Source organism: Phragmites australis, chromosome 4 (assembly GCF_958298935.1).
Source record: "Phragmites australis chromosome 4, lpPhrAust1.1, whole genome shotgun sequence".
Classification (NCBI taxonomy): domain Eukaryota; kingdom Viridiplantae; phylum Streptophyta; class Magnoliopsida; order Poales; family Poaceae; genus Phragmites; species Phragmites australis.
In genome coordinates this window covers 48,821,238-48,962,351 of record NC_084924.1, presented here as the reverse complement: position 1 = coordinate 48,962,351, position 141,114 = coordinate 48,821,238, and the positions used below count along the sequence as shown (strand labels likewise).

The 141,114-nt window shown below is 45.4% G+C and overlaps 11 protein-coding genes and 1 pseudogene across 14 annotated transcripts; 5 read left to right on the top strand and 7 right to left on the bottom strand.

Moving 5' to 3' along the window:
• The first annotated feature begins 20,088 nt into the window (after positions 1 to 20,088).
• On the top strand, positions 20,089 to 22,043 carry LOC133917061 (B3 domain-containing protein Os03g0120900-like). The gene has a single exon (XM_062361015.1). It carries the CDS (start codon positions 20,651 to 20,653, stop codon positions 21,536 to 21,538), a length of 888 nt encoding a protein of 295 aa, XP_062216999.1. The 5' UTR covers positions 20,089 to 20,650; the 3' UTR covers positions 21,539 to 22,043.
• Positions 22,044 to 39,146: 17,103 nt separating this feature from the next.
• Positions 39,147 to 43,977, bottom strand: LOC133917060 (peroxidase 5-like). Its single transcript, XM_062361014.1, has 4 exons — positions 43,574 to 43,977; positions 42,964 to 43,152; positions 40,030 to 40,195; positions 39,147 to 39,932 (listed from the first exon to the last, which is right to left on the bottom strand). The coding sequence occupies exons 1-4, from the start codon at positions 43,820 to 43,822 to the stop codon at positions 39,517 to 39,519; spliced, it is 1,020 nt and encodes a 339-aa protein (XP_062216998.1). The 5' UTR covers positions 43,823 to 43,977; the 3' UTR covers positions 39,147 to 39,516.
• Positions 43,978 to 49,700: 5,723 nt separating this feature from the next.
• On the bottom strand, positions 49,701 to 53,295 carry LOC133917058 (peroxidase 5-like). The gene is given in 4 exon segments (XM_062361011.1): positions 49,701 to 50,547; positions 50,674 to 50,839; positions 50,929 to 51,117; positions 51,225 to 53,295. Coding segments are annotated over 4 exon segments (972 nt in total). The 5' UTR covers positions 51,441 to 53,295; the 3' UTR covers positions 49,701 to 50,146.
• A 140-nt stretch (positions 53,296 to 53,435) lies between these two features.
• Positions 53,436 to 56,891, bottom strand: LOC133917059 (large ribosomal subunit protein eL19x-like). The gene is made up of 5 exons (XM_062361012.1): positions 56,680 to 56,891; positions 54,590 to 54,712; positions 54,198 to 54,511; positions 53,860 to 53,909; positions 53,436 to 53,767 (listed from the first exon to the last, which is right to left on the bottom strand). Exons 1-5 carry the CDS (start codon positions 56,789 to 56,791, stop codon positions 53,743 to 53,745), a joined length of 624 nt encoding a protein of 207 aa, XP_062216996.1. The 5' UTR covers positions 56,792 to 56,891; the 3' UTR covers positions 53,436 to 53,742.
• Positions 56,892 to 58,502: 1,611 nt separating this feature from the next.
• On the bottom strand, positions 58,503 to 59,244 carry LOC133914907 (syntaxin-52-like; annotated as a pseudogene).
• Positions 59,245 to 61,791: 2,547 nt separating this feature from the next.
• LOC133917057 (nascent polypeptide-associated complex subunit alpha-like protein 1) lies at positions 61,792 to 63,098 on the top strand. The gene is made up of 3 exons (XM_062361010.1): positions 61,792 to 62,133; positions 62,340 to 62,473; positions 62,563 to 63,098. Exons 1-3 carry the CDS (start codon positions 61,956 to 61,958, stop codon positions 62,899 to 62,901), a joined length of 651 nt encoding a protein of 216 aa, XP_062216994.1. The 5' UTR covers positions 61,792 to 61,955; the 3' UTR covers positions 62,902 to 63,098.
• Positions 63,099 to 63,254: 156 nt separating this feature from the next.
• LOC133917055 (endoribonuclease Dicer homolog 1-like) lies at positions 63,255 to 77,278 on the bottom strand. Of its 2 annotated transcripts, XM_062361009.1 has the most exons (20): positions 76,919 to 77,275; positions 75,799 to 76,797; positions 75,604 to 75,717; positions 73,852 to 74,062; positions 73,315 to 73,709; positions 73,012 to 73,234; positions 72,652 to 72,824; positions 72,428 to 72,550; positions 70,334 to 70,494; positions 70,021 to 70,254; positions 69,787 to 69,937; positions 69,509 to 69,688; positions 69,210 to 69,371; positions 69,041 to 69,136; positions 68,332 to 68,954; positions 68,102 to 68,202; positions 67,704 to 67,903; positions 66,099 to 67,010; positions 64,277 to 64,441; positions 63,255 to 64,184 (listed from the first exon to the last, which is right to left on the bottom strand). In XM_062361009.1, the coding sequence occupies exons 2-20, from the start codon at positions 76,780 to 76,782 to the stop codon at positions 63,621 to 63,623; spliced, it is 5,772 nt and encodes a 1,923-aa protein (XP_062216993.1). In that variant the 5' UTR covers positions 76,783 to 76,797; positions 76,919 to 77,275; the 3' UTR covers positions 63,255 to 63,620. The 2 variants fall into 2 exon arrangements, 1 of the variants encoding a protein (XP_062216993.1); XR_009909564.1 differs by lacking the exon at positions 63,255 to 64,184 and adding an exon at positions 65,823 to 65,947 and having other exon boundaries at positions 64,302 to 64,441; positions 75,799 to 77,278.
• A 6,219-nt stretch (positions 77,279 to 83,497) lies between these two features.
• On the top strand, positions 83,498 to 89,069 carry LOC133917054 (serine/threonine-protein kinase ATG1a-like). 2 transcript variants are annotated; one of them, XM_062361008.1, is made up of 13 exons: positions 83,498 to 83,840; positions 83,957 to 84,074; positions 84,176 to 84,234; positions 84,757 to 84,821; positions 85,056 to 85,149; positions 85,235 to 85,315; positions 85,412 to 85,523; positions 85,690 to 85,744; positions 86,373 to 86,467; positions 86,553 to 86,893; positions 87,402 to 87,690; positions 87,759 to 87,829; positions 88,537 to 89,069. In XM_062361008.1, exons 1-13 carry the CDS (start codon positions 83,577 to 83,579, stop codon positions 88,759 to 88,761), a joined length of 1,869 nt encoding a protein of 622 aa, XP_062216992.1. In that variant the 5' UTR covers positions 83,498 to 83,576; the 3' UTR covers positions 88,762 to 89,069. The 2 variants fall into 2 exon arrangements, with proteins under 2 accessions (XP_062216992.1, XP_062216991.1); XM_062361007.1 differs by having other exon boundaries at positions 86,373 to 86,482.
• An 8,370-nt stretch (positions 89,070 to 97,439) lies between these two features.
• Positions 97,440 to 100,289, top strand: LOC133914532 (transcription factor bHLH57-like). Its single transcript, XM_062357631.1, has 4 exons — positions 97,440 to 97,590; positions 97,804 to 98,190; positions 98,282 to 98,656; positions 99,836 to 100,289. The coding sequence occupies exons 1-4, from the start codon at positions 97,549 to 97,551 to the stop codon at positions 99,908 to 99,910; spliced, it is 879 nt and encodes a 292-aa protein (XP_062213615.1). The 5' UTR covers positions 97,440 to 97,548; the 3' UTR covers positions 99,911 to 100,289.
• Positions 100,290 to 115,466: 15,177 nt separating this feature from the next.
• LOC133917053 (DEAD-box ATP-dependent RNA helicase 10) lies at positions 115,467 to 121,424 on the top strand. The gene is made up of 13 exons (XM_062361006.1): positions 115,467 to 115,804; positions 115,892 to 116,024; positions 116,122 to 116,191; positions 116,694 to 116,756; positions 117,535 to 117,609; positions 118,186 to 118,305; positions 119,269 to 119,310; positions 119,410 to 119,484; positions 119,997 to 120,149; positions 120,303 to 120,440; positions 120,553 to 120,664; positions 120,804 to 120,892; positions 121,072 to 121,424. Exons 1-13 carry the CDS (start codon positions 115,630 to 115,632, stop codon positions 121,189 to 121,191), a joined length of 1,365 nt encoding a protein of 454 aa, XP_062216990.1. The 5' UTR covers positions 115,467 to 115,629; the 3' UTR covers positions 121,192 to 121,424.
• Positions 121,425 to 128,526: 7,102 nt separating this feature from the next.
• LOC133917052 (large ribosomal subunit protein uL11c-like) lies at positions 128,527 to 130,636 on the bottom strand. Its single transcript, XM_062361005.1, has 4 exons — positions 130,307 to 130,636; positions 130,045 to 130,217; positions 129,879 to 129,942; positions 128,527 to 128,992 (listed from the first exon to the last, which is right to left on the bottom strand). The coding sequence occupies exons 1-4, from the start codon at positions 130,509 to 130,511 to the stop codon at positions 128,784 to 128,786; spliced, it is 651 nt and encodes a 216-aa protein (XP_062216989.1). The 5' UTR covers positions 130,512 to 130,636; the 3' UTR covers positions 128,527 to 128,783.
• A 273-nt stretch (positions 130,637 to 130,909) lies between these two features.
• Positions 130,910 to 135,338, bottom strand: LOC133917051 (psbP-like protein 1, chloroplastic). Of its 2 annotated transcripts, none has more exons than XM_062361003.1 (7): positions 135,017 to 135,338; positions 134,817 to 134,903; positions 134,576 to 134,658; positions 134,337 to 134,459; positions 134,180 to 134,251; positions 131,441 to 131,537; positions 130,910 to 131,265 (listed from the first exon to the last, which is right to left on the bottom strand). In XM_062361003.1, exons 1-7 carry the CDS (start codon positions 135,171 to 135,173, stop codon positions 131,159 to 131,161), a joined length of 726 nt encoding a protein of 241 aa, XP_062216987.1. In that variant the 5' UTR covers positions 135,174 to 135,338; the 3' UTR covers positions 130,910 to 131,158. The 2 variants fall into 2 exon arrangements, with proteins under 2 accessions (XP_062216987.1, XP_062216988.1); XM_062361004.1 differs by having other exon boundaries at positions 134,576 to 134,652.
• Positions 135,339 to 141,114: the final 5,776 nt, after the last annotated feature.

Sequence of the window (141,114 nt, the reverse complement as noted above, 5' to 3'; positions counted from 1 at the left end):
ACGATGGTCGGGAAAGCCTTCCGGCAAGGTTTCTACTGGCCTACAGCTCTCCAGGATGCTTCCGAGCTGGTTCGGCGCTGCAGGGCATGCCAGTTCCATGCAAAGCAGATTCACCAGCCAGCTCAGGCTCTCCATACCATTCCCCTGTCATGGCCTTTCGCGGTCTGGGGTTTGGACATTCTGGGTCCATTCCCCCGAGCAGTCGGGGGCTATGCATACCTATATGTCGCTATCGACAAATTCACCAAGTGGCCGGAGGCGGTCCCAGTCATCAGGGTGACCAAAAACACGGCGCTCCAGTTTATCCGCGGCATCACTAGCCGCTTTGGCGTCCCGAACCGAATCATCACCGACAACGGCACCCAGTTCACAAGTGCCTTGTTCGGCGACTATTGCGAAGATCTCGGCATCAAGCTCTGCTTCGCTTCCGTCGCTCATCCTCGGAGTAACGGGCAGGTTGAGCGCGCCAACGCGGAGATACTGAAGGGCCTCAAAACCCGGACCTATAACGTGCTCGCTAAGCACGGGAAGGGATGGGTGGACGAGCTGCCAGCCGTGCTATGGGCCAATCGGACTACGCCAAGCCGCGCTACCGGGGAAACTCCTTTCTTCCTCGTCTACGGCGCCGAAGCAGTCCTCCCCTCCGAGCTCACTCTGGGCTCCCCTCGAGTGCATGCATACTCTGAGGGTGAGCAGGAGCATCAAAGGCGCGACGACGTAGACTACCTGGAGGAGCGCCGGCGGCGTGCTGCTGTCCGGGCGGCTCGGTACCAGCAGAGTCTGCGGCGTTATCATTTGCGCCATGTCCGGGCCCGGTCTCTCGAGGTGGGGGACCTAGTTCTCCGACGCATCCAGTCGCGCGAAGGAATGAATAAGTTGTCCCCTGTGTGGGAAGGTCCCTTCACCGTGATCGCGGTCCCCCGGGCAGGTTCTTTCAGGTTGGCGACGGAGGAAGGACAGCCACTCCCGAATCCGTGGAACATCGAGCATCTTCGACGCTTCTACCCGTAGATGGTCGTGCTCGCGGTTCAGGTTAGTAAGGCCGGGGGTTTCTCCCCGCCCGAGCAGTCTGAAGGCTTCGCCCCATGGGGTAAGTCGATGTCACCCAACCTTGTAAATATTGCACATTAAGTTTTTCAATAAGCAATCGCTATATCAAAATACTTTTTCTGGATTCCGTATGTTTAATATGTCTGGTGAGGAGCTCGGTTGTGCGAGAAAAAGTTCGCTCTCTCTTTTTTCCCGCTGACAAAAGAATCCCGATCGGTATGCATGCGAGCAGTCGCCGCTGACCTACGTCCGGCATGGTAGGCTGTGGTGTTCGGTGTCGTGGCAGGCTCCCGGGCACTACCAAGTTTCGGGGTGCTCTGGGTAATCCAATCGCTCGAGTTGCTCGAGTAGTCCGGAGCTCGGGCCCTCGGAGCGGGCTGTCGGTGCTCGGTCTGGTCTGTCATACCCGGACGCCACCGAACCATAGGACCTCTAGGTTATGCCTCTGTCCGCTCTTGTTCGCCGGCTTGGGTATTCGAGAGGTCTCGGGTCAAAAACGAGAGCAGTCTATAGCAAGTACCGCACAAACAGAGCGCACCAGACAAAGAAATTCTATATTCTCTCTCAAGTCACAGGCTGGCAATCACAAGCAGTTCGGCCGCGAGGGCTTCAATGCCCTGGTCTCTGGTTGGCCCCAAGGGTCTTCGGGTGGTCCTACCACTTAGGCTTGGGTGGTCGAGGCCACCCGACCCTAGGAGCCTCGTATGCCTCTGGGCCCTCAGGCGCTCCGTTGAAAGAATCAAGTCCCCGGGCCCCCGAGCTCGGAAGCACACCCCTCCTGGATCGGTTGGCCGGAAGGCCGACAGCTGTCCGGTGAGTGGTTATATTTAGACAAGTCTGCTTTCAGTAAATTTATGTTCCCGAGTCATTCTCGGGGGCTCTCGCGCTTTAATCTGTTCGGTGAGGTGGTCTCCTTGCACGCAAAAACCCTGCCGCGTGTCTACTTTTTCCCAGAACGACATAGCGGTTTGTAGAAAGGAGTACCGTGTTTGCGATAATGTCTGACCGAAGCCCTTCGTGGTCGTCGTGGTGTTCGGTCTGCTTTTATGGACCCCGAGCACTACCGAGTCCTCGGGTACCCTGGGTAATCCTATCGCTCGAGCTACTCGGGTAGTCCGGAGCTCAGGTCTCGGGGGCAGGCTGTCAGTGCTCGGTCCGGCCCGTTTCAAGCCCGGGCACCACCGGACCACGAGGACTCTTGGTCACATTCTCGCCCACACACGTCTCCCTTCTACTAACTGAGTGGTCGCAAAGTGAAAAAGTGTTCATTAGGCACGGCGTGTTCCGAGCAGGATCGATCTATCTCCCGGGCAAGGGAGTCTGTGTCTTCGTTTCTTAACCTAGGCAGTGCGGACTCGCGAGAGCTTGAGGGCTGGCTGCGCCAACGCCAGCGACCGGAACAACTTCATTTCTCGGGGATGGGAAGGTCGGGAACGGCCCGACTGAGTACTCCCCGGGACTTCCAGGCAGAGCACCAGAAGAAACATCAAACACACAGAGAAATTGGAGTTGCGAGCCCAAGGAAAAGCTGCCATTATATTCAAAAGACATATACAAGGCGTTTTCTAAGGGTTCACTCCTAATATTCACTCCTACATCTACAACAAAAGAAAAGAGGGCACAGAAGGCCTAGTCGGCGGCAGAGGCGTCGGCTGAATCCTCCGAGTCGTCCCCGGGAGCTGGCGGCGGCGGCACCTCTCGCCTGAAGCCGGCCGCCACCACGGAGGCGGTACTCCTAACCGCTGCCCGGGCGGCCTCCTCCTCAGCCTCGACAAGCCGTCCAATGGGAAGTTCGGGTCCCTGCTTCGGTAGCAGGCCAGGACGTGCTCGGCCACGGCACGTGCCAAGCCACGTCCCTCCCGGGCGGCAAGTTCCTGAACTGCCCAGGGCAGGGTCTCGAGGCGCTCGCAGACCTGCTGCAGCCCCAACACTTGTCGCGCGGGGCCGTCGCCCTTCTTGTCGTCGACAAGCCGTCCGAGACCACCCTTCTCCACGGCCCGTCGCATCCGCCGGAGGATGTCCTCCAGCATATGCTCAAGGTTGACCCGCGAGACAAAGGCGGTCTCGAGCTTCTCCTTGGCGGCTCGCAGCTGTGCCTCGAGTCCCTGGTCCCTGGCCGGACCAGAAGAACCGCCAGCTGCGGCGGGGACGGCAGCCTGCTTCGCCTTGGCCACCAACTCGGACAAGGCACGCTCACGGGCGGCCAGTTCCGCCTCGTGCTTCGCATTCTCTTCCGCCCTGGTAGCCGCGGCGGCCGCCGCAGCAGCAGCTTCGCCCTCTCGGCGACTCAGCTCATTCTCCCGCCGGGCCAGCACTTCCTCCTGCTGGACCACCGAATCCTCCCGGGCACCGAGTTCAGACGCTGACAGCTCGTTGTCTACTTCCCGGATGGAGACTTCCTCTTCCCAGCGCTTGATTTCTTCTCTGATCTTCCGGAGTTCGTCTTCCCAGCGCTGGAGGTCGGCGCGCGTCTTCTCGGCCGCGCCCTCCCGGCGGGTCAGCTCGGCTTGCCGCTCCTCCGCAGCCTGCTCCCGGGCTGCGACTGCCACCTCCCTCTCCTGCGCCTGCCCCATCCTGGCAAGGGCCTCCGCAGCTTGCTGCCTCGACGCCTCGGCCAAGCGGGCGGCGTCTTCTCGTTCCCGCGCGGCTTCTGCCCGCGCGGTCTTCAGAGTTTCTCGTTCCCGCGCGGCTTCCGCGCGGATGTCTTCTAGGAGCTTCTGCTCCCGCGCGGCTGCCGCACGGGCCTCCTCCTGGGCGCCCGCCAGCTGCGCCTTCTCCAGTGCCAGGCGGGCGCGCTCGGCCTCGAGCTCCCCCTCCTTGGCGTTCACCACTGCGCCCAGCCGCCCAACCGCTACTTGAACACCTTCAATGGCGGCCAGGAAAAGATCGGCGGGCTGACCGGGCACCGGTGGGGCCCAGGCTTCTCCGCAGAGTGCCTCCAGGGGGGCCGAGCTCTCCGCAGGGCCTTGCACCGCCATCCGCCCCGGGCTCTGCCTGCCCGGGGTAGGCTCCGCCGGAGCCAAGGTCTCGGACGGCGGCCGCGTTCCCGCGTCGGCCGCCCTGTCCACCGGCCCCGGCAGAACATCCGCCTCCACCGTTATCCGCCCCGGGCTCTCCGCGCCCGGGGTAGGTTCCGCCGGCACCCTTCTTTCGGCTGCCACCTCCGCCTCTCTCCCAGGGGCCGCCACATCGATTGGCACCTCCGCCGATCCTATGCCGGCCTCCACCGTCGCAGCAGGCAGGCTCGGCTCTGGCTCCGGCGCCTGCTCTCTCTCCGTCACAGCAGCGCCTGCAGCTGGCCTGCGAGAGACAAGTAAAAGTTGTCAAAACTTAGTTCGGGCCGAAAATGCCCATGGAAAAGCAAGAAAGAAGACTCACCGATACCGCCATTTGGCCGCTGGGAGCCTGATGTCCAGGTCCGGTGCCGCCGGTCCGGACTCCTCCCGCCGCCTCTTCCGCTGGGGGCTCGGCTGAGCCACTACGCAGGCCACGGGCGCCGTCGTGCGAGCCTCGGGTGCCGTTGGACGGGTCTCGGTCTCCGCCGTGCAGGTCGCAGGCGCCGATGCAGGCCCCATCCGCACCAGGCGCGGCTCCAGCACCGGAAATGCCGCCGCTGCCGTCGGCGACGGCGGAGAATCCGGCACTAGGATCAAGGCCCGGGGTCGCTTTCCCCGATCTCCCGGTGCCAACTCTTCAACAACTTCAGTGGCGCCCTCCTCTCCGGCACGGCGACCGCTGCTTGCGGCGGCCCCGTCGCCAGCCCGCGCCGAACTACCAGCGACCTCCTCGCCAAGAAGTTCCTCCAGGCCGGGGAGGTCGGAGGCCTCGGGACTCCGGCTTCGTGGCCGGTCCACGGGCCCCTGGGCATCGAACTCCGGCAGCCCCGCCATGATGGCCACCCGGTTGAGATTGGCGCAGAGCGCCATCTCCGGCCACGGGAGCTCCGCCCGGCTCATGTCCTCCGTCCCGGTGATCACTCGGGTCATCCCCCGCAGCTCCGCCTGCCCCAAATCCCAGCTCGCGCCAATCTGGGTCCTGGTGATGTCCTCCGGCCCGGTGTAGAACCAGCTTGGTCGGGCCCGCTCTCGCAAGGGTGCCAACCGACGACGCAGAAAGTCCACAACCACCATGACTGAGGTCAGCCCGGACTCGCGCAGCTCCAAGATGCGCTCCAGCACCGGCTTCAGCCTCGCGTCTTCTGGCGGCGGCGCCTCCCACGTCGATCGCCGAGGTTCCGCCGCCCTCTCTGGCAATTCGAGGCGCTCGTGGGGGTCGATGTCGACGAAGAACCAGTCCCGCCGCCACTCCTCCCACTTGCTGCGCAGCACCTGGGGAATGTAATGATCCCCCAGGCCTTCCCGGAGCCGAAGGTTGCAGCACCCCGCGACGTCCGCCGTGGAGTGCCCCCTCTTCTTCCCCACCGGCCGGAGAACGAAGAAATGGCGAAGCAGCGTCACCGACGGCATCACCCCCACGAACATTTCGCAGAGATGCGCGAAGACCGCCAACGCCACGACGGAATTAGGGCTTAGGTGCGCCATTTGTATGCCGTACGTCTCCAAAACTTGCAGAAAGAAGGCGGAGAACGGCGGCACTAGCCCCGCCGCCACGAAAGAGGTGAAGAGAACGGTCCGCCCAGGGACGGTCGTCGCCGGCGTCAGAGTCGCCGGCCTCACCACCACGGCACCTTCCTGACCCTCCGGTACCAACAGCTTCCTAATCTTATCCGCCGCCTCCTCGTTCCTCAGACGAGACTCCGGCAAGATGCTGTCCGAAGTCCTATCCCGGCGTCCTCCTCCAACCCTCGTCATCTCAACAGGGTGGAAGGTGTTTTTTGGTGGAAAAGAGAGAGAAGGGAGAATCCTCCGGTCGCCTGGGATTTTCCTGAGGGCCTCGGAGCACCAAGAAGGCAGGAGCGCAAGTGCAAGAGAGCGTAAAAAGGGGAAACGGACCGATCCGTTCCCCCTTTTTATATCTCAAAATTCGAAAACTGCCGCCCCAGACGGTTCGCTCGGCGAAGCGTCGCCTCGATCGACGCAACTGTCAGACGAATCTCCCGCCGCTCGCGCGATGTCAGCGGTTGCCAGGCGTATTTTCCTCGATCTGCGCGGCGACCGCGCGTGCCGCCCGTATGGTTATCATACCCTTCGGAAGTTGTGTGGACACGCGTCCACTCATTTTCCCGTTGGAACGTACTTAAGGTCTAGGTCCGCAAGGGCCACCTCTCGAAAGCTTGCCACATGGCGTCCGCGCTAGCCTTGGCCTCGGTTGCGACGAAGGGCCCATTCGCAGTCTCCGTCCCATCGGCTACCAACGGGCCCGGGGGCTACTGTCGGTGTATTCAGAACCAGGGGTCCCTAAGTCCCGAGGCCAGGCCGGCTATCCACCACATGTCACCACCCTGCGAGGTAAGAAAAAGCTAAATCCCGGGAGAAGGTGCTCGGGGCCGCCGCCTCTGGTTCCCGAGCACCCCAGTTCCCCGATGATCTGCAGGGTCCAAATACTAAGACCGAAGTGCTCGGGAGAGAGTGCTCGGGGCTGCACGTGGCAGCCCCCGAGGACCCGGTGCCCCGAAGGCCCCACCAAAGTGCTCGGGAGAGAGTGCTCGGGGCTGCACGTGGCAGCCCCCGAGGACTCGGTGCCCCGAAGGTCCCACCGCAGTGCTCGGGAGAGAGTGCTCGGGGCTGCACGTGGCAGCCCCCGAGGACTCGGTGCCCCGAAGGTTCGCGCAAGATCATTCAACGACCCGAAGGGTCCCGTCGTCAGGGTGTCATCCAGTCAAAGGCCCAATGCCGCATTTAATAGGCACGCGCGGTCTGACATCCTGACATCCTGACATCCTCAGCTGCCCACGCCCCAGTGTCAGACCCTGCCATGCACTAGCAGGGGGCCGTGGGTCCATTAAATGCACGGGTCCCGTCCCGTTTCATCCAGGTGCCTCGGGATAACGTTGCCAGAATCGAAGCACTCCGCCTGCCACCCTGCCCTGGCAGAAGAACAAGACAGGGTGGGCGCACTGGGCACCTCTGAGGCTGACCGGTGGGCCCCTTTTAGGGCGCCCCGAGGCTTCCGCAGCGGCTGGTGGTCGAATGCGCGCCGCATTTCTCCACCGCCCCTGTCACTTCGCCAAAATGAAATGATTACGCCTTTCTCCGTGGCACCTTGGCATTCGCGTCCCCTCTTTCCCATTCAGGATATGTTGGGGTCGGCGCGCCTATAAAAGGAAAGGATGGAGAACACTAAAAGCGAGGAAAAAAAGGCCTTCGACCACCAGACGACCAACAATCTCCGACGAACCAGGCCAAAGATAGATCGACAGACACTCGAACCAGCTCAAGTTAAGCTAGAACATAAGAGCCTCAAGCTCTTTGTAAACAGCTCTCCCCTTAGAACCAGATACCTCCTTGAAGAATTCCCTTCAAGGATAAATATAGTGTTCATACAGGAGTAGGGTGTTACGCCTCCGTGCGGCCCGAACCTGTCTAAAACCCGGCGTACCCACTTTTTCTTGCATTAGGGTGATCGTCTCCCGCCGGCCATCACATTTATTTCCGCTCCCGCTTATTTCCCAAACAAGTTTTTCCAGGATCATCCCCCCGGCCGAATCTCTAAAAAGGGGTCTCTCGGGATCCCTGCGACAGGAGTTCACTCTCCGACAAACTGGATATTTAATCCTTTTAACATTCTTTGCCAAAGACCATTAGTGATGCGTCATAACCATGATCCATCACTAATGACTAATTTTGTCAAGTTTTGTCAAGGGTTATAATTTGATAGGTGACACAGAGTGCATTCGGTAAAACGGGTATAACTTTTGCATACAGACTCTAATTTCAACTTTTTTAACTCTACGGATATCTAAAAAAAAGTTACATCAGTTTTTCCCTGACTTTGTTGAATCCAGAGAATTTTTTTAGGCCAAAAAACGACTTAGAAGATTGAGTCTCGCCCCCAAAAGTTTCTGCACCGTTTTTGGAACATGCGTTTGTGTCCATAACCGCCACAGCTTACATCAAACTTGAGCAGAAATGTATAATAATTCCTATTCTAGTGTTGCCGAGGTGAGAAAAAATAAGAAAAAAATAAAATAAAAAGAAAAAATATTTGCTAATACCGTCATTAGTGACTGGAGTTGGTCATTAGTGACGGATTACAAGTTGACCCGTTGCTAATGACTGACATAGGACGACCTGTTACTAATGAGTGAATCATTAATAACGGGTCAAGTTGTGACCTGTCAGTAATGTCTGACCTAGAACGACCCATCACTGATGACCTTATCATTAGTAACGGGTCACAACTTGACCCGTCACTAATGGCTAACCTAGGATGACCCGTCACTACTAACCTTATCATTAGCGATGGATCATAACTTGACTCGTCACTAATGACTAGCTTAGGATGACCCGTCACTGATGACCTAGTCATCAGTGACGGGTCACAATTTGACCCATTACTACTATCATCAGTGAGAGGTCATGTTACGACCAGTCACTATTGACCACTCATTAGTGATGGATCTATATGTGGTCCTGATCAGAAGGGATATTGGTGATGTGTCCTTATTGGATCTATCACTAATAGGATATTAGTGACGCGTGTTGAGCAACCGTCACTAATATGATGTCTCCTTTGCTGGTTTCTTATGTTGTGCCACATGCTGCTGCCGCTCCTCCCTCTCCCTAGACCCGTTCTTTTTCTCTATTACGTAGTGTCACATGCTGCTGTCACCTCCTCCCTCTCTCTAGACGCGTCTTATTGGACCCGTCATTAATAGGACATTAGTGACACGTGTTGAGCAGCCGTCACTAATGTGATGTCTTCTTTGCTGATTTTTTACATAGTGTCACATGTTGCTGCCGCCTCCTCTCTCTCCCTAGGCTCGTTCTTTTTCTATGTACCCTAGCTGAACCAAACAACAGAACATGTACTCTAGCCGCATGGGCCAGAGCAGCGCCAAAGGCCAATAGGCCAATCAGTCCACAAGAGAAAAAGACCCACGCAAACATCAAAAATTCATATTTTTCCTCAACATATACTTCTTCCTTGGTTTCAAAATAAATGATGTTTTGATCTCTTTTTATAATATTCAAAATGCGTGATGTTTATAATTTTAACATAATTTTAGCATAAATTTTTCAATCTTATCCTCTTTATTAAGTAAATTCTTCCTTCTTACAAGTTTCATTTTCCATGTAATAAATAATATTAAAAAAGTAAGATGAATATTTTATTATTTATCTTAATAATTATATTTAATTTTAAATATCATCTATTTTGAGAGGTAGGAGTACCATGCGAGTGGGCACACCCGTTCACTGCGCGTGGAATCTCTTGTATCGCGTGCGAGGGGATTGAAGGGGGGCAGCAAGTTTGTCAGAAAAAGGCCAGATTATCTTACTCCATACGCTCTTTGGCTAAACCCACATGCACTCTACTGTACATGCAGTAGACACCCGTGCTGCTGTCCACACGGGTCAACAAAATGTGCTCAACCAATCCGCAAGGAGCTCGGCGCCGAAAGATCTCTTGGGAGTTGGGATATATGCAATTGGTTTCAGACCATCAACTTGAGCTGGAGATCGAAGTGGCAAGAGAGCAAAGGGATGTTGGGATTCGTCCGTCTCTGACCATTCTAATTGCTACTTAATTTCTCTCTAAACTTAGACACTACAATATAATAGATTATTTGTACTGTTCTATCAGTACCGATTAGATATAAATTGGTATTGATAAAGTATCAGTGACAATTCGTAATATTTTAAGCTTGATCAACTATTGAGCTGAGTTAAACCGGTACTGATACTTATTATCAATACGAGTTCTAGTTATCAACCGACACTAATACTTCAGTACCAGTTCATAAATATGGACCAGCACTGAAATAGGGCTCGGACCCAAAATTTCACTTCAATAAGCTTTTAGCTCGCAAGCCTCACATTCGACTCTCTCCTATCTCCTCTGCACCATGCGCCCCTCTCTCCTCATATTCTCTCTCACTCTGATCCCCTTTGTCTCCTCCTCTCATCTCCTCTCTCCCCAGGCCGAATCGCTGCCAGGCCGAGCACACCGCCATTGAGGTTGCCCTCACTTCGATCCCCTTTGTCTCCTCCCTCTCTCAAACTCTCCTCTTGTTGTCCATGACGGTGTCTTCCACCAAGAAGCAGGTCGAGAAGAACGCCACCATGGCCTCCTGATCCTCCCTACGCCATCGGATTGGGGCCGAGGTCATCATCTTCCACAATGGCTCAGGGGCGAGGTCGTCGTCCATAGTGGTTGCAGATCCACGTTGCCTAGATCAGTGGATGAAGGGAAAAGGGGGTAGCGGCGTCCTAGATCCGGCAGGGGGGTCCTGCGTCCTTGATGGGCTTGTCAAGCTTCGCCCACTCGTCAAGGACCAAGCGGGATCCAAGGCGGTTGATAGCATTCTCCTCTTCTGCCCACTAACAGCTGGTGAACCTTGTTGTCCCTTATGATGATGTGGGTTTGATTTGTGCTTCTTGCTAGCATGGATGGATTTCGGTGTATTAATCTACGATTTTCTTGCTACTATGCAGTTGCTTTACTTTTCTTTTCAATTTAGTTCAGTGACAACCGATTTGGTTAGGAATACTAATATTTAGTAACACTTGCTTACTGGTTGTCTCAACATCGTCAACTTCGAAAACTTTCAAGGTCCATATTGAGTTCGTCTTCAAAAGATTAACATAATTGCATAAGCTAGTTAAGCTTTGGTAGTTTGGATCTATGGTGTGTTCAAGATTGTCAAGCCTTAAAATCATCTACAATCCTATTCAACTTAGAGAGTATGGTATAATACATCCTTGTATCTTAATATGTTGAAACTCTTCTAAATTTGTACATTGTGATTTATGTTATTTCCAGAATTTGCGATTTCTATATGCTTTGGTATTTGACACAATGTACATGTAAATTCTATTTTGTATATTTTACGTATAGTCAGCTCATGTGGTTTCTACTGCACTCACTGTTTTGTCCTAGTTCTTTGGACCAAAATCTCAGCAAAGTTCCATATATGAGCATGTTGTTGAACCAATTGTCAATGATGTCCTCGAAGGCTATAGCTGCACTGTCTTCGCCTTTGGGCAGGCTGGAACTGGGAAAGTATATACGTGTTAGCTTGTTCTCTGTATCTTGTCCAATTAGGTCACTTAGTTTAATCGATCTATCCATCTTGTCTATCTTCTTTTATTAAATGATTTGAAAAATATTGTATCATGTAAATACGTATATCGAATAATGTAAATGCTGTGAGCAAGCTGCTTGAACTAGAACTTCAGTTAAGTTTTCTGCATAAGCTGAAATCATTTTTGTTTCTAAAAGGCGAGCTTTATTTGGGCCATGTAATATGTATCTGTGATGGTTGGTAATAAGAGTTGGCATTGATAGTGCCAATATGAGTGATAGTTCCTAACAAGGGTCTGACACTAATACTGATTATAACCAGCAGAGATATGAATTACCAGTGCTGAGTAATCAGTGCCGGTTAAAAAAACCACCATTGATGGCGTTGTTGAGCCAACACTGATGATCATTTTGCGTCTAGATGATTTATAATAACATGATTATTTTGTACTAAATGAATCAATGGATCCAAAATTCATTTAGAGTCCATTTGCGACACCTACTTACGCCAGGGCATGCTTGCTCCCTTATAGCCAGCAAAATATATGTTAAGCATCGCCAAAGACATAAGTAAACATCATCTAAAATTATGTAACTATAATCTATGATAAAAATATCACTACTACTGTAAGATACTATTCCTGGTATCTACTATGCCTCACATATCAGTCCCTAGATCAAATAGCAGATACACATAGTAGAACAATTATGATATCACAATCATACATTATACATAAAAGTATTATGGTTACATAATTTAAAAGGGTCCTCAAACTATACTGTATATTACAAAACTAGGCTAATGGCCGTCAAAAGCACAACATAACTACTACCCAAAGTCAGCTAGCAACCTCCCCACACGGACATCTAGTCCACACACTCACTTATCAAAGATACACGTGCCCCTGAATCTAACCAAAGCGTGGCCATTGCTTTTGCATGTCTATGACCGTGGACACGACTATTCGAATAGATTTACACTCTACAGAGGTTGTAGACCGTAACAACATAATATGCTCAGCCTCCAACCGTTGCAAGCAGGGGAGTGAATCATATCGAGACACTGCAATCACATTTCCTTGCCGGACTATACTACGAGATACTTCAAGTGCTTCAGATCTCATATTAGGTGCCAGGGTACCACCGAGACTTTCGTAAAGAGTCTGGGTAAATAACATCACCGCGATGCACCTAACAGATGCTTGGAGTCCTTGTTGCTCATCTGACCCTCCTAGTAGAAGTCTAGCTTGGTTGAAAGATAGAAAACTCAAGTCCTATCCATTCAGAACATATGGCTGCACTAGGGTGACTTAGCATGACGGCGTAATTATTTAGTACTTATATAATTGGGACATGCATCTTCAGTTGGCAATGAATACCATATAGATAACTCAAGCCCCAAGAGCATCCTCGACCAGAAGACTACTCTACTTACCCCACCAAAATAATTTTCACTCATTTTACACATCACCCGCCATATCTTGCACGCTTATCAAGGATTCCTCATTCATCAAAGATTCATGACACATGAGTTAAAATGATTATTCAGTGAAGCGACATCTCCAAAGATATGTATTCCATAAGTGATATCTCTGGAGAGAATGTATTCTATCCTAAGGGTGTGTTTGTTTCGGCTTCGGATATTAATATAGATAATGACTAGGTAAATCGTATGGTGATATATATTTTGGATAAGACCTTAAGGCATGGCAATTGTTGAATTAGCACAATACATAGCACATGCAATAATAAGTTAGGTTTTAAGTTGATCACTTAGATTATTACATAACATAGGCTCAAAATTATCAAGGAGATAGAAATTGCCTTCTCTTATGTCTTCTTCTAATCCTTGGTCGAAGTCAGGATGATCTTTGGGGTTCTCTGCGAAATCCTTCGGTTTTGTAAATGCAATAACGATCAACAACAACCTATATTAGAGAAGAATCAAATAACACTAAATGGAATAACAAATTATCCCTAATGGATATCAAAGTATGATAGAAAGGTAGAACTCAAATTTAGATGAATTTAGGTGAAAGAATCGTCAGAATCGATGTTAGAACGGAGAAGTTATGACTCCCTGAAGATTTAATAAAAAATGAAATCAAGAATTATGAAATGACGCTATTTATAGGTGGGACAATAAGTGGGTTCCACTGAATAGTTATGTAGGCCCACTAAACAGTGCCCTGTGGCCCTACTGTATAGTGATAGTGGGTCCCACTGGCTTCGCTGGGCTGGACTGGGCTCAGGCCTAGGTGCACAGTAGGTAGGCTAGCCCAGAATTAAGAATACAACACGCGGCCATCGTGGGCTTGGGCAAGGTCGTCCTGCAGCCTCAAGTGGGCTGCGCCAATAGGCTGGCCCATCTAATGGGCCGAGGCGTGGCCTACACAACTAGGACGTGCAAACATGGCTGGAAGGCCTACGAGGCGTGCACACGTGACTTGCGCATTTGTGGGCTCGCTGGGATGGGGTGGAGTAGCGGTGGAGACCAATAAGCAGTTCACAATGATGCTTCACCGGAGAGCTCGCCAGAACTAGTTTAGAGGAGGCGGGCTAGCAAGGAAAACTGTGATCATGGATCTACGTTGGCTAGCAAACCTGTTATACTAGCGGCGGCTCGATCGTCGACGGAGGAGAGGAATGAGATGGGGACTCGACCGGCTAAGGGCTACTATAGGTGCGGTGTGACGTGTGGAGTCCATCCAGGAGGTTCAAAGGCTGAGGGTGTGGCCATGGACCGACCAACGGTGTGCAGTTGAGGTGTGGCAGCATTTGGTTACCGTAGAGAGGTGCGCCAACGTGGGGCTAAAGGAAAAATGAAGGGCGCAAAGGAAAGATGAGGGCGTGTGGAACCTCGCTGTAGGCTAGAAGGGGTGAGAAGGCGGCTGGCGATGAGATCACGGCGGCAGTGCGGCCTGCACTCCGTGCTCCAGTCCTCCACATATGGTTGTCATTAGAGATGGTTTGGGTAGCCCATACCCAAACCCAAAACTAACCATGCCCATTCAAGAGAATGTTACCCATACCCAATAAAATCTGGGTATGCCCAATGGGTAATGGGTAGAGGGGAACTTAGCACACGAGCATGTGAGTTTGGCCACCGCGTGCCGCGTGCGACGGACCGACTGCGTGCGGGCACCTCCACGGCTTGGAAGTAATGCCAATGAGATGGGGAGGTGATGGCGATGGGATTACCCAGTTGGCTCACTTGGGTTGTGGAGGTAACAACGATGGTTGTTTAGTCAGTGGTGGCGACATTCCAAGCACACGCGGCCGAGTCGGGAGGTGGAAGAATCATTAATGCATGCTGCTATCCACATAGCAAGCAAGATGATGGATTCATGGAGTAATTAATCTTGAGAGCAAGCTAGAAGGACGGACCAATCCAGCATGGATCTGGTGACAAGGGCGATCGGCAGCCTCATCCTTGAGCTGGCCGAGTTGCTTAAGGAGGAGTACAAGCTTGAGAGCACACTCATCGCCCTCTCTAAGGTACTGATGGGATAGCTCATTGAGGAGATCAGAATCTAGGCACGCGAATTTGAAGTTAGTTAGATATGTGGTGGAGGGAGAGAGGGCACCGGTGGAGAGAGAGAGAGAGAGAGAGAGAGAGAGAGAGAGAGAGAGACCGCTGGTGAAGAGAGTTCTTGGGAGAGACCAAGAGAGAGTGGAAGTGAGAGAAAGGGGATCACTAGAGTTATTAAGCAGGTCACCAAAAAAATTATGGTAGAGAGAAGCAAGGCAGAGGGGATATATTGTTTCTGAGAATGTATGGGTAAACTAGATATATTATTTTTGAGTAGGTGCAGGTAAACTAGGTATTACCCTCTAATACCCTACATAACACATATCAAAATGGGTAACCCATACCCTCCCCAACAATTGCGGGTATGGGTGATGGGTACCTAGTGGCAACCATACCACCACGGTTTGGGGACAGCCATGCGCACGAAGGTGAAGAGTAGCTCGTGCTGCGCTAGAGATGACAATTAGCTCCTCGTTCCTTGGGTGCCGGTGTCATGAGGGGTGGCTTGCAGCGATGGCGGCGAATTCAGGCGACGACGGATTTGGAGAAAAAGAGAAAAAATGATGGTTGATTCCTCAATTTATAGAAGTGAGGGGGCACGAGGAGATGGGTTGCTTGGTGTGTCGGTGAACAAGACGGCGGTGAGGTGGCACCCACCTTAATTTGCGTGATGCAATAGTGTGGCCATCGGCCACTGAGTACGATGGGTGCTGAAGTCGTGGTGGCAGGCAACTGGCTCGTGAGGTGGTAGTGAGAGCAGCGAGAGAGGAGAGAGAGCGAAGAGAGGGGGGAAGAGTGGACGCTGAAGTCATCGTCGCCTTGAATGCGCCGACCGCGGTAGCGCTGTTCGGGCAATGCGAGTGTGCGCTGGAGGAGGGAGACAACGGTCGGCTGTTGTCCTCGTGGCACGTAGGGAAGAGCGGGGTGAATCGTCATATGGCTGACGCATGGGTTGGCAAGCATGAGGAAGAGAGAATCGGCATCGATGGTCCGGTGCGCCTGTCTGCTCAGCACACCCGAGTTGGGCTTTGCGGGCGCGTAGCCCACGTGCGAAAGAATGGAGGGGGAGAGCTGTCGGGCCGGCTTGTTGCTTCGTTTGTGCTACGCAAGGCGAAAAGGAGAAGGTGAATAGCCCGAGAAGAAAGAAGGGATTGGGCCCGGAGAGAAAAGAAAGAGAAAGAGAAAAAAGAAAAATGGTTTGGCATTAAATTGAATTTGGATTTGGAATTGGTTGTGGTTTTGTCATAAATTCAAATAAGGATATTTGAATTATGTTTTGGATATGAAGCTCTGAGATTTGGAATTGGTTTGAATTCAAAAGCTTTGAATTAAATTTGGATTTCCACTGAAAGATTCTAAGAATAGATTTGAATTTGAGAGACATTCAAATTCAAATCTCCACTCAAAGAATTATAAAAACAAATAAACCAAAATGCAGATGATTCAATTTATTGCAAGGATTAATTTAGAAATTAATTTGCTGCTCTTTGGAATACTTAGCCAAATTAGTATATTTGAATATATATATATATATATATATATATATATATATATATATATATATATGTATGTATATATATTTAATATGTAATTCCTTGATTTTATATTGGTTAGAATTTTTTTAAATTGGAGTGAAATTTGCTATATGCTATATGCTAAAACTCGGGATGTTACAACTACAGAAAATGTCATTAATATCATTAATAAACTGACATCACTGCAGGTTTTAGAACCGACAAATATTGAGTTGCATGCACCAATCAGTTCACCCAAAAACCTTAATTGATGAAAAAAGATGGATAATTCACCTATATTTCAACACTTCCCCTCACGTGGAGACTTTCTCAGGCATCAGACGTGGAAATAAGAGTCGGCTGCAATTTTTGTTTAATTGTGTTCGCTAGGACTCGAACTCGAGACATCTGACCCCGCTACCATATTGAGCTGCATGCACTAATCAGTTCACCCAAAGCTTAAACTGATGAAAAAAATGGACAATTTTCAACAGATAGTGATTAGTCGACAGTAATACTTAGTAATATCACTGTTAGTTTTGGAATCAGCGGTAATATATTTATCACTGTTGGTTTGTATTACGACCTGACAATGATAGTTGGTCTCAAATCTAATATCTTTTGGATCGAATTTTTTTTCACTCGACGAACCCCCGCAGCTTTGCTTTTGTGACTAACCCGCGACGATTTTTGTGAGAGTCAAACCAACAAATATAGCAAATTATGCGCACACCAACTTTATGGCCAGGGCATGTTAACTCCCTTCGAGCCAGAAAAATATACATTAAGCATAGCCAGAAACATAAGCATCATAAGAAATTATGTAACTATAATCTATCGTAAAAATACTAATACTAAAAAAGATAATCACTGTCGGTTCCAAACTGACATTACTATTGGTTTTGGAACCCATATCGATTAGTCGGTAGTAGAGTTGTCACTAACGGTTTGTGATATAAACTAATAGTGATAGTCAGTCCTAAATCTGATGTTTTTGGGATAAAAAAAATATTTCTTTTTTGCTTTTGTGACAAACCCCCAGTAGCTTTTGTGGGAATCAAACCAATGAATATAGCAAATTACGAACACATGCAATTTGTGGGAGTCGAACCCGCGATCTCACCCTCACACAAAAGCTTATTTACCATTTTACCTCGCAATTTTAGCTAATGGCTATAGGGTAATTTATTCTTTTGACTTTTCTTACCAAAAATATTCGGATGATTATCTAGGCAAATAGATAGTTTCAAATGAAAATATTATCAACTACAAAGTTATAGACCTCATCGAGAGCTACAATTTTTATATAAAATATATCTGCATCCAACTATGTATGCAAAAGTTATAAATTTCTGAAGACATAATATCAACCATTATCACTTCCGGTTACAAAAACAGGCAGTGATACCCTCTCCGTATTACTACCGATTCATAACATAAATCGATAGTAAAAAAAATCTATTTTCACTATCGATTCATATTTAGTGTCGGTTCTTAACACGAACTGATAATATTAATTATTTTTATCTTTTTTTATAAATTTTTCATAAGAATCGGTAGTGATCATTACCCGTTATATCTCAACCAATAGTGATCGGAGGGCAATAAAAGATGTTTACTTCTTGAATTCAAGCAGTGACAAACGATCTGTCTCGTTTCCATATAAGTGCTGCAGATGACGACTTGTGCACTAAAAGCCATGAGCAGCAAGAGAAACTGTCCGACCATAATACTAACCGTCATGGCTGGTTAGCTGCCTTGGCCGAAACAAATGAAATTTGGATAGTAAAAAAAAAAATGGCATTTAGAAAAAAGAACTTTTGTTGCATGTGCAGTACCTGGATGGTGTCTTTTTTTTTCTCTATCCCCAGCTATTCCTTCGTTGGAACTCACGTTATTTTCGATCGTCCAGCAGTGTTGAACACAAGTGAAAGTTTCTTAACAACAACCAAGTAATACATTATAACTATTGGTTATATCTGAACCGAGAGTGATACAAGGATAATAAAAAATGTTTATATAATAGTGTACATAGACTAAATGTCCACATTGAGCTGAAGCCAGTAGGTTGCAATTCAAAGAAAAAGAAATACCTCTTCAACTCACACAACAAACTTAGACAAGAAAGTCCCTTTTTCCATGAGCCTAACAGGCCAACTAACCTTAAGACCGCCTCTTATTCTCCCACACATAAAACCCCAAAAAATATAGCCACTGGCCATATACATCACCATCCGCCTTCCTCCTGCGGCCAGTTAACACCCAACAACATGCATGTGTGCACCATATAAAAGTATGTCGGTCTACCGGTAAGTAGCTGCAGATTGTACCCTATTGTATGCACCACATGTGTATGCGTGCGCACATAAAATAGGCGCCTCTTCTCACTCCTGCAGGGGCCGAATCAGAGACCAGCAGCCATGCCGACGGCCCTATGCTGAGCTCTCTCTCTCTCTCTCTCTCTCTCTCTCTCTCTCGTCATCTTCTCTGTCCTGCCACGGTACTCGCTGACCTTGCAGGGGCTGCTGCCAATGAAATTTCTAATGCCAAACAGATAGCATGAAATGATTTCAGGGCCAGTAGTTTGGCCTAATTAAAAACTGCTACAGATTCACGTTGCAAATATTCTATCTGGATGTATACGTGTTTTAGTTTTGATTTTCTGAATATTTTTTTAAGATTTAGGTCAATAAGCAACATTCTATTGTTACAGTACGTACATATCTTGCGACCAGCAACAGGCCGGGGACGATGCTGCAGAGATTTGTAGTACGATCGCGTCGAATTGAACTATGAAGAAAATAAAAGAATATTACACAGTTTTCAGGCGCAGAAATTTGCGTAACAAGAGTTGTTTGCACTGAACGTATGTGATAAGAACCAGGCAACGAAGATTAGACAAGATGGGATCTGCATCATATCAGCCTCCTGAAATGGACCTGTCTAATTTATTAATATGGCGGGGTTACCTGATTGAAAGACGAAATATATGTTGTTGCCTCACCTGAAAGTGCAACGAAATTTGAAGTGATAATGCTGGTTTGACTTGAGTCAGCCATGTTTAATGTAACCCTGAACCAGAACATAGACAAAACTGCAAACCAGATGGAATAATGCTACGACTCAACTTAGTGAGCGATGCAAAATTGTCCTGGTACAGTTAGCAAACTCGGCATACATACATATTTCTCCCCTACGAATTAACTGAAACTTTTGTTTACTAGATATCAAATAGAAATACATGATATAAATCACACGTATAGTATATACAAAGCTGTAGCATACGCATAAAATAGAATTATTATTTGCTACCTATCAATAACATGTTTAAAATTTGCAGGCAACAACTGATATTTTAGAGCTCATCGTCTGCCTAAACTCACAGAAAGGCTCATCCGCCTATAGCATGAGAAGGACAAGCTCACATGAGCTCAACAAAATAATTCGTGGGGCCCACCTTCTCACCCCTCTCTTCCTCTCTCTCTCACACATCTCTTCCCTTTAAAAAGCAAACTACTTGTCTTGTGCCCACCGTTTCCTCCTCACTCCCCCCTCTCCTTACACCTCACCTCATACATACATACATAAAGAGAGAGGGTGGTCACAAGCATACACATACTTACCGAAGAAAATTTTATGGAACTCAGTCTCACAAAAAAATTTCTTTTTATGTATATCACGTGTCTTCTTTCTTTCAGTTATATATATTAACCGTTGAATTAAAGAAAGACGATATAAATCAAGGTACTATAGATATCTTTCGATACTGAATCTTATAAAATTTTCTTCCCATGCTTATCGGCGTACAACAACAACACGTATAAACACAGGGAGTAGCTAGCTGGGCCAATTTAATTACCTTTGGTTGCAAACCAAAAGCAAGCATCCGTCCGTCCTCTCCCTTCCCCTTTTCCTCCCCACACCAGGAACCTTCATAGTACTGGTGCCACTCATCACATCTCCTAGCCAGCCACTTCTTCTTCCTCCCTCCCTCTATCCTTGTTCTTCTCCTTCCTCCTCCTCTTGCTCCCCATCCCTCCCTTGATTTGAGTTGAGGCCTGCATAATCCCACAGCACAAGATAGCACACAAACCCTTCAATCCAGTTCATCCCTAGCTAGCTAATTCATTTCAATTCACCAGTAGCCACAAAGCCAAGAACCAAGAAACCCTGCAATTCTAAATTTCAAATCCTAAGCCATCTGCTAATATAAAACAAGCCCCAAAGTCCTATACTATCAATATTAACAGCACATCACTGGTAGGGGCATCCAGTAGCATATATACCATAAGCGCATAGTATACTGCTGGTCAAAGGTCAAGGCTCCAGCCAGCTGGGCGGGAGGGAGGAAGGGAGGAGGCAGGAGCAATCGATCGGCGTCTACCTACCTCGACCTCGATCGCTGGAGATGGAGTTCAGCGCCGGCCCGATCCGTTCGGACGGCGGCGAAAGAGTGGAGCGCGCCGACGGGCAGGCGGAGGCGGTGGAGAAGGAGCACATGTTCGACAAGGTGGTGACGCCGAGCGACGTTGGGAAGCTGAACCGGCTGGTGATCCCGAAGCAGCACGCGGAGAAGTACTTCCCGCTGGACGCGGCGGCCAACGAGAAGGACCTCCTGCTCAGCTTCGAGGACCGCACCGGCAAGCCCTGGCGCTTCCGCTACTCCTACTGGAACAGCAGCCAGAGCTACGTCATGACCAAGGGCTGGAGCCGATTCGTCAAGGAGAAGCGCCTCGACGCGGGGGACACCGTCTCCTTCGGACGCGGCGTCGGCGAAGCGGCGAGAGGCAGGCTCTTCATCGACTGGCGCCGGCGACCCGACCCGCCCGTGCAGTACCACCGCCTACCGCTCCCGTCCGTCCCCTTCGCGCCATGGGCGCACGCGCACCCGACCGCGGTCGGCACCAGGACGGTTCTCCGCCTGCCGCCCTCGCCCTCCTCTCTCTACGACTCCCACTGCCGGCACGTCGCGTACGACGTCAACGAGCCCAGCAGCAGGCAGCTGCTCTTCTACCGGCCGCACCAGCAGCATCAGCAGGCCACGGTGGTGCTGGAGTCGGTACCCGTGCGGATACCGACAACGCCAGGGCACGCCGAGCCGCCCTCGGTGGCGTCGTCGGCCTCGAAGCGGGTGCGGCTGTTCGGGGTGAACCTCGACTGCGCGGGCTCCGAGGACGAAAACGGCGGCCGGAGAACGGCGCCGTCGACGCGGGCCCGGATACTGCAGCCGCCCTCGCTGCCGTCATCGTCGTCCTCCTCCGGGAAAGCGAGGTGCTCCTTGAATCTTGACTTGTGAAGGCGGTGGTCGTGGTCGTACGATCTACCACCACTACTTCCCAGCCACTTCTGCCGCCACTGACTGCACAAAGGGTCGTCCGGAGAGGATCAGAAGTCAAGAAAGGAGGAGGCGGCGGCGGCCGCCGGTGAAAGGCGGAGCACCTAGCAATCTTCGTAATCCGTATATAGCTCATCTCTCTTAATTTCCTTTAGCAATTGCAGTGTGAGGGGAAACAAGAAAAAATAAGGACGAAGCAACAGCAAAAAAAAATCTTGTTGATGGTTAATTTCTTGCTTCGATTTGCTTTTGATTTCCCTGTGTGCCTAATTATAATTAGCTTGGTTTTATATAGCTCCTCCTCTGATGTCTGGAAACTAATACTATATATTAGATCGAAGAAGAATTGATTTACTGCAATTCTGAAATCTAATTGCGTATTACCATGACAAGTGTGCTCCCCACATATGATAACAAATATTATGCACTGCATGATATAGAGTTTATCAACTCTTGGGGATAACAAGTGTGTTCTACTGTACTGCATGCATGTATTGTGCACATGGATTGTTCTTGCTGCTGTTTGAACAGGTCAATTGGGGCTCTCCTTCCAAAGCTGCAGGTGTCTTTAAAATGTGGGAGCTGAGACTGGAGGTCAGATCCTAAATCCTTCTCCTATCCGACGCATGCTGCACACTCTACATTCGTAAGCTAAGCAACTCTCTCTCTCTCTCTCTCTCTCTCTCTCTCTGCACCCACCCACTGTTCCACTTCTTGATTTGGTTTGCGCATTTGTCTCTTGTGCCATCCTTTCCCTGCTGCTTCTGTTGCTGGTGTTCCTTCTGCACCAGCAGTTCTGTCAACTGTGTGGGTGAGGTATTCATCAGGCATGCATACCATAGAGAGATTTGATGGTATCATGCCTTTCTGCAAGCAAGGCTAAAAAGAAAAAAAAAACGGTGCATTTAAAAGTATATAGGAGAGATCCTTTCCTGTTGGACTCAGTTTTTGGTGTCAGAGTATGGAAGAGAGAAGAAATCTCTATAAGCATGCGGATGCACACTGCAAAATTGCAGACCGCATTGTATAGTAGTGCACAGTACTAAACATGGTTGCGCATTGCATGAGGCAATAGAAAAACTTAATTTTGTGGGACACAAGTGTAATAGTATTATTGGCAGTGCACAGTACTAATTTGGTCTGGCTTCTCATTGATAGGAGATGAGAGCATTTCTGCTTTACCCATGCATGAGCAGGATCTGCCATGCTCAGTCTCTCTTATTATTAGGCCTTAATGCTGGGTTAGCTGATCCCTAGATCCTGTAGAGATTTGCCGATAGTTAGTTCTGATCTCTTTGATAGTAATCCAGGGACCCCATGCCTTGTCAGAATTTTTACAGTATATGAAATTAATATAGCAGCAGCTTTGATGTTGTGTACTTCGCCTTTAACGTACTCCATCTTACTATTGAGAGTAATGGAAAAATCACTCTGATACATATCAGAAGTCAGAACTCAGCAAGACCATGCTTGCATGGGGTTGATACAGTGATAGAGTTGTAGTACTCCACTTACACATGGGATCAAGATAAAAAATCAATAGTAATCGGAGATGCTTTATTATATATTCACACAATTATTTTGTGTGTGGCCAGTCTGAAGCAGACTGTTCATCCTTCAATTCCTTTTGGGCCATGCCTTGGTTTTTCAAGAATCAAGATTTAATCGCACATGCATGGTTCTTTTGGAACTCCTAGCTAGTACTTTGTAATGAAAGTGGCGCTTCTGGTTGTCATATCGCATTGTGTAAAAAGGAGCATTCATATAGCATGTAGCTCATGTTTTGCCCAAACTAAGCCGCTTGTGTGTTTATGTAAAATTATCAACTAACTGATTGGTAACTGTCAGTTTGTTTCTAGCTTGTATGTACTTGAAAAATCAGCATGGATATTCTTTCCTTACACATTACAAGTAATAATTAACCTATGGTTAATGCATCTTATGGTATTTAGTCTTGCAAGATCTAGTCAGTTTGTTATGCACAAATATATTAGGTCCTAGCTTACATACAACGACTGTTTTGAGTTATAACTGCTATAATATCTAGTGTCTTTTAATTTAAGAGATAAGGATGAGAAGTATATCCTAGTTGCATCGATCTTCAAGTTAGGGTTCATCGATCGCTTTGTTTCGAACTTCTTAATTATTTGCTCTTCCTGAACTCATTTTTTAATATTTAGCATAAGAGATTCATTTGATTAGGTTAATTATTTATTTTCGTAAGCTCTGAAATAGTCTCAATTATATATATCATCGTCTCATTTCAAGGGAAAAAACTATCTAGAAAAGTGTAAGGTGAAGTCGTGTTTTTCGTATAGTGTTGGTACAGTCTGATGATACTCTAGATATCAGATCTACATTTGTTCACAAATAACGCTATCATTTTACTTCAATTATTCAAATTTTGATCATTAAAAATTTGAAATGTTTAGTAACTAAAAACACAATTAGTGTTTTTAGTTTTGTTGTAGAAATTACATTGACAATATAATGCACATAACTAATTTCTTATAAAATTCTTAGTTAAAGGTAATGATCAAAGTTTGATTCGTGTAAATAGAAAATGACAATTAGAGTATCAACACACATAGAAGTAGTGTACTTAGGTTCTATTATGAACAAAGAAGCAATGATTCAAATCGTTAACGTCTCTATTATGTATAGTATTGTACATATTATGCTAAAGGTGTTCTTTTAGGTGATCTTTTATTTATCACTTATTTTTTTTGCAGTAAGAGTTAGAATGACATGCGTTTTCATTGAGAAGACCATTCCATGCATGTACATACGAAGTTGCTTTGCCTCAATTGTAGACAACGAAGATCTTTCTTTTTGGTTGATTATTTTGCATTTTTTATTGACAATGAAACCGGTGGGCTCATATATGAACATAATGCAAATACTTTTAGTCATGCGTGTGTACCTTAATAAAAGTACCAGATCTTCGCCCAAAAAAGCAGCCAACATGGAACACTACACAAGAATAATCTATATATTAAAATGAGTTTTTGATTTACTAAAAACAAGTGGAGATCGACGGGTAACATTGGTTGTATGTGTTAGGAATTAGGAAAGATCTTTAAGAAATGATATTGGGGAATTATCCTAAAATTCTAAAGGAACTAGGAAAGAGAAGAATGCATTCATCAGTACGTAGGGATCGGTATTAATTGTTTCTCTCCTCACAAACATATTGGAATGCATAGACATGCACTCATGTTTTTACTTATGAGACATGATAGCATGATTGTTCGGTATCTAGCATCTTTATATGTCATGAGCTATTATGAAGAACTTAATATCAAAATGGGAAGTGTCCTTTTCCTTGAGCTTGGGATCTTCTTCCATCAATGTCTTGAAACTGAAGTGTGAACATGTAGGCAAACATAACCTAGCTAGCTAGCCCATGTACTGTCCATGAGCAAGACAACGACTTACTAACCATCTGCACGTTTTAATTTGCCTTTTTCTAAATGTGAATTGATGCATATATTGTTATCACAATTTGAATGCGGATCTGCCTCTCGTTTCCTGGATTTTTCCTATGTACTTTGAATAGTCCAGTCCTTTAAATTCGGTATGGCGTGTTGTTGGGAAAAATATTTCTACATCGGTGCAACTTCCATTTAGGAATTAGCAGGGGTTAGAACCCTTTAGATATAGGAATTTCACGTGAAACCATTCAATTTCTTGCTCCCATGAAACTATTTCAAAACGAGGCCTAGAGAAAGAAGAAAAAACTAGTTTGGAGCTAGCTAGGTCCGCACTAGCTGATGCTTTCTGGTCGTAAAGGATCCAGTTTAGCTGGTTCATGATCACCAATTAGCAGACCATGGGGAGGAGGGTGGAAATTCCGTGCCATGCTTGCTGGTGGTGTCTTTATCGTTCGATCGCTATATGGAGCCTGCATGGACCATTCTATGAGCTAGCTGCTAGAAAATGGGGAGCTAGCACGCTAGCTATGGCTTATATTGCTTAAAGCTTCAGAGTACCACAACACTACTACACTTGAGAGCCCCTAAGTCTATAATTTTTAGACATGGAAGAGAAAGAAGATAAGAAAAGGAGGAGGAGGAGAAACAAGAGCAGAGAGGGCCTCTATTTCTTGACTTTAGATCTGCCACTGACTGTACACACTAAGTTATTGTGGGGCTCTCCCTGTAGCTACTAGCAGCTCAGCGGCTAAGAACGATCGATCACGAGATCCATCTTGCACGCCTAGCAGCTTGCGTCTGGCCGGCGCGCGTACGATCGACGGTGCCGCGCGCCCATCCCGCCGTGCGCTCCACTGCGACGACGCATGCATGCACGCTACCGCTACCAGCAGATCGCGCGGGCGTACCTCTCGGGCCGCCGGTGGTGATGCGCTAGCTCCATGTGATGTGATCGCGCGCCAATCATAATCTCATACATCTCTTTCATGCGACCTGTAGATGGTCGGGTACAGCAGCGCTTCGCTCACTTACAGGATTTTACAGTGCACGTGGTGTTCCTATTGTTGGCAGGAGCTAGCATATATGTGGCCTTGCTGAAAGGTGGACCATAGGTCGTAGTACGATTAGCTCAAAAAGCGCTTTAGTTTTGGTACAAACCATGAAGGGAGCTGCTACGGACGTCCGATCCATCGGACGTTTTAATGGTCCATTGCAATATAAAAATAACACTATAATATCAGAATGATTGTTTGCAACATTAAAAGAAATGTATCAAAATAGCTCATTGCATATATCCGATCCAGTAGAAAAATTCCCATCGTAATATTACGACTTGTTTCATACAATATTTTCGTGCAACACGTATATGGTTACTTGACCTTGAGCTCGTCGCATTAGATCTTAAATGAGTTTCACTCTTTGACCAACCCTACTGTAAAAATGGTATAGAAAAAGTCTCAGATCCTATAAAATCAGGTTTCCTAGCCCTAAATCATAACATCAGCCACACAAAAATTGCAACATCCAACAATTGTTGTTGCAACATCTCAAAACATATATTGCAACATCCAAAAAACTAGCAACATTTAAAACTAGCTATGGAAACACTCAATCAAACAATTTTACAAGAATCATAAGCCTGCAATGTTTAAAAGGGGTAACTGCAATATTCTTAAAGTATAAACGCATCATCTAAAAACTAGAATTGGAAAGTAGTTACAAATGCAACTATCCGATAACAAGCTTGCAATACCTGAAGAGATCAGTTGCAACAAATGGAGAGACAAGTTACAAAACTGCCTTGCTGGGTCTCCATCTAGTAAAATCTAGCAAGCTCGGGCCACGACGGCGACAAATCGAGGCCGCTACGACATCTTCATGCAAGTGACCATCGCTCTCTTGAGTTCGCTATCACACCTCAGCCTTCATCGGGAGTGCGCAGGGAGGAAGGGGCCTGGAGTAGAGCACAAGAGCAAACTGCACTCGACTGGAGATGATGTCCACGACACTGCCTTGTTGAGGTCTCGATCTTGCTAAACCCAACGAGCCCTAGCCACGATGACGCTAAATCGAGGGAGCTCTAGCCTCTTCACCGCAAGGTCTTACGGCCCCACAACCTTCCTTGAGCGTGTGCAACGGGGGAGAGAGAGAGAGAGAGAGAGAGAGAGAGAGAGAGAGAGAGAGAGAGAGAGAGAGAGAGAGAGGCGAGGTTGTGGGAGATAGGGAGGTGGAGGCCATGGACCATAGCATATTGTGGTCTGATGCTCTTGAGGGAGAATTGGAGATATGGAGTTGAGAGCAGGGTGATGCTTGGACGAATGTGAGCTGTTTATTATTTTTAGTTGCTAGAAACTTCGGGTCTGATCTTATCTAAGTATGGGGAACACGTATGCACCGGGTTCAAAAACGAAAATTACCGGTGCACCGGAGCCATCCGTTTCATCAAACTGAAGTACATAACAGATGATGCATCCAGGAGCGAATAGCTCCTATAGGACCTAAGAGTCTGTGCATTTACGAACTGCCAAAGTTAAGCTTCGACAGTACGGAGATAGGGAGCTGCCAAATAGAAAGGAGAACAAAAAAAGTTAAAGGTGAGAGCGGATAAAGAAAGAACTGTCTTCACTCTTTATCCATCCACAGCATATCTTGAGAGTCCCTTCAGTACTTACTATTTGTGTGTGGTAGGTTAAAATCGATGCAAAGACGAGTTATGTATATGTTTACACAATTTCCTACTATACATTCATGTGCTTTGTACTCTGTCTAGTTACTTTCGGTTGGTCTTCATCGCATCTTTTTTAAGATGAAGAAAGCTTTATTTCAAGATCAACAATAATGTTCCGGCCTCTGTAGTCTCCATCGCATCATGATGTGCTCATTTGCCGCCCATGCAACCAAGACCCCTGAGAATCCAAACGTGCTCCATTGGAAACATTTTTCTACGACATATACATGCAGACAACATGCATGTATCAAATATACCTAAAATGCACATGATATATATCTATATCCATCAAGTTAGTCAAACAAAGCTACTTGTGCCTAGCAATCAAGCCTATTTCTTATCATAGCACTTTCGAGCACACATCGTCTGAGAGCGCACTGTTATAGAAATAGTCATCAACGCTAGCTCAAAAACATCATCAGTAGCGATTTTTGAACCGACACTGATTACTCGGTACTGATAGGCACAGACTATCAGTGTCGGTTTATTAACCAGCACTGATAATGAGTATCAGTGCCAGCTCATAAAAAAACCAGCACTGATATTGAGACCATCAGTGTTGTTTCATAATAAGTAACCGACACTGATACTCAACTATCAGTGCAAGTTTTTTTACAAGCTGGCACTGATAGTCTCCGTATCAATGCCGATTTTTTATCATGAGCCAGCACTGATGGCCTTCCTCCCTGTACATAATCTAGTTGTTACCGACTGCAGCACAAATAAGGTCACATACAGCAAGATAAACATATATTCAAGTTTCACATGCACATATAATTATCTCAGCACATATAATATCACGTATATAATTCATTCACATCTCGTCTCATTCATGTATATGTAACCATATTGTTTCACATGTCATTGACTAGAGATCATAACTAATACAAGTTATAATAAAAGTTCATAATTAACAGAAGTATGCAACAAAAGGGTAAGAAACGATGCCATTCAATTATTCTTGTTGACCGAAGACCCTGAACAACGTTTTTTGCCTTGAGAAGAATCAAGCAACGAACTCCATGGGCTAATTGAAGGGACGACATGCGAATAGCACCATTTGAAAACATAGTACCACCCGGACTCTGGAATGACTTGGTCAGTGATGAACCCACAGAGTTGTTCCTGAATTGTATTGATTCTCTGTGGCATGAGGATACCTGTTCCTAGCTCGAGGTCCTGCAATTACCAGAAATGAAGAAATCAATCTATTTGAACACGAGTAGGAACCTAAAATTAATCATCAATATGTATACCACTTACCTCAGCTTTTGTAATGGTGCTATAATTGTTTTCGGTCCATCCATACATGAAGTCACATACATACTAGCAACATAAATTGTTACCCTAGGCCTGAAGCCTACAAGGAAAGTTTGTTACGATCTTCTATTACTTCTAGAACAGAAAGTGACGTCCTTTCCTCTTGATGTAGCGCACATACACCCTGTACATATGTGATTATTGATCGTAACTAGACTTAGATTTAATCAATTTGAAGTTTACTAAAGCGTTAATGAATGATTAGTTTACCTTTGTAGATAGTCTATGACAGGTTGATATTCGGTTACTGGATTTCTTTTTCTATCGAGGACAACGATACCGCTATAGTCAGTCTGGATGACAAAGAGTGCACAATAAAATCTACACATATGCCACCGTAGCTAATTAGTCCTAAGTCCTAACGTCGTGATGCTCAAAAAGAGTAGTACAAATATGGAGGGAAACACATACTCAAAGTTTTAAGGTAAAGGTATGTATTTTTTAATTGGTATGTTTGAATAAATTCAAGTGCATAATCCTTGGTTCCCTGTGGCAAGGTGGTGGCCATCGTCTGATTTATTTTTATTGGGTTGAGGAATCCTACTTCAATGATGCCTTTTTTTTCCGCATATATGTATCTCCATTTTGCATACATAAAAAGTTAAAACATTCAATATAATGGTACAAGAATTTATACTATAAATTATACATGTAAGATACTTCCAGAGTCTACAAACTTATGAGTTGAATGCCAAGGGCATCTTGGTGGTAGAGTCGATACATTTCGTCAAAATGAATCCAGACTTCACCGTCCCTGTGGAGGAAATCACAATGTATGTATTGGAACACGAACATTTCTCTACCACCCTTCGATTGTTCCAAGTACCAGGTATGGAATCTTCACATTTGTGTTGTTAGCTCAAACAGGGACTCAATCAATGGTTTGCCAAGCTTAAATTGTCATTTAGTTTGTGCCTTTTCAATCTTGGACTCATCATAAAGTGTTTCTTTTGTCATTTTAGCATCAATTAGAAAATTTCTTTCTAATTCTTCTTGTTATTCTAGAGCTCTTTGTTGTTTTACCTTCTCGATCAATGCTTTCCTCAAACTATTTCTTTCCCATGATGCGCGTGTAGTTAGATTTTAGCGGTTGGTCCACAAGTCTTGTTAAAGTTTGAAGAAACTTGACGATCGTTGCTGGATCAATATCACTCTTCTCTGGCTCAGTATGTTTGAAGTGTGCAGTGACATCGACGCTCACTTTCCTTCTAGTTTCCTCACCAGTTAAATCATTAGGCAGAGGAGATGCCGACTTCTTAGATGCTGACTGTCGCTTCTTAGTTGTTGCTCATTAGTTAAATCACAGCCCAAATCTAAGGACGTGGTGCAAGGGCCAGCTCAAACACCTGTATAGCACGGGCGCGGCGCCGAAGCACTGGCCGGCATCACAACGCGCATGGCAGGAGGGCCGGCGACCCTTGTAGCAGCAAAAAGGAGGGGAGGGGTAGCTATTGCAATGACCCACCGTCAAGAACAACGGTCGTAGCACTCCGGCAAGGCAAAATGCGATGGCAAAGTGGTGGATTGAAAAGGAGGAAGAGCTCTCCTCCCTGTATCTCTTCTCTCTCTCTCTTCTCTCTCTCTCTATCTATCTCGTAGATCCAGCCTCCTCTTCTCTACGAGCACCCCTCATGCCTTTATAGCCAGCGACAAGGAGGTTCCATCGCGGAGAATACGGATTGAGGTGGTTAGGGGACGGGATAAGCACAGGGAAGAGAATAAGGCAGGGCGAGCAGCTCGGGGGCGGAGAGGAGGCGCGCTTCGGGTGCCAAGGCCCAAAGAGCAGAGAAGAGGAGGGGAGGAGAGAACGGAGCGGCAGAGCCGTCTGAGAGGCGGCGTGGCGAGGCTAAGCCCGAGCATGGTGAGGCAGGAGGGAGAGACATGGCGCACTTGGAGAGTGGAGGTGGTGCGCTCGGGAGAGGGGGAAGAAGCACAGAGGCCCCGAGCACCTAGGGCAGGCGTGATTGGGGGATAAGGCAAGAGGCAACGGGTGGAGCCGGCCGAGAGAGGAGGAAGGGAAGAGGCTGGGCCGGCTCGGGCTGCCTTAAAGAAAAGGGCTTGCCTGACTCTTTTTTTCTCTTTTTTTTGTGTGTGTATATATGGATTAATGTGAGGGAATTACACACAAAATACGGCAAAATTCCGTCGTACACACACAATGAAAGAACTCTAGGCCGTGACGGTTAGACTTGTACATCCATGTCTGGTCCATCTAAAAATTTATAATTATCATTATATTTTAGCAATCAATAAAAAAACCAATAAAACGATAACCGTACAATATTTCAAAATGCACATCTAATTTTTTTTGAATTACCTCGCTTCTTGATTGCTCCATGTTAGATGGTCCATCACTTTCTAAATATTGTCACGTCCGCTTGCGACTAGCGAGTGGATTTGCCATCCCTACAACACAATATTCATATTCAATATGCATAAGTGCTCTGCCACGCTTGCTCCTATTGTTAAGGGCGACAAGTTTCGGACATTTCAATGCATGAGGAACCAATATGAAACTAATCAAATGAAGTCGGTTCCTTATGCTTCAGCTGTCGGAAGCATTATATATGCTCAAGTACGTGCGTGCCCTAAGTTAGCTTTCGTGATCGGGATGATTGGCATATATCAGTCAAATCTAGGATCGGACCACTAGAAAACTGTTAAGAAAGTCATGCGCTATTTGCAAGTCACTAAGAACTAGATGCTCATATTTAAAAAATCTAATAACCACGAAGTTGTTGGCTATTCAGATGCAGACTTTGTAAGATGTGTGGATACTAAGAAATCCGCGTCAGGTTATATCTTCATCCTCGCCTGAGGAGCTATCTCGTAGAAAAGCTCCAAATTGACACTTACGGCTTCGTCAACGATGCAAGCTGAGTTTGTAGCATGTTATGAGGCTACCGAGTAGTCTGCATGGTAAAGAACTTTATCTAGGGATTAAGAGTGGTTGATAGTATTTCAAAGCCACTTACATTATACTACAATAATTAACTCATAATTTTCTATACAAGTAACAACAAGTCGAGTGGTGCTGTCAAACACATCGACATTAAGTATCATGTTATGAAAGATAGAATCTAGGATCAAATAATAAGTGCTAAGCATACAAGTATTAAGTAAATGCTTGCGGATTTGCTCACTGAAGGCTTACCAATGCATATCTTTCGTGATCATGTTGTCGGTATAGGGTTATTGGAAAGCCTATGCTTTTAGATTAAGAAGACTATAATGCAAACCAACTCCTATTAGGAATAACGATTTTCTATTTCGATATGGAGTGATATACTCTAGGAAGTTGAGTTTCAGTGGTATTTCATTGGCCAATGTAACACTTTGCATTGGTGTGTTGTTTCATTAAGAGTGAGCTTATGATGTTAACCTTATAATCAAGAGAGGGAATGTTGGATGTGATCTTAGACCCCTCTCCCTAACAAATCCTAACTAACACCGATAAAAGGGGGGAGTCTCGTTCCACCTAGCGTTGTGATCGGTGGTGCAACCAACCAACTATGGTTGTGGTCCCGTTTCGTGCTGCGCCTATATAGATGAGGGGGAGCCGGCACCGCACGGGGGCATCGATCTCGTTAGGATTAGCTTCTCCCAAACATATGCACGATCTGCCGATCAAATTAGGGTGTTGCAGCAGACTGAAGGCCGCCACTAATGTCACCCACGACCCTCTTCACTGCGCCAGCGACCTGCTTCGACTTGCCAGCGATTGCATCAAGTCGGCAACATCTACATCACCTCCATCATGCCGGTGACAACGTCACCGACGGTCTGCACAATATCAACCATCACCATCACACACAGCTACACCTACATCACGCTCCTCATCCTTTATCTGATGACATCTCCGAATGCCGATATGTACTCACGCTTCTGCAATTACGTGTGTCTGTTGTTTGGGCTAATGATGATCTAAAATGAGTTTAAGTAATCAACAATTAACAATTTAGATCTTGTTTATTAGAGCTTTGGATCCGAGATCCATATCTGATTTAGAGTTTATAAGGTAAAATGAAGTTATTTAAATATTTATTTTCAGTTTAAAATAAGAATAAAATATTTTAATAAAAACTCTTAATTTTTTCACAGCTCTAGCTTAAATTTTTTTAGATTTGTAGATAATCAACTCTCTTTCAAACAGACACTTCAAGGTACGGGCTTGAGTGAGATAAAATTAGGCAGAAATTATTGCGGAGGCCCGAGCTATGTCCTTGGAGTGGGTCCCATTCTGCAGGCACTAGTATGCGTGCATTGGCAGTGGTGGCAGCAGTGTCGGCACCGGCTCTCATTCCCTGCTCACCTGTGACGCCATTAACTTCGCTGAGCTGGAGTAGCAACTACTTCGTGGGACCAATTGTTCATCTGGACACACATGGCAGTGAGCAGGTGAGGACACTGGTATGCGAGGTCTGTACTCAAGACAAAACTGTGCACTGCAGGCCAACGAGCAGAACGGAATGTGATCTCTGGCATCATCTCGCGCCACTGCAGCGGTGGCCCGTTTAGGTTTTGGGACGACGCGTCAGTGACCAAAGATTAGGCTCACCAATCGAAAAGCTATGGTCTATCAAAAACTCTGCACGCTTCGTTGCCTTCTTTCTTTCTCTTACCTTTTTTTTGTTTCTTTGGTTGCTGCATGTAGTTTACCCGGCCATTGTGTCCTTGGAAGGAAAAAGATGAGTGTTTCGTGGATTCAAAACGCTGCGTGTTGGAATTATGTATTTGAAATTGTGTATGTAATATTTGCGGACGTGATAGTATACAGAGTATACAAGAGACATAACACAATGCAATGAAATTATAAACTTTATTTATTCATATTGAATTCATAAAGTACATATTTCGATTACAAAGTTTTACTCCACAACGCACAAGCTATTTGACTATATTCATGATTTGGCGATTGCTTTGTCTTGGTTACCAGGGCTTCGTGAAGCTCTTCGGTTAATTACGCCCGTCTTCGGGCTACCTCCGCTTAAGCTGCACTGGTGGTCGTTGTGTAAAGGTCGTCTCCGAGTCTGCAAGGCTGTAGTCACACGCAACAAAGACCAAGCAAAATAAGCGGTAGCAATAAAAAAAGGTAGAGAACGGGAATAACAGTCTAGCATGAGCTTTTGGACTGTTTATATATCCCGGGTCATCATCGACCACGTAGGTCTCAGAATTGTGTATGTTCTACGAAGAGGTGAGCTAGGAGCATGGCACGACATGTAGCTTCTACCGGAAGCGGTAGTATGGCCACCACCAAGAGCTCCGACGTCGTGCTTGACTCACTAACTCCCTCTTCGGGGCCTCGAACTTGTCATCATCGGCCGTCTTTGAAGGCAACATGACACGAAGGTGAAAGCCACACAGGCATAGCCACAAAGGCGAGGGTTATCACAGTTGGGCCACGAAGGCTCCTGCCGCAATGGCACTCTGTTATTTGTGATCCGATAGCCACATAGGCGATCTACACAGGCACTATGCCACAGAGGCAGGGTGATCACAAACAGCCCCCTCTCTAATAGGTGACGAAGAGAATAATTTTCAATCGCTGGCCATCCATGATACAGGCCCAATTTTAACCATCATCAACTGATAATAGCAAGAATTGTCATGCAGTGAGAAGATAGTTAACATGAGTATTTGATCACCAAAGGAAGAGGTAACCAGCAAGCAAACATGTTCAAGTCACAGAACAGCCAACAACCGAGGGAGATCAACACTACCATCACCACAGGACCAATAACAGCAGCGTGAGGGCTCCATATAGAGTGAGCCACAAACAACTTTATCCTTGCCAAGAATATGATATCAAGCAGGCATATAACATTATCAGGCAGCCAACCATGCCGATGCCTCATCCACCAGCAATCGACAACATTATGCCAACATACATGCTCACAACAGCTACAGTTGGCAACAGAAAGACGAGCAGCAGTAGCACAGCCCGACGGCAACAGAGATTCCGCACGGCACGACGGTAAGGCTATCATGACTCGCGGCCAGAGCCCGATCTTCACTAGCACATGGCCGGAGTACGAAATTTCGATGACGCATGGCTGGAACCCGGAGATTCTTATAGCGCACGGTCTGATCTCAGTATCCATGGCACAAAGGCCGGTCATCACAGAGAGGCAGCATCAACGGCATGACACATCACAAATAGAGAGAAACGCGGCAGTCGGGCCTCAGTTTTATCATCATTGGCCAACGGTGAGGAAGTCAGTAGCACAGCAGCAAGGCAGCACAGACCGACAGCAACATCACACTAGCAAAGAGCATCGTAGCACGAAGGCTGGGGACAAGCGTAAACAGCATAACAGCATGGCACTCAGGCACACGCACGGCTCGATGGCCGGCATCATAGAGCAGAAGGGAGGAAGTCACGGCCAGGGCTTACCTTGCGGAGCGGCAACGAGAACGGAGGAGCTCAGGTCGGCCATGACGATCAACAGCGATGATGATGTGTTGGTGGCAGATTGACGGCGATGGGTCGGTGTAGAGACAAAGCGTCGATGCAGTAGGGCTTCGTCAATTCTCCCCCTCTGTTCCCCCCTCGGTTGGGCACCCTCCCTTGCCTTTTATATAGGCAACCGGTCCCCCTCAAGCCGGAGAAGATAAGCTCGGACTCCTCCAAATTCGGTTAGGGAATCATAGACCGTGACCAACAAACACCAAATCAAACTCCAGATAGAGATAGTGGGTAAGAGGATGAGCAGTACGTGCGGGTCCAAAGAGGAGAAAGGCAAGAGGCGCAGCCGGGGCGGCGCGCTCAGGCGCCTCAGCCCATGGAGCAGAGAGGGGCGAGGAGAGGGGCGCGATGCAGGAGAGAGGGGGGCGCGCGTGGCTTGAGCACGCGCGAGGCACAGCGCAAGAGAGGCAGCGCGAGGGAGAGAGGGGGCACGGCGCGAGAGAGAGGCGGCGCGAGGGAGGGAGGAAGAGGAACAACGCCCCCTCCCTCGGCTCGCCCGAGTGGATAAGGAGAGGGGCAGGTGGACTGGGCCGGCTTGGTGGGGAAAAGGGAAAGGGCTGCCGGGCTGGCCCGGCAGTCAAAAGGCCAGCCTGGTCTTTTTTTCTTTTTCTTTTCTTTTCTTTTCTTTTTTTATATGTGAATATGTATCCGGGGATTGCGAATATACGTGGCAAAGTACCATCGAACAATGAGAACCAACTCCATGTGTGTGCAAGCTAGAGTGATCCGTGGTGGATCACTGGATTCTTTGATGATAGGTGAGGCACGTATTTCATTTCATTTGATCCTCCCATTGCGCAGTATAGCCAGCAGAAAGAATTTATGATTTTTTTTAAAAGAATTTATGAATTTGTGGCTGGACAATGGATCTAGATCGATGTACACATATTGTCTGTTGCAAAGAGAGAGAGGGGGGGGGGGGGGATTAGTTGCACAAGTACTAATCCAGTTGACGACAGGTACCCATCGCGATTAAGGAAAAATAACCATCATAATCAACTTTTTGGTTGATTGCTGCAGCTCCCAAATTGAATAAAGTACTCCACTTGCAGAAGCTGATTGCTCATTTTAGGCAGGCGCCCACACCTAGAACCTAGCTACATAGCCAAGGCCCAAGCCTAACCCGTGCAACTGAAATCTGCCAGCGCCATGCCGGTAGCTGACTAGCTGTTTTGCGACACAACATAGCCAGCTTTTGTAGCATGGAGCTCATCATCAGAAGGGTGGTCAGGTCGGGCTCTCTCTCAGGCCTACAAGCTACGAGCAAGTGCAGACACGTCACCTGGATGGGACGACCATCTCGATCGGCTTCCCTTGGGTTCCGTGCAAGCGAATCCGCTGGAGCCGCATTGTGAAGGAGTCAAAGCTGAGGATCTACACCATCTGTAGTAGTGGCAAATCTCGACTATCCAATCAGCAACGATCGGATCAATCACTACAAATAAAATGTTACAGCATAAAAGTATAAAACCCTCTCCACAGTTCATCGAAGCTCGTTTTACTGTACAGCCAGCTATCGTCTACACTAACCATTGTTAATGTAGAGGATCCAGTCCGCCGGAGCCTGCCCTGTACTGTACAGGGACGTCTCATCGAAAAGACGGGAACAAACGATGGAAAAGAGAGTAAGCAAAGAGAAGCTAGCTAGCTAGACCGGGGGGACGACGACTTTGAGAGAGAGAGAGAGAGAGAGAGAGAGAGAGAGGCGCTGAGGGATCGATGCTTGGCGGGGGCCTGCTGCAAAATGTGTGTCGCTGCTGCTGGCAACCGGCACTTCAGAGTTGTGCAGGCGCCATACACACAGGCGGTTTGCAAAAGCCAAAAGAGGTTCATGCATGCAACACGCGGAATCTTATCGCTTTATTAGTTTACTGTTCACTGGTTCCACTATGCAGGGTGTGAGCGGAAAGCTGAAATGCACAATGCAAGCGTACAGATTAGAGAGCACTCCACATCCATGGGCAGCTCTGTCCAGTCCAGATGATTCTCATATAAACCCAGTGCTGTGTAAAATGATTTAGGTCCGGTCAAAAAGGGTGAGACGGATCGATGGAGACACTGGAGGGTGCAAGAAATTCGATCGAGGATCAGCGCGCGGGACGCAACGACGCAAGCACATACGACGGCAATCTCTTGGAATTTTCAGCAGGTGCACGCGGGGTTTCCACGCATGGAGCTTTCAGGTTAACTTGAGCCCACACGGAGAGCCAGAGGCATGCATCCACATATGATATATTGGTGCTCGTGTGGTAGTGGAGAAGAGCGAGACGCAACCTCGATCTACCCGGCCTGTCTTGATCATGACTAACTTGCCGTAGGAGCCAATACGTGACTGGTCGATCGATTGATATCGACAGGTACGTACTTTCACATATTCAGGTCCAAAAGTATCGAGCATGCATACATTTGTCGCATACTTAGCTGGTTAATCAATCAGCCACGCAATAATCGCACTTAAAGATCCTTCCAGACTCGAGAACGCATGAACAGCCGGAAGGAGACAGGAACACTCACAAGAAGATCTCTGAACAGGAAATTGTGCACCGTGCCACTGTTTGTGGTGTGTTCAACCGACCAGATCGATTGCGAGAGGAGAATGGTCCTGGAACACGAACTTCCTTCGGTCTCCACCACCACCGCCACCGATCGCGCGCTAGGCGACGACGCTTTTACCGGCCCGCCGCCGCCGCTGCTGCGATCGTGCTGGCCGGCGACATGTTACTCATGAATCACGCGTGCATACATACATAGAAAGAGAGATCATGGTACTACGCTACACTGGTGTAGCGGCTACTGTGCCACTCCACGCTGCACAGTAATCGCGTAACTGTGCGCCTGGACCAGTCAGTCCAGCCTTTTCCACTCAAGCGTGCTGCATGCATGCATGTGGGTCGACCATGGACGGCTGGGGCGGTAGGAAAGATATACGTGGCGTCTGTGATCCTCTGTGCCCGACGACTTGATAGTCCCCCGCTGATGGGCTCTTTTATGGAAAGAGCTACGAGCCCAGTTCGTAAGGTGGCCGGCCCAATTGAGAGCCCAGTGCATGCAGGATGTTGAGGAGCCCATTGGGCGCGTGCCTCAGCCCAATAGAATGCCCAAAGTCTCTCCTTCTGGCCCACCAATCGCACTGTGGCCCATCGGACCGTCTCCAGCCGGGTCACCGCAGAGACCACAGCTTCGATCGATCGATTTTTTTAAAAAAATATTAATTTAATGGAAAATTAAAAATAGCATGCGTTATCAGAAAATTAAAAAATAGTACTCTTTTGGCAAATCAATCGCCGCAACTGACAGCAATTGACGTGCCAACAAGTGGTGAGACACAGAGGGAGCCTGTCGGGAATAAAGCGCATGCTGGCAAATCAATTGCCGACAGGATACTATTTTTTACAATTTTCCAAAAATATATACTATTTTAGTGATTTTTCATTAAATTAATATTATTTTAAAAATATTATCGATCGATGGGGCGCGGTGGAGTTGAGAGTTGAGACGAACTCACTTGAAGATCTCGCTTCTTCGGCGACTCCAATTAACAACAAATTGGAGTTCCAGATCTGGGTTGGTTTAATTTCGTGCCTCTGTACCACTTCTGATCGTGAATTTCCGTACCTTCGTGACTTCGCTTGAGATACTGGAACACATGCAGAGTTAGTAGCGAGTTAACGACTGTCTGCAGTAGCTTTTTTATTGAGCAGTATCGTCACGATCCTTAGATATACACTTGTTGATCTCCGACTCCATGGCTACATATAAGAATAAATACAGCTATACCACAGCCACAAAAAAGTATAAAAAGAGTAAAAATGTAAAAAGAAAAAGATGCACGATCTAAGCTACCTAGAACGTACAGAACTACAGATGGACAGAATCGAATCATCGGACCACCACTCTACGTCGTACGTACATTTTAATCACCGCACCCAACTTATCGAGTCCCAGGCCAGCACGATCGACCGTCACCGATGGATGGATGGATGGATCATCAGTTGGCCACCCTGCAGTTGGTCCGGATGGTGCCGCTGCTGCCGGTGAGCACGCCGATGGCGCCCATCTTGACCATGGCGGCGGCGAAGTCGGCCTGGAACGAGTCGGGGCTGTTGGTGTACCCGACGACCTGCGCGGCGGTGGTCGGGTCGCTGAGGAGCGCCTGGTCGGAGCTGAGCAGGCCGCGGTTGGCAACGACGTTGGCGTAGTAGTTGGTGTCAAAGGCGGTGGGGGTGACGGGGTCCATCGCCACCATCTGAGCGCCGGCTGCGCTCCCCTGCTGCTGCGGGCACTGCTGCGTCAGCGCCGCCAGGTAGCTGGGGTCCATGCTCGGGTCCTGCCCCGCGTTCGCCCCGTACGAGTAGAGCCGGTTGGTGAAGGAGCTGCAGTGCGCATTCCCGATCGTGTGCGCGCCTGCATGCGGAACCAGCCGCGTTCCACGGTCAAAACAAAACAAAACAAAACAAAAAAGTGAGCAAAACGGCGGCTTCTCCGCGTGCAGCCAATTTACCTGAGAGGGCGACCATGTCGGCCTGGGTGAGGCCCTTGGAGCCGAAGATCTGGTTGAGCTGGTTCACGTTCGCGGTCGGGGGAGGCAGGTTCCCGTTGGTCTCCTGCGCCACCGAGACGTTGCCGTCTCTTCGCCCGGCTGGCACCTGGTACGCGTTGCCACCAACCTGCACCATCACACAAACAAACAAACAAACACTTGGATCAATTCGTTCGTTCAATCAAGACCTGCAGATGTGACGGCTGTTGTGTTAAAATCGGCACTCCATACATACCATTCTACTGCTACTCAAATGTTTACGCACGCCCATACTAGAGTATTAGACGCAGTCGTCAGGAACACCTATTGACGGGCCACCAGATGATACATACAGATCAATGCAAACAGAAACTTTCAGGGGTGACAGCAGCACGGGTAGCTTCTCCCTTGTCACTGTATCAAACGTGGCGAGTGGCGAGTGCAAACTCAGCAAGGACAGGGACTAGTCACATGGTTGGTGACAAGGGAAGGACATGGCTCAACTGGAGGCATGCATGGAGACAAACTGGTGGCATGTGCATCACAGATTCAGAGTGCCGGCCACATGGGGGTGCGACGGATCCACGTAAACGAAGAGTCCGTGAACATATTCTGACGAGCTCCACTCGATGACCAAAACCTCCTCGATCGTAGCTTTCACTCTTTCCTCACCGGATCTTGCTGATTTGCTGATTGATCATGATAAATGGACACCGAACCGCCAGCTTTTGATGGTGTTTTGAATCGCTGCTTATGTCCTTTTCATGTGAAAAGTCATACTCTGTTTCCAGCTCTGAGCCTGTAACCAAAAAAAATTTCCCTGGAAAAAAATGGAATTTTTTCTTTCCTACGCTCACTGAAACGAAATTAGGTGGCGTTAATTTCATCAGGTGCTTACGAACTAGGCACTAGAAACTGGTCCAATTAGTAGAACTAGCAAGAAGACCCACGCTAATAACATGTCTAGGCTCTAGGCTCGTTACAATATTTTATCATGAAAATATTTAATTAAAAATTAATTTATTTAGCTTTTTTACAAATTTAGTGTCATTTAGTTATAAAATGCATAAAATTAAAAAAAATAAAAATTATATTAGTGAAAGAGAAAATTATTTATGTTTCAAACTTATACCCGAATCGTATACATGTATTGGTTATATTCATGTATATTTTAATCAACTGCCATAATTGTGTGTCAGGTGTATGCATCCCAACAAAAATCAAAATATGTTTGACCTGCATCCGTGTTGTGTCTTGTCTGTTGTCTGCTTGATGTGATAATCTTGAGCTACACGGTGTTTCTTCATATATTATTTTAGTAAAAAATTTGAATTTTTCATTATTTTTTATTATGAATTTTAGCTATTGATTAATTATATTTTACATGGACTCTTTATTTAGGTATTTGATTTTATAATAATTTGATTTTTTTTTCAAAAACTATATTTGATATGGATCTTTTTTTTTCTATTCTAACCCCAATTTCAATTATTATTTAGTTTATTTTATTTGAACTCTTTATTTAGATGTTTGGCTTCCTAAACCATATGAAAATCAAACTGCTATTTTCATATATTTTGATTTTGAATTTACCTATTTATTAATCGTATTTGATATGAACTCTTTGGTTTAATCTAGACCGTTAGATATTCATAACAATAAATGATCTAGATCCTTATTTGAGTGGGCTTTTTTCTCCTCAAATATTAAGATAATAGATGAGATTGCAGCGACAGTCACATGCTCAACTAGACAACCAGTGAGTGATCAACATGCTTATTCTATTATTAGTTGACTTAATAGTATCATTGGCAAGTACCACTATTTCAGAATGTATTTGACCAGATATAGGACCCAGCCATAACAGCTGAAGACACCCTTTAAAATAGTTTACGAACATGATAGAACTGCAACGGTCGTATGACCAATAATGTATCCAAATCTCCCTAACGGCATCTGAACACAACACATTGATTGTTCCATCAGCTGACCATGTCCGAACGCCACTGTTTATAAACACTCCAACTCGCAAATGACTGCACCGTTGCTGCAAGCGTACGTCTGGGGAAAGAAAGAAAGAAAGAAGGCCAGCCCCTCCATAAGAATGCCCAAAATGGAGCCTTGAAGGCAGCTGCCTTGGTATCTGAACAACCCCTATGCTGAATAACATGGCTTTGTCCATGGAGATCGGCGCCTAAGCTTTGGGAGAAGAGAATGTTTGGCGTTGGCCAACACACGAGCCATAGGATTTCTAAGAAACTTTCAGGCCGAAGGCTTGCAGAAAGCGAGCTTTACGACATTTTTCTCTAGCAGTGAACTGATCGAACAAGTTTGTATAACTGTAAACTGGAGTACCTTTCTTCGCTTCCTTTGCCACATCTAAAAGAAGATTAGGGAAAGGAAGCAGGCTTTCTTCCTGCTCCCAAAACCTTCGAGCGCGACACGATCATGTGATTAAAAAGCTGTCACGGACACCGACCGGTGGGCCCGTGCGGTAACAGCCTGACGTGTACCTAAAGAACAGGATAGCTCTGCCAAGTGCCCTGCCCTGCCGTTGCACGGGTGTCGACGGGCCCCATGAAGGCTGTGCATGCGTTGCTTTGGAACGCAACCATGCCCAAAGCCGGATTCCTCCATCTGAATGCCGATTGCAACGTACGTGCAGCAGCATCATTCAGTGCAGGGCTTGCTTTTTGTGAAAGATTTGCGATCGATGGAAAAGGCTCGCATCCTGAAACCACCGACGAGTCGGCCATGCCTCTTCAATTGCGTGCGCTGTGCGCGTGATCCTAGACCGAGCGACCTCCACTACGTGGTAGAGTAGTTACTTAGGAGTTGTTCTATTGTTACTGAACGTGTGAACCGAAGTAGCAACTGGCTGCAGGTAGGTAGAGTGAGACTGAGAGCAGAACGTACCAGGGCGAGGGCGTCCCTGGCCGCGAACGCCAGCACGTCGGCGCAGGAGACGACGCCGAAGCAGGCCTGCTCCAGCCGCGTCTTGGCGCTGTCGATGACCTCGAAGCCGCGCAGGCTCGTGTTCGGGGGCGCGTCCTTCTCCGCCTGGTTGCCCGGCGTCGAGTCCAGCAGCACGGACGCGTCGCAGCCCTGCAGTCAACGTCCGCAGCCAGAAGAAAGCAGTAAAAATGAGCTGTTCCAGTGGCCTTCACTGCAAGTAGTACTAAATCGCGCATGCGATGCCAACAGGCTGTCAAAATTCAAACACCCCACGCGTGCAGGTGCAGCCATGCCCGTGCATCTACCATGCTTGCGTTCCCCACCTGTGCTTCGTTGCTGTAAGAAAGAATCTACTCGGGAACAGAGGAAGCAGAGCAAGGTGCTCCAAATGCGAGCGAAGCACATCCCCGCAGTGGCATCACGTTGCATCGGATCACACGACGCTACCCAGCACCGTCTCAATGCACATGGAGTAACATAGGAGGCAACGCAAGGTACTCTAGCATACTAGGTGAATCGAAGCAGCTGCCATGCATCAATGGAGCCGGGAATTCCTGTACTGAGTACTGACCCTGACGAAGCAGTCGTGGAAGTGCAGGCGGACGAGGCCGGCGGCGACGGCAGGGCTCCCTGACACCGCCTTGCTGACCTCCTCCTGCACGATGATCTCCGCCGCCGGGCACAGCGTGTCGTAGTACCCCACCTGCAGCTGCCCCCGCGACGTCCCCGCCGTCGCCATCAGCAGTACCGACACGAAAGCGACCTGCAACTGCAGCCGCAGCCGCATCCGCATCCCAGCTCTGCTTCCTCTCGCTTCCATCTCCCACCGGCTCCCCTGCCTGCCTGGATGGATGGTTCGGTTCTTGCTTAAGCGCTAATCCCGCGGCTGCGGCTGCAAAAGGCCAGACTTTTTCCCTCGGCGCTATGCTATGCTATGCTTCTGGGCTAACGATGGCAAGAAGCGGTGGGACTCCATCGAAGTGGTTTTATAGGGCAAGGTGGGGTGGCATCTGGCATTCCTTACCATGTGGTAGGGGCCATTGTTAGTGGAGGAGAGATGGGCCCTTTTGGGATATGATCGAGGCGATAAAAGGCAGGTGCGAAACAATATGATGCATGCGATAGATCTGTAAAAAACGATTCAGGCTTTTGGTTTCCATCTGCTGAAAAACATCAAAGTACTAAGAGAGGAGGCCCGGTTGCAGCAGGGGAAAGAAAGGAATACCTGGATCTGGATCGAGGCTTGGTCGGCTGGCCGGCGCAGAGGGCGGTGGGGGGACACTGCAGGGTTGGGGGCACAGGGGATGGCGGCCCTTAGATGGAACGAGAGACAACGGGTCCTGGTGAACGACGCTTGGGCGAAGCTGTGGAAGCCGGATGGTGGAGGGAGCGCATTGGAGCGAGCGACGGTTGGAGGATAGCGTGGGGGGAGATACGCCAGACTTGGCGTGCGGAAGGATTGGGATAGTGCGTCCGGCAAAATGGCGTAGACGATGATGAGACTATTGGAGACCGTTTTTCGATGGTTTTGGCTATTCGCTCGGATGGCGTGGAGGATAATGGGGCTGTTGGAGATGCTTTAAGCTAGCAATAGACCAGAGAAGTTCTCAACTCTAGCACAGTATCACTTCACTTTGGAAGCTCATCATCACTGCAAGCCACCTATGCCATCCCTTGTGATGTATGTGGACGAACTCATCAGTTTGCACTCAATCTGTAAATGTTTTGGTTGCTTCAGTACGTACCGTACTACCCCTCTACCGGGCTGAATCGCTTCTTAGGATATGGTCAAGGAATAATTATCGACACAAAACAAGAATCTCTTCATCTACAGGTGTCAATGCTATCACCTCAAACTTTGCAAGTTTGGCGATGACAATACAGGCTTTTTCCACACCAATGCCTCGGCCCAACTACGGAAGAACCAGATCAAAGTTATCCATGACCAGGGTGCCGGTCTACAGCCATTCCGGGAAGGAAAAGATCTTAGGCGACTTTTACTCTTCGCTTCTGGGGACCTCATCGCAAACCTACTGGGACTTCGACCTCTCCGAGCTTTACCCAGAAATTAGCTCCCTCGCCCATCTCCATGCCCCTTTCTCAAACAACAAAATCTATCAGGCCTTGTGGCATATGTGGGTGGACAGCAACGCTGACCCAGATGAGTTCAGCCTCAGTTTCTTCAAATCTTTCTAGGCACTGGTCAAGGCTGACATCAGGCACTTGTTCAATGAATTCCACACAGGGACTATCAATCTGTAAAGCGTCATTCAATCTTACATGGTTCTCCTTCCGAAGAAAGATGACATGACCACTGCCGATGGATTTCATCCTATCTCGCTGCAGAACTTCGCTCCAAATCTTCTGAATAAGGCTCTCATGACTCACCTCCAATCAATAATCACGTCCCTCCTGCCTAACTCCCAGACCAGATTTATCAAGGGACGCAATATCACTAAGAGCTTTATCCTTGTCGCGGAGCTTGTCTAATGTTGTCAGAAGCGAAAGGTACCCACCATAGCCCTCAATCTGGATTTCATAAAGGCCTTTGCGTCGAATGGTCCACGTTTGATCTGATCCTCAAAACTTGTGGCTTTAGTGACCAATGGTGTTGGTAGGTCCATCACCTATTGGAAACAAGTCAAACTATCATCCTCTTGAATGGTGTACCTGGGTGGTGGATCCAATGCAAACAGGGGCTACGACAAGGTGACCCCCTTTCTTCATACCTCTTCCTCATTGTCGTTGATGTGTTGCAGCGACTGATCATAATAGATGGCTCTATTCGACACCCTCTCCTGCCCAACCACCCTTGCCCCATCATCCAATATGCTACGGCCAAGAGCATAGAGAATCTTGACCACTCTCTCGTGGTTAGAATAGGGAAAAACACCAGTTGATCGAAGGTTGTTAGTAATCCCATCAAAGTGAGCAAACATCGTATCCAAAGACTTTTAGAGGTCTTGTACAAATATTTGGTATTCTTGGTTGTATGTGCTTTGGCATCTAGCCTTAATCTGATTAGTGTCTTCATAAAAGATACTCAGAGTATTCTAGATTTCCCGGGCAGTACGGAGGTGTTGGACCCTGTCAAACTCATTCCGACTCACGCTAGTGAACAAAATATTTGTAGCATTGTTATTAGCCTCATACTGTTCGATTTGAATCTGAGTTGTACGAGTAGTACAGTCTCATAGTTGGAATCAACTACTTTCCATATTGCGCTTCCTTGATTTAGAAGATAAGCCTTCACGTGCACCTTCTAGTACGAAAAATCACGGCCATCAAACAACAGAATCTTCCTACTTCTCTCCATATCGCCTACGGATCACAAAACTAGTTAAGGTCAATAAGTGATCAAACCGACTCTGATACCAATTGTAGGAATGAGATTAGCAACTATATGGGGGGTAAATAGATGACTCAATAAATTTATTACAAAATCGATAGTCTTCTCCTATTTAGATCACCCAACGCACCTCAAAACTCAAACAGAAGTAAAAATCGAGAGAAAATTTAAGAAGATAAAATAGAGAAAATTTAATATGATCTATAGTTTCCATTTAAGATTAATACATGTATCTTAGCACTCGAAAGATCACAACTAGCAAAGAAATAAGAAAAGATGAACACCGAGTAACGAAACTCTCCAAGTTGCTTGTCTAGAGGTAAGGGAATTCAATACTCCATCATATAAGCGTGTGTATCCTAATTTTATGCCTCTAGCAACAAGAAGAATGACCTCACAATATGCTGAAATTTCAGCCAAAAACAAAAATGAATATCAAAACAGAAAGAAAAAACTTGCACACAAGGCAAGAGAACCAAGAGAGGGAAATTAGAAGGAGATGAATTCAAGAATATAAAACAAAATAAACTTCATTACTCAAAGAGATCTACCATAATTTAGACGGATTACAAAGATTTTCCTCTTAAAACTCTCACTTATTACATAGACTAAGCACTCATCCTCCTCTCCATTAAAACTCTAGCACAATGCTCTCAGATGGGTGGCACAAAAGGGACTCAAATAGCTGGTACCTCCTCTCCCATAGCTCTACTCTCTATTTACAGACCTAGTAAACTTGATCTCCAAGTTCTTAGTTTTTTTACCAAATATTTCTCTCTTGTAGCACACTTCTAACTACCACCGAGGATATTAGTCTATTTTCTTCTCTATTCATCGGACGGTCGCAGCATCTTAGTTGCGCCTTGACGCAAGCTTCGTGATGGTGCCACGTACTCCTCCAGTCCTCCCACGGTTTTGAGGCCAAACCACGAAACCCTAGTACGCTTCTCAAAGTGTGACTAGTCACTACTTACTTCCACCTGAAGCAATCTACGATGATGACGCGTGTCCTTCATCTTGCGATCTTGACGGCCGATAAGTCTCTTCTGCTTCTAATCCCTCGGGCTGCCTTGTCACTTGCATCGGTATCCTATTTGCTAGATTTTGTCAACACATCATCTTCATCCTTCATTTCATACTTTACTATACCTTCATATGTACAACTAAGATCATCCTTGACTCCGTCTGGCCCTTCTTGATCGTCCGGTACTAAACACCCGCTTAGCCCCGATCACCCATCGTCGATCACCAAGTTGCATCTGTCACATGAACACCTTGAAACATATAAACATATTTCTCCACACTCCAAAACATCTCTATGTTAGAATTAAATCAAAAACTTCAACTCATAGCATATCATGCAGAAAACGTGAACACCGTATATTCTGGTGTGTTCTGCTCCTGAACATCGGACCATCCGGTGAGTGTAACACTATCTATTTCAGGAAATTTTTGCTCTCTACAAGAAAAGTTTCGGTGAAAGCTTTCGATGATCTCATATCCATCACCGGATAAATCGGTATGTGCTAATTCACCGAACCACCCTCTTGTAACCTCTCTGCAACAAAAAGTCCGATGCATTCTTCGGTGTTTACAATTATAGCATCGGACTATCTAGCGTACATAATCAAACTTGACACCAAAAATCTTCTCTGTGCAGAAAATACTCTGACGCTTTCAAAGTTCATCACCGGACCATCCAATGTTAGCTTTCATTTCTGCTTCAGCACTGAAAATGCTCCGATGATATGCTCTGGTATAGCCACCATACTTACCGGACCTTCCGGTTTATTGATCTTCAATTTTATCCAAAAAATTACTCTCTACAAAAAGTAGTACTACGAATACACACTGTCCACACCGGAACTTCCAGTGAACACCAGAACATCCGATGTTCACACTCGAACTTTCGGTGTGTGTAATTTTTCTACGTATAGAGAAGAATTCGCTAATTCCAAACACCATCAATTCAAATTAAACAAAAATAAAAATAAGCATCTACAAACCTATGCTACCCAAGTTTAAAATATATTAACAGTTATTAATGTCTCATCACAAACAAATCAAAACACTTTTCTATTTGGTTTCTCAGCATCCCAAACCCCTCCCCTTTCCTGTCTTTATTGTAACTCCGTTCACCTTGTGGTAATATTTTTTATTATGTATGGCTCTTCTATTTTTGTAATGAGAAAAATTTAGGTGGATAACCCTACCGTTGTTTTCCTTAAAAAGAAGTACGAAGCGTACTCAATGTCTGTGCTTATGAGCTATCATTTCTTCATTAGTTGCGTCCCCTACGCAAAGAGCGTCAGCAACGCGAGATGCGCAATCATGCCAGCTTGGTTACGCGTACTGAATCCACGGGCACCGAACATGCAGTGGAGCGCATGCATGCTTGATTGCTTCATTTGACTCCTGCTGGTTTCATCTTACATGGACTCGAACCTTTCCTTAGCTCGCATGACTAAAGCAAGATTTCGCTGGTATTTAACAAAAGAAGTGAATAAAAGTAGCACCAGTGCAGTGAGGTTAGTTAGGGGCGGACAACTCAATCCAGATTCTGGCTTCAGAAAAAGAAAGGCAAGATTCGAGTTGCTTCCACGTTAAGGAGGAGAAACTTTCTTGAGCTGCGCTAATTTTTTTAAGGCGAAGCGCCACAAGTCCACTGCGTTTGGATTAGATTCTTGCAAAACTTTACCGAAAAGAAGAATGTAAAGTAGGGGGCTGCTGGTTTGTGCAGTTTGTTGGTGAAGTTACTGATACTTGATCTTTGAATGCTGAATCACCGGCTCACTGCAGAGCAGGAGGAAGGAACATACAGTTAAAACTTAACAATGTTACAACACTGAAGCACAGTAAAATCATAAAGTTAAAACTTCCAAATTACTGAACTTTTTTTTCTTCTTTTTTGAAAGGAAAAAAACATTGCTGACTGCTACCTACCAGGGTCCATGTTCCAGGGGGCTACTCCCGGGTGAGCGGTGGCTGCACATGCAGGTCGTGTTCGGTAGAAGCATAAGTCGCGTTAGGAATCCATTCCATGCTATTAATCGCCAATCGATCAGTATATCATGGACTGCTGTCGGTTTGATCGCAATTGCAGGAGTAGGATCGAACCATGCCACAGCTCAGAGGAAGCTTCTAGCTTGGCTGCTCTGCTGAAAAAAAGAAAAAAAAGTAAGTGCTATAGTTGAGATACAGTAATATTCTTCTTGTCAATTTACACGCAAAATGGCACGTTATACTTCCAATCAGTTTGTAGAGCTCACGTTCATCCATTACCATTTTTGTTTTCTTTTCAGAAAAGAAGAAGAAGAAGAAGAAAGAGGTCACGTTCATCTTTTATGAAGAAAGCCTTATCTCATGCTCTGGCCAACCACTAACTCTCCATTTCGTTGGCTTGCGTTGCGAAGTTGGATTCGCTTTTGTTGCATCGCAAGCTTTTGCTTCTTTTCGGCCTCAACGTTATGGGCAAAAACTAGCATTAGCTCGAAGAAAGGCTCGGGCTCATGCTAATTGTCATTTGTTGCCCGGTTCAGTGTTAATTATGCATTAGATTGTCATTGCCGAGGTAGGCAGCGTGGCGTGACCAATCCATCCATCAGCCAAATCAAACAGCAGCTATAGAAAACCACAAAGTTTCCCGTTGTAACCAAACAATGCGTTAGGGACCGCCGCTAAATGTTCTTATTTTATAATCAACTTCGACGACCAGTGATCTTGCATGTCTCGTCCCGCTTCGTTGTAGACAAAAAATGCATATGCATGCATTAGAGTAAAAAAAAAAATTGATGCCTAGTTCACAGCCCTGCAGTTTGTCCGTATTTGGCCGTCGCTGCCGGTGAGCACCTGAATGGCGCCCATCTTGACCATGGCGTCGCCGAACCTGGTGACGAACAGGTACATGTTGTAGGCGTTCTGCGCCACGAGCGCGGCGGTGGCGTTGTCCGTGGTCAGGGTCTGATCGGAGGTGAGGAGGCCGCGGTTGGCAAGCAGGTTCTGGAAGTAGCTGGTGTCGAACGTGCCGGGGCTGCCGGCGTCCATGGGCACCGTGTTGTCGCTCCCCGGCGGGCACGCCTGCGCCAGCTGCGACGCCAGCGCCGCATCCAGGGCCGGCTCCTGGCTCGTGCTTGAGTTGTTGTGGTAGAGCCGTGAGCTGAACGAGCTGCAGTGCGATACGCCGATCGTGTGGGCCCCTGATCAGAGCAACGCAGGACAATTCATCAAGAGAAAATAATGTTGAGGCATTTGTTGTGCAGTCTGTAAGGTCACTTTGTGGCCATTCAAGTCTACTTGGGCTACTTGTGAGTAAGTAGGAGTACCTGAAAGCGTGACCATCTCGTCCTGGGAGAGCCCATTCGTCTCGAAAATTTGCGTGAGTTGGGCCACATTTGCGGTCGGAGGAGGCAGGTTTGACAGTGCACCGGATGCCACGGAGACGTTTCCGTCCCTCCGCCCGGCCGGAACTCTGTACGGGCTACCGCCGGTCTGCCGTTCGATCACAGGTAGTAAAACAAGAGGGCCGAAGACTGAGAACGGAGCCTGCCAAGAGAAAATGAGCAACTTTTTTGACGTACCAGCACGACGCTGTCTCTTGCGGCGAACGCGAGTAGGTCCGCGCACTAGACCACTCCCGGGCACGCTCCCTCCAGCCGCTGCTTCGCGCCGTCGATCACCTCGAACCCCCTGAGGCTCTTGTTCGGGATGGAGTCCTTCTCCGCCGTGTTGTTGGCCGTGGAATCCAGCAGGACCGACGCATCGCAGCCCTGACAAAAAGCATCGAGTAATTGTTCACTTCACCGCTCCCACTTTCACACGAGAGGGCATTGCAAGCTAAACTTCCGAGTATTTCGAACTTGAAAACAGTCGAGACCTTGACGAAGCAGTCGTGGAAGTGCAGGCGGACAAGGCCCGCGGCGAGGCCGGGGTTGGCGCTGACGGCCTTGCCGACCTCGTCCCTCACAATCACCTCGGCCTGGGGGCACGACTGGTCATAGAACCCTACCTGCAGCAGCTGCGCGTGTGCACCTCCACTGCATAAGCTGCAGAGCATTGCCACGACTACTGCACCTACTACTGCCAATGCCATGATCTTAACCTAGATAGACGAACTGAGGACTAATACGTCAAAGATTCGCACAATGCGGTCAAATTTATAGGACGCAAAGTCACAAATGGCGAGAGCTAGTTAGCAAGCCGATGCATTGCTAATTACTAAACAAGTGGACATAAATTGTCCCTGTACGTGGTGTACTACTAATGTAATGTATCCTTAAATCAACTAGTCACTGACAGGCGTGCACAGAAAGGCGTGCAGACAGCCACGTGAAGCCCCTGTAGAGCTAGAAACATGGCCAGGATTTTGAGGCATTTTAGCCGTAGTTGGCGCGGTGAGTACACACAAGTAGCCGGCAAACCAGGGCTTGCAAGTGTTTGTTCTGTGCCTGTTCCGGATCATCATCGAGTCTACAAAGATACGGCTTGCTAGTATTGAGTATAGATTGAAGATAGACAGAGATTGAACTCGAGAATTCGTTCGGTTTTTTTCGATTCATTGATTCATGAATTGATTATATACAATAGGAATGGATGTGTGTCCGTTGGGGAGACACTCCTTCCCTAATGGTGGCCGCGTGTGAGTGTGCTGATTGATTACCGGAGGTTGGGGTTTCCAACTTCGTTGAACCGTGCCGTGCTTGCGAGAATTAAAAATGCTGCTGCAGCGGTTGCTTCTTGATCGGTCAAGGCATCGACCCTAGCTAATTGTCCGTTGCGCTGGACCGAACATGGAGGAGTTCTAGAGACTAATCCTCGAAAGGTTATACAAATGACACCGCGCATGCGGTGCAGCCGGTGATGGCGTCGAGGTAGCTAGTTTTGCAGGGCATGTCTTACATGTGGTGGTTCGCTGTTTGGCGGCGCATGCCGTAGCCGTGCTTGTAGAAACAGGTGTACCATGTTGAAACGCTGGAGAGGACGAGTTCACCACCGGCCGGTCACCGCGTCTTCGACGGCTGCAACACCATCAAGCTCCCCCAGGTCTGTCTTGGCATCGCGATTCACATGCATGCTCCACGTGTGTGAAGTGACGTTACTGCCGTCGTTATCCATCTCGGCGCTGCGCTCTGCATGCACGTGAGCGCGTACCGAAGCCATCGCCGTCGGCCAAACACAGGAGTCGCCGGCGGAGCATCGTGTGGCTGCCGTGAGCGCATCACGTTGTACGAGGAGAGATGCGCGCGTCCGGAACCGCCTATGGTTGCACTGGTGCCATCTGCCAGCCTAAACCAAAACTAAAATAGTCCTTTCATTATTTAGCAACTTCAGTACGCGCCTCTGAAGGTTAAGTGTGGCAAAAGTCAAGACGAAGCTAAAATTAGCGTGCCAGTTTCCTTTCATAAATGAGTAATGTCGCCCATACCAGTTATGTAAACAGGCAATTTTCTACAGAAACAAATTAGACAGACTACCATGCATTTAATTTAAATTTAAGAGACTTGTCTGTAGAAATCACAGGAAAGAATGCACACTATTTTTATTTTGACGATGAACCTGTTCCAATGAAAATTTTTACATTTACACATGTTACCAAACGCCAACACGATGAATAATTTATTGGAATTAAGTTCGCCAATTAGGATATATAGATATAAGGACATCTTGTCCCTTCCAACCAAAAGAAAACATGTCTTACCCACAGACCGGCACGACCATGCTAAAAAAGATTATCGCAATAAATTACCAGCAAAAGAAAACCAGCGGCATAAATCGGAGTTTCTTTTTGCAGGCTGAGGATCATTAAGTACCTTCCAATTGCAGGAGACAGACTTTACCAGGCAAAGGATTGTAAAAGTATCCTGCTGTAGTTGGCGTCAGGCTTCTTAAAACTGCGTTTCTGACTGCTCTCGCGTACGCATACTAACATTAACCTCTCTGACTGCTTGGATTTAACCATGGCATAATTTAGCAACCACATAGCAGTGATTCAGAAAACCCTATCACAGCTAGCTGCAGATAGCAAAAATGGACACAACCAACTCTAACAAAGTAGGAAACGAACACGGAGAGAACGGCAGACTTCAAATGACAGATAAGAACCGGGCCCTTCACATTGACCCACAACGAATAGAGATTTCTCAATAGAGGCAGTCAAACGCCAGCAAACCTACATGTCATCGATCACAAATGCAGAACCACTCTAAAACAGTAAAGATATCACCATCCTTTTTGAAAGAGACTTCACACTACATCCAGTAGCACCAAACATAACATTAAAGGTATCAGAATTGGAGATACTTAAGCACTGAACAAAACGGTCCGTACTTCAAAATTCTGCTAACACTTTGACTGGTTTCACTTGGCAAAAAACAAAATGCTCACCCGTCAGGTATTCATTTCTTTGCTTTCTTCAGCGCCCTACAACATTGGTAGGTTGCAAAATATCAGTTAACTGAACATGAACCTAAGGTTGTAATTTTCAAGAGGGCAGTTTTAAGATAGATGATTACGCTGCAGTTTGAGCAGGAGCTGCTGCTGGTGCAACCGGTTCCCTTGGGCCCTAATTAAAACAATAAAAGATCAGACCACACATAAAAAATAATGTCATACAAATGGAAGTCTCCTTATTTGACTAAGAAATCTTATTTTGACTTTGATAACTTGCACATAAATGATGACTTAAGTAACTCCCTGACAGTAGTATGTACTCTACTTCACAAATATACACCATATCACCTTGTATTATCCATGTGCCGCAACAATATTGTGACAAGAAGACGACCATCATCAAGCATTAGCTCATTCCAAGAATAAGAAACTAATTCTGATACTGTAAAACACATCTCACCTGAGCCAATCTCTCCTCCCTCCTGGCAATCTTTCTTTCACGGCTTGCCTTGCTCTTAGCGCGCTTAGCCTCAAACTGATCGGAAAGTGTCTTCTCTCTTGCCTTCTCAGCCTTGGACTTGTGGATGCTTTCCATGAGCACCCGCTTGTTCTTGAATGCGTTACCCTTGACCTTCATGTACATGTCATGGTACATGTGCTTGTCAATCTTCTTGGCCTCACGGTACTTACGCAGCAAACGCCTGAGCACACGCATCCTCCTCATCCACAGGACCTTGGTTGGGAGCCTAGCCTCCCTAGTACCCCTACGCTTACCTGAGAAAACAAAGAAGCTAAACATCCAAAGTCACAGATTTTATCACAGAATGAGTGAACTTTGGTGCACCAATATACCATATCCTGAGTGACGCCCCTTCTGCTTGGCCTCATGGGCTCTCCGTGCACGAGACCTAGAGTGGATCTTCTGGGGCTTCTTGATGATGAACCCATCCTTAACCAACTTCCGGATGTTCTGACCTGCAAGCTCAAAGAACCAAAAACATTACATTAGCAATCAGGGCATTCGGTGCATAAAAAAGAGGAACATGCTAGCAACATCAATACATCTATTATATAAACAACATGGTCGATACTGATCTATCATTAGTGCATTCATCGACTACCAGCTAATGTCTTGGAAACATTTGGACACAGAACAAGATAAATAAACAAGGTTCTCAAAAAACATCTATTTGAATGATGGGTCTTGGATGGCCCTACTACCACCTCTTCAAGGAAGATCATTCAGTTTAGGTGTTGCATATAAAACATCTGTAGAACAGGAAACTTCAATTTTGGATTCAAAGCCTAGGGCAATCCTCCATCACATGAACGCCTGACCAATCTGCATTACAAATGGTGGCGTGGAACAAATTGATCACTGACATGCTTTAGCTTAAACTAGCAAAGCCAAGGAATATAAGACTTAACCGATTTGCAGTTCCAGAGAGTCATATCATTTGAATGGTAGCGTTAAAGTACCTAGGTAACCAACAAACTCCTAAATTACATACCACCATAGTTGCCATGGCGTCGGTATAGCGACGCCATAGAGTCGCCATATCGGCGTGGCGGTTTTCTGGCTCTCGCCACGCCAACGCCACGGCGCAAGTGGGTATGGCGCGAGCTGGTAGCCTTCTGCCGCCGACCGCAGCCACTCCATCCCCGGTGGCCGGTGCAGACCTCCCCTCCCAACAGCCAGTGGTCGTCATCTGCTGCTCTCCAGAGTCCAGATCTGCAGCAGCCGTCGCCGGTAGCCGTCTGCCGCTGACCGCCGCCTCTCCATCCCCAGTGGCCGGCGCAGACCTCCAGCAGCCGTCGCCCAGGAGTTGCCTTATGGTCGCATGGAGAGAGAGAGAGAGAGCTGATGTGGTCGTGCTCATGTCAAACAAGAGAAATGGGATGGAGAAGGGACTGCTGTCGCCTATCACTCTATCTGTGGTCTGTGTGAAAGCGTGAGTGTGGAGGGAGGAGGGGGACAACAAGGCATGGGCTAGCAGTGGCACTGTTCACAAGGCATGGGTGCCTCCCACTCCCTACACTGTGCACTACTACTACTCTCTTATACGTGAGAGTATTTGGGTTGGTCTGGTGGCTGCTGCTTCCCTCTGACCTGTTGGACTAGTCGCACATGCACATAGCATTTAGCCGTAGGCACTAGCACTAAGTAAGCTCAAGCTCTGTTATGTAGACTAGCAGTAGGCCAGTAGCAACAAGCTCAAGCTGTTTTGTAGACTAGACTATAATTTGCTAATATTATAGACTATAATGTGTGTATTCATCACGTGTGTATGGCGTCATCACGCCACGCGCCATGTCGCTGTAAAGTTATGAAGGTGGTGGGTCGCCGCGTCTCGCCACGCCACGCCGCCGTAACAACCATGCATACCACGTGCTACCACAACTTCACATAGATGTCCCTAAGGACTTTCACAAAGAGTAACTACAATTGATCGCCATCCTTTTAAAAGAAACATACCGCAAGTTACGGGGCACAGCTATAATGATTAATCTAAGGTTTACACAAAACACGGTCCCATCGCAAACAGAAATTAAAGGACACTAGTGACTCCAGAAGTACCAATTCCTGCACTTTTTCCTGGAGAACAACTGCCCTCCTAACAATCTAAGCAACCTTGATAATTGCAGGACGCAAGCATTAATTCTAGTCCCATTCTGCACACACCGCTATAACCACATCACTTTACAGCACTCTACCAAAAACACGGGCACGATTCCTAATATAGCATATACTCTGGGTTCTAGCCTAACAATGAAAGCTCTCTAAGGACTGCCGCGCGAACACGTTTAGAACTGCAACTCCCCGCATATCGGCGGCCTAGAACCAGATCTGAAGGCATCGCCACACGCAAGCGCTCAGGAAGACGATACATCATCAAACCCAGAAGGAGACGGGGGGTAAAGGGGGGAGGTGGGGTTCTCACGGGAGTTCGCCATGGAGATCTCGCTGACCTCATTGGGGTCGAGCCAGACCTTGCCCTTGCCGCACTTGAGCACGCTCGCGGCGAGCCGCTTCTGCAGCTTGAGGGAAACCATCTCCGCCGCCGCCTCCTATCGGCTCCCTCTCTCTGCTCCTCCTGAGCGAGTGTGTGGTGGTGGACGCGCCGGGGCTGCAAGGGTTTGCCAGGGGCGGCGCGGACAGGTTTTATATTGAGGCGCTAGGGCTTCGCGAGGGTCTTCCTGGGCCTTTTGATTTCGCGCGGTATGGGCCCGCTTTTACGGCCCTACGGCCCTTTACTGTTTCAGTGGGTCCATGACCATCAAGAGCCCAGACCCTTTTTATTCTTATATTTCTTAAATCCGAAAATTACAAATATACGCGTCCGTTTGGTTAAAAAATCCAAAAAAATGCCACGTAACAATGATTTTAAAAGTTAAGACACTATTTAAATAATCATGAAAAATCCTAAGAAAAAATATGGTGCAACAATGCTATCATCTAGATCTAAAAAAATCACCTAATTGAATAGTGGGAAAATTAAATTTTCTAAAAAAAATCATCTCTGGCTAGTAGGGTGGTTGATTCCCGTAAGTATTTTCAGTTCAGCACTAGCGTGAGTCTAGTGTGCTGTTCAGCGTTGTGTGTGGCGGGCTCAGGGATTCTCGAGTCAAACGCGGCTCCTTTTCTTCGAGGCCTGCTTCTCCCTTCCCCCTCTCATCCCCAGGAAGGAGAAGATAGAATCATAGCAAATTAAATTTCCAATTCTGTCATCAAGCTCCTCCGGGCCTGTCTGGCCATCGCGATTCACATGCATGCAGCCAACATGTGAAGTGACGCTACTGCCGTCGTTATACATCTCGCCACGGCTGCATTCTTTCTGCGCGCAGGCAAAAAGCACGTGGCCGAAGCCATTGCCGTCAGCCAAACACAGGATCGGAGTCGCGGGAGGATCGTCGGGCAGATGCGGTGAGCATCATGGTGTACGAGCTAGGCTAAGGCTGCGCCGGCGCCATCTGCAGTTGCCAGTTGACCACGGTGGTCGTTTTTTCAAGTACCGACCACCCGGCACCCCACCTCCGTGGACGCCATTGACGCCGATAAGAGCCCCTGACGATGCAGCGAACTCGCGGTTGACTGCTTTCTTCTGGCTGCGGACGTTGACTGCGGTCCGTGCTGCTCTGCACTCGACGCCGGGCAACCAGGCGGAGAAGGACGCGCCCCCGAATACGAGCCTGCGCGGCTTCGAGGTCATCGACAGCGCCAAGACGCGGCTGGACCAGGCCTGCTTCGGTGTCGTCTCTTGCGCCGGCGTGCTGGTACGTTCTGTCACAGTCTCACTCTACGTACCTGCAGCCAGTTGCTCCTAAGTAACTAGCACGTAGGAGTATACAGCAAGTGGAGGTCGCTCGGTCTAGGATCACGCGCACGGAGCACGCAATTGAAGAGACATGGCCAATGGCGTCCGAGTGGTCGGTATTTCAAATACCGTCCACCCCCATGAGTTCTATTTTCTGCCGTTCTCCAGTGCCATATGACAATGCAATACTCTCTTCAACTATATGAAATCTTAGGGCTGTGAATTACTTGTTTATAGTAAGAAACGCATAGATGTTTATAGAATCACTAGGGCCCAAATTAAGATTTGGTTTCTATCTTTGTACGGGTATATACAAATTATACATGAATACGTAAAAAGACACAAGATTTCGGTTGGCAATGTTTGAGCAACCTAGAAAGTATGTCTCTTGGACTGTACAAAGCTGAAACTTCATACCTACAGTAACTTATTTTAAGATCTTTCTGCCACTAGTGTTTGATCATTATCAGAGCCCAGATTACTGCAACACATATTACAACGGCGATGACCGACAAGAGAATGTCCCAGCAAGAACCGCCTTTCCTCATGCGCGTGTTCAGAAATTTCAGGATCTTCTGCGCTCGCTGCAAGTACACAAATATGAAGAAACATGTTACGAATCGCGACACATATAGGTCTGCACAAACATGGCCGTGATTCCTCAAAAAAGAAAAGAAAAGAAAAAGAAACATGGCCGTGATGAGATGTCAGCTATCTTGGTGGAGACAATTGTTTAGCAGTTTGGCTATGGAACGGATGTAAATTGTCAGGTAAATGAGATACCTGTAGCTGGTTGCTTGTGTCTTCGACCCCCTAATCCAAGTCCTCCTGCAGCATTCATGTAAAAGTGTTTCAGAACCAGGTAATTCTGAAAGGAGAAGTCTGCAACTGACACTTACAATTAGCCTAGTTTGCAGATTGCTCCTCGTTAATCGCTAGCGCAATGTGCTTTGTGCTAGCAATGGTCTCCTCCAGAATGTCCAATTTCTCATCTTGCTCTGGACCATAGATAAGGAGTTCACTTTAGCATAGACATAAACATCTACAAGCAATTTCAGTACTAATGCAGGTACTACCAAAAAGAAAAGAAATAAAAAAGAGCAGAGTCTTACCTTCCATGACCTTCCTCTGCAAGTCGACCATCTCACGGTTGTCCATGCCGGCAGTGCTATCTACATCTATATTTGTGCACTTCTCGCTCGATCCACACAAGTTATTCCTGAAGATGCAGCAGGAGAAAGAATTTGCTTGAGATTCAAACAGGTTCTGAACCAAATTAAGCAGGAGTTGATGTTGAAGTATTAGTGATTTGCTTACCTTTTTCCACCACTTTAGGTTTTTTGGTGTAACTTTTGGTGCATATAGCTCAATATGATATCATGAGTTCGAGTACCGACATGCACAATAAATATAAAATTGCAAACGACTCATATTTCCACGATTGATGTATGAGTAAGCCTTATACTAGAAGTGAGTGTTGAAATATACCTGAATTGCTCATATTTTCTCATCAACTTAGGTTTTTAGTTATAAATGCTTGGTGCATACAGCTGTATAGTTGCTTGCAAGTAGAACCACATGATGTCAGATCAATTCACATGTTCTAGGAGTGCCTCGTCGTGAACTGCCCGCCCACCTCCTTCGCCTTGGAGCTCAGAGCAGAGAGCTTCTTGGCTAGCTTGCCCAACTCTTTCAAGCTTCTGCAGTGCACGTGAAATCGACTTGTTAACCTTCTTGCTATCGTTTTTTTCTTCTGAAAAATCTTCTTTTTATCAATTAATAAAGAGAAATATTGCGACACTAACATGTTTTGCTTCTTTAGGAGATCAGACAAGTCCTCCTGCAGCATGTCGAACCTGCTCCCCAGGATGGTCACCTTCCTCCGGATCTCGGCAGTCAGCGCTGCAGCACTCGCGGCAACGAAGGCGGCACGGAGTCCCTCTCGGCGATCCGCTCGGCGACGTCGTCCACGAGCCGCTCGGCTTCGTGGAATCGCTTCGTCCATTGATCCAGAGGGGAAGCTCCGGGCGGGGTCGTGATTGGAAGAATTGGACGCGCCATGTGCGGCCTCTGCAACTATAGGTTTCTTTCTTCTTGCCTTGATTCGCTCTACAAAATCCCGGCTAATTCCAACAAGGAAATCGTTCCTTAAGTTACTCTGATGCAACAGGAGATCATCCACCAATGGAAGTATACCTAGTCGATTGTATGCCAGTGATCATTCGCCGTCGCTGCCTCCATTGTCACTGGTAAGGTTTATGGTTCGGAGATTGGGTGAGGGCTGGGCTCATAGGGATGGCTTTGGGCGGGGCAGCGTCGACCGCGGTGGCGAAAGACCTGCGGTGGGCGGTGCCAGCAGCGAGGGAGGCGAAGCAACAGCCCGTTGTAGACAGGTTAGCATGGAGGGGACAACGGTCACGGATCCAGTGTCGGGGAGCCGCCGGAGACGGGGGAGGCGAGGCAGTACGGGGGTTCGTCACACCGATCTGCTGCGTAGAGAAGAGAGAGAAAGGAGAGCAATGACAGAGGTTGAAGAAAAGACATCGTACGTTCGATTGGAATCCAACGGCCAGGTACGTCGATTAGAAAAATTCAGAAAAATAGTCACCTAATAGTCATGATTTATGTTCTATTACTTTAATCTTTATTAATACGAGCTCTGGTTATTTTCAGTTATAAAAAAAAATTAGTAACTTACTAACTTCTATGGTAGACTCATATTGAATTAACAGAGGTAAAGGTAATATCAGAACGTTGAATAGATATATATCAGGACGTTGAATGGATAAATATGAAAAAATGTTTTAAACTGATCGTGGAACATGAATTCATAGCAACAAATGTATTTTATTTTTCTAAAGAATGAAAAATAGATTAACTAATATTAAAAGAAAATTATATTTTTTACAATAAATAATTTAATAGCTTATAGAACCAATAATTTGTCTCTACTCGCCTCCTATCATCCAATCATGTCTCTGTCCCTGTAGATCACTCTGTTCTAGTCTTGTTTATTGTCACCCCACACAACATCACATTAATAAGACAAGCAAACATGGTGCTAAGTACTAACACTCAACAGAGGGAGCAAGTTAGCTCCCGACCCCCCGTCATAAATAATTTCCACAAGCAGAATAACACGACGAAATTCAGAGGAGCCAATGCTGTCATGTTGATTCAGTGTCAAGCGCTGCACTTGGCCCTGATCTGGCCGCCGCTGCCGGTGAGGACCTGGATCTGCTCCCATCTTGACCATGGAGGCGGCGAACTTGAGCTTCCACGGGCACCCGCCGTATGCGCTCTGCCTGACCTGTGCGACGGTGGGCGCGCTGGACAGCAGCGCCTGGTCGGAGGCGAAGACGCCCCAGTAGTAGAGCGTGTCGAGGACGTAGGGCGTGCGCGGCTCCATGGGCAGCACGAGGCCCGGGTCGACGCTGCCCCCGGTGGCAGCGAGGCACGCGTGCTGCAGCCGCGCCAGGAACGCCGGGTCTAGGCTCGGGTCCGCCGCGCCGGTCGCTGAACGCCGTGCCGTGCGCCCGCCCGATGGTGTGCGCGCCTGCGTCATGCACGGGAACAAGATTACTATCGATTCATTTCCGTGCGTGAATGTATGTTTCATGTGCCGTGTACTCGTGTGCGCACGCAGTTGAAGTGCAGTGGAACCTACACGTAATGTACCTGATAGAGTACGACCAGCGGTCGTTGTTTCAAATACCAACCATCCGGTATTTCAAGGACCGAGCAGGGTGCGCATAGATAAGGCCTGGGGCCACGCCCTCGGTCGCGGCACTCACTCACTCCCCCCTCTCCTTATCCTGAGGCCACCACCGTCTTCGTGCATAAGCACCGCAAGCCGCTGCACCACCGTAACCCCGTGCTCCGTCAGGCGCGGCCCAGCCAGCATGGTTAGCGAGCAAGTTCCGGCGGCGGAGGTGGAGAACAGCGAGGCGGCGGCTCCCGTGGAGAGCGAGGAGGCCACGCCCAAGGCGGAGGACGAGGCGCCGGTCGTCGAGGACATCAGGGAGGACGAAGATGATGGCGATGAGGATGAGGATGAGGATGAGGACGACGCTGATGACGGTAACACACTCATCTTCTTGGCCCTAGCTTATACGATTTTGCCTTCACCAAGTTGAAGCTTCTCTTATCTTGGGGCAGTAAGAGCTAGTAGCATGCAACAGTGTTAATTAAGGTTCCGTTGTTTGAGTAGCTATTTGTAACGTTGCAATATATTTGCACCACCTGCCAGATGGGGAATCTGACTTGGGGTTTCTGTGGCCGTGTAGGTGAACTAGGTGCAGGGGCAACCGAGGGCTCCAAGCAGAGCCGGAGCGAGAAGAAGAGCCGCAAGGCCATGATGAAGCTCGGAATGAAACCCGTCACCGGCGTCAGCAGGATAACCATCAAAAGAGCCAAGAATGTGAGTCAGAATAAAGAAAAGTTTCTTCTTAATTTCTTCGTGCAATTCTTGTCAGCCGAAGTCATATTACAGAAACCTGTTTGCTTCAGATATTGTTCGTGGTGTCAAAGCCTGACGTCTTCAAGAGCCCGACGTCGGAGACGTACGTGATATTCGGCGAGGCCAAGATCGAGGACCTGAGCTCCCAGCTGCAGGCCCAGGCCGCGCAGCAGTTTAGGATGCAAGACCTCAGCAAGGTGATGGCCAAGCAGGACGCGGCCGCAGCCGCGCCGGCCGACGAGGAGGAGGAGGTCGACGAGGCCGGGATAGAGCCCCGCGACATCGACCTCGTCATGACGCAGGCCAGCGTGTCGCGGGCCAAGGCCGTCAAGGCTCTCAAGGCGCACGACGGCGACATCGTCAGCGCCATCATGGAGCTCACGGCCTGATAACAATACGCACTTCGTCGCTGGTTGCTTCATCTTCAGAAAACACCCGGTGGAATCATGCCAAGTGTGTCGTTGTTCATTTTTGTGGATTCGCATAAGATGTTCTGTTTGTTCACCTCATGGACGTTGCATCATGTCAGCTTCCAGATTAGTGTCATCTTCAAGTTGTTTATCGAATTCTCATTTCAGTATGTTCATGGCTGAGAGTCTCAGAATGGAGTTGACAGATTTAATTCGCTTCACAGGTATCATGGCCATTCTATTCAAATGCCAGCTCAGTGACGACATCTTTGAGCGTGTGTATGTTACTACAAGGAATGCGAGATATTGTAACCATTGAATCCATGCAGGACTGAATAAATACATGAGAACGATATTAGATACCACTATCTCGAATATTACGAGGCCTCCAATACACGTAATACAATCTCCAATATCCTATGTATATTACTACACGTAATACAATCGAATACGAGGCCTCCAATATCCTATTATCAACCTATCCTTTCTTCTATTGTAATTTGTATCTCCTATTTATGATGCATCACCAGTAAATTCCTAACAACCAGCTGCCTCAACAAAATAATCTTCTAATCTCACTCCTCAGCTCTACTTATGTTTTTATTTGCCTGAGCTGAAAAGCACTGAATGGGTATAAGAATGCCGAACGCCAAATGCCTCAACAACACCACTACCGCCACCAAGAACATCAACTAACACTATTTGCCGTCAGGCTTGTAAGAGTAATTTCGATTTAAAAGCTCAAGGAGAAGAATGGCGGCAGAGTCCTTAGACTTCTTCACACTCGGCATTGGCTCTCCAATGCACTCGTCAGTCCATCCACTGTCCGATGTGTTCACCCTTACCGCATAAACAAATCTTTTAGCATGGGCAGGGCCGCCCTCGTTTATGCACCTGTATTGTGGCATTGGCCATTGCCTTCTCAAGCAGATGTCGTTCAGGGTCTGCCTAGTGAACATCTGAGAACCGTTTTTCTTCTCGCCTTCCTTTTCGGTTTCTTTTTTTGCTGCCGTTTCCTTCTCCTTCAAGATAACAAGTGCATTTCTCGCCGCCAACTTCTGTGCCATCTTCTTCTGTGGGTTCTGAGCTACACCAATCTGAACGCCATCAATAAAGACTTCAACAGTAGCTATATTGCCTATTCGGGATGCTTTGTATTCTAAGCCTTCAGCATGCTGCTGGCAGCGCTCTTGGAGCTCCCTTACAGGGTGCATCGGAAGGGTGTCCGGTGTTACCATGGGATCAATGAGAGGCTGGAAAACCTGGCATAAAATAGTAAAAAAATAAAGAAAACTTCAGAGCTTTCAAATGAGGATGAACATAATTTCGCTTCAAAGGGTCCAAAAAAGATTACCTTCCAGACTACGGAGGTATCGTACCCACTATCCAGGAATATCGCACCAGCAATAGATTCAACAATGTCACCTAGAGCCTTAGGAGCCTTACAATCCCCAAGCCCGAAAGAATTGAATCCTGGTTTCAAAAGCTCCTCCTGGACATCCTTTGCAAACTCCCGAATCTTCAGAGGATTAAAAGAAATAGTCAGCACTTCCCCGAGAAAATGGAAAGAAGTTACAGATAACAGAACTCCAGTCCAACCATTACATCATATGGGCACATTGAAGGTGATATACCCTAGAGGTAATTATAGAGATAATTGTATCACATCTATGTTTATATACTTTTGAATAATGTATTATTGCAAAAAATGACTATTATTTACATTGATTAGCAAGTATGTGACTTGTTCGTGGAACTCTTTGTTTGTATCATGATGTTATTCTAAATTGATCTTTGGTCACGTATCATTGTGATGATTATAAGACCAGCACATGTATTAATTGATGATCATGTTTTACAGATTATAGATATAAAGATACCAGATCAATAATGTAGACATTTATGTTGAAGAATATGATGTTAGATAGACATATCTTGAGATACTGCTGAAATTATTATTTATGAAGTGCCATTAGTTGTTATCTCAAATTGTGTATATGCAAGATCCTTAGACCTGATATCGTCGTTGATTTCTAGAATGTGTAGTGATATATTTTGGGGCGGTCAAACGCTATTCCGTAACTAAGTAGTCATAAAGATAGTTTTCGAATTTATCATCAAACATGTCGTGGGGTGTGAGTGATCAAAATGGAATTTGTCCCTCCTTGATAACGGGAGAGATATCTCTGAACCCCTCGAGGTAGTTGGATTGAGAGAGTGCATTGACATGCCAATATTATTAAAGAGTTAATCATGATAATCCACTACTTGATTGAGTAAATGATCGAGTTATCACAAAGGTGACACGTATCTCGCCTTGAGCTTAACTAATATCACGAGACGAAAGGATCAATGCATGTGTATATCAAAGTTCAGCCAATATGATCTTTGTGTATACTCGGAAGTCAACATGTCCTGCTTGGGACCGCTATTGACTTCGATTTGGAAAGTGTTTCTATGTCGTAACCGTTTGTACATGAATCTAACAGATCGCATACTTGGAACAAAACAAATTCATATATAGGTTTGATTGGATTGTGATTCATGAGGTGTTAGAGTGGCTTCCAACATGGAAGCCCATTAGCGAGCTCTATATAAAGAGAGGCGTGAGGTGAGGTATGTAGAGGTGAGCTACTCTGAAACCCTAACCGTAACCCTCCACACGATCTCCCAAAACCTAGCCACACGCGCGGTGCTAGCACATCAGCACTCGGCGATCCTACCCAGTATGTGTGGAGACCGTAGAGGTGTTGCTGTTATTGCAACGTTAATCTCCTCAGCATAAAGATTGTGACTCTTCTGTCCGGCTGGTCAAGGATCTACTCGGCTGGTCAACATACCTGCTCGCTTGGTCGAAAAGTACAACCACATGCTCAGAGTTGGTCGAGGACATAACAGACCTGTTTGAGGAATTGGTCGAGGAGCGTGACCACCTGCGCGGGACTGATTGCAGATTTGATCGAGAAGCTGCTCGAGGAGTTTGACGCACACGACGTTAGATCGGTCTACACCAACTCTTCTTTCGCTGCAGTCAAGTAGTAACGATCTATAATCTCCTACTTGCATGATTTACTAGGTGAATATGGTAGAATTTTTTTTTAAAGACTAGCATAGCCAACCCGTTCCACAACACACACAACAATGGTTCAATACTACATAGATAATGAATGACTTACCTGTGTCTCCAACGCAGATGATCCATGGCGAAGATGTACATGCAGCTTATGCTTAACTGCAACCCTTGCAAAGTTCTCATTATTAACAGCTGCAGCTCTCAAGTCAGTCAAGCGGCCAGGTGGAAGGTCAGTATATGTAAAAAACAAATGTTTCGTAATGAGATGATCCAACACAGCATCACCAACAAACTCCAAACGCTGGTAGCAGGAAACACCAGATGATGGCCTTGATGCATGTGTTATAGACTCAACAAGTAAGCCTTTAGTCTGAAATTTGATACCCAATGCACCTTCTAATGTGTCAAAATTGATGCTTTTTGTTATGCTCTCAGGTATGTTATATGGCTTCGAAGGAAGGATCTCCTGAGGATCCAACTCTGCATGAATCCCAACCCACTTCATCAGGTGGTTTGCAGCAATTTTCCCTCCTGCTACATAATAGACACCAATAAGTGCTTCCACGACATCTGCTAATGTTTTGCTTGATAGAACTCGATAGCAGCTAGAATCTCCCACAATTTCACCGTCCTCTTGGATGCTATCTGCATAGTCATCATAAGGATCCTTTTGTAATTCAGTACTAGGAGTTGATTCCTCATCAAAGATGGATTGTTCAGAATCTCTGGTTTCTTCATCAAATACAGGTAACACTCCGGGAGCTGCCCATCTTGATGGAGCAAACCGATCTGCTTGGATATAAGATTGGAGGCTTTTATTCAGAGCATATTGGTACAGAATCATGTTACTAACCATCTGCTGCCGCATCCTTGTAAGCTGTCCCTCGTGCTTTTGAGGATATTTTAGGAAAAGGAATCTACTCACAACCCATTTCAGGTATGCATCACCCAGCAGCTCTGCTCTTTCATAGCAGAATGTTTCCTGGCATGATGCAGCAGTCAAGGCTTCTAATATCTGCCATGAGCCACAAAAAAATGCTATTAATCAACATGCACAATCTCTAATTTATTTAGGAAAATCATTTAGCTCTTGCACTATGAGTCCAAGAGAATAGAGAACAGGTTTATGGTCTGTTCAGAAAATTTTCGGTACACCAGGAAAAAGACCAAGGAAGGAAAAAAAAAAGGGCAAAACCAACACACATTTTACTCATGACCTACGGTATCCCTAGAATAATCTTTTGGAAAGACACGGACCTTAAATTTACTCCTCTGCATATAACACCTCTTGTCATCTCTAAAACTAGCATTAATAGTAGGCAAAATTAGGTGGATACTATCACAAAAGTGCCCATATTAAAAAATACCATCGGCTGTGAGGATGACATATGGGCCCCCACACCGATGGCATTTTTTAATTTTTGTGATGGTACCCAGCAAATTGCCCCTTAATAGTATGTGAATTGAGTATAACCTGGTTTATTTGACCATTTTTTATTGCTAACAGCCAGGAACCACCAAGGCTAGAAGCCACAAGTAGAGGTGCATTCTGGCCCCTCAACATGGATTTCATGAGGTATTTGGCATCTCACTAGAAGGTAGCGAGTGTATTATAAAAAGGATATAGTGTCTCTCATTTATTACAACAAAACTATACCAGGGATGAAGTTCCCCCTAAAAATTGCAGATTTGAGTTGTGCATGTGTACCTTAGTTGCAGGAACAGGATAACCGATTATATCCTTCAATTGAATTGCAAGCAGCATGCTCTCCACTCTTCTCATTATTGAGGGTAACCTCTGAGCTCCACGAACCAGTGATCCAGGAAGGGGATGCACAAGGCACAGTTCAGGTGGCAAATATACATAGTATGTTTTGTCAAGGTTCTCCGAGAATTCACCATCTCTAGCTGCAACAATAGTAGCATACATTCCATCATACAAGAATACCCATTTATAATTGTATTAAGCACTAAATTAACATTTCCTTGTTAAATTGATTCCAGAGCTCATGTCCTGGATGGGGCTTAAGGACCAAAACTTCAGTGAAGAGTAACTGGGTGAAACAAACTAAATGAAATATCACAAAAGAAACTGCATAGCTTTACCTTCAGAATGCTCAAATCGAGGAGAAAGTAGATTTTTGCAATATGAAACACCACGTGCCTGTATAAGAGGCTGTTTCATATAAATTAACTCCACACCATACCTGAGGAACAAAAACACAAAGAATCACAATGTGCTGCTATAAAGCTGTTTAGCCAGAAAAGTAGAAGGAAGAACAATCAGAACTGGAAGGGTACTCCTGTTTTCAGCATTCAACAAAACAGTATCTTACTTCTGCTTGTAGTAATCAGCATAAGAGCTGTACTCCAATGGACCCAGGTAGCCCTCCTTTCTGGGAAATGAATTCTCTGCATTCATGTTATAGCAAATACTGTCAACATAGAACCTCTTTCCAGAGTGGGCAGCAGTTACAACCATTCCAGCAAGATCTTTAGCATCCCAACATGAATCTGCCATGAACAACTTTCCATGGTTTTGATAATCATTAAAATGACCTCTGTCACGAGTAGCAACTAATCCAGATGCTTTGACAACATCAAATTCAGCAATGGCTCCTCTAATACCATAAGTAGGATGGGACTTCTGTCCAAAAGCAGTTCCATGGCGCAATTTCCCAAACCCATACTCCCTCCTATCTCCACCAAGTGACCTTTCATTGGTGCCTAGATAGACATCTGGGCGTGCCCTCTGAAGAGGGTTGTTCCAGGCATCAGAGTTCACAATGCTATTGACTAAGGTCCAATCGATCTCTCTTAAAACATCCATACACTTCTCAGCCCCGACAGGAACAAAAAGGTATGCCTTTGCTGGATCCCAAGGTGTAGTCGAGGGATCAACATCAACATCAAGTATTATGCTCATGAGCCTAACATGAAAGCTCTTCAGTAGGACCAGCTGGAGTAACAAAAGCAGGTATTAGCTACATTAATGTAAAACTATGGAAGTGAATGATGATTCTTCACATGTGCCAGCAGGTCAACCTGACTTTCTGTAATTTCAATTGGTCCACGGAATACGAGAGATGCCTTTGTTATCATTGTCCTAGCAACAAAGAGATCCATCGTCATCGATAAAACCTGAAAGATCAAAACATTATAGACTATAACATTTGTTTTGTCAAGTTGCATAATAACCAGATAACAAATTTACCTCTGCATCCAGCTCATTGCCAAAAATAAGAGCAAAATTTGAAAGTTGTGTAACGAAAGGGTCCTTTGAACTCCCAATGTCCACACAGTTCACAGAGTACATATATAACTTAATAAATTGAGAGCTTTGGAAACTATCTCGTCCAGATAAAATCCATTCTCCCTGTGATAAACAAATCCATTGAAATGAGACTGCAAGAAACTAATTCAGAAACCAAAAGTAGTACTGGAAAGTGCAATGCACCATTAAGACCAGATATTCAAGCTTGGAGATAAGTGACTGATAAAGCAAACACTCACCTGCAGAATTTCAGCAACACCTTCAGGATAGAACTCTCTATGGCGTGCTGTCCCAGGGAGTGGATCACCTTCGTCATTCTGTTCAGTCTTTTCCCCTTCCCCACTTCCTCTATCAGGTAAAAGCATATCTGTGAAGGCACCCATCTCATGTAGCTTCTTACAAGCAGCTAAACAAACAGCCTGCACAACAAGAACCAAGCATGATTCAAGTTAGTGATGGACAAAATGTAGGTCACACAACTCAATTTAATATTTCAATCCAATAGAACTGTCATTACTTGTTGTGCCAGACGTATGGAGCTGCATATAGGACCTTCAAGCTTCTCAAATGGAGCATTACAAGGGAGTTGAAGCTTGCAAGAATATTCTGCTGAACCCCCTGGCTTGTCATGCTTTTGCATAATGAATTCTGGACGAAGAATTGAGTATCTGGGAGTAGGAAACTAAGGATGAACCTATGACTTATAATCGAATGAGATAGTATACTACAAGAATCATAAGGAGGTATGTACCTGTCGCTCGGAAGCTGTGAACAGTAAAAATGTATGAGTCCAACTGCAGAGTTCAAACTGACAACTGCACCTGTTGATTCGACCTGATACATAGAATCCGGTGATGCATCAACAGGGCTCAATATAGAAGTACCATCAAGATGACTGAGATCAGTTCTTTCAATAGCTTCTTTTCTCAGTGTCTCCTCACTATTCCGAGCATTCCTCAAGAAAGCTTCATGTGACAAATTGCCCCTGGTGCACTCATTTTATAAGATGGGTTTAAGCTGAGCATATTTCAACTGTCTTAACCATTTAGGTGACACACAAGTACCTTTCAAGCATCAATATGTAGTCAGATCCAGGCTTTCTCGCACGACCCCGAGACTGTATGTAAGCCAAGACAGTCTTTGCAAGGTCAAAGCGAATGACAACATTGCATTGTCGAATATCAAGCCCTTCCTCTGCAACACTAGTTGCAACTAACAGCGTAACCTGCAAGCCAAAACGACAATGATTTTTGATAGCAGGTCAAGTATGAAGTATTATACGCACAAATCAACTACAATATATTCCTCTAAAATACAACTGCATAGGCATTGCACATAGTTAAACCTAGTTACCATTGGACCTACAACAGATAGGTAGATCCCATGAAAAAAAAAATTGAATAGCCTTTTGTCGGAGGGTTAACTCCTGTCGCAGGAATCCTGAGAGACCCCTTTTTAGAGATTCGGCCGGGAGATGATTCTGAATATGTTTGCCGGAGAAATAAATGAATATGAATGCGATGGCTAGCGGGGTGGAATGATCTAGTGCGGAATGAAGTAAATGCACTGGGGGTTTAGACAGGTTCGGGCCGCACGGAGGCGTAACACCCTACTCCTGTATGGATGCTATAAATGCCCTGAGAATGTCCCTCAAGGATGTTGCTGGTTACAAGAATGTCTGTCTATTCTAGAGCCTGGGGCTCCTTGTTCTTCGGTCTGTGTGTATCTGTTGGCTTTGGGTGCTCTTAGACTTTCCGATCTTCTCTACTTCCTTAACTGCTTCAACCGTGCAGAGCTTGCCGAGAGATATTCACTTCTTCAGCGATTGTCTTTGTCCGTGCTGCCGGCTGCTTTAAATACCCGCCGACAGTAGCGTGCCCCGAATGGGAGAGCACGAGTTCCAAGGCACCATAAATGGAAAGAGCGTCATCATAACCTCTGTGCGAAGTGACTGAGGGTTGAAAACGCGCCCCGCGCCCGGTCATCAGTCGCTATAATGGCACTGGCAACGGGCGCCGTGGAGAGGGCCCATCGGGCAGCCGCAGAGCGGCCCGACGTGCTAGTCCTGTCTTGTTCTCCTGCCACAGCAGCGCGGCAGACGGAACGCCTCGGCCCTTGCGACGTTATCCCGAGGCGCGCCGGATAGCACGGGATGGGACCCGTGCATTTAATGTCCCCACGCCCTTCTGCCAGAATACGGCAGGAACTGACACCGAGCGTGGCGGGAGCAGTTGGAGGTGACAGGCCACGCGCGCTCTTAAATGCGGCCTCGGACCTTTCACCTGCTGACACCTCATCACTGGACCCCTGTGGGGGCCACTGTCAGGGGGCTTCCTGGGTCGTCGGGGAACCGAGTGCTCGGGGGTCACTGTTCACCTCCCCGAGCACTCTCTCCCGGGAACGCCCTTCCTTAGTCCTCGGGGAACCGAATGCTCGGAGGCTACTGTTCACCTCCCCGAGCACTCTCCCGGGCATGCTTGTACAGATCCTCGAGGAACCGAGTGCTCGGGGGCCGCGGCTTGCAGCCCCGAGCACTCTCTCCCGAAACTTCCTTCAGTGGGCCCTCGGGGTACTCGAGTGCCCGGGGGGGCTACTGCTCGCAGCCCCGGGCACACCCCTCCCGGTACTTGATTCTCCTGGTCGTCGGGGGACTCAGGTGCTCGGGGGTTACCGTTTACCTCCCCGAGCACTTTCTTCCCGTCACTTAGTCTTCACAGATCATAGGGGAACCTGGGTACTCGGGGACCACTGACTGTGGCCCCGAGCGCCCTTTCCCGGGACTTAGTCTTTTTTACCTCGCGGAGGTGACCCCGCGGGATGGCACCACGTGGCGGATTGCTGGCCTGGCCTCGGGATTCGGGGACCCCTGGTTCCTGATTCACCGACACCTTTTGTCCGAAGCAAGCTGGAGTAGGCTAGGGATGAGAGTCAAAAACAGAGGATATTTTATATATGTAAAAGAGCAAAAAAGTATTAGTAAATAGAAATATACAATTATGTTATGAGTAGAAACATACACGGCCATCACAAAATTTCGCAAATCTAATTGCATAGGATTGCACACAGTTAAGCCTAGCTAGCATTGAGCCTACAACAGAAAGGTGCCCCCGCCCCCCAACTGAAATTTAGGTAGAATTCTGTCATGAATAGAAACATACACGGCCATCACGAAATCTCGCAATTGTATCCTGCATTTGGCATGACCGCATCTCTTGATTATTATTATGACCTATCAAGCTCGCACACCGGATAAAGCCTAATGATGGAAGCTCGGCAAAGACCTATGATGTGGCAAAAGGAAAACAAATCAGAGGAATTCATAAACGGCTCAAAGGCAAGCAATAGATCGACGTATATGGAAAAAGAACAACATAGTCTTCACCTTAGGAAGAACTAATGCTGTAACCACTCGCTCCACAAAGATTATAGCACGAAAATCCTCAGTATGCTGATACTTGAGAAGTATTTTGATTAAAGCCTGCACCCGAGGAGTAACTTTCCCATCTGCCACCGCAGCACCAATGACTTCATCTACATGTTCACCTACAGAAACAGCTGATGAAAAAAGACAGCATTAGAAGTGAGACTGAGGATCGAGTCAGATAACGGATAAAAAAATAAAGAAATATGGATGTTAAATGATAGAATGAAGAAAGTTGGCAAATTTATAAGGAAAAGGTTAAGAGCGAAAAGATAGGGATGACTGCATGTCACATTTTACAAAACAAAAGACCATTAATACCATGACTATCAGGCAGTTCCCCCTCCTCAAGTTCATTTGGCTTGTGGTTTTGAGCATTATGCATTTCAACATCATTGCTCTCACTTTTTATTGCAGCCCCTTCAGTCAACTGGCAGTGTACCAAATCAACGACCTTCTTCAAATGTGACTCTTGAAACTTGACATCAACCTGATAGTTAGCTCTTTCATCATTTTGTAATGCTGTCAAAAAGGATTGTGCGACCTGAAATCAGGTACAAAAGAGCAGTTAAAAACAAGACAGTTAGCAAGGCACTAGTGCACTGTTAAATGTAAAGCCAGTACCTTATAAGCACACCACTGTCCTAGTTCACCTAAAGCATAATTTATAGCCCTCAATTTCTGGATCAAATTAGCTGCACCATCACTTTCTGTACGTTCAGAAACACCATAGACAAGGCGCAGCTCATCTCTAGAACCAGCATCCCTAGCTCCCATGAACTGCCACTTAGTTCTTTTAGAACTAGAAAGTGCAGCTTCTTCAACTGCAGCCTCCATTTGTTTGATTTGTTCATGCAAGGACCAAAGAGTGGCTGCTTTGTCATATTGGACAATGACTTCCAAAGGCATGGGGACATGTTTCTCAAGCTCTTTTCGATCTTTGATAGTACATACTACAGAATCCAGTTTACTCTCAAGATTTCGTATCTTGATAGCACAATCCTCTTGACTAGTCACTCCTATCCAGATAATAGTATTAAGGAGCATCAGAAAAACGTACACATAATAGAAAGCAATGGCAGTAGTCAATCTAAACATGAGACAGGAATTGACAAGAAAAATGGACATGGAATAGAAAGGATACACTGAGCAGAGCCATACCCTTCAAGTTAACAGGTGAAGCTGTCATGCCAAAAACAGCGGGCCTCTTATCCTTTGGAGTTGTGTGATAAAATTCTGACATCACTAGAGAATATGGGTGCTTTTTCACTGCATGATGGCACTCATCTAAAATCAAAAGATGTATTGAATCCATTTTAATAATACTGTGTCTGAGGATGTTCAACAAAATTTGAGCTGTCATAACTAGTACCTGCATGAGACATGGATAAGTAACCGAATAGCAAACATCGTATTGAAACTATAGCATGAAAAGGACAACTGGACTATTGACTTACTATACAATACAAGTACAAAATCTTATATTATTATGTAAAAGCAACTGGTGAGACTAAAGGACCTCGTTACTTCAAGCAATGCTATTAAAGCGGTAAGGCGAGGCGTGGTGACCCACCCCCTTCCCAATGCATAGGCGATGCCATACACATCCTAAGAAACAGCAGCAGGGAGGAGGAAAAAGCAACAAGAGAAGGTAGAAAGAGGAGACAGAGACTCCGCGGCCCAATCAGCCTAATAAGGAGAGAGTGCAAGTAGGCCGGCGCAATCAGCCCAATAGTAGAGGCACAAACCCTAAATGAGGCAGCACCTCATCTCATCTCACCTTGCTGCATCTCCCAATCTCCTCTCACCTTTGCTGCCGTTGTCACCCCTGTTCCTCCACTTTCGCCGCTGCCCCCTTTCCTCCGGCGCCGCTGTTCTATCTTCCATCGCTCTTCCTCTCTTCTCCCTCCCTCTCCCACCTCTCTCACTGCTTTTGGTAAGGCGCCCACAACACCCAGGACTCACAGAGCGCCTTATCGCCTAGGCGATGCATTATAAATAGTGACCTCAAGGGCTAGAAATTTGTACCATGATCCTTAAATTCATACCATCATCACCACTTAAGAAAGGTATTGATCACAAACCAAAAATGCACAAGTCAATTTGGTAAAAAGATGATGTATGTATAAAACATTTTCTACAGTTTTTTTACAGAAGCCAGTGAACATTATATGTATCATAAATAGCAAAATTATATTAATACCATCCATATGATTGTCTCAGAGGATCCTGCTTTACTATATTAAGGTAAAATACAGAGAGAAAAACTAGAAAACAGCTGGTAGGACTGTACTCACCACGTTAAATCTGAAAGACTGAAAATTCAAAAAAGATCAGCGACAATGGGAAAAAAAGAAGCAAAACCCCCATTTAGCCATAGTATCCATACTCTAAGAGGTTTTTTCCATCCTTGGAAAGGTACCAAGAACTTGGTTTTTGGTACCTCAGGTACCAAATTGTGGTACCTCCCAAGTTATAATTTTGGTACCTCTTGGTACCTTTCCAAGGACCTAAAAAAACCTCTTCAATATCTGTTGAATTAGTGCAAGAACTATAGCTGTTAGACGACATATTTGCATTATTTCACTCAAATTTAGAAAAGAATTCGTTTGAGAAACATAATATAAAAATTGCCAAAGCAATAGCAAGAAAGAAAATTACATCTAGAGCAAGATCTTATTATTATAATTCATAATCTGTAAAGAGATACTGGGGCTTCCCCTGCAATTGCCTTTGCTACCAACCAGTTAAAAGGACAACTTAGTGAAAACTATAATTTTCCTAAGTCTGATCACAGGTTAGCTCAGAACCTGGCCATGCATGAGACATTGTATATGACATTTTCATAGTTTTTTTGTTCGAACGGTTATGAAAACAGACTGAAACTAAAGAACGACATGCAAAGGAATTTACCTGTTTTGACTCAAACTCACGTTGCCACTTTCTAGCATCCCAGAAATCTTGCCCCATCTCCCCGCAGTAATGCCCAACCCGATAACCAGTCCTATCACGTATCACTTCAGCTTGCTGCGATTCCACCAAGCTAAATTATATTTGTATCAACAAATCTTACAACCTTAACTACTGAAGGCTAACTCTTATCTGTACCTGATACACAAGAGGCACCTTAGGCACCAAGAATATAGCAAGCATTTTCTTGTTCTCCTTGAGCATTTTTTCACACACGCTTTTGATGAGCAGCACAGCAATGAGAGTCTTCCCTGCACCAGTTTCGAGGAAGGCAATTGTGTTCCTGCTCTTTGCTTGCTCAAGCACCTCGAGTTGGTACTGTCTCGCCTGCTCCTCAGTGACAGGCTTCTCCATCTGCGAGGACCCCATCCTGTCGGCCTCCCCCTTATTCTCCACAGCACCTCCATCCTGCGTCCTGGCACGCTTTCCCTCGCGGTCCACATCAACCTCCCATAAGCCATGGCGGAACACCATCTTGCCGCCGCGGTCACGCTCCCAGAAACCCCGGGCCTCGCGCCGGTGGTGATCACGGCCCGAGTGACTGTCGCGGTCGCGTTTGCGAGGTCTCTCGTACTCCCGCCTCCCACGCCGGTCCTCCCACACACGCGAGGGGGGCGGCAGCGAGGGCATCGGACGCCGTCGCCAGTCCTGCCGTGGTCCCCCGGCACCACCCGCAGTGAGACGCTGGCGCTTCCCGTCCCTCCACTCCCCGCCGCTGCCACCATTGGCCGCGGCGACCAGTGACTCCCTCCTCGGCTCCTTCCTCGCCTCCACGCCCTGGCTCCTCTGCGCCGCGTCCACCACCGCCACGGCATTGTTGACCGCAGCAGCAAACGCCTCCTGCAACTGCGGCGGCGGCGGCGGCGGCGGAACCACAGGTGCTGGCGCAGGCGGGGGCGCTAGGGCGCTCTCGGCGTTAATGCTCTCGAGTATCCGATCGATCTCAGCGACGAAGCCGTCGTCCGCGCCGCAATCGATGGCGGGTATGAGGCCCGGGTCGAAGTCAGCGGACGCGGCGAAGTCGATGCCGCAGAGCAGCGAGCTGCCGTCCTCGCACGCGTCGTACCAGTACGACGCCGCCGCGTGCTCACCGCCGCCACCATCACCGCCTCCTCCCGCCATCTCCCCGCGGAGGAGCTGCGACCGCAGCACCAACAACGATAGTTACAGACAACTACTCCTCCACTAATCAATCAGCGGCAGCAGGAGAAGAATACGAATAAGAATCTCAGGAAGAGGCGAAGACGAATGTCGCTACCACTTGGGGCCGTCGCTGGTGCGGTGCGGTGCGGCGGCAGGCGAAGCGAGAGAGAGAGAGAGAGAGTGGAAGAGAAAGAGGCGGTGATAAACCGTACGAATCACGCAAAAGCGAGGCGAGGTGCTGGGAAATGGAATGGAGTGGAAAGCGGAGGGGGGATGGCGATGCTGGGTTCCGATTCCGATATGGGGGGGCGGAGGGGATGGGGTCCGGCTCGATTCGACGGTGTATCGAGGGACGCTACTCTTTCTCTTCACTCTCCCGCTCTGATCCCTCCCTCCTATCTCCGCCCTCGTGTGCTCTCCCAGTCCCAGCTCTGATTGATGTGAGGCGAGAGAGACTCGACGAAAGTGATTGGATGTTGGGGGGGAGCGAGGGAGATGAAAGGGCTTAGGGCATCTCCAGCACTGCTACAGTACCCCGCAGAGGTCTGTAACACTGGAAATTGGTCTTCAGCTACTGTAGTAGTACGTAACAATACTGTTTACAGTGCCGTGGTGGATTTGGAGGAGGAAAATATTGTAGTAGTACTGTTTATAGAGGCTAACCGTGGGTCTAGAGGCAGGAAAAGAGTAGTAGAAGGAAGGAAATAGGGTAGATGTTGGAGATGAAAAAAATAGGAGATGCTGTAATAGTATTTTTTGAGGATAAAATTTTGAGGTAACTGCTGGAGATGGCCTTAAGGACGGATGCAGCACACGGGGAGCCTGCCCAATTAACGGACGCTGACACGCGGGCCACGAGTGCAGGCCAGGATCTAGTGTGGTGGATCGGGCCTAGGGCCGATCGCGAGGTGAGGCACATGGGCTGGGGCCTGCTGCGCCCACAGGTCTTGGACTGAGGCGTTTGTTACTTGTCGTGCCGGGCCAAACTGCAGTGGTGCGTTTGGGGGATGGATAACGCGAGCCGCGGCTGTCGATGCGGGCGGATTGTGTGATGACTCATCTGTGCGGCGTGTCAGAGTCACTCGCCCCTGGGCAGGCACGAGCAAAGCCACGGCGAGCCAGCAGTAAGATCACGTTGCGGGTGAAAATTCCGTTGCAAAGTTATTTTCGTTTACTTCAGCGCTTTAACGGTTTTTCTTTATGATTCTCGTCACGAAGAGATTTTCATATCATTCCCTTCAGGACGGGATTCTCTCTTATTTCCCTTCGTGATTCTTCTCGAAGATAAACTGTTGGAGATAAGAGAAAATAAAAAGAATATAAACGAGGAAGGAAATCGAAAAAGAAACGAAATAAAGAAAATATGATTAGAGATGGTCTAATGATCATGCGATCTGTGGGATTAACCCAAGGTTGGCTGCCTCGACATGTTTTTCGGGACTTGCTTGTGGTGCTGTGAGCCTATACTTTTTTAACCCCTTTTGGCAATTATTCAGATTCGGTTATGAATGTTTGGGTTTCGTATTCTGTAAGATACATTCATCTGGTGAATCAAAATTATTTTTAAAAATTGTTAGGCTAGTTGTTTGTAATCAATTTTTTTAAGAGAGGGTGACTGTGCAATTTTCTTTTAAAAGAGAATGATTGTGTAATTGATCACTTTGGTCCTGTGTTGATTGATTTGGTTTTTTTTTCTATAGCAACATTGGAGCAAATTGCCCAATAATTATACAATTCAGGTTTGCTAACTATACAATTTAGATACACCTGTAAAATTGCCTAATAATCACGAAAGTTTACATGTCCGTTCTGTACACACAAAAAATCACATAATGCATCACATATATCATTCTTGCATATGAATTTTCACAAATAGAAATAAAAAACGACGAGCGCAAGGACATCATATGTAGACAAGGCACTTAGGTCAAATCTGTGTGTTGTCCTAGGCGGGGGATGGATGAGGAGGGCTAGATCTGACGTCTCCTAGCACTCGTTGCCAAGGTCGAGCTCCTCGTCTCAAGTGCCTCAACAACAAGGACCAGATTTAGTGTCTCCTGGCACTTGTCATTAAGGTCGAGCTCTTCATCTCGAGCACCTCGCCTTAGTGACCCCATCACTGAGGACTCATTGACTGGTGCAGGCGAGCACAGTTCACAATGGGCAAAGTTTGAAACTTATCCGTGTGGCAATTACGAGCAAATATGTTGTAATTCAAAGGGGAGGTTGAAACCTTTGCACCCGTTTCTCTGGAGAAACCGCACTTCGTTTGTTTTCATTTTCAGGCCAAAAAGAGAAACATTTTCCTCCAGAAACAGGGAGCACCAACCCGTTTGATTCAACTCGGGCTAATTCTAAGGAGAATAAGAACCGATTCTGTGAACCAGATAGACCCTAATGCGCTTATACCTAAACTACTCCTACTCCTAGTCTTCTAGGGGTTTTCACAACTATCTAAATAATGAAATTGATATACCTTTAATGGATAAGAGATTAGTTTTACTTAAGTAAGTTGTTTATTGCGTGCTTCTTCCCTATAATGTTCGATGGGAACGTGAGAGAGCGGGTGATCTTCTACCATCTTCTCTATGCCCTCATCTTCTGTCGGGAGGAGGAAATTCGGATCAAGGATCCAAGATGAAGTCTAATCACAATATGTTATTGCACGCTTTATCATTGCAATCAAGGTATGTCATTTCTTGATCCCCCACTGAATTCCTCCATAGATAGATTCGGATGGTTGTGGTAGAACCTGCAGATCAATTAATCCATGTAGGGTTTTTTACCTTTGTTTTAGCAAGACAATCACCATCTAGTATGCTGGTTTAGTAGTTTGGTTTTATTAGCAACTAAATCTAGACAAATCCATTATATTTAAAGAGAGGTTTATACCTGTATAAAATCTCATGTCATCTTCTTCGATACGCGCAGCTGATGGTTAGGTATCACTACTTTAAATATGTATTTGCATAATTTACTTTACTGATCGTCAATAGTTTTGAAGATATTGTTGTACTCCTTTTCTCTTGATGAGTTTTTCGGATCTTTCTCATGTAAGATTTTTAATAAGCCAACAAGTGCAATGAATTAATGTAGCTATGTACTCTTTCTTCATTTTTCTCATTGAGTTTTTGGAGTTTTAATGAGGCAAGAATTGATCGTAGTATTTGCCCAATGAAAGTGTTGTGAAATTCTATATTTAGAGTTTTAGTGGGTTTATACCAAAACTACTCGTAGGTTTTTTTCCACATCTATTTAATAAAACAAATATCACCTTTAATGGATAAGAGATCAGTTTGTGTTGGTGGGAAAGGGAAGGGAATGACAATCTTCTAGTATCTTATCCACGCCCCCATTTGTTGTCAAGAGGAAAGAAATCATATCAGAATATCCAAGACGATATCTAATCACAATATGTAAAATATAATAACATGTAGAATATAGTATGGTTCTATACATTGGCCGCATAGAACATTGTCATCTTATACACCTTTCCTCGCATTCAGTTCCTATGGATCAGTACGATTCATTTCGTACGAATACGATGATCTGACAATAGATGCTTATTTCAATTTACCAAGACGTCAGCGGTACATTGCGATATAACTTTGATAAAGATGCATCGGAGCTACTCTTTCCAAATACGGCGTATGCTTAAGTTTTGCAACAACAGATTTAGTCAGCTTTCTTGTACAGCCCAAGTTCGAAAAGCAGCGGTAATAATATCGACCTGCTTTGGATAAACCATTGTTGGTTGTTGAACCTGAACCTAGCCGCTTCATACAATGTTTGCCATATGAAAGAGAATCGAATACGTTAGGTTCGTTCAACAAACGCCCCTTTCAAAATCGGACAATATCTCACCGCAACAAATGAACAAATACCGGAGCACATGAGAAGGACAGTGAGCCTACTGACAGTGAACAAAAGGCGACACTTTTCCCGGAGAAGAACCTGCCTTTCCTTCCCCAAATTTACATTCAACGTCACATCACCTGCACTGAGCACAGTGACACAGTTCAGCGGAGTGAAGGCTTCTTGGCTCTCGCCCTCTCTGACAAGGGTGGCTCAAGTGAGCAATGCTACTGTACTCTAAGGTCATTTTCAACTGAATTTTTTCTTAGTTTTCATTACTTTTACGAATGGTTTTTTATTTTTTTAATGTTTTAATGGTTTTTCTTCATGTTCCTCTCACAAAGAAATTACTATCTTTATGGTTTTTGGCATCTGAAATTTCAGAAATATCTTGATTGAATCTCAGCTCAATAACGCACTGTCCAACAACATGTTCAGAGGCCATCGGTAAGTTTGAGATTATCCAATTAGTTATTAGGAAGCAAGTTACTGCTTGTTGACCTTAGCTTCAGAGAATTTTTACAGGAGACAATAATTAATATAGATCATCCAATTTTTTATGAAATGGTTTAGACCAATCTAATAATATTTCTTATCGTTTTTTTATTATAGTATCATCTATAGATATCATAGTATTATAGAGGCACTATTGTAAAATAGAATGAGTGGCAAATTTATAAATAATTGTATTTAAATAGGATAAAATAGTAATCATAATTTTGGATCATTTTTTTACGAATGTTCATTATGCACTAGGGTTATTTATTGTGCGGATAATTCAGCTTGTTTTATCTGTAACAATTCGCAGTTTTCCCACTGAACTCTGCTGCTATTGCAACAGCAGCTCTTCCATCTCATCTCTGAATCCCGTCAGCGCTGCACAACGACGAACGCCTTGAACCCTCACCGCCGCCTCTCGTCGGCGGCGCCGTAGGGCAGCAAGAAGCACGGCTCCGCGCTCCCGAGGATCCTCCACGAGAGCGGCAGCACGACGTTGGGGCCGCCCCACCCGAAGTCCACCTCTCCGTGGCTGAGCTGCTGCCAGTCCGTGAACATGCTCACAGCGTCGCGCGGGCTCGCCGTGCCGCCCCTCGCCGCGGTGCAGCACCTGGAAGTCGATGTAGGACCGCACGTACTCGTCGTCCACCTCCTGCTCGCTCTTCTTGAGCAGCGCGACAATCGCCGCCAATGGCCGGGAGACGAGGTCGTCATCACTATAAAGCCGCTATCCCTCCCTTCAATGTGGCAAATGTAGCTATCCCTCGCTATACGCTCATGTGCACGTTGGTGGAAGGAGAGAAGAAGCAAGTTGCCAAATGCTTCAAAAATTTATTCTTTTCTCCCTCTTTTATAAATTTAAAAGGTAAATTTCTGAAGCTTCTAAAATCACACTGATTTTTGTGCTTGTTGAATAAATAACATATAACCCAATTTAACTGATTTCAACTAAAAATCTCTTACAAATTTCAAATAAATTTTTTCCAAATTTGACTACTTTTGTATTTCGCTTGAATTTGTAGGGCATAAATTTAATTCCCAAAAATCAGAAAAAAATTATGAAAATTCGTATAAATTAATATACTAATTTCTAAAATTATTGAAAACCATAAGTTACATAGATAATCTTAATGTTTAGCGCGTGCTGCTACTGCTTACACTATAATCATTGAAATTATAGCCATTGCAAAAAAAAAAGCTGTTACAAATAAATTGGATACGAATAAAATATAGGTACATAAGATATGGAAAGTGAGATTTGATCAGTTTACTGTGGTGTATATAAATATGGAGATGAAATCTTATGAAGTGGAAACCAAATGAAGATATAGAAAGTTAAATTTAGCTAGTTTGCAGAGATGCTCTTAGAAGAGCTACTGCTTGACGGAGAAATAGCTTACAGCTGTCCTAATAATTTGAAAACCAAAGTGTACGTCCAATATATATATTTGCTCCAAGAAATTCACGCGTATCATAATTCATGAGTTCTTTTTACCCAAGTCATTGATAGAAGCATCTTGTTTATCTGAAAACAAATAACAACAACTTGCAAAGCATGATTGACAAAAAGAGGAGACAAATCAGGCTGTGCACGCTGTATAGTGTAGAGGCTGAAAACTTGTTTTCCATTATCCATTATATAAAAAGGAGGAGACAAATCTCGACCCAGACAACATCAAATTCTTAAAGTTAGCATAGAAAGTTGACATTAATATTCGGCTCCGGAGTGGCACAAAAGAACATTCGGCTCTAAATCCAGATCAAAAAGATAAAATTCTGCAAAAAAAAAGAGAGCTTGTCAACCACAAAAGGTGACCAAATTCAGTAGGCCACATCACACCTTTTTGACGGCCCAAGCATCTCCGAAGTCCTAGCCTTCCAACCACTTCCAAAGAACAAAGAGCAAAGGTGCACGCGAACCCGACTCCCCTCACCGCACCGCAACATTTGAAAAATTTTAGACGACCGTTTGAAAATTTAGCAATTTTCAGGCCGGTTATAGTTGCTATTTTTTCAAACAAACATCTAAAATTACTAAATTAGAAAGAAAAAAATAGAAAGGTGCACCCGTACCCCACACTCAGGCCCACACCGACACCTCCTGTGGCCCGGCCCAGCACCGGCTAAGAAAACGAAAACCAGGTACTTCACCTACACAACACACTGACCATGGGCCCCACGAGGTATGCGATTCCGCCGTCAGTGGGTTGGGTACAAAGAACCGAGGTGGATTTAAGCGAAGATATCTGGAAAACGATCGATTCCAGGTGACTGACGCGTGGGACCGGTGTAGATAACCCGAGGACAAATCCACCACGCGGGCCCCTTAATCCAAACTACCCGTACACGCTCGCTCAAACTCGAACGAAACCCCAGGGAACTCGCCGGCGACGGCTGCGGCGGCGAGCTCCGCAGAGGCGATGGAGGAAGAGGGGGAGGCGAGGCCGAAGGCGGTGGCGAATCAGCGGGTGGTGGGGGAGTACGAGCTGCAGAGGATGGTGGGGAAGGGCTCTTTCGCCAAGGTGTTCCGCGCCGTGCACCGGCGCACCGGCGCGCGCGTGGCGGTGAAGGAGATCGACTGCGGGCTCGTCGACAAGCGCGTCCACGATGGCATCCTCAAGGAGAGGGAGATCCTCAGTAGCATAGACCACCCCAACATCCTCCGCCTCCTCGACACCATCGACGTACGCAATCCCCTTAACCCCCCTACGCGTCCGCCATGATCCCGATCGCGATCGAACTCGAAGCGGCTTGGTTAATTATTTCACGAGATTAAAATGCCGTGTGGTTTTCGCCGCAGAGGGGGAAGGTGCTGAACCTGGTGCTGGAGTACTGCGATGGAGGCGACCTCGATTCCTTTTTGAACAAGCACGGGCGGCTGCCGGAGACCACTGCCAAGGACTTGATGCGGCAGCTCGGTATGGTCTTAATCGGGCTTCGAGTTTTTGAAAAATAAAAATTACTGGACCTTGTTTTTTATGCGTCTCTTCTGCGTTACTCTGTTGTTTCGGATGCGTAGCGGAAGGGCTCAAGGTGCTGAGGGGAAGGAACATCGTGCACCGGGACCTCAAGCCGCAGGTTTTATTTCAGGGTCATTTTTTTTTTCATTTTATTGGGTTTTCGTAGTTAGTTTGGGCTTGATTTTTTTTTCCTTTTTGTGTTCATGGGTGGATGTTACTCCTGATTACCCTGATCGGTGTCTGGGATGTCTATGTTTGTGTGCCAACTCCAAACTAAGACTAATAAGAGTGTGGAGCTAAAGACGTTTATTATAGCTGCTTGTGCAAGTTCCACACATAGCAACTGAATTAATAAAAGATAAATTAGCTACTAAGCTTGGCTTAAATGGGTTAGCCCCAATCAATTTCAGTTCCATCAAATGTCGAACCACACATAGGATTGTTCTGTTTAGTCATGCTTTCAGCAACATATGATTAGTGAAAGTACACAATAGCACATCGTAAGTACCGTCTTATTCTTTCGAGATGCACTATGGTTTATTACCGTCTTATGCTTTTGAGATGCACTATGGTTTATTACCGTCTTATGCTATCGAGATGCATTATTTACTCCGTGCTGATCAAGCAGTGAAACGTGCAGAACCTTCTCCTATCAACTAATGGTGATGTCATTATATTGAAAATTGGTGATTTTGGGTTTGCCAGGTGAGAGCATTATCTGCCCCATCGTTGCCTATATATCCAGGACATTTTTCCCCTCTACTGAATGACTTGATAGCATCAGGTTATTTATAGCTGTTATCTTTTTTGAGTTCACAATGACATGATGCCCATACTCACTCACTTTTATCCTCTACATATTTGTTTCCGAATACTGTATTTACTCTGAGCTTCTTGTAAGTGATCAATGTATTGCAACATTTTCTGGAGTGGTTTCAGGTCTCTGATGCATGAAAATTTAGCTGCCACAATATGTGGGTCGCCATTGTATATGGCCCCAGAAATTTGGCAAGGGAAGGACTATGATGCAAAGGTTGCCTCATTATTCTGCATTAAATTCGTGGATTTGAAAAATTAAAACTACTGGGCAATAATCTCTTATTGAAAAAACTTTGCAGTCAGACTTGTGGAGTGTTGGGGTCATTCTTTTCCAGCTAGTCACAGGGAAGTTGCCATTTTCTGGGAGTAACTATTACCAGGTTTGCTACTCTTGTTTTGTATAACTAGATGTATATATGCATACAACCACATGTGTCAGCTAAAACTGGTGCTTGCCCGCTGTTTTCTGAATACAGCTGCGCCAAAACATCCTGGCTTCCGATGAAGTTAATTTTCCTTCAGAAATTGAAGCTGATTTATGTCCAGATTGCATCAACCTGTGCAGAAGGCTCCTTCACCGTGATCCAAGTGGGTCTGCTGTTCCACTTTCCTTTTTTGTGCAATGCAGGCTTGCTCTAACTGATTTATTCTATGCAGTAATTTTATTTGGCTCAAGTTCCTTCTTTTTTGTGAGTGACCTCAATTTGATAGGTCATCTGTTGGTGTTGATCTGTTTAGTCTTTTGGTTTTGCAGAGAAGAGAATAAACTTTGAGGAATTCTTCAATCACAAGTTTTTGGCAACAACAAGGTCACTCCTTCACTCTGGTGCTTGTGTTCATCCATATGGCATTGTTGCATCATCTACTTTGTTTTCATACTGAATCCTGCAGTTTTAGCTTAGCAATACCCTGCTGCGCATATATGAAGCAATCCTTACTTACATCCAGCTGAAATGTTTACCCAAAAAAAAAGTTGTTATGGAGAGAACAAAATAGAAAGAAAGACAAACACTAATCATAATCATAAACAACGCATACAATAGTACAATACATGTATGCACTAACTTCTTTTTTTTCTGTTCTTGTCCCCACATGATTTTTTTCTAAGAATTTTGCTGCACATATGTAGTTCATCCCTGATATTTGTTCAATGATTTTTTTTGGAATGCTCATAGCTACTCATATGTGCAACAGTCCTGCAGTTTTTTTCTAGATTTTTCTGTATGTTTTTGCAACAGGCTAGCAGTCCTTCCTAGATCTTTTCTGTTTTGTTTTGGAGTAGTTTTAATTTTATAGTTTGTATTTCCTCCCGTGTTGAAGCTTGTAGTGCATTATGTACTTCTATAAAATGGGAATAACTACTCATTTGTGCAACAATTTGGCTTTATCATGCTATATTTTCTTCCGTGGTGAAGCTTGCTGATTATGCCATTTCAGGAAACATGAACTTATCGGTGAGTCTCATCGTGCTGTTGATTTAAGGGATACATGCCAGACCACCTCTTCTGTTGTCCTCAAACCAAAATCTGAAAGTGTGGATTCAAAAAGTACATTTCACTCCATCTATAAATCATATCGTGTCTTCTGCTTAGGCGCTAATTTTGTACGTTTTTTCAGTATTTGATTCATGGGAGTGGATTGAGCGAGAATATGTACTAGTTCCGGTAAACTGTACTTCCATGGAGATGTTGTCTTCCCTCGAGAAGTCAAGAAAGGATGATGCAGGTACAAGAACTGCTGGCTATGATAGGTCAACTGGCAAAGGGTCTGTTCAGAATCAAAACAGAGACTTGATCCGTAGAGTTATTGCTGTACAAAACCATGGATGTACTCCGGTGTCTATTTCCCAGGAGTCCTCCACTGCAGAGGATAGACGAGGGAAACCGCCTGATTATCATATGAGGCTTCACATTCTGAATCAATATGTTTTTGTTCTTACGGAACTTGCTCAGGAGAAGGTACTACTACTGCTGTACTAGAAAATAGCACGATGACCCTTAAACATGATATTTATCTTCATTCTTAGTGTGATTTTACAGTTAATAATTCTCCTGTGAGGCGCATGCTTTTACAGTTCAATCTGAGTAATTTAGGTCGTGCTTAGAATTCACAGTTTTTTCATGTAATGTCAAAGTTGAGACCTTCCAAAAAGATGATGATCTTGTTTTTCTTAGTTAATATTGCTGGGCACTTCAGCAGTAACACATCTTTTATGTCACTCCCCCAGCAAGCCATGCTGTTCTTGGCAGTATTCTTTCCTCAAATTTCATCCTGTGGAGTTTTTTTGCTATATTGAAATTAAACAGAATTCTTTGTTGCAATGTTAAGTCACTTCTAAATTTAAACACAACAATGCCACACAAAAGCTCTTTTAAATGGTCATAGCAATGGTATTACGTTTGGCAACTAGGATATGATAATCCCCTTCTTTTCTTATATGTATCTTTGCTCTTCTGTGTTATGTAGCTTTTTAAAGGGCTGGACCTGGAGGCATTATCAATCGAACTTGTATTATTAGCTATCTGGAAAGAGGCACTTGATGCATGTAGCTTATTCAAGGATGCATCAGATGATGGAAATTTCTCTAAATCTGGTCAAGAACATTTCCTGCCTAAGAGTGATCGCTCATCTCTGAATGTAGCACAAGGATTGGATTTCACTAGGCCGGTTTCTGTTTGTTCCTGGGTTGAAAGTGGGTTCATGAAAGCATATGATCGTGCAGAGAAGATATCGCATCGATTGCGGGAGAACAATGGTTAGGAACACCGGTATCTTGTCGCTATTTAGTATTGCTTCTTAGTTATAACCAACATTCTTTTCCAGATAACACCGAGATGCCAGATGCAATGGATATCATATTCCAAACGGCTTTAGAATATGGGAAAAGTGGTGCTGTAAGTATTACTGTCTGGCTTTCTTCGATGGTTTCTGTGGAAACCTATATTTCTATATGCACATCATGGATGCATGTACATATAGTTTGAACAAAAAAAGTTATGCATAGTGTTTTCTTTTTCTTTTCTTCTTTTGGAGGGAGAACGGTTTGGAAGCATCCCCTAATAATAGCCATGGATGGGCCAAGCATATGATTTCCATTATGTAACCATGTAGCCTCAACCAAATAATTCATGGTTGTGCAATGATGTAACCTACGGATAGTTCATCATCAATGTGTATCAGTAAAGCCATTCAATGAAGTAATAGTGTATCAACGCTCAAGATATACTACTGGTTGTCCAAGCAGTTGTTTGTTGTTTGTCACCTCTAGTTCCAGGCATGCTTCCTTTAATGGCTGCCAGTAGGAAATTACTGTCAATAACTAGGGTCAGAAATTACTATTCTTGTTTTACATTTCTCTAAGAGCAAAGCTTGTTCCGCAAACAAGCAAAGACGCCCATTACCAGCCATAGCTTGCTCTTTTATGGAACTGCACCAGTCATAAACCCTGCCACTCCCTGCTACCTGACCTCAGTTCTCCATTCTGTAGCATTTTCAGTAGAATCTATCAGGTATAAATGGATATGTCAAGCAGGAGAAACAGGGTTTCACTAATTCATCATATGTGAACAAGCAATTGACTTTTTTTACTTATTCATTTCAGGCAAATGAAGTTTTGGGTCACCAAAATAGATCGATGGCGCTATACTCAAAAGCTATCATCTTGCTCACATTTATATTGCAGGAAGCACCTATTTTGCCACTAAATCCACCCTTCTCCCTTTCACCATCCAATCAGCAGCGCATCCATAGGTACATAGCTAATTTGAAGAGTCATATCTGGAGTGCTCAGGTTGCCGGACAACAGCAGAAATCAGTTCAGAACTAATTTATTACTTGGGAAACATCTTTGCACAAGGACTGAAAGATTTAGTTATTTGCGTCATGGCAAAGCTTTGTTTCGTTCTCGCGCAGGATTAGTCCTCCATACTTTTTCTAGGAGTTGTTTTGTGGATCGGTGAACGTCTGATGTCATGGACTTTTGTAATGTTTATAGTTGCAGAACATCATATGGTCCATCTTCCCTCCCTTTTGTAAGCTTTACGGTCGTCTCATAAAAAGTTGAAATGACCTTGAACTTGTATATATTTGTGTATGCAATATGTGAACCTGTAAATAGAAATCGTTTCAAACGTTTCTCTAACTGTATGATTTTTATTCTATCAAGTTTCGACTTTGAAGTGATTTTTGTTTCGAACTATGATGTATGGAAACTATTTGCAGAAGAATAGCATGTGAAAATCATTCCTTCTACGTGGATGGTTTCCAATTTGAGTTTTCTGCCTTCCTGCCTGCTTATCTCGCAATGGTGCCGGCCACACACCATGGTGAGCAGATTTATCTCATTTTCACAGTTGTACGCTTGGTGGTAAGTTGCCAGGAGCTCCGTTTACATTTTTACTGCAGAAGAGTCATCCCAGTGAAGAAACAAGTTCTGTCTTGTGTATTTGTGGCTGCAGCGCGTGGAGCGGCCGTGTTTTGGGGCATGGGTGAGTCTGGTAAGTGGTACCACGACCATCTCTGTCGCTCTGTTGGGTAAAAGGACGGAGCAGGGCTTTTCTCTTGTGTGTCCACTTGCTCGGCTTTTCATGTGCCATTTGCTTTTAGCTCTCGTGTTTGTTGCATAGTTCCGCAGCGAAGACGCAGCCTGATGCAGGTAGCAACAACATTGGTTGCAAGCTTGTACGAGTAACAGTGAGAAGACTCGTCCTGCTATTACCAGTCCCAGCATGTTCCTATAGCTGCCAGGAGATTTTCACCGGACCAGGCACACCTCAGCCAAATCAAAACTGGGCAGTACCGTTTGGTACCTGGAGTGGCATGCATGGCTGGCTGGCTGTATCGGTCACCAGATCCCGGCAACCAAAACAAATCTCTCCAATTATTTCCCGGCCGCGTTGCGTGCATCCAAATGCTCGTCCCCCCTCCTCATGCAGCATCATTCCAGCCTTTGGGCTCCCATGTCTGCATCTGTGTCTGGCTGAAGGCAACGTGACAGCTGACAAAAGCGTATGGTAAATGGACTGTGCTCCGGCCAGTAGCCAAGTCAAATAATTTTTACCTGTAAAATATGGAGGATGAAAGGCAAGTTTTTACAATTGGAAGTGTAATCCCATCTCTCTGCCCGCCTGCCTGCCCGTGCGTGTCACAGCATGGCAACTGCGATAGCGTGCTGGGGGAGAGCACGCATGCAACGGCTGGCACCTTTCTGCCCTTCGCTTCCTCGCTCATCTGTGGTTTAGCATGTTGCTGCTGCCACTTCATTGTTCATTGGGAATGCTACCTCTGAGGGGGACTGATGAAGCTCTGTGTGTATGCATGCACGGTCGGTCGTCGTCGTCTCGACCTTCTGTACGCCTCTACATATATATACTTCTACTTGGACCTGTACTTACGCTCACGTGTCCCTGAGCTTGTTTCTACTCGCAGTCAGGTCGGTAGCGTTACAAACTTGCAATTGTTTACGCCTTCAGCTGGAAACTAGCATGCATTCATTGGACATCCACTGAACGCTACGTCGTCGTCTCTACACTCACTCCCGGCGTCCAGATTTCTCAACTCTGAAATCTTTTCTCCGGTGTGATTAGACATGAGATGCTTAGTTCAGGCGGGCTTCAAGCTACGAGCTTTCTTGGCGTCTTTGAACTGGCCATGCATCAAGCTGGTTAAGTTGAACCTGCCAGGAGTAATGGGCGATGCTGCTACACTGATAGCTAGATTTACAGCGATGGGACGTAGGAGTAAGTAAAGCTGAGGTGGAAGATTGTAACCGTGTGCTCGCTACTCGGTCAGAAGGAAAGAAAAAGCGGGGAATCTATCCGGAATGCCCATAAAGTGCAGTGGGAAAACAAGACCTTTCTTTAGAAATTTTTATTTTTATTTTTAAATAGATGTCGTTTTAGGCTCTGAGGCTTTATACATGGAGTTTTTCTAAAGAGTCCTTATTAAAAGCTACTCCATCCAATCCAAAAAATAAATGTTGTTTTAGGTTACGTGTAGTTAACTATTTTAAATTTTAACTTCAAATTACTTTTTATATATTGAGTTTGAATACTTAAAAATGACACGTGTATATTTGTCTCAAAAAATATTTTCATAATTGTATGTTTTTATATATTTTATCAATATATTAAAAAAATAGTACTCCCTTTAGTCATAAATACTTTTCGCTTTTTACTTTTTGCGGTTTTCGACGCGCAACTTTGACTATTATCTTTATTATAATATAGTTATACTATCTAATAAAAATATAATATTATGAAAGTATTTTTAAGACAAATCTACACGTGTGATTTTTATGTTTTTAAATTAAATATTTTGGAAGCTATTAACGGTGAAAGTTTTAAAATTATGACCGAATCTTGGTCAAAATGACAAGTATTTATAACGAGATGGAGTAGTTAAATATTTTGGGAATCGTGTAGATATCTAAAACTACACTTATTTCGGAATGAAGAGAATTGGATTGAATGAGTACGGAGGATTGGGTGGTTTGTACGCTATTAATTAAAGATGAGAGTAATCTAGAGGGTTGACATATCAAAGATAGGAAGTATAGATTGCCATATTGTTGTATGTGCTAGAAGCTAAAATGATATTAAAAAATAATAGAAATAGTATCCTACCTACCTTAGGTACTATGCTCCCAGCGGTAAAAAAAAGCCGTATAAGAGAAGAATATGCCCATCGCTAGTGAAGCATGAGATTTTGTGAATCTCTTTAATAGATGTGGGTGAGTATATGTTGTAGATGCAGCGTGTGTTTTAGAAAGGTGTGTAGGTGTGCGTGTGTAAAGTGTGTAAGTGGTAACAAATTGTCACCTGATCCACTGTTAGTGATTCAGGTAACCCTATATATCAGTGAGAGACCAAATTAACACATAATAAAAATAATAAATAGTTAAATATGGACCAGCATATATTACTCCCTCGCTTTTTACTTTTTGTGGTTGCCAAAATGCGGCTTTCACCACTTTTCAACTTGGTATACAAAAATACTAATAAAATCAGAGGTAGTACTCTTCTTCACTTATTGTCTACAACATGGACATGCGCAGTTCTCTGGTCTACGACACCAAGTTGAGAATGGGATGGGTTTTTTTACCGGCTATGGGCTTTTTTAGCCTCAACACTGAGATACAAGATGTACTATCTGAACGGTGCTCAGTGCACGGTGAAAAGAAGTTACTGCTACGGCATGGCAGAGAACGTGTGAGCAAGATGAAGACGACGGGAAAAGGCCGGGTGGAGGAAAAGGGTTGATTTGTCTGCCTCTAAGGAGATCCAGACCAGAAACGGCCCAAGCTTGGCTCATCTCGTATTCGCCAATAATGCGAATGCGAGGGATCCGCTGCTGAGCCCACTGCTGTTCCCAACATCTTGTCCTGCCCGGACGCCGAGGGAGGGGAGGGGATGGTTTTGTTTCGAGTGAATTTCCGTGAAGCTCGACTAGGTTTTACGGCTGTAATCGTAGTGGGTAGGATCCATGTATTCACGGCACCATACGACTGCATGATGCAGCAGCATGGTCTGAGTGGTTCAAGGAGCACGAGCTCACAACCCGGCCGTATCAAATATAGTTTCAGCTGGTAAATATGTACATCTCGCGCAAAATTGAATTGCATTCAATTTCGTTGCTGGCCCGCTCATTGTCATTCAGGCGCTATGTGTTGCTGGCCCGCTCATTGTCATTCAGGCGCTATGCATCTAGCTACACGTGCTGACGTGCCTTTCTGGAATCAATCAGTACCCATCGTATCCTGCGGCTGAAGCAACCGATCTCCGACTCAAGCTGCGAAAACACCAAGCGGAGCGCGCGCGTCGCCGGCGCCATATTTCTATTCCGGTGGCGAGCACCCGTTTCTTCAGGTGCGCTCGGTATCAGCCTCTCGCCGGCCCGCTGTCCCATCTACCAAAAGTCTTCGCCCTTTCCGTCTCCGCGCACTTGTGCTCGCCCTGCCTCTCCGATCCGTAGCGTGTCGTCGCACGCAGAATCTATGCTTGCTCGCGGCTCCATCTGATCTGATCAAACGATCATGCGAGTTCCCGGCGTCCGGCTGTGTCACGAGGTCGAGTGCTGGCTAGAACAAGGAAACGAGCCAAGAGGAACCTGCCGTGTGGCGCATCTCGTGATGTTGTTGGTCCATGCAGTCCTGGGCTTGAATCCTCTTCCCGCGCTGTTGAAACACGAGTGTCAACTTCGTTTCATCCATCGTTGTCTATCTTAACATGCTTCCGTGTACACGTACGGACATGGCACAGAAAGCTCTTGTCTTGCTTCATATCTATCACACTCATCATATATGTATTGAACGCATTCGTATATGCATTGTGTATTCATATCTATTACTTAAAAAAACTCTAATATATCCTGTGTCCACCTATATCATATGAATACCACGCTCATCCTGAATCCCCCGCTTCGGGTCTGATTCCTTTGCTCCCATCCCCATGTCCAGCTCATCTATTATCTCCAACCGCCCTAATCCCGCACTGCCCTCCTATCCAACTCCTCCCCTCCCCACAACTGCGCCCCATCCCCTCCCCGTCTCCATCGCTCCTCCCCACCGTCACCATTCTTCATCGCCAACCACTCGCCCCGCCCCCTTCCCCTCCCGGTGCCAGGTGGCCTCGTTCCCCTCTCAGGTCTGGCCTAACCACAACACCACCGCACCCCCTCCCTTCTTTTTTACTGCTGGAATTCTTGGGTGCTAATATTTCCCTTTTTGCGTCAATTCTTGTGTGTTAATTTGCTTGATTTTGTAGCATTGGCGAGGACGTTGCCTCTCCAGTCCGGTTGACGACCGCGTTGTAAGGCTGAAAGACTAGCGCCATTGCATTTCAATTCTAGGTGGGTGGATCGCTGCGGACAATGCCTTTGTGTGTGAGGGCAGATTGGATGGTGGCGGTGGCACAAAATATGGAGGCCTGCATAGCACTAGCAGGCAGCTGCTAGGATGCACATTGGTAGTGTCCAGTAAGCTAGCAAGCGGTAGGTGAACAGCGCAGCAGCACCTGACCAACATCTATGTAGGCGCTATGTTACTCATGCGATTTCATTTCCTTAGGCCAACTCCAAAAACACTGTAGTACTCGAATTTTCTCTCCAACAAGTGCTGTATTCAGTGCTACAATACTACTACATTGAAGAGAGAGAATTTGATACTCCAAATTTGCCAAAACTGTAGCAACCGTAACACTGTTCATATAGGTTGAATGTGGGTCCGGAGTAATGAGAAGAAAGTAGGAAATATGGTAGCTGTTGGAGATAAAAAAAATAAAAAGTATTGTAATAATGTTATAGGATGTTGTAATAGTGTTATAGGAGATGAATTTTTAAGTATCTGTTGGAGATGGCCTTATGATATTTTCCTTTGTATTTTTGCATGTCTTGTTACTGATATATATGTATTTTTGATTCAGTTGGATTTGGTTCAATAAGGGAAATGGTTGTTTCTCAAAAAGTTGAGGTGGTAAAAACATTTATTGGGAGTGCCGTTGCATACCTTCGACTATCAAGCATGCTCACAAGCAAAGTCCGTTCCAACAGAACGCTAGATTGAATAGTTCAGTCAAATATTGTTTATGTAGCCGGTATAGCCATTGGGAAATATATACTGTCGGTCGCTTGACAATTTTTTAATTTTCTTCTAAACTGCGCCAAGGAGACATCATCACATATTTGGCCTCAACTTGATCTTTTAGAAATATTGCTAATTTTTTTTGTTATCTTATATTATCCAAATATGCATAGACAACCGCTAATAACTTCTCCAAGGACATCTGGGAGACCAGCAGCAGCATCTTTGCATCCTGCAACAAGCACAGGCTCAGGTAATTCTTCGTCGTTACAAGTATGGGTGTGTGTGTGTGATGCTCAAGTAATGGTAATATTATGTTATCATTTATATGCTTTTAGTTTACTGCTTTCATTTATGCAACTCATGGGGTAGTTTAGTTCACTTACGATTAAGCCATGCTTATCAACATGTATGGTCTTATGCAATAAACTCTGAATATATTCATTGTGTACTGCAGACAAAAACACAAGCAAAATAATACATAGCAAATGTGAAAAAGCTAGAGGTATATGTGTGTGCATGTGTTGCTTTTGAGCTCAGACATTATATGGTTACATAGAACTATAATTGGTTCGTATTGCTGTGGTTCTTTACAAACCTGAAACTATTAGCGATTGTCATCAGAACTATAATATTAATGAATTTGTTTTTTTTTCTGATCCTGCTTGCATGAACTAATAGTTCAAAATGGTTTTGTTTCTCTGTTAATGTATTGCAATCTTTTTGCATCTTTGTGTTTTGATATTTTTTCACTGCTTTATAAAACTTTAGAACACTATGACCTCAGTTTTCCAGGAGAGCAAGCCTGTAATTTGTTTAGCTATTCAGCCTGCCGATTGCCAAATTTTCCTTAGTCACTGTTTATGTATGGTAGTACAGATATATTCTTCAGATGTATAGAGTTTTTATGTGGTACGATATGTATGTTTCATATTGCTTTGTTCGATAAATTAGTGGATATGTTGGTTCTAGAACATGAATTTCGTATGGTGTAAGATAACCGTTGCAACTTGTCGTGTCATATTTAGTCAACTATATTATCTTATATAAATTTTTGACTCCCATGTCAACACACGGGTATTTAACTAGTCACTTGTAACATCCCGAGCTCGAAAAACGGTTTAGACCCACTCACACATTGAGTGAACCATACCTATATAATAACCCGTTTACGCTTTCGTCCTTACTTTGCATAAAGGTTTGAACCAGGGTTATTATGTTTTTAGTGTTTGTATATTTAAATTGGTTCAACTCTCCTTCATATCATGGCATGAGACTAAAGTCCCGATGCTACAGTGTCGCAAACCTACAATACTCACGTGCACACACCGACCCATTGAGCCACTCTATATTGGGTTGGGATATCACACACTCTCCCCTTCAAAACTCAACGTCCTCATCAAGCGTTGAACTAACTTACCGTTACGGGACAAATATATAAGATCGACCCTCTTTGCCACATCCATGTGCCCAGTGCCGACACATGTGCCATGCCGTGTGAACACCCAAGGCCCACGCTCCTATGGGTCATATGTCCACGCCCCTGACCCACGCGCACCCGTAAAATCGCGAAGGTCGGCTTTGATACCATTTGTAATGTTCTGAACTAAAAAACAGATTAGGCTCACTTAAACGTTAAGTGAGTCACACCTACATAATAACCCGCTTAAGCTTTCATCATCGCTTCACGTAAAAAGTTTGAACCAGAGTTATTATATTTTTAGTGACCGGCTATTTAAATTAGTTCAACTACCTTTCAACTCAGAATACAGAACTAAAATCCTAACACTACAGTCCATAATGCTACAGTACCCACTCACGCACTGGCCCACTCTCTGTTTGGGCTTAGATATCATGCAAACTTGATACTGCAAAATGTACATAGCATTATAGCAATCAAAAGATGGCCACCGTGCAGCCTTTTCCGGAAATATACGATTACCATGCATCGCTCCTGGCTAAACTCTGATTTTACCAGGATGAGAAATATACTCTGATGCACCGTATTAATTCGAATTCGATTTTAGGATGCAACGTTGCCAACTTATCCCTAGCATGTTAACACCAGGAGTGAGGCAGCACTAGCCGCGCCACTATATATATAAACACTAGCTAGTACACGTACTCACGTGCATGTACCACTTTACCGGCGTAGAAGTGAAGAACGTTCTCGCAGCAGCACAGGGCAGAGCCCCGACGGATCGATCCCTCCGAAAATTACGCGACCTGGCATATGCATCGGTGGTCTAGTGATGTGCAGTACGTGTACGGTGCAGTGCTCTCATGCCATGCATGCACATCGGCGGCATGCCAAGATACACAGCCTGTACAGGAGTATGGATATCTCAGGGCGTATCCTGACCCTGATCCCTGCAGCCTGGCTATACGTATACGGTGAGAAAGCTGAGGACATACAGCAGGAGCAGCCAGAGAAACACGGCGCCCGGGGAGGCCGCCGAGACTCCACGCTCCCCTGCCCCGCTCCTCGGGCCCGACAAATCTGCAAATCTGCCGCGACTGCCACCCCTCCCCCTCCCCTACGGCGAAGACAACTGATTCATAATCTACAAACTAAAATAAACATTTCAAATTATAATTTAGCTTGTAATAATTCAGTCTTCACATAGTAACAAGCTAAGTAATTCAGATTTTATTAGTTTTTATAGATAATACAATTCAAAATCTATAAACTGTTTTTTATAATCTCTAATTAAAATAAACACATCTCCATATCCACCCCTCTCGTCTCCTCTCCTAGCTCTCACCCTCTCTTAAGATTCCCTGTTCCATAATACTACACAGTGCTGCTGCTGCTAATACCTTTGATTTGCTACTAGTAGCGGAGTCGGGTAGTGCTGGTGTGGTACCATATATATTTATTGCCCTAGCTAGCAGCAGCTGCTGCTACTGCTCTTCAATTGCAGGAGGGAAGAAGAGGAGCTAGGCGGAGGAGGGAGGGAGCGAGGGTGTTGCTGCTGCCTCAGGGCTCGTTACTCGTTAGTGCAGTTATTGCTACCACTGTGCATACTCGCTCTAATGGAGAGGATGCAACTGCAAGGGCCCATCGCCTCCTCGCTGGTAAGCTATAGCCAGGGGACTGCTGTTTTAGAGGCTCGCGCGCGCGCACCATTCAATGCGTGCTGCTGTGCGTTCGTTGGAGCAGCAGTCCTTGTGTCTATTTTATGGCGTTGCCGTTGCTGCTGCTTGCTGTTGCTGATGCGCCTGCCTTGCTCTGCTGCTGGTTCTTCTTGCATCGGCGATGACATGGCGACGGTGGCGGTAATGGAACAGGGGGTGGACCAGCAGGTGGCCAGCACCAGCGCCAGCGCTGCGGCGCATATGCCCTTCTTGGCGCTGCTCCAGGGCGGCATGGCGGAGAACGCCGACGGGCGCAAGAGGAGCGCCTTCGCGTGCGCCGCCGCCGACCTCGACCTGCTCGAGAGCTGCGTCACGCAGGTGGCGGCGGTCCCTGTGACGTCTGCGCCGGCGACCAGGGCGGAGAGGAAGAGGAAGCGGCCGAGGCAGCGCGCCGCGCCGATGGCGAAGAAGTGCAAGAAGCCGGAGGAGGCTGAGAGCCAGCGGATGACGCACATTGCAGTGGAGCGCAACCGACGCCGCCTCATGAACGACCAGCTCGCCTACCTCCGCTCCCTCATCCCCTCCAGCTACATTCCCCGCGTAAGCCATGCGCAGCCATGCAAATATGAAACATCCGTATGATACAATGCTGCATTTCTGACCATGCAATTTCAACTAAAATGCAATGCAGGGTGATCAGGCAACGGTTGTGGGGGGAGCGATCGACTACGTGAAGCAGCTCGAGCAGCAGCTGCTGGCGCTGCAGGCGGCGGCGGCCGCGCGTCGCGGGGCCGGCGTGGTGGCTTCGGCGGCCTCGGCCGCGTCTGACGGCTTGTTCGTGTCGCCGCAGTACACGAGCTACTCGGAGGCGCGCGGCTGCGGCGGCGTGAACGTGGAGGCGATGGCCGCGGTGGGGGGCCACGTGCGCGTGCGCGTCGCGGGGAGGCGGTGGCCCGGGCGGCTCGTGCGCGCGGTCGCCGCCATGGAGGACCTCCGGCTCGCGGTCTTGCACCTCGCCGTCACCTCCGTTGGACATGACGCCGTCGTGTACTGTTTCAACCTTAAGGTCAGCAAAATATCACATCAATCTACGTACTTGTCATGTTTCCTTCGAACTACGTACTCCCTCGTTTTTCTCATCATGCATTTGACTCATTGACTGCTGCAAACAGTACCATTAACGATTAAAGTTATTGCTTTTTTAGACATGTTCTTGCTTTTGTTAAGAGTACATCGACTATAGTTTGTAAGTTCTACCTGTTTTAAATTCGCTAAGTAATTTGCATTTCGTTTTAAAAAATTAAACATCGCTGTACCTAAAAAACGCATTTCCATGACTCGGACTGTCGCTGCTCATTGCTATAGCCTACATGGTTCCAGTTGATGCGTCAGAACTCAGAACGTTATCTTAGAGCCGGTTTCTCAAAACGAAGAGATTTTAGACTGCTAATTTCGAAGAAATAACCTAGTACCCTTGTCACCCATCTCTAACTGGATTTACGAAGTAGTAAGCGATGATATTAGCATGCATGGTTTCTTGCACACACAGAGAGAGAGAGAGAGAGAGAGAGAGAGAGAGAGAGAGAGAGAGAGAGAGAGAGAGAGAGAGAGAGAGAGAGAGAGAGAGAGAGAGAGAGATTAACATACATGGAGGCAGAGAAATTTTCTAAGGCTGCGCTCCATGCACGAATCATGATGCATGATGGGTGCAGAAAGCGAATGGATTTGTTTTTACTCCCGGAGTGTTGCGTGGGGTATCTCAAAGCGCAGTGGTTTTCATTCGTTTCTGTTGCGGACGTTTGGACTATGCAGATGGACTGTTATGAGCCCGGGGAACCAAATGTGAGATATGCTATAATGATTTGCAGTCGGATACTATCCGATTTTCGTAAAATACTGTAACACCAAATCTTATACATCTATTTAAGATTTAACAGTTCACAAAGATTTGAAGTCACCGTAACTTCATCGCACTGAAGTCCGGTGCGGGGTACAGGCAACGGCTCAAGCACGGCCTTCTTCTTTCTGGAAGGACAATTAGCGCTTAGCTTTCTTCACTTTATTCTTCTTTCTTGTCCTTAGAATCTGGAAGGACAACACAACCAAATTATTGGATCGAACAAACAAAACAACAGCTCAATATGACAGCATGTGTTTCATCGTGTTATAATATACGAAGCTAATTGTGGTCGTGTTATAATATACGAAGCTAATTGCGGTGTCTCTGAAATTCTGAGACGTGCAGATGGAGGAAGGGTGCGAGGTGGCGACGGCGGACGAGGTGGCGACGGTGGTGCACCAGATCTTCGCCTACTGCTGACGCCGACGGCACCCGAGCACGGGCAACTCGTAGCGGCAACGACGGACGGACAGAGGATGGTCATCAGAGGAGATGCGGACATGAGCTAAGCTAGGGGACCAAGCATGACAGGGGCCGCGCCCATGGCAACGGCTGCATGCAGTGGTCTATGCAGGGTAGGCTCACTGAGCTAAGATCTGATGAGACCTCCATTGTAACTTGACTGTTGTTTACTTGGCTGCCACAACCAGCAGAAAGGTGAAGAGCACAACAGTTTAGGAGTATTTTTGTCTTTTTTTTTAGAGCTTGCAGTGAGTGATGGGTTATGAGAAACTAAGTTGAAATGTAATTTTGTTCATATGTGATGAGAGATTGATAAATTTGTGTGTATTTGGTTTGATATTTTTTGGATTGCTTGATCATGTATATGCACTGCAATGATAATCATGATTAATCAAAGTTGGAAAGAAATATAATCGAGAGTTTTGACTTTGTCTCGGGAGATTTACAATGTCGAAAGGTCCGGTGCAGAAAAGGTTATGCACACTAGATGGTCTGGCGATGAGACATTAAGCACGTTGGATTAGCTCAAAAGATCAGCACACCAGATGGTCCGGCAATGTATCCTAATGAACGTCGCGATGTATCCTTGCGAACATCGGATAAATTCTTGCAGAGAAGAAGTTTTCTAAGGAAATAAAGCTTTGAATACCGGATGATCCAATGATGAAAGTATTGAACGCTGGATGCTTCGCCAGAGTAATTCTTGTAGAGAGGTTTCAAGATTACTGATTCAGAGGAGTTACATACGCCGGATAGTCCAACAATTGGAATTGTGCACGCCGAAGCATTTAGTACAGAGAGGTTGCAGAAGTTGTTGGCTTGACGGTTTGCACACGCCAGATGATCTGGTTGAAGAGGTGACAATGCCGAACCATTCGACATTCACGATTTCTCTGAGATATGCTTGAACTAAAGATTTTGATTATGGACTAATCTATAATGGAATTGGAGATATGTGTTTACTTATCTTATGATGTGTAGGTGATGGATGTAACTTGACAGGTGACGGTGGGATGATCAGGGCCAAGCGGGGTGCTTGGTGCCAGACGATCAAGGAGGCCGGACAAAGTCAATGGAGATCCTATTTGTGCACATCGTGGTCAAACAAATCATGAAAGGAAAGATGAAGATGATATAGTGACAAAGTCAAACGAAATGGATGCCGGTGCAAGTGATAAGGCGACCTAAGGGATCGGGAGCGGGAGAGACTTGTCGGTGGTCAAAATCGTAAGACGAAGTACACGCGTTGACATTATGATGCATGCTTAGGGTCAAAGCAAGCATATGCGAGTCACACTTTGAGAAGCGTGTAAGACGGTTTTATGGTTTGGTCTCAAAACCGTGGAAGGGTGGAGTGCACGTGACATCATCGTGAAGCTTGCATCGAGATGAAGTTAAGTCATGGAGGCGCCACGAGCGTCCAATGAATAGAGGAGAAAATGGACCAAAATACCCTCAGTGGTAGGTAAGAGTATACTACAAGAGAGTGGTATTTTGAAAAAAAGCTAAGAAACTTAAGGGTCAAAGAACCTACGCGTATAGATAGAGGGATGGAGCTATAGGAATCCAGCCACTTAAGCCCCTTGAACTATCTATATGAGAATCCTGTGCTAGGGTTTCGAGGAGAGGATGATGAGTGCTTAAACACATATATTAAGTGAGAGCTTTGTGAGAAAAAATATTTATAATTTGTCTAAAATAGGGTTGGTCTTTGAAAGTAATGACGTTTGTTTTTCTTCTCATATTTGTATTCACCTCCTTCAAGTTTTTCTCTATTGGTTCATTGACAAGTTTGCAAGTTTTTCAGTTTCCGGTTGTGATTTTCGTTTGGCAAAATTTTCTACAGTACACAACTAAAGTGTGGCTTTTGCCACATGATATGATTTTTTAATGTATGTTGTCAGACACTACTAAAATGTGGTTATTTATTGGAACACACTCTAGCCATTAAAATACTATATCCTGTGATTTGGGTAAGAAATTTTTGTAAATGACGTTGAATGCCCCCAGCTCACCGCGTGGCCCCTCTCGTCTTGTTCCCCATTGCCATCTCTCCACCTCTGCCCTACCCGAGAGCCATCACCATCTTGTTCCCCATTGCCATCTCTCCACCGTCGCCCCCCTGCCTAAGAGCCATCACCGCCCTAGCATGAGCTGCCGCCGCCCTTGATGCGCTACCGCCTGCCCTAGAGGCTACAGCCCGGCCGACCTCCTGTCGCCCTATGGTCGGCTTGCGACTCGGTGGCCGAGCCTTGTGTCACGCCAAGGTGGTGCCGTCGCCAAGTGGCCAAGCTCTACTGTGTGTGTTCTTGCTGCTGGTGCTGAGCGCATCCGTCTGAAGGCTTGCGTCACCTCGTTCCTGACACCACCTTGTGTCACGTTGTTGTCCGGCCGGACTGTGCTCCAGCTGCCGTCGATGCTGACTCCCTCTGCGTGCTCAAGGTGCTCGCCCACGCCCTCTTTGTCAATCGAGCTCGCCACCGCCTTCCAAGGCTCTTCCGCCGTCAACCTACTACAGAGGAGATCTTCAGGAGCCCTTTAAGCCTTGGTCGCCATCAATTTTCCCTCTCCCCACTAGAAGATGCCACGCCACGGCCTTTCTTCTCCACCTCTGGCCAAAGGACCGCATGCTCTGCCACCAAATTCGTCCTCCACGGTGAGCCAACATCCAATCCCTCTCTCCCACATCCTCCTCACCCCTTGGCGCATCCCCTTGACCCTACATCGTTCTGGTTCTGCAGCCCATCGAGTCGCACTAGCCATTTCTCCATCCGTCGACCTCCATGGCTGTCGTGAGCCGCCTCACCGTCGACCGGCCGCTTTGAGCCATCCCTGACAAAGCCGAGGCCACGAAGAGCCTCCTCACACTCCATGGATGCTAATGCCCGTGGTCGTTTGGCTCGAGCTTGACAACAGCCAACCCTCCGCCATGTGACCTCGCTCCGTCGTCTTGCCTCACCATCGTCGATCGTGCTCTGATAGAGCCTATCGGCCAAAATCCCCCAGGATAAGTTCTCCTTCGTGTGCTCGACGCGTTGCTGCCCTCCTTTGACCGAGCTATGGCTTAGCTCCCCATCAATCCATGGCCGCTGTGAGCATTACCCGTCAACTGGCCGCTCTGAGCCATCCCCAACCTAGCCGAGGCCGCAAAGATCCCCCCTCCGCCCCCCTCCCCACGCTCCATGGATACTATGCCTGTGTCCGTTTGGCTCGAGCTCGCGACAGTCAACCCTCCGCCATGCGAGAAGAACATTTCGGAGGGGATGAGGAAAGGATAAGAGAAAAGGGAGTAGGACGTAGAAGATAAATCTGACATACGGGCCTAAGGGCAAAAATGATATTTGATCTAGTTTAAGAGCGGATATTAATATTTTAATGTTCGTGATATCTTCTAGAAAATATCCACACTTCTAGAGTGTCAATCAACATATATATATATATATATATATATATATATATATATATATATATATATATAATCGTATCTTACAGTAAAAACCACACTTTAGTTGGGTACTGCAGCAAATTTTCCCTTCGTTTTTATGCTTATGCTAAAATTTTTCATCTTGTTGGAGTCATTCTTCTCGTTTCTAGAGGTATAAAATTCGTGTATAAATGTACATAATTGGATATTAAATTCTTGGGCCTCTAAACCATCAACTTGGAGTGTTTCCCCCGGTGTGTATCTTTTTAGATCAAAGTATTTCTTCCTTCAAGTTGAAATCTTTTATGGGTATGACTCGTAGAATTGGTTTTAATAAAACCTAGGGTTCATATACAGCTATGAGAACTATGGTTTTATTTGCGTTCTTTATTGTAACTTCTAATCAGATTTTGCTTTCATTTGAGTTTGAAGTATTTTTGGTGAAACAAAGAAAAAGATCATCCAATTCGAATGATTTTGATAAAACGTCTATTCATGCCCTCCGATTGCTATTCTCGGTTGTGCAGGTTAAGATATGATACATGCATCTGTGTGCCGTGTACGCTATATAAATACACATATTGTAATCCTGCTACTGCTAGAGCTGGATTCCGTGGCTGCATGCAATGCAGTGTAACTTTCTGGCATAAAGCCCAAAATTAGACAACAGATGTGACCGTATTTGCTGAAATAGACAATATATCATCATATTTACAACTTTAGCATCCGTATTCGGCATCTCATTTACCGAAAACTGATTTTCGGTACATAGTACGTCGAAAAAAATGTGCCTGACCATATTCGACACACGAGGTGCTGAATATGGTACTGTAGCCCATATTCGACACCTCATATGCCAAAAATCAGATGTACTCGGCACCTCGTGTACCGGCTGCCGTGCGGTCACGTCCTACTTTTGTCACATCACCGTCGCTTTGGTGCTTTGTTTTTTGCGCGAATGGCCAGCATGCATGCATGTTGCTTTCTTTTGCACGTCGTTTTGTTGCTGTCGGTGCGTCGCCTGCAGCCTACTACAAAATGAGGAGTGAGGAGGAGCAGCAGAGGCGAGCAGCGGAGCACGAGGTGAGGAGCAACAGCGCAGCGCGAGGCGAGGAGGAGCAGCATCGCAAGGAGAGGAGTAGTAGCAGCACGAGGAGAGGAATAGCAGCAACACGAGATCAATTATAGTAAGTACTTAAATTATATAGGTAATTAATAAAGATTAGTAATAATAGTTAAGGTAAGTAGATTGTTTAAACCATTCCATTAGATTTGATAAATTATATTAAGTTGATTAATTAGATATATAGATTATGTATGTAACTAATACTTAGATTAATAATAGTAATTAGAGTAAGTAGATTATTTAATCTGTTAAATTGCATTTGTTAAATTATATTAAGTTGGTAAATTAGAGTATTTAGTTTATCTGAATAGTACCTACCCCACGAGATGTTGGATGGGCGCATGAGTAAGTGTGTTATTGTACGTACTATTATTACATTAGGTGATCCATGTTGAAAAATTATAATTTTTTATGTCACGTACAGGAGGAGCGCACAGGGGACCGCAGGCATGCAAGACTAGTCATCTATTAATGCCAAGCATATAAACAGGTGGACGAAGTTAGCCGTGATGGATGTCATCATTCATGCTGGACAATACGACGACGGCACATGTTGGGAGTACCTTTCGTGGTACTGTTCGCTCACGTGTGCCACCTTACTCAGTGGACTTGTAGAGCCGGCCCCAAACCCTTCTCTGAGGATCATGTTTGTCTTCTTCATGTTGTGGTAAGTGATGCGGTACTTCTAACGATTTTTATTAGTTAAATCTATGTATTAATGGCATGACCATCATCTTATACAGACCGAAGTATCATATGAAATGCATACATATGCGGAGCAAGCTTGTGAGGAAGCAAACGGGTCATCAACGCGAAGGGATCGGAACCCTCTCTGAGAATACATGAGGACAAGAGGGTCTCTCTTGCTGTCCGCGTTATGTGGTTTAGGTGTTTGTGCCCCGCGTTCGAGGGGGTACGACCTACCAGCTATGGACCCGTCCCGTGCCTCCCACAGCTGGCGCTCGTCTAATGCTCGTGATGAACCCGTTCGGGCACAGTCGCGAGAGGCACCTTCGACTGCGAAGCATCATGTGTCACGTTTCGGTGCTGAAGCCGAGGAGTGCACATAGGTGCCTTAGTGTATCGACTCATCACGAGGACGTCTTTGACTCCATGCAGCAGACGCCTAACTAAAGCGACCCACATGATTTTGACTGGGCTGCTGCAATACAGCCCGATAGCTTTGCTGAGCTTCTAAGCGGCCAATACCTCTAATATCCCGATGCACCTGAAGGTTCGCAGTGGTACCAACATGATGAGACTTCGGCACACCAGACTCCATCGGAGCAAGTACTACAAGCGTCCATACTTCCGCATGAGGATCCTTTATCATAGTACATGCATGGCCGAGTTAGCGGGTCTGGAAACACGTTCGGTGGGGGTCCAACAGGGCATGACGATGACGATGACGAGCAAGGGCACATGTGGCAGAGACCAGCGTGAGCTGCTGGGATGAGGGCCACATACCCGCCAGACACTTACACTCTTAGGGATCACGTGTGGCGACGGCGTCGTTAAGTAGACAGTGCACTTGTACTTGTTCATGACACATATATTATTTATTTTATTTTCATAGTCATCTCTAATGTCTTATTCACTGTATTAGTAATATAATTATTTTTAATTTATTTAATATTTGTCAAGTAATTATGGCATATAACTTTATTTATTACTTATTTATTAAGCATGGTTACATATTAATTATGATATTTAATAATTATTTAATGTTTTTAAATAATGAGGGATTTGTGCTTTGATGCGGAGCCAGAATGTTGTAGTCAAGGAGCAATAAATCTATGGCGGGATCTTCTAGTACAAACTTTTCATGAATACCTACAATAATCGATATAGCATTAAATGCCTCATTGCAGGTTGTGCGTGGAAGGAAAGATAATCCCTTTAAGGAGAACAACCTAATCCAAGTCGTGTCCAAATTGCATGCAAGACCCTTTTGTTCCGCATTAACCGCTCCACTCTAATATGTAACCACCGACGATCTTAGGACCCTTTTGCATAAGCGACGCCAAATGTATCTTAGGGTGTGGGAACTAGCCGACCATCATTCTGTACTAGGTTTCTCTATGAGGCAAAGAATGATCGCGATGTTGTTCGACCAGTATGCATTCCACATTTAGGTTCGTTATTTTCTATTTGGTCACCCTGCTTATCTATTTTCCATTGATTTGAATGCTCTTCTTTTGCGTTAGGTGTTTCCGGAAGACACCGAGTTAATCAACAAAGAAATCACAAACTTCTTAGTGATGTATATGCTCTTCAGCAGGAGTATGATGCCTGTTTCGCATAGAAGACGAATATCAGCGAACCTAAGGGGTACAAGGGTATCCTTTGTTATTCAACTAGAAAATGATGAGGACGATGATTTCATGCCACCGATGCCTCGATGTTTCAGGAGCAATACTTGAGAAGGTTCAAATAACACTGCAAGAGGACGTTCACGTACCACATCAATATGACATACGACCAACAAGGAAATATGATGTGCTCTTACCATGATTTGCTTCTACCCATCCTCACAACTTCCAATCACCACCTCGACAATGACAACTTTCTTACCCTGTTAGCATGGACTGGCACAACTGACATTCTTTCACTAGTTTACGTCGCTATTTTCCACCGTCATCTTGAGATGATCTAGATAATCAACAGCTATGTACTATACATCTTGAGATCAATGATACAAGTGGAAATATTGCCACTACTATATTTTAAGTTGTGCATCTTCAAACATGGCTAAGTGTTAAGTGTTAAGGCTGCTCACAACCTTTGAGACTATATGGTGAATTAGAAATTTTGATATGTACATTTAAATTAGCAAATAATTTCTAATTTTATCGATAGTTTGCAATTGCTAACATTAATGTATTTAGCCTTAAACCATGACATATGTTCATACCTATATTTTGACTCAGACTTTTGACAAGAAATGACAGGAGCTTTAAGCATAAAATGACAACACCTCCATCCGGACTCTATCTTTAGACATGAAGTGACCATATGACAGAGCTTCAAACATAAAATGACAACACACATCTTTTTGTCTCTGTCGGTGGACATTACGTGATGTAGTCGATCCCGACATAAAATAAGAAACACGAAGTGTTACGGGACAAATCACTTTCTGGCATAAAATGACAGCATCAAAGTGTCCGTAACCGGTACATACCATATTCGACACACGATACTCCGAATATGGTAATATAACACATATTCGACGCCTCATGTATCGAACATAGCTGATTTTTGATATTTGAGGTACTGAATATGGGCTAATATAGTCAAACCCGTGTTTTTTTACGTATGTTATATCGAAAATCGGTTTTTTAAATAAGTGGCAAATACAAATATAAAATTAGAAATACAACGCTATGTTATCTATTCCGTCTAATTTTAGTTTTTGGCTTACTTTCTGGCCGCATCGATATCTCTGCACGGCATGCCCATCCCTTGGTCGCCGTGTCCTTGCTGTTGCTGCTGCAGCCTCTGTTTCTGTTTGGGAGTGGGGCAGGCTTTGCCTCATCGGGTGTCGTTGCCGTGTACCGTATCTAGTACGATCGCGTCGGGCCGGGCAGTGCGGTGCAGGCCTACGCACGGTTTGGCTCTGGCTCTGCTGGTCAACAATGCCCAGGCCATCATTGAGGTTGATGCGAAAGCTTTTGCCCCGATTCTGCTTCTGGTGCGCGCCGCGGCTTCCGCGTCGCAGAATCATTCTCGGCGTGCTGCCCCTCCAGCTAGCTACCGTGCCGCGGCCCATGCGTGTAGCTATACCCGTAGGGCCGTTGCTGAACCTGCCGGTTCATCGTGCTCCTGTCGATCGATGCGTCGTACGGTGAGGTTACTTTTACCCACCAGCGCAGGGCTTACGCACGCAGCAGGGGGGAGCGCGCGGCTGGAGCACCGGGGAGCAGGAAAGACCGTGCAACGCATCGCGCTCTTCCGGCTCGCGGGCACGGCGAGGATCGCAGAGGCAGCGGCTGTCCGGGTTGATCAGGCAGGCACGGTAGGGCTTGTTTGGTTGCTGCTCTTGCTTATTTGCCTGAGCATTTTGCTTGTCTGACTACTTTCTGAGTTTATGATTGATTTTGCCTGTTCACGCATAACGTTCTCCTCCTTTTGGTTGCTGCTATATGTCTGAGAGCCTCTCAGTGAGAGGTGGTAAATGAAGTAATCCTGTTGCTCAGGCTTGCTGCGAGCCATTAGACAACTGAAAACAAGCACCTAAGTCCGAGTTCCATGTTTGAGTCCGACACCATCTCAAACGTCAACCAAACAGAGCACGAACAGAGGTCCAGCATCCATCCGGTCAGATAAATCTTTCTCATAGCAGCAACCAAAGCAGCCATGAACGCACACGCGCGGCGAGCAATGTCAATCAGAAGACGTACCGGATTCTGTTATCAATGCGGCTGCAGTACGCGCACGGACGCACGACACGAGCGCCGGCCGGCCGGCCCATTGGTGTATGATTCGGCGTACGTGCATGAAGTCACCCATGTGTGTACACCTCCTTCCTCCATGCCGCCATTAATAAGCTGCATCCGGACTCTACAGGGCACGATGTCCCCTCTCTCTTACCCTGGGAAGTCAAGTCCGCTGCTCCTCGCTTGCAGTTGCTCGCCTTCCTGGGCTCCATGGCATGCATCGGCACGCGAGACAGTGCCGCGTCGGCAGTGGCACGGCGGTACGTGCCGGCAGGCAGCGGGCTGATGAAAAGCGAAAAGGCAGCTTTCTGGCGAGATGGCAAAAGGGCGAGGGAGATGGAGACGAAGCAGTAAAGGCAGCATAGCTAAGCATCATGTGAGTAATTTGTGCAGCAACGGCAGTGCTGGCCGCCCAATGGTAAGTGAAGCCGTGGTACGGACCCTATCCCGCAGGCGCGGTGGCCTGAGACTGTGCCCTTGACCCTGCGTGGCTTGCCGCTTCGTACGGACGATGTTGGATGCTGGCCATTTCTTTGAGCTGAGCCACAGGTTCGAACTAAACGGTTGAGAGTTCAGAAGATTTGTCCGGCGAACGAGTCTCCTATTGGCCCGAGCATATTACACGGGCGGGTGTTTGGGTAGAGTTGAGATGTACATCGATTGTGGAAGTTAAATGAGATGAGATTGTTATAGACAGATGGAATGATTTTGTATGAGATGGTATAAATATGTTATTTTGTTAGATGTATATAATAATATGATAATATTTTTTTTAATGTATTAGATGATACGATAACATATTTAGCTGCTTAAAAACCATATAATATGTCTATATATAATTTAATTATTCTAAAAATAATATTTTTATATTTGTTATTATCAACAAAATATGCTAATTAGTACTAATCGTTACTAATTTCAGTTGATCATAACTTAAGTTGTCAATAATCATCACTAAATATCCATAATAATAATTAGTTATGGTTATAACATCTAATTGTAATAAATATGTTGGTGTAACAGGTAAGTAGATGCTTACGAGATATATTCCGCGCCACCAAGTGTCAGCCGACAGCAAGTATGGTCAAGATCGCAGTCGCATCGCACGATCAGGGCGAGGCTCGTACGACTAGCCCCCTGATCACAAAGCAAAATCCCTTGCTACCCACAAGGCATGTCCTCACCTAACCAGTCAAGTCTTATTTAATATTATCCACTCGAGTATATGAGTATATATTTTGCTTCTCCAGACTTTGCTTTTGGCAGGGCATTGTCGTGGGGGCGGCGTGGATTTATAGTGACTTATCTCGTAGTATTTAATATTACATGATGGTTTGACGAGTGAGTGTGACGACGTTTGGTAATGGTATAAGGCGTGCAGAACGACCAGAGTAATGCATACATTTCTATCCGATGTTATGATAGGTTAGGGGTAGTTATCTCCATCAAGAGTATATCTACTACAGGATTTGACACTGTCTGTTTGTTTATGCATCTTTTCCTCTGTGTGAGGAGCCGTCCAAATAATATTTCAATTAATTATCAGGACGATCGTTTGCTTCATCACAACCATGATGATTAGTCGGAATACCATCCAAATAGTCCTGACACATGTTTTATGTACAAGATCGGAACCCATGCATTTCTAACATATGGCATCACAACAAAGGTTAAGAAAAAATAAGTAATTAAATTATATTACAAGTTCTTAAGCATTCAACTATTTACATAATTTACAATAAAAAATAGAAAAACTACGTAGCGGAAATGGAACACCTAACAACACCAAAAGCTAGGTGAAGCCGTATGTCCTTAGGCTCCACCCAAAAGCACATCGCACGAGTAGTTTATACTACTCATTCCCGCCATTTCCATTAGCGGATATGAAGTAGCCAAACATGAGCTCCTCTTCACCAGCAGAACTTAAAAGAGCAACGTGAGTACGAAGGTATTCGCAAGACTTAATCCATAATAGGTACATATAATAACCTGACTTCAAGGATTATGCATTTAAGTCATTAGCAAGGAGTATGCCATAAGGTTAAGTGAATTTATAAGCATAAGCAACCTAATATCTATATGTGAGCATCTATACTTAACTAAAAACATATCTATCTTGCAACATCAACCTGCACATACATGTAAAACGAACCATATCATATAATCAATAACCCTCAACAACCAAACCCAACATACTATGTCATATCCCCAAATTCGAAAACTCTACCACCGATGTGGATTGACAGAAGCATGCTCATGACCAAGAGCACGACAATTTGAATTGTTCTTACACCCTGCAGGGGGTATAACTTTACCCACATGATCCGGATCCATCCTCTTGGCCCCGGAGATAACCTTTCTCATACCGGAAAATACCTACTTGCACATGCTCTAATGGCACCAGGGTTACCGCAAGCGTGTCCCGGACACCTCCGACTCCTCGCCACCTTGCTTCTCCTTTATTTTTCTTATGCATCATATGGGCACACGACAAGCTTTAGCACGGCGTATGATACTTAACTCATTTGTCCATTATCCGAATATATGGTTGTACAGAAAGTGATAAAGTCAATGGCACTGATGGACGGTGCTTAAACGATGCAAGCGATCTATGGCATCCGGATTCCACTCCCAACCAACACCTAGCACCACCCATATCTCACCTCATCTCATATCTCATAGGTCCCACATCATTATCATTGTAATTGTGAACAGTAAGTAAGCCCTAAGCTCGCGAATAATGGTTGAACTATTGCACATCTTCTACCGAGGATCTATGTATTGATAAGCATTTCGAATAATTTGTAAGTTAGACATTAACCATGTGATCAAGGCTACAAGGATATGGATGATCAATAACTCAAGGTAGAGGTAACACAAATCAATATAGATTCTACCCATATAAGCCTGACATCGGCTTGCTAAACATGCAAACGTACATAAGTGACAAATTATCAATTTAGACTCCATTCAATTCAAACAAGGTGCAATATTCTTATATGCTTGTCTTGCTGTTCTAGCGGTTGCCTGATACTGTCCACACAACACTCATAAAACTCTGATAGCTCGGCGTCGCCTTCACTCGCTTGGACCGTTGTTGCAACACTCTTTAAACGAATCAAGAACACATTGCATATATAAAATGAAAGATGGAAAAATATGTAAATGATGCATGCTTGGATAATATTAGAGCGTCGTATTTCGAAAACATTTGTAAAAGACCACCAAATGATTAGGGTTCCAAAGTTTAAAACCCTAGACAAGGTAATTTAAGTACACACAGCCTTGAATGGATGGGGGTCAGACCGACATGCAAGTGGGGGTCAGACCGCGAGCGTGTAGAGAGTTTAGGGCCCTAGCGTTCAGACTGAAGGCATGGTGACGCTTAGACTGCCGACCAACGATCAGACTAGCCCTAACGGTGATCTGACTCCTAAATTCAGATATTTTGAACCGACCTACTGATGGTCAGACCGACTCTAGTGGTGGTCAGACTGCCAGACCCTACCGGCCCTAGTGGCGGCCAAAATGTATTATATGATTGTTCGGACGACATGCACGGTTCGAACACGTAAAACCCCCAAAATAAGATCTAGACCTAGTATTCACCAGGGTTTCGTGGCAAAAATCGAAACGACAATCGCCTAGGGCTATGAAATGATGGGAAAATGGTAGGGAGATATTTACCTCAGCATATAGGAACTTTGTATTGGATCGGAATCCTCCAGGGAAGCTTCATCCACCGACTTGACTCCCGCAGGGTGAATAAACTACCAGAGAAAGAAACGGTGAGAAAACCCCTCCGACGAGGAGGAAAGGGGGAAGAAGCTCGGGGAAATCCTTTGGAAAGCTTGTGGGAGTCCCCCACCTTCGATCTTCGGCCGTCGACACATTGATTTGGAGCTCTCTCTCTAGTTTGTTGGAGTGATAGAGTGAGTGAGAGAGAGGCAAATGAGAGAGAGAGAGAGAGAGAATGAGTGAGAGAGGCGATCGGCCACTTAAGTGAGCTTCTGTGCGCTGGCGATCAGACCGCAAAAAGTTCACATGGCAAGCCTACGTGGCTGTCCACCTGGTGGTCAGACCGCGGTTGAGTCCGGTTAGACCACGAGAAAGATTTCCGCTGAATTTTGACACTTATAAACTAATTATCTCAAAAAAATTACAATATAAACATATATCAATTTCAATCTAAATGTGTTGTAGGTTTATCTAGTGAGTCTACTCTACGGCTTAAAAGAGATTGCAACCTATCTAGGAAGTTAAATTGCAAGTATGTAAATACAGAAATGTAAATAGGGTAGAGAGAGCAAACTCGGTACAAGGAATTTTTATTTTATGGTATCGATGACATGAATGCTATCCCAAGTTCATGTTAGAGCTCCACCAAAGATATACTTTTGATCATCAAGACTATTCTGGTTACAGCTCTTGAGCCACCAAGGCACCAAGGCGAGGTCCCACCATTAGCTTCTCTTCTGGTTACTTCACGTCACTCTTTGGAGATTAAGCCACCAAAGTAAGGGTCTCTGCATCCCCATACACGCTTCTTACCACCGCTCTACACTAATTCAGAGGGTCAACAAACTTGTGCAACTCCCGCTCAAGGTGCCGGTGAGTCACTAAGACTCTAAGGTGCCGACGTATCACTTGGTACAATGTAGAATCACTCATTAATTCCCACTATAGATAGCAACACCTAGCACTAACTCTATCTAGGCCTATAAACACTAGTCACTCACTAATCTTGTGCTAAATCGCTTTAGATGATCATTTTTAAGCACTTTGATGGTTTGGATATCTTTCCTAGTGTGTATGAGATTTCTTGGCGCCTTCAAATGGCTGAGTGGAGGGACATAAATAGCCTAAACTCCACGGACTAGCCGTTGCCCCAATGGCTTAACTCTACTGTACACGTCGGATGATTCGGTGTAAACAATATTGTACTCACATGACCATCCGGCGTGTACATCTTCCAAAAACTAGGCGTTGGATCTCTACTAAAACCTTTTGTGTACATCAGAAATTTCGGCGTGTTCACTAGCTTCATCGTTGGACCATCTGGCGTGTAGACTGCTTCTGCCAACCGAGCCACTTTCTTCTCTGCACAAAATACTCTGCTATGTATATTATCAGTGCGTTGGACAATCCGACATGTTGATCTTCACTCTTCAACACTTGCAACCTTCTCTGTAAGAAATAGTTCGGCATATTCTATTCCATATCACTAAACTATTTGGCGTGTTTCAGCTTTTCTACCTATTGTCAAAAACACTCCAGCGTGTACTGGCTTCATGCGCCGGATATTCCGACATGTACAGTTGCCATGAGCTGAAATGCTCCGGTGTACAGTCTCCTCTGCGTCGGACCTTCCAACATGTACAATTTCTCTAGGACTTCTCCAATTTGATCAATCTTCGTTCCGAAATTGATGACTTTTTCATGTATTGAATCCATGAGACCTACTAAAATATATACTTGATAAATATATTAGTCCAATTTACTATATTATCATTAATCACCAAAATCATATACATGCTTTAAATATGGTCGCTACAATCTTCCAAAAATATGTTTGCTACACCAAGTTTATCCAACTCACAAGACAATATGTAAGACGTAGTGTTATTATCCCCAGGAGGTTTGAACCTAGATATATTCTTGTGTTCTTGGATACAGTTCAATATACATCCAGTAAAAATATAGATCAACACGCTTGTCATCTGGTATATATCCTAGTTCATTATCAGGGATCATCCTAATATAATGTTTAACTAAAAATCCTTAATAACTACCGATATTCACTAATTATCACTAACCACAAGTAATTAGTAGAGTTGACAAAATCTAATGTGGTAGTTCGCCCAATTTTTCTGATTGAGATGGTACATGATATTGAGAGAATATTTTTAGAATTTGTATCATTTTGTCTTGAATGAGATGATACAGTTTATGCAACTAAGCACACAGACCATGAGCACATCCAGAATCATCCATACATGTACCATCTCATTTAAGGAACCAAACACTATCTACACAAACAGCATTGCCATGGCAGACATCAACCATAGATCTGGAAGCAAGGTTCACCCGTGGCTACCACTACCAGCAAAGTTCAGCAAGGGCCGACGGTAGCAGACACAGTGTTTGGTTGGCTTCCCATCCAATTCGCCTTGTCTTGCTCAGCAAGACTAGCATTTTCAGCATCGAAGAGCGGTTTCAGCTCGCCCCAGCTGGTGAAGTAAATCTTAAAAAACATACTATGGATCAGCACCGATGTAGCGAGCAAGATAACGAAACATTCGATTTCTTATCCAGCAGGCAAGGCAAGCGGAGGCTAGGCCGCTAGGGATCCAACAGCTACAACTGCTTAATTGGATGGGCTAGAAGCCCATCTCTCTCAACCACTTAGCCTGCCAACGCAACTCAATTAGGCCCAAACATACTATGGATCGGCCCAATCAGTTGTTGTCATTCCGCAACCCATCGTCTTTATGGGCTAGGCCAGTTCGCTAGGGTTTTCTGCCCCCGCCGTCGCAGCGCAGCGGCTGTGTGCGTTTCCCCTGCGCGCCCCAACCAGCCGTAAAACCCGCGACACCGCACGGCTCGTTCCCGGCCGCCGCCCGCTCGCACATCCGCCGCTCAGCACTCACGCGCACCCGCAAAGGCAGCTCTCTCCCGCGAAGAGGCCATGGCGAAGGAGGACGTGGTCGAGGGGGCTGGCGAGAGGCAGGAGGAGCCGGCGCGTCAGGCGTCGACGTTCGCGGAGCTCGGCATCTGCGCGGAGCTGGTGGAGGCGTGCGACGCCATGGGGTGGAAGGAGCCCACAAGGATCCAGTCAGAGGCCATCCCCTACGCCCTCCAAGGTAGTATTATCAATCATCCAGGGCATCGCCCGCCGTGTGTCTGGTAATTACTATCGCAAGCTCTGAACTGGGGTTTGCTATGCTCAGGGAAGGACCTGATAGCGCTGGCGCAGACAGGGTCGGGGAAGACGGGCGCGTTCGCGCTTCCTATCCTGCAGGAGCTGCTCGAGAAACGCGACGTCCAACATCCTTTCTTTGCTTGCGTGCTGTCGCCAACGAGGTCGGTTTGTTTGTTCTATTCCTGCCTTTGGAGACGATGTAGCAATCTCTTGTTTCGAGTGTCTGTGGATTCTGATGATGCGACTGTTGTGGCTCAGGGAGCTCGCGATTCAGATTGCGGAGCAGTTTGAGGCGCTCGGGTCAGCTATTGGCTTGCGTTGCTCCGTGGTAAGTGGTATCTGTGCATGCCAATGTGTTTAATTGTTCCCTTTTTTGCCGATCGTATGTCCAGCATTGTAGCAAGTAGAAAAAAATGGTATCGAGCGTAATGCATTAAATCGTGGCTGCTGCAAGTCAATACATATGCATCTTATAACCTTCTTATCTGAAGCATGGTCGTGTCTGTAAAGGGTGAAGCATAGTGGACCATAGTTATATCTAGGTTTTAAATTTCCTGCTATTGTTTTACGAGTTCGATTCCATTTCAATGGAGCTATATATTTTTCCCCTTCCACCACAACAAGGCTCATTTCACTACTTTATAATCATCATTACTTTCTGCTCATGATACTTTGAACATGTGATGTGCTGCTATTATTAGATTAGAAGCATTTGGATGTTCCTTGGCGATAATGCATTCATGCCATATCTGCTCAAATACAAGTCTTATGGTTATTGTTAGGTTTTTGTGGGTTGCTTTCTTTCAGTTGACATTTTATTCTTTCACCAGCTTGTTGGAGGAGTGGATCGGATGCAGCAAGTGTTATCCATTGCAAAACGTCCACATATTGTGGTGGGTATTGTAGATTCCATGAATTTCTCATTTCCATTCCAAGCTAAAGATTTTTTAGTGTAGACCTTCAGTGCTGCAGAACTGCAAGATTAGGGGTGTAATCGGATCGGATACAGATGGATATCGCTGATCCTCCTATCTCATATTTTTTCATGGGAATCAGAGTCAGACAAGGATGGTGTCAGATATAAAATCAACAACCATATATATCGCATATATTATGATTGTTCAACCATTCCATGTATCCAAAACTCAACTACATTAGAGGTCTAGTAAACAAATCAACAATATACTCACATGAAAAGAGTTATGCTAGAGCGAATCGGGGAAGTTATGAGTGCCCAATATGCTGGCTGAAAATTCTATTAATTATTTGAACATATTAATTACTTCAAATAAAAAAATATCAACTACAAACTTGTAGATCTCGTCGAGAGCTACAATTTTCATATAAAGATCGTCTCCATCCAACTCCTTATAAAAAAGTTATAAGATTCGAAAGATAGGCTTGGATAGTTGTCAGATAGTCTTTGGATATATCCAATTTTATTCTTGGGTATCCGATATCTGACAGATACACGGCTCGCTACGTCCGAATCCGATATCCGATACTACTATTTGAGATCTGATCCGATATCCGAGTTTTCTTTTAGATATCCGAAATCCGAATAGCAAATATAATGTCAGTCTATATGCTGTTAAGTTAATTTGATGTCACATAATGTTTCTCTTCATCTTGACTCATCTTGTTCTATGTAACATTTCTTTCAAAATTTAGGTTGGAACTCCTGGCCGTCTTTTGGACCATTTGACAGATACAAAAGGTTTCAGCCTTAAGAAAATCAAGTACTTGGTATGTATTTTCTCTTTTTTTGCTGTTTGTTATTAGGCTCATTCTATTGATTGTGTTATTGATTTGCACTAATGTATACCATACAAAAAGTGGCCTTTAACAAAACCTTCTTTTATCCACCTGAGAAACTGTATTTCCAAGACGGCGTAGTCCTTGCGTGCTATTCCAACTGTCCAACTGTCCAACTGAATAATATCTATTTTCCTTTTGATTACGTGAAGTTTTCTCTGAATCCTTTTGTATCTAAATAAACAGCCCCAAAGTCAGTTTTGAATTTCTTGCTGGATACATTTAAATGGCAGAACATGTTGTCCTATTGAAATGCTACCGATTTTCACATTTGAGTCTCTGAATTTTTTATATGCTTACCTATTTCATTTGAAGTTCTTGGCATAAAGTTTTATTTTAGCTTATACTTCATGCTTGATGGATCATAGCCATGTGCTGAATACACAGTTCTGTACCTTGCCTGTCAACTATTTCCTTACATCTTGCAGCATACCTTACAATTTGGAACAATAATATGAACATGTTTAAACTTTAACTTCTTTTTACGTATATCTTTTGTTTTTCTAGGTACTGGATGAAGCTGATAAATTACTTAATGTGGAGTTTGAGAAAGCCCTCGATGACATTCTAAAAGAGATCCCTAAAGAGAGGAGAACTTTCCTTTTTTCAGCTACAATGACCAAAAAGGTTTGTGGATAGTATCGTACTTGTTTATTTATGAGCTGAAAATACTTACTCTCTTCGGTCACAAATACTTGACCTTTTGGACAAGGTGCGGTCAAACTTTTGAAACTTTGACTATCAATCACTTTTAAAACACTTAGTTTGGAAACATGAAAATGATGTGTAGACTCGTCGTGAAAAAATAACTTTCATATATATATATATATATATATATATATATATATATATATATATATATATATATATATATATATACATACGGCGAGGCTATTCTGCGCTTGTGCGCAGTTGCTATTTGCACTGCGCATATCCCCCAGTTACAACCCGAAACACTGTGAGTTACAGCTTGTTAAGTAGATCAGTTACAACTTCATGTCTAGAAATGTATATTTGCAACACGAGAAGCTAACACTGTAAGTTACAACTTGTTATTCGCACTGCGCACATCCCCCAGTTACAACTTGGAATACTGTGAGTTACAACTTGTTATTCGCACTGCGCACATCCCCCAGTTACAACTTGAAACACTGTGAGTTATAACTTCACATCCATAAATGCATAATTGCAATACGAGAAGATAACACTGTAAGTTACAATCCGAAACACTGTGAGTTACAACTTGTGAGGTGTGCGCAGACATGAACTACAGTGAGCATAGTGGTTAAAGGTACACATTGGGACCGTTTCATGTCCAAAACGTAAGTATTTTTTACCTGAGGGATTAATTCGTTGGACCTCTGAATTGGAGAACTGAAAGCACTAATTATCAATAGTACCAAATTTGTTCTCGCAAATGATGTCATGCTTTATTTTCTGGTATCTCATGTAAGTCTGTCTTTCCTAGCGTAATTTTTTTCAGTACTATTAGTTTGCATGATCATGGACTAATTTTCTAAACAGTGCATGACGACTTTGCATTTTATGTGTTTTGTTTGACTAACTGAAGTTTCCTTTGCAATAACTTAGGTAAATAAACTACAACGAGCTTGTCTCAGGAATCCTGCTAAGGTGACATTCTATCTTTGCCTTTAAAGCATTTAATAAGCTAGATCTTGGTGTTCTTTCTTATTCTTAAGTTGTGATCACAACTCTTTTTTTGGGGATCAGGTTGAAGCATCCTCCAAATATTCTACAGTAGACACGCTTAAACAAGAGTTTTATTTTGTTCCTTCAGATTACAAGGTCAGTTCTTGTGCCTCTTATTTGATCCATCTAACCCTTGTGCTTGTTGTTTTTGTTCTTGCTGCATAAATGATTCTCTTCAGTTCATGTGATCTAAATCTGTGCCCTCAAGAGTTTTGTGCTGTCATGGACTACTGTACATGTACTTATTTATGCTGCAATCATATCACTTTGTAACCTTTGTGTAATTCATATGTAGTGTCTACTCTTTTTTTTTGTCCACATTTATTGTCATTCATATGTTTTATCATTCTTATTCAAGAGACTATTATGCATCATTTTGATGTATCGATTCTTGTTCAGTTGCATGTCTGTGTTTGAACTTTCCCCAATACACTTAAGAAGCAGCTACGAAAAATGATGGCTGTGATGATGCTATTGTATTGCATGTGATTAACTAATTCAACATGTGTTATGTGCACACAAATTGAATTCTATATTGTTCACCATGACAGCAGTGTACCTTTTCCCACAGTTTTTCTCTGATCTGCCTTTTGTTATGTGAATTTTAGGATTGCTATCTTGTTCATGTTCTGAACGAGAGTGAGATGCTAGAGAGCATGATCATGATCTTTGTGCGCACCTGTGAATCTACAATGCTCCTTGCTCTCATGCTAAGGAATCTTGGCTTTAAAGCTATGTCTATCAGTGGCCAAATGAGTCAGGTTTACTTTCGTTGACTTAAATGTCAGACATAAGGCAAAATTATATGATTCTTTCATTCAGTTAATCCTTTTGCGAGATGGAAGTGTCTTGTTTATTTCTTCCCTTCAATAATACTCTGAATCTTATTGTTTTTGTTTATTTTTCTTTGTCAGGACAAGAGGTTAGGTGCTTTGAACAGGTTCAAAGCGAAAGAATGCAAAATCCTTGTTTGCACAGATGTGGCAAGTCGTGGTCTTGACATTCAAGGAGTCGATATAGTCATCAATTATGATATTCCAATGAACTCTAAGGTATTGTCTGTTTGTTTCAGTAGGACCAATGTAGTGATTTTGTTTTCAACATCTTACAGTCAGAAGTTCACATTTGTATTTTATCTTAAATCTTAAGCTGCACCACATGTAGGATTATGTTCATCGCGTGGGTAGGACTGCACGTGCAGGGCGATCAGGATATGCTGTATCTTTGGTGAATCAGTATGAAGCCCAGTGGTTTGTGCTGATTGAGCAGCTCCTTGGTAGTAATAGTTTTCCTTCTTGCCCGCTCTACCTCCTTTTTTTTTTTAAGCTCTACCTCCTTTTTTTTTTTTGAAATTTGCATGCATTACTGGAATGCTGTCTTTCCATAGCTGGGCTCTTATAAACTATATTTTGCAGGCAAGAAAATAGACCAGCGTACGGTAGACAAAGGTGAAGTCATGATACTTAAGGAGCGCATATCCGATGCCAAGAGAATGGCACTAACGGTATGCCCTCCGATATCAGTATCAATTCTAAGTGTGATTGTTGTGCCATTCCTGCTGGTAGCAAATCCGTGCCAAAGGATGGCTACCTGCCTCTTACAGTTCATGGCACGGTCATGTCTCTTCACTTGTATGATTATATGACAACTTGTTCACGAATTTGTATCGGTCTGTCATTGTAGAAAATGAAGGAATCTGGTGGCCGCAAGAACCGGAGAAAGGTGGGAGATGATGAGGAAGAGGTGGAGGACGATTCTCATTCTAAAAGATCGAAGGCCTTCAAGAAACCAAGAAGACGATGAAAGCAGTGGAGCTTGGCCTGATGATTTAGAATCTGTGTGTACAGCTCCTCGAAATGTTAGGTTATGGGTGAGCTCTCTTTGTGGTTCAATGCCATCCCAGTGCATTCACAGTGATTCATCTGACTATTTAGGTCGAGTTCAGACGCTTAGTTCGGACTATTTATCAGGTTGACGCAAGAATCAGCCAATGTTGTCTTCACAAACCATGTTATGAAGGAATCCGCTTCTATTTACATGTCTCATTTCATAGCTCTTGGATGCAGGCCTCCTTGTCTCTCTTGCCCGAAGGCGTAGGCATTGACAATGCTGCTCTTGTGACACGTTTGCTGCACGCGAAGTTGCTTCTGCCCCGCGCGTTAGGAGTCGTCCGCCAGCCGCCGTCCTACTGAGTCACCTGATGAGCGACGGTCGGACCGTTCGGCAGTCGGTACTTCCTGTTCTGCTACTGCTTTGATGGGATCATCGGTTTTGGTCCAAGTTGGGGTGGGCTTTTCCCAAATGGGTGTGATTTGAACGGTTGGAAATAATAGTACTTTTAGATTTAATTTAATTTTTAATATAGCACGAACAAGAATAAATACAAAAATCAACATCGACTATGTTCCGAGTAGCTCTGACTAGCCTTGACTGAATTCGAATAGTCTCGAATAGGATTTGACTATTCCAACAAACCTCAACTAGAGTATGTCCTTGACTAGTTACTTGACCGGCAAATGTATTCGATTAGGTACTCGAGTAGGATTTACGTACATAGACAATGGTGATATGAGATGCAGACGTCCTCGTGATGTCGATGTACGATGCAATAGACGACAACGGAGATGAAGTAATCGATGCAGAGGCCATCGTAATGCGATCTAGTACGCGATGACAAAGACGAATTAGTCGAAGTAGATTGTGATGATGTAGATAAAGCAAATCGTGAGCAGCCGCGACAAGCGCTTCCTAAAAACCTTATTCACCCTCTCCCAGTGCAAGATCCCAAGGGCGATAGGTTCTGCAGACTTGCTCTCCTGTTTGTCGATGCACAATGACGCAACGTGATGGAATAGACTACGTGTGACGACCCTCTCCCGGTGCAACATCCCAAGGGCGACAGGTTCAGGAGACCTGCTCTCCTGTTTGTCGGTGCACGCCGACGCAACGATATGGAGTAGACTACGTGCGACGATGCAACAAAGAGAATGACAAAACCCTAATTATGTGTATGCAACTCGTGCCTATATTTTGTGCGGCGGCTGACAGATATATAGAGAGAGAGTCGCGCGGTTGAGACGCACCACGATCGAAAACAGTTACACCACCATGATCAGAGTCTTGACCAACACGACTCTATATATTTATCCGTTTGCCCACGCAGCAAAAAGAAGTAAACCGTAAAAGGAGGCCGAACATGCACAAGCAACTGAACACGATTTCGATGAACCATTCACACAGGTGTCGTGCGCCCGTGCCCTTCACTCGCGCCCTGGCTCCGACCATGGCCTGGCGAGGCGAGCGAGCGCGTTCGTTCTTCTAGTCATCTTATCCACACATGCTAAGTGGATGGAGGAGAAAAACCCATTTAAGTTGGCCTCTATCTACTTTCATTAGCAAGGTGAGACTAAAGAATACACACATCTCTCACATGCTTGGACCTTTGAGATTTATTTGGAATTATACAAGTATAATAGTTTAAACTCGTATATTCTAACAATCCCCCACCAGATCTCAAAGTCCCACGAAGATTTGTCTTTTTCTCAATACTATTTGATATACCAGTGTTTCAGTGAAGATTCTTAAGTTGAACATCCACCTAGAGCATCAAGCTACACTTATTCACAACTTGGATAATGGATTAAGCTTTGAATTGCAAGTCTTGTGAAAAACGTTTTACTTAAAGTCATAATTGATACTAGACTGTCAGTAGGCTACCCTATGGGTGGAGCATATAAGTCATACTCCATCTTCAGAAGTTTATTAGAGAACACACAAGTCTCATAGACAACGATCAACAGTCAGACTTATATAGTCATGTCTTCCAAAAATGCCCTATAGGTTAGCATCTTCGCTAATTAAAGCTAACAGAACACATTAAGACAATAGCAAACCTACCTTACAAATTTTAAGAGTCTTGCATCTTTACCCGAGTGGGTTGTGTGATACTCTCCTTCATTTAACCTATAGCTTGTTCTTCTCAGATCCTAATTCACAGGATCTTCGATCACATAGGTTGGTTTACCATTATTGTATAACTCATATGGTCTCATACCCATCTCCTTTAATGCATTATCTATCATATTTTGTGATAGTCCCTTTGTAAATTGATCTGCTAGATTTTTAGCTATTTGTATATAATCCAACACTATCACTCTGGAGTTTCTCAATTTTTTGACGGATTTCAATCTTCTCTTTACATGTCTTGATGATTTTATATTGTCCTTAGAATTGTTCACTTTGACATTAACTATATGATATCACAATTCATAAGGATAGTCGGTATCGGTTTTTTGACCACTGGCAAATCCATCAAGAGCTCACGCAGCCATTCTACCTCAACAGTGGTTGTGTCTAACGCTGTGAGTTCTGCTTCTATGGTTGACCTCGTCAATATGGTCTGTTTATAAGACCTCTGTAAAACAGCAGCACCACTAAGAGTAAATATATATTCACTTGTGGCCTTTATATCATCAATATTTGATATCCAATTTGAATCACTATAACCCTACAGTACTGATGGATACATAATATAGTGAAATTTAAAATTCATAGTACCTAGCAAGTAGCATTACTTGATCAAGCGCATGCCAATGATCATCACCCAGGTTAGAAGTAAACTATCTCAATTTGCTCACAGCAAATGAGATGTCAGACCTTGTAGCACTAACTAGCTATACGAGTGATCCAATTATTTGGAAGTGTCTTAGTTATGATCCCTAGCAATTCTTTTATTCTTTCGAAGTATTAAGCTAGGATCATAAGGTGTTACAGCAATCTTGTTGTCCATGCAGCCAAACCAGCTCAAGATCTTTTTCCATATAATAGGATTGCGAAAGTGTAATTCCATTCTTACATCTAATCAACTTAATGTTTAAATTCACATCAGTCTCTCCCAGATCTTTCATATTAAAATTTCTAGACATATATGATTTGACCTTATTAATCACATCAAGATTTATTCCAAAAATCAGGATGTCATCAACATATAGACACAAAATAACTCACTCACCCCCACCATGGCTATAATACACACATCTACTAGTTTTATTAACAACAAAACCCACAGATGTTAATGTTCTATCGAACTTCTCATGTCATTGCTTAGATGCTTGTTTAAGACCATACAAAGATTTTAGCAACTTACATAAATTATCCTCCTAACCTTCTACTACAAACCTATCAGGCTGATCTATATAAATTTCCTCATCTAACTCTCCATCAAGAAAAATTATCTAAACGTCCATCTGGTGAACGATAAGACCATGTGAGCCTGTCAAGGAAAGTAGTACTCTTATCGTGGTCAATCGAGCGACAGGTGAATAAGTATCAAAGAAATCTTCACCTTCTTTTTGGATATAACCCTTGACCACAAGCCGAGCCTTATACTTTTCGATAGTACCTCAGGCCTAAGCTTCTTCTTGAACACTCACTTACAACCTACAGGTTTACAACTATAAGTTTGATATGTGACTTCTCAAGTCCCGTTGGCGAGAATGGAATCCATCTTGCTACAAACAACCTCCTTCAAGGAGTACATCTGGAGATACATAAGTTTCTAAAATTGACTTGAGAGTATCATCTATAAGGTACACAGTGAAATCATCACCAAAATTTTTTATTGTCCTTTGTCTCTTACTCCTTCTCGAAGCCTCCCTGTAATCCGTCTCAGGAACACGCTTGAACGATTGCTTAGAATACTTGAGTGGTGTGATAGGTTCAAAAATTATTTAAGAGGTTTGAATATAAATATTATGTATAGCAACATGTGATCCGCCTGTAAGAAGTGTTATATGAGGACTTTAAGATCTTCATAGGAAATATGTTCTCAAAGAAGGTGGCATCACTAAGCTCCATAATTGTATCAACTAGCATATCATATACCTTAGATTTAACTATTAAAAACCTATAGTCAATGCTCTGATGAGTATATCCCAGAAAGATACAATCCACTTGTGCTTTTTAGTTATTGGTACATTGACTTTCGTGAAGCGTCCTAAATGTGCAAATAAGAAAGTGATAGTTTTCTCCCTTCTCATTCTTCATATGGTATTTTCTCCTTATTCTTAGTTGAAACTCTATTTAGAACATGACACGAAGTCAATAAGACCTTCCCCACCATGCCTTAGATAAACCCGTAATGTCTAACGTAGCATTAACTAGGTCAATCAGGGTGCGATTATTCCTTTTGGCCACCCGTTAGATTGAGATGAATAGGAAATCATTGTCTCATGAATAATCCCAGGTTCCTTACAGAATAAGTCGAAATTACTCGAGAAGTACTCTACACCATGATCCGATCTAAGTCTTTTGATTTTTTTTTTTCAATTGATTTTCATCTTCTGCCTTATAGATCGTAAAGTAGTCTAGAGTCTCATGTAACAAAATCTAGATGTATCATTGATTAAAGTCATAAGATATCTTTTTCACCCTTTATTAACACACCATTCATCTCGCAAAGATCTGAATATATGAGTTCTAATGTTGCCAAATTTCTCTCCTCACTTGTCTTGTGAGGCTTACAAGGTTGCTTAGATTGTACACAACTGTAGTCCTTAGAACCTTTGATAATAAAAAAATCAAAAATAAATTCAAACTAAAAGGCCGAGTCATACAACTAAAGTTTATGTGACATAACCGTGAGTACCAAACACTAGTCTCATCTCTGTTAATAATGCTACAAATATGGTTCACAGATTAATTACAGAAATCAGAAAGACAAAAGCGGAACAAGCCTCTGCACTTATAGTTTTTACCAATAAAAAATCTATGTTTCGACAGAACCACTTTATTGGACTCAAGTACCACCTTAAACCATTCTCTACAGAGAAATGAGCTACTAACTAGATTCTTATTTATTGAAGGGATATGCTACATGTTCCCCAGCTGCATGATCTTTCTGAAGTAAACTTCAGATCTATCGTGCCAACACCATGAACATGAGCATGAGACTCATTTCCCATTAAGACGGAAGAATCTCTAGTGATCTGATAAGAAGAAAACATAAAACTGTCAGCACACACGTGTACATTAGCCCCAGTATCAATTCATAAACTGGTAGAATGATTCATTGAAAGAATAATAGGTAATTTAACATATCCACTAGTTCCATCTCCAATGTTACCAGACTTGGTGTTCTTCCCTTATTAACATTTCCTTTTTTACGATCTCAACAATCTTTGGCCCAATGGCCAATCTCACTGCACATGAAGCAAGATTCATCATCTTTGTTCATTATCTTCTTCTTGAAGTTGGTGGTTCATTTGACCTTGTTATTTTTCCCTTTGTACTTACCACTAGAGGACTGTTGCACCACATTTGCACTAGGCTATCCATCACCTCCTTTGTTATGCACATCCTTAACTCGAGCTTTCTCCTCAACATCAAGAGACACGATCAGACTCTCAACATATCTCTTGTCTCTTGTGTTTTAGAGCAGTGACAAAATTCCTCCACGAGTGAGGCAATTTGACAATGATACCTCCAGTCACAAACTTATCAGGTAAGGTACACTTTAGGAGCTTGAGTTCTTTTATAATGCACTGAATCTCATAAGCCTTCTCGATTATCGATTGATTATCACCATCTTATAGTAATGATATTGCTCTATGATATATAGTTCACCGCCTGCATCTAATGCACCAAATTTTACATTAAGTGCATCCTACAACTCATTTACGTACTTTATGTGCATGTACACATTATAGAGGAAATCGACAAGAGTGCTAAGAACACATCCTATAAAGAACGTGTGAAAGAGTTCCTTTAGGTCTGCCAGATGCAACCCAATAGCAGTTCATAGCCGTAAGCCATAGAGTAGCTTTGACCTGCCATCTCTTGAAGTGCACACCGGTAAACTTGTCCGGCCTCAGTGCATCAACAAAACCAGCCATTGTTAAATCAAAGTATCTACAATAAAGTTTTTGGATTGTTACAAATAATACGACTTCCAGATTTAATTTAATTCCTAATATAGCATGAACAAGAACATATGCAAAAATCAATATCGACTATGTTCCAATTAGCTCCGACTAGCCCCGACTGAATTCGACTAGCCTTGAGTAGGATTCGATAAGTCCCAACAAACCTCGGCTAGAGTATATCCTCAACAAAATATTCGACTAGGTACTCGACCAGCAGATGTACTTGACTAGGTACTTGAGTAGGATTTACGTATGTACCTAATGACGACATGAGATGCAGATACCCCCGTGATATCGATGCACGATGCAGTAGACGATGACGAAGATGAAGTAGTCGATGCATAGGTCATCGTGATGTCGATGCAGTAGGTGATGACAAAGATGAAGTAGTCGTTGATCGCAATGATGTAGAGGAAGCAGATCGTGAGTAGTCGCGATGAGCGCTTTCCAAAAAGCTTATTCGCCCTCTCTCGATGCAGGATCCCAAGTGCAACAGGTTCCGGAGACCTGCTCTCCGGTTCGTTGATGCACGCTAGCACAGCGGGATGGAGTAGACTACATGCGATGATACAATAGAGATAAATTGGTAACACTCTAATTACGTGTATGCAAATCGCGTCTACATTTTGAGAGAGAGAGAGAGAGAGAGAGAGAGAGATAGAGAGAGAGAGAGAGAGTTGCGGTTGAGACGCGCCACGATCGAAGATGGTTACGCCGCCGTGATCGGAGTATTGACCAACACAATTTTCATATATTTATCTATTTGCTCACGCAGTAAAAAGAAAGAAACCACAAAAGGAGACCAGACCTGCGCAAGCAACTAGACCTAATTCCGGTGTCATGCACCCACACCCTCCGCCCCCGCCTCGGCCCCGGTGAGGCGAGAGCGCAAGTTTTTCTAGTCCTCTCATCCACGTATGCTAAGTAGGTGTAAGAGAGAAACACTTTTAAATTGATCTCCATCCACTTCCATTAGTAAGTTAGAACTAAAGAATACACAACACCCTCACATGGTTGAGTGTTTAAGGTTTATTTGAAATTATACAAATACAATAGGTTAAACCCATATATTCTAACAAGAACAACATGCGTGGCTTCCAAAATGAGAAGCTGCCTTACAGTGCAGCTCACAGAGAAAAGATACACTATCACATAGCGAAATGAGAAACTATTCGTCATAAAAAAAACTAGTAACATTCTGTGGTAAGAAGAAAAGTAGGTGAAATATGCTGCGAATAGATATTTTGGAAGCACCATAATCCTGCTCTGTTAGACCAATTGTAATATAATTAGGATTTCGAAAGAAAAAAATGTTGAAGCTCTACACCAAATAGTTGGATTGACCAACAAGACCACAAGAACCTGACACCAAAGGAAAACTTCGAGTAGGCACAGAGAACTGACGAACGAAAAGGCAAACATAATCTACAGATGGCCACTGGTAAGATGATCTGCGGGTGCCAGCAAAACAGACTACAGGAGGATTTTTTCCTTCTTCTCAAGGATTGGAGGATCAACATCGATACCCATGTTAGCGGCAGTGCCAGCGATGATCCTCATGGCAGAGTCAATGCTCTTGCAGTTCAAGTCTGGCAACTTCTCTTGAGCTATTGTACGTACTTGATCTGCTGTTACTTTTCCAACCTTTTCCCGCTGTGGCTCTTTTGAACCTTTTTCGATACCTAAGAATCAGGATTGAGAAAATGAGGTAAGGAACCATTTGCTTACTTGAATGAAAACAGAATAGATGCTTGAATATATGCACAGAGAAAGATAGCTGGTTGTCAGCAGGGATTAAAATTTTGGTGAAATTTTACGAATTTCGGAAGGGAACGAAATATCTAATTCTGGAATTTTCTTTCACTAGCGAAAAATGACTGAAATTTCAGCGAATTTAGCCGGTGAACGAAAAAATTGTAAAATGAAATTGGAATCCCTGGTTGTCAGTCACAAAGTTCTCACGTTAGTAAGAATATGCATTTTGCAGGCACTGATGCTTTAATTCTTTGCAGTAAATAGTTCATGGAGTCCTTGTAATTTATTTATCTAAACTGTATATCCAATTATCCATAGTTGTGAACTTGAAAATAAATTCATGGGATAAGGGAAATGGAAAGCTAGAGTTGAGACACAATGAATTAAAAAGACATGATTAAGTGTATACTGCAAATCACCGCTCAATAGCTTGCCTCAGTTCCTGAAGAACTAAAGGTCTTGAATCATACTGCTCAACTCCGCTACTGAATCATTGTGCAACTGCCGACTAACTCCAAACTAGATTGAGTTGCAAGTGCATTCACCGTTATTATATCAACATGTGGCCCAAAAAAAATTGTGAGGACTGTCTGAACTTAATATCTTACAGAGTTACGCACTGAATTATTAATCCAATATGCTGCATTTGCACAAAGTATAAATACCGTATAATCAAACCCATACCCACAGACAAAAATATCAACCAAGCATAATCCTCTTCCTTTATGTCAAATTGCTTTTAAAAAATTGGGCACTTTGATGAACGTGCCACATAACTATGAACATATTCATGCTAATTTACAGGGTTCGCACCTGCAGCCTTGAGGAGCAGGACTGAAGCCGGTGGGGTCTTCAAGATGAAGGTAAAGCTTTTATCCTGCAAAATGCAAAGCAAGGACACAAGCATTATGACAACTATTCCACATTAGCAATCGATGCTCAGACAAACACATAGTAGGATGGACAGTGTTAAGCTCACATCAAACACGGTGATCTCGACGGGGATGATGTAGCCAGCCTTCTCGGCCGTCTTGGCATTGTACTCCTTGCAGAACGCCATGATGTTCACACCCTTGGCACCAAGCGCCGGGCCTACCGGCGGCGCCGGCGTCGCCTTCCCGGCCTCCAGGGCCAGCTTTATCAGGCCCACCACTGCAGGGCAATCAAAGCACAAGGGTTTAGGCGCAAAAAACATCCCCCCTGATGTTTCAGGACTGGAGAAGACGACGAGGAGTACGGACCTTTCTTGGGCTTGCCTCCCGGCTTGGGCGGCGCCATGGCCCTGACGGCGAGAGTCCGCCGCGAGGAGCCGGCGGTGGGCACGGGCGCCAGCGGCCGGAGGAAGGAGGCGGGTGCACCGAGGAAAGGGGAGGAGAACTTCTTGGTGGGGGCCTGGGAAGGGCAACCTTGGAGGGATAAGGAAGTGGTGGCCATGGCTGTGTTCATCGCGACGCGCTGGAGGCGAGGGCGAGAGATGTGCAGGAGTGCTCTCTGCGCTGCCCCCTCCTATCTAATCCGCTCTTGGCAGAGTTGCCTTTCTGCCGCCGGCCGGTGGGGGGGGGGGGGTGCGGGAGGCAGTTCCTAGAACTGATAAGACGAGGGAGCAAATGGTTTCACGCTATCAACTTTGGTCGGATCAAATCCTAGCGGAAAGATATGTTTGACGGGTGAGATTGAAGGACATTGCCTAGAACTGATAAGCAAGGAAACCAAACATACTTGCAATACTAGAGGTACTATCTCTTCTTCTTGGTACAGAACATTAATATTGAGTTGCAGTCTTCTTAAAATGAAGATTTAAGGATTAACCGAAATTCGGCTCTTAAAATGAAGGTTTAACCATGGATATGAATCTCCCACAGGCGAAGCCTTTCTATTGCTTATTCGGCGACACATTTACACAACACAGGTCTGTATCTCCTTACTCCAAGGATCACAGTTCCGACGGTAAAGAGATAAACATGCAAGTACAATAAAACGTTTCAAAAGAAAACAAATCAGTATATCATATTCCCGACATTTACTATTAAACCTCTTTGCAGCTCCAAACAAATCAACAAAGAAAATCAGCAGAAAGAACCTCAGACACCCCCTCATATTCTATTTTCAATTCTGAAGGAATCAACAACTGTATGCAGCCTATCCTTCATTTTGTCCCATCTCCTCTCGTTTGCTCCAGTAGTCAATGTGTAAAATTTGCCTGCAGCATCCCATCCACAATGAGAACATAGTAGAAAATGGTAACCAGTGACAGCATTCAAGCACAAGTTAGAGAGTACAAATTTGACAAAAATAAATTGACGGAAAGGACGGGTGAAATACTAGTAATTGGACATCTTACTAAGCGAAATAGATGTAGCATAGAAGTTAAATACCATTTGCAATGGCGATTGCACCAAGTGCATGTCTGGTGAAATTTGGAGCCTGAGCTGTGAACTCAAAAGTGTAGTAAGCTCTCCCGTCAACCTCATTCTAGGAAATTGAGTGCACCTTGTCAATTTAACAACATAATGTTGTTTCAAAGTACATTTTAGCAACATCCCGATTAAATTGATTTCGAATTTAAATATGTAAAAGAGAACATAACTGCCAACAACATATATTATATGAACTAACATGAGCATTTCAAAAGTGAATATTATTGAACATATGCTACTCATATTCACAAGAACAACATATATGACAGTTGACATAAAGAGGTGAAATAACACATGAACCAAAGTAACAAGTGTTAAACTAAAAGGATTGCTCTCGGTGCGGGTTTCCAAATTAACGGTCATCCAACGCATACTAAACTTTACTGATTAGTATGACAAATTCACCACTAGAGCTAGACCGAGCTACCCAAGTTAAAGATCAAGTATAAATAGCAAATTTCTCTCTACTGACCTTAACAGATCAATACCAGATGGCCAACCGAGGACTAGCAAGGCTAAGCCATAGGGCACAAAGTAGTAGGAAGCCAAGATGCCCACCAACAAAGCCCAAGCTCTCAAACAGAGCACTCAGCAGAGTGAAGCCACTGGAGAGAGACAACAAGGAGCCAAAGTGCTCACCACCAGAGCATGCAACAATTGCTAGACAGAGCTACCAATCACGAGATCAAAACTAGTGACCACAGCCTAGCTCAAGTGCGCAATGGATACACTAATCAAACTTAGCACACTATCATCATAGAGCATCACAATCACCTCTTCTAGCATGCAAACTTATCAAAATTGACAGTAAAAGTAAAAAAAAATACATGCTAGACAGTAAACAAGAGGGAGGAATGAAATGGGCTTACTATCCAGAGAGGAAGAGAATGATAATGCATGCAAAAGCGTTGTCCCAGAAAACAGAGACTCCCCCCTCTATACCGAGGTCAATGCGGAGAATGTTCTCGGAGATACAATGCTACTATGCCGTCTGCAGGGCACACTGCAGACAGCACCCGAGAAACCGAAAACACTGCAACAGCAAGAGTCCAGCTCCGAGCTAGGGAGGAGAAGCCAAACACCAATTCAAGATGATCAACACTGGAGCGTGATCACCACAAACAGAGCGTGCCCACATGATAGCTCCAACACAGAGAAGAAACATGCACGACATGAAGACCACGCGCCCAGAGATCACACGCGCAACCTCCACCTGCAGAAACACGTGCACGAAGGCACATCATAGACCACCACATCACCTTCATCGCCACGGCCGAGCAACACGACCATGCACAGCCCGGCAACCCGGCTCCACCACGCATCGAACGCACAAGAGCACCGCGCCCGAGCCCGCATAGACCAGCAAGGGCAAGCCGACGGGGCACTCGATCGGTGGAAGAGCACCAACACGCCGGGAGCAGCCTTGCTGGAGCGAACATGGCATAGCACCGAGAGAGAGAACCGGTGGAGAGAGGGAGTGGAGAACAGAGAGGAGGAAGAGATGGAGAGACCCCCAGGAGATTAGATGCAAAAGAGAGGAACCACCCGGCTTTATCCATTCACACGAGCGCACGAACTCCCCCTAACGAATCCGTCAGAACAGAACGGGATACTGGATAGGACAGAGCCCCCTGTGCTGAGTGGCGGCGGCGGCTCCCCCTAGGAGCTAGCTCGATGCATAGGGCAAACAGTTGGGTCGGGTGGGCTACTCGGCCACTTGGGCCTAGAAGCGGCCCACCGGTCAAAACCTTTCCTTTTTTTCTTTTCTTTTGTTTTGGAATTTACTCAAATCCAAATTTGCCTTCAATCTCAAATCCAAATTTGCCTTCAATCTCAAATTCAAATTTTAAAGGGAAACCCCTCAAATTCCAACACATAAGACTACCAAAATATATATTTCACAGAAGAGAATGTCACGTAAAAAATGTAAATATTTGACAAATGATCAATTGATTCTAGTACTCTACAGAAAAGTACTAGCTAATTTAGAGATGTTTGTACCGGTGGTACCTTTAGTCATATTCCACCTATACTTATTTAACTAATCTTCATATTTTTCCTTTGGCATACAAGTACACTTTACCGTCCGAAACGAGGAAACCAGGTGACAAATTTCAACACAGGTGCACTAAACTGAAAGTTGAGGTGGTAAGCTCCCCCCATTTTTCAAGTGTAGATAGATATCTGCAACAATTATAGTGCAGAATATATGGTTCAATTTCCTCGATCGTTTATATGGATTTTGGTATTACAGCTAGGCTCACCTTTCTCCAGGTGGTGTCTCTGCGAGACTTGTTGGCTTATTACAAAGAATTACCACATATTAGCATTGAGCATGTGAGAGTTTCCAACAAATATGTTTTCATAGTTCTGTTGATTTATCCGCCTTTGCATTACACAAAAAAGTAGAACGGATCAATTTTACTCATTTACTTCATATGCTATTTTTAGGGAAAGGCTGCGTATCCTATTGGCTCAACATTATCAGAAACTCAGGTTCAGAGGCTTCAGAGTTTTCAATTCCAAATAAACCAACTGGTATGCCTGTTTGCGAAGAATCATGTAGTGTCACAAAGAATGAGCCATTCTTCAAGATTTGGGTATGCACTGGTGTACATGAATAGTACTACAATTGTCACTAGTTAACTTTAAATATGCTCGTAAGATCTCGCATGATGAATAGGAAGGAAGGCACACCTCTTTTGCCTCAATTAGCTTTGTCTTTTGAGATGGCGGAGCTAAAACTTTTTTTATCAAAGCCTCGGCAACCTGGAGAAAGCAGCATAACGAATCACAACCAGAACTTCACCCCTGCTGCCCTGTATTATCCCAGTTTATGTTTGGGAAAGTCAACCTTATCCGGAGGACCCAGCTCACGGATATCCTGCTTGCTGGTGGAAATAGTGTTGATGCTCACACTCTCCAGAGGCTCTATCACATCTTTGTACACCTTATCTTGCCCTTGCACGGCCACTTCCTGGACGATAATTAATCTGATATTACCAAAAAAATACCTTGTGCAATGTGCAGGCCAAATTAACTAAGGTAAACTGTGTTTCTGTTCAAGTACAGTGCATAGACTGTGTTGGTCACCTGCCATCCGAACGGGTAGAGGAAGGAGTAGCCGACCTTCTTGTCGGTGACAGGCGTGAACCCTTTCTTAGCCTCTGCTGCGACTATACCAGATCAGAATCGCACTCAGAGGCGTCGTTGTGACCAATTAAACCCCCATTGACAATGCAAGTTTCAAGTTTGTATCCGGTTCACTGCAAATTAAGCATCGCCGCAGAACAACAGCATTTTAGAGTGACGGTAAATTCGAAGAGCAACTCACATGCTGCCGGATTAGGACGAGACAGAAACGCGGCACCCGCGGCGGCCCCTGCCACAAGCACCTGCCGCCGCCCGGAGCCCTCCTCCTCTGTGTCAGGTCACACACAACACACAGCAACGTCGCTAAAGGGAGACGCTCCAAAGGTGATACAGCTAGAGAGGGAGGAATTGCCCGTTCAGGAGAAGTGGCGGGATACCGACCGTTGTTGTGCTGCCGCGGAGGGCTGCAGGCGGCGGCGACAGGCCTGGCGGCGCAATGCCGCTTGCGGAGCGATGGGGTCCCGGGACGGCGTGCGGCGGCGGGGGAGGAGGCCCGCCGAGGAAGCGGGAGGGAGGCGGCGGGCACGGCCGTGGCCATGGGGACGTCAGGTCGACGAGGATGCCGGATGGAAGGAAGCGAGGCGACCAAGCTTGCGGACTCCGTGCGCCTGTGACTGCCGCGAGGAGGAGGATTTCGCTTCGCTTCTGGTCCACACGACGCGCGCCGAGCCGTAGCCGAGCGAACGAGCGATGAGCGCGGCGCGCGGGCACGGGAACGCGAGTTTTTTTTTATATATATTTTTTTTCATTAAAAAATTAAATAAATAGGTTTGCTTGTTGCTCTAAATCTCACTCCTCAAACACTAACTCTCAAATCTTACAAAGATCAAACATTAGAGAGGTTTGGAAAAGCTATTAAATGCTCTTAAGAGAGTTGATTCACAGTTAGCTCAGCAACATTGAATGAAGGGGTAAAGATGTATTTATACCCTTTCAGACAGACTCGGAGTATCCAATTTCACCCGCAGACTCCGAGTAGCACAGAAACATACGCACCTAACTTGACTCGGAGTATTCGGGTTCACCGAAGACTCCGGATAATACTTGAGAAAAATCGGTCAAAACACTAGTTTGGAGGATACCCAGAAGATCCGAAAGCATCAGAATCCGGAGACTCCGGACTAACCCGGAGACTCCGGCTTTAGCACCCTCGGCAGACAAAGACTCTGGGACACTAATAGCATCCGGAGTATCCGGGCTCAGGCTTTGAAGCGAGACAAAAACTCTCTCTCGGAGTCTCACTCGGAGACTCCGAAACACTAACACAGTCCAGAGTATCCGAGCTAATCTAGAGACTTCGGATTTAGACTTAAAGGCAGACAGAAATATTCTCTCGAAGTCTCAATCAGAGACTCCAGAATACTTAACAGAATCCGGAGTTTCCAGACTAGCCCGGAGACTCCAAGCTCGGACAACTCTGCTCTTTTTCTAGTGTCCATGAGTGATTGTGTCTCTCAAAAATTGGTTTTAACAAGATACTTTGAGCACTGAGACATTAGTAAGATTACCAAAATGCATCCCTCTTTATAATAGGATATTCCTAAACTCAAATTCAAAAGTAAAATAAATTGAATCATATGAGTTTCTTCATGCCGCTTCTCTTTTCTTTTTGAGAGACGTCGATTTCTTTTAACCTTTTTCAACGGGACTAAAACCTGTTCATAAACTCGATAAACTCATTAGTCCCTTAATCTTTTGTCATCAATTAGCCAAAACTCACAAGGGGCCTAGATGCACATTCAGATACCCATAACACCACCCACATCTCGTCTCATCCTCACATCTCATACATCTCAACGAAATAATCATTATTTTGGTAAATAATAAGTAAGCCCTAAACTTGCGAACAACGGTTGAACTGTTGCTCGACTTCTACCGAGGACATATGCATTACTAAGCATTTCAAATAACTCTTAAGTTAGACCTCAATAATGTTATCAAGGCTACAAGGATATTTATAATCAACAACTTAAGGTAATGCATTCAACATAAGTTCTACCCGTACAAGCCTGACATCGACTTGCTAAACATGCAAATATACATAAGCAATGATTCATCAATTTAGACTTCATTCAATTCAAACTAAAGAGTGCAATATGCTTAGATATTTGCCTTGTTGTTCTGGTGTCTGCTTGATAATACCTGCGCAGCACTCACAGAACTCAGATAAATTGGTGTCGCCTTTACTTGCTTGGATCGTCAGATCGACACTCTCTAAACGAAATAAGAATGTATTGTATAAATAAAAAACGATGGTAAAGTGTGCATATGATGCATGTTTGAATAATAACAGAGTCCCGTGTTTTTGAAAATATTAGCAAAAGATCGTCAAATGACTAGGGTTTCAAAGTTTGAAAACCTGGACAAGCTAACCTAAGTGCTTAAAGCTTTGCATGGCTGGCGGTCAGACTGACGTAGTATTGGCGGTCAGACCACCGACTTGCAGAGAGTTTGGGGCCTCGGCGGTTAGACCATAGGCATGGTGGCGGTCAGACCACCGACCAACGGTTAGACCGGCCCTAATAACGGTTTGACTTCTAACTAGGGAATTCATTTTGGACCTTCCGGTCCTAACTAGCGGTCAGACCGTCAGACCTTGCGACAAGTGACCAGAAGAGAAGCTAGTGGTGAGACCTCTCTTGATGGCTTGGTGGCTCATCCGACTTGAGGCCTTGTCTTAGTGACCTAGTGTCTCAAGAGCCGTTACTGGGTGTCGTCCGGGAGCGTATCCTTGGTGGAGCTCCAACGTGGACTATGGGTGACGTTTATGCCATCGATACTACGGAATAAAAATCTCTTGTGCCGAGTTCTCTCTCTACCTTATTTACGTTTCTGCTTTTACATACTTACAATCTACATTTACACATTTATCTTTCTATAGTAGTTTGCTAGGTTTGGCTATAGGTTGTAAATCTTTGAGTGGTAGAGTAGACACTGTCGGTGACACAGGAACCAGGGGTCCCCGAGTCCCGAGGCCAGATCAGCAGTGTGCCACGTGGCGTCCCCCCCCCCCCCCCGCGCGGAGATCATCTCCCCAAGGTGCGAGAAGACTAAGTCCCGGGAGAAGATGCTCGGGGCCATAAACAGTGGTCCCCGAGTACCCGAGTTCCCCGATGATCCGAGAAGACCAAGTGCCGGGAAGAGAGTGCTCGGGGCTGTGAACAGTGGCCCCCGAGCACTCAAATACCCCGACGACCAGAAAAGGCAAGTACCGGGAAGGGGGTGCTCGGGGCTACGAACAGTGGCCCCCGAGCACCCGAGTACCCCGAAGACCCAAAGGAAGTCAGTTCCGGGAGAGAGTGCTCAGGGTCGTGAGCAGTGGCCCCCGAGCACTCCTTTCTCCGAGGATCCGATCAGTCAGATTCCGGGAGAGAGTGCTCGGAGTCGTGAATAGTAGCCCCCAAGCACTCGGTCCCCAAGGACCAAGAGAGGGTATATCCGGGAGAGAGTGCTCGGGGCTGTGAACAGTGGCCCCTGAGCACTCGGTTCCCCGGGGACCTGAGAAGTCCCTTACCGGTGGCCCCCACAGGGACCCAGTGGTGAGGTGTCAGCTGGTGAAAGGCCCGATGCCGCATTTAAGAGGGCACGTGGCCTGTCGCCTCCAACTACTCCCCCACGCTTCCTGATAGTCCCTGCTACATTATGGCAGGAAGGCGTGGGGATATTTAATGCGCAGGTCCCATCGCGGGACATCCGGCGCGCCTCGGGATAGCATCGTGAAGCCCAAGGCGCCCCGCCTGCCGCCCTGCTGTGTCAGGTGTACAAGACCGGGCAGGCACGCCGGGCTGTTCAGTGGCTGCCCAGTGGGCCCTCTCCGCGGAGCCCGTTGCAAAACGGCATTATGACGAACAAGACCAGACCGGGGGCGCGTTTTCAACCCTCCCTGTCACTTCGTGCTGCAGCCCATGATAGTTGCTTTCCATTTATGGTGCCTTGGAACTCGTGCCCTCCCTTTCTGGGCACACTACCGCCCGGCGAGTATTTAAGGCGGGGCGGGCTCTCTGGAAAAAAGACCCTGGTTGACACGGAGCAACCACCAAACAAGTTGGAGCACTGAAGCTCAAATCACCGAAGAACAAGGAGCTCGAAGCTCTAGGCTAGACAAATATTCTTGTAACCAGCAACATCTCTGAGAAACATTCTCAGAGCATTTATAGCATACACACAGGATTATGGTATTACGCTTTGTGCGGCCCGAACCTATCTAAAAACCTCCAGTGCATTTACTACTTCTGCATCCGATCCTTCTATCCCACCTGCATCGCATTTACGCCCATTTATTTCACCCGCAAAACAGATTCAGAATCATCCTCCCGGCCGAATCTCAAAGGGGGTCCCTCCAGATCCCTGCTTGAGGAGTTCACCCTCCGACAGACACGCTAGATAAACCTAGATCACATTTAGATATAAATTAATGTAGGTTTATCTTGTTAAGTTTTTTCAGAGCTGGTTAGATTTTTAAGTGTCCTAATTCACCCTCTATTCGGACGTCACCGATCCCTACTATCGGAGGATGAACTCCTGTCGCAGGGATCCCGAGAGACCCCTTTTTAGAGATTCGGCCGGGGGGATGATCCTGGATAAGCTTGTTTGGAAAATAAGCGGGAACGGAAACAAATGCAGTGGCAGGTGGGAGATGATCGCCCTAGTGCGAGAAAAATGGATGTACCGGGGTTTAGACAGGTTCGGGCCGCACGGAGGCGTAACACCCTACTCCTGTGTGAGTGCTATATCTATCCTTGAAGGGAATTCTTCAAGGATGTATCTGGTTACAGGGGAGAACTGTTTACAGAGAACTTGAGGCTCTCGTGTTCTAGCTCGACTTGAGCTGGTTCAAGCGTGGGCGTTGTCGGGCTTTTCTTTGCCTTGTTCTTCGGTCTGTGCCTCTAGAGAGCTTCCTCTTTTCTTTTCTTCACACTTTTTACGTGTTCTTCATCCTTTCTTTTTATAGGCGCGCCGACCTCAACATATCCTGAATGGGAAAGAGGGGGTGCGAGTGCCAAGGAGCCACGGAGAAGGGCGTCATCATTCCGTCTTGGCGAAGTGACAGGGGCGGTGGAAAAATGCGGCGCGCATCCGACCACCCGCCGCTGTGGAGGCCCTTTGGCGCCATTGAGGGGGCCCACCGGGCAGCCTCAGAGGTGCCCGGTGCGCCCACCCTGTCTTGTTCTTCTGCCAGGGCAGGGTGGCAGGCGGAGCGCTTCGATTCTGGCAACGATATCCCGAGGCACCCGGATGAAACGGGACGGGACCCGTGCATTTAATGGACCCACGCCCCCCTGCCAGTGCATGGCAGGGTCTGACACTGGGGCGTGGGCAGCTGAGAATGTCAGGATGTCAGGCCGCGCGTGCCCATTAAATGCGGTATTGGGCCTTTGACTGGCTGACACCCCGACGATGGGGCTCTTCGAGTCATCGGACGATCTTGCGCGAACCTTCAGGGAAACGAGTCCTCGGGGGCTGCCACGTGCAGCCCCGAGCACTCTCTCCCGAGCACTTCGGCGGGACCTTCGGGGAACCGAGTCCTCAGGGGCTGCCACGTGCAGCCCCGAGCACTCTCTCCCGAGCACTTCGGTGGGACCTTCGGGGCACCGAGTCCTCGGGGGCTGCCACGTGCAGCCCCGAGCACTCTCTCCCGAGCACTTCGGTGGGACCCTCGGGGCACCGAGTCCTCGGGGGCTGCCACGTGCAGCCCCGAGCACTCTCTCCCGAGCACTTTGGTGGGACCTTCGGGGAACCGAGTCCTCGGGGCTGCCACGTGCAGCCCCGAGCACTCTCTCCCGAGCACATCGGTGGGACCTTCGGGGCACCGAGTCCTCGGGGGCTGCCACGTGCAGCCCCGAGCACTCTCTCCCGGTATTTGGGCTCTGCGGATCATCGGGGAACTGGGGTGCTCGGGAACCAGAGGCGGCGGCCCCGAGCACCTTCTCCCGGGACTTAGCTTCTTCTTATTTTGCAGGGTGGACCTTGCGCGATGGTGACATGTGGCGGATGACCGGCCTGGTCTCGGGACTTAGGGACCCCTGGTTCCGAATACACCGACACCTACAATTGGTATCATAACCAGGGCTCACATCTTTCACAAGGACATACCATTCAAGTGGCATTTGAGGCCCTGTCTCATTTTGATCGGTTAGACTTCACCACCTAGTTAGTTGTGATGTCCGGGGTAGAGATGAATATCGATAGTGCTCCACAATTTGACAGCACAAACTTCCCACGTTGGAAAATTATAATGCAATGTCATTTGCAAGCTAAATGTTTAGATGTTTGGAGAGTCACCGAGGAGGGGATGAGAGCTCAAGTCACAAACAAGGAGAGGCAATCCGATGCTATGGCGAAGAGTATCATTTTATCCTCTCTATGTGTTAATGCATTTAATCGTGTTTATTCTCTCACTAATACAAATGATATTTGCACTAACTTTATTGAAATACATGAAGGCACAAAGGATGTGCGTAATAAAAAATATTATGTGC

Excerpts from the sequence above, each read along its gene's own strand:
- LOC133917061 (XM_062361015.1), top strand. The coding sequence starts at position 20,651 with ATGGAGTTCAGCGCCGGCCCGATCCGTTCGGACGGCGGCGAAAGAGTG.
- LOC133917060 (XM_062361014.1), bottom strand. The coding sequence starts at position 43,822 with ATGGAAGCGAGAGGAAGCAGAGCTGGGATGCGGATGCGGCTGCGGCTG. Across the intron at positions 40,196-42,963 it reads CCAGGGACGCCCTCGCCCTG|GTTGGTGGCAACGCGTACCA; the intron begins GTACGTTCTGCT and ends GTGATGGTGCAG. Across the intron at positions 39,933-40,029 it reads CGACATGGTCGCCCTCTCAG|GCGCGCACACGATCGGGAAT; the intron begins GTAAATTGGCTG and ends TTCCGCATGCAG.
- LOC133917059 (XM_062361012.1), bottom strand. The coding sequence starts at position 56,791 with ATGGTTTCCCTCAAGCTGCAGAAGCGGCTCGCCGCGAGCGTGCTCAAG. Across the intron at positions 54,512-54,589 it reads GGGGCGTCACTCAGGATATG|GTAAGCGTAGGGGTACTAGG; the intron begins GTATATTGGTGC and ends TTGTTTTCTCAG. Across the intron at positions 53,910-54,197 it reads GGGAGGAGAGATTGGCTCAG|GGCCCAAGGGAACCGGTTGC; the intron begins GTGAGATGTGTT and ends TGTTTTAATTAG.
- LOC133917057 (XM_062361010.1), top strand. The coding sequence starts at position 61,956 with ATGGTTAGCGAGCAAGTTCCGGCGGCGGAGGTGGAGAACAGCGAGGCG. Across the intron at positions 62,134-62,339 it reads TGAGGACGACGCTGATGACG|GTGAACTAGGTGCAGGGGCA; the intron begins GTAACACACTCA and ends GTGGCCGTGTAG. Across the intron at positions 62,474-62,562 it reads CCATCAAAAGAGCCAAGAAT|ATATTGTTCGTGGTGTCAAA; the intron begins GTGAGTCAGAAT and ends TGTTTGCTTCAG.
- LOC133917055 (XM_062361009.1), bottom strand. The coding sequence starts at position 76,782 with ATGGCGGGAGGAGGCGGTGATGGTGGCGGCGGTGAGCACGCGGCGGCG. Across the intron at positions 72,825-73,011 it reads GGAACTGCCTGATAGTCATG|CTGTTTCTGTAGGTGAACAT; the intron begins GTATTAATGGTC and ends TTTTTTCATCAG. Across the intron at positions 69,689-69,786 it reads CCATACGTCTGGCACAACAA|GCTGTTTGTTTAGCTGCTTG; the intron begins GTAATGACAGTT and ends CTTGTTGTGCAG.
- LOC133917054 (XM_062361007.1), top strand. The coding sequence starts at position 83,577 with ATGGAGGAAGAGGGGGAGGCGAGGCCGAAGGCGGTGGCGAATCAGCGG. Across the intron at positions 85,150-85,234 it reads GGAAGGACTATGATGCAAAG|TCAGACTTGTGGAGTGTTGG; the intron begins GTTGCCTCATTA and ends AAAACTTTGCAG. Across the intron at positions 87,830-88,536 it reads AATATGGGAAAAGTGGTGCT|GCAAATGAAGTTTTGGGTCA; the intron begins GTAAGTATTACT and ends TATTCATTTCAG.
- LOC133914532 (XM_062357631.1), top strand. The coding sequence starts at position 97,549 with ATGGAGAGGATGCAACTGCAAGGGCCCATCGCCTCCTCGCTG. Across the intron at positions 98,191-98,281 it reads CCTCCAGCTACATTCCCCGC|GGTGATCAGGCAACGGTTGT; the intron begins GTAAGCCATGCG and ends AATGCAATGCAG. Across the intron at positions 98,657-99,835 it reads TGTACTGTTTCAACCTTAAG|ATGGAGGAAGGGTGCGAGGT; the intron begins GTCAGCAAAATA and ends TGAGACGTGCAG.
- LOC133917053 (XM_062361006.1), top strand. The coding sequence starts at position 115,630 with ATGGCGAAGGAGGACGTGGTCGAGGGGGCTGGCGAGAGGCAGGAGGAG. Across the intron at positions 119,485-119,996 it reads TTGTTCCTTCAGATTACAAG|GATTGCTATCTTGTTCATGT; the intron begins GTCAGTTCTTGT and ends TGTGAATTTTAG. Across the intron at positions 120,665-120,803 it reads GCTGATTGAGCAGCTCCTTG|GCAAGAAAATAGACCAGCGT; the intron begins GTAGTAATAGTT and ends TATATTTTGCAG.
- LOC133917052 (XM_062361005.1), bottom strand. The coding sequence starts at position 130,511 with ATGAACACAGCCATGGCCACCACTTCCTTATCCCTCCAAGGTTGCCCT. Across the intron at positions 130,218-130,306 it reads GGGAGGCAAGCCCAAGAAAG|TGGTGGGCCTGATAAAGCTG; the intron begins GTCCGTACTCCT and ends ATTGCCCTGCAG. Across the intron at positions 128,993-129,878 it reads CCTGCTCCTCAAGGCTGCAG|GTATCGAAAAAGGTTCAAAA; the intron begins GTGCGAACCCTG and ends CCTGATTCTTAG.
- LOC133917051 (XM_062361003.1), bottom strand. The coding sequence starts at position 135,173 with ATGGCCACGGCCGTGCCCGCCGCCTCCCTCCCGCTTCCTCGGCGGGCC. Across the intron at positions 134,460-134,575 it reads TCTACCCGTTCGGATGGCAG|GAAGTGGCCGTGCAAGGGCA; the intron begins GTGACCAACACA and ends ATTATCGTCCAG. Across the intron at positions 131,266-131,440 it reads TGCAATCGCCATTGCAAATG|GCAAATTTTACACATTGACT; the intron begins GTATTTAACTTC and ends GGGATGCTGCAG.